At 36.5% G+C, this 144179-nt stretch overlaps 1 protein-coding gene across 1 annotated transcript; it reads right to left on the minus strand.

Annotated features, from left to right (window-relative positions):
• Positions 1–3801: 3801 nt before the first annotated feature.
• Klhl4 (kelch like family member 4) lies at positions 3802–69347 on the minus strand. Its single transcript, XM_042695281.1, has 12 exons — positions 69295–69347; positions 59963–60415; positions 33200–33364; positions 32695–32831; positions 29521–29717; positions 23679–23891; positions 21464–21650; positions 15257–15481; positions 14569–14731; positions 12804–13016; positions 6639–6810; positions 3802–4381 (listed from the first exon to the last, which is right to left on the minus strand). The coding sequence occupies exons 1-12, from the start codon at positions 69345–69347 to the stop codon at positions 4322–4324; spliced, it is 2238 nt and encodes a 745-aa protein (XP_042551215.1). The 3' UTR covers positions 3802–4321.
• Between the last annotated feature and the right edge of the window lie 74832 nt (positions 69348–144179).

Consider the following 144179-nt stretch of genomic DNA (forward strand, 5'->3'; position numbering starts at 1 on the left):
AATCAGCTGAGTTTGAGTTGTCCCAGATACAAAACAGGACAAAGAGCTATATTTAATACTATGAATAAAATGAAGCATGCATGGAGATTGGTTAACTTGCTTTATTCACCTGACAACTATTTAAAGACCTTATCTTCCGTCAACTTTTTCTTGATACAACATAACCAACAAAAATAAAATAAAATAAAATAAACAACACATTCCCGAATGTGGTTCATTAACTTTAAGATTATCTCCATTACTACTAGGGTTTACTATTCTAAATTTCCACTCAATCCCTGGCAACTAAAGACTTGATTTTACACCTTGAGTTTAGCAATAAACCTAAAATATTGTTTTGTCTTGCATTTTTATTAAACAAACAAAATCTCCAATCTCATTTTTAAAAATCTATGAATTTATTATTTTCCAAAACTATTTTTTGTCTCTCATGGGGCTTGAACTCTAGGCCTAGGTGCTATCCCTGAGCTCTTCAGCTCACGGCAAGTGTTCTATCACTTGAGCCACAGTGCCACTTCTGGTTTTCTGGTCGTTAATTGGAAATGAGTCTCACGGACTTTCCTGCCCCGGCTGGCTTTAAACCATAGTCATCATATCTCAGCCTTCTGAGTAGCTAGGATTACAAGTGTGAGCCACCAGTGCCCGGCTCCAAAACTATGTATTGAACACTAATTTTACACTAAAATCGACACAGGCATTAGCAATAAATTGAATAAAACTTTAAGCCACCAGAAAGATAAATTAGTGGAAAAGCATGGTCTATATCCACTCATTCAGAACTTCCCTCATTTTGCCACATTAAAATTCATTAGCCTGGCAAGGATTGCTCTAATAAAATCAGATGGACTATTCAAGCCTGACTTCCCCAGCTTCATCTCATTAGTGCAGAAATGACAAAACTGAATCCATCTAATAGATTCATGATTTGCAAAGGTATCCATCTGATTTTATCTTTCTAGGCCTATTTTAAAATATGAAGAGACATGCTCTGATGATTGTATCAACATTGTAAAATATAACTCGTTCCAAGTCAGGTGGGATGGTTTAATCACAGTGACATGCACTGAATATAGCACATGGAAAGGGGCTGTTTGATGACATTAGATAAAATGGATACTTGGCAAGTTCAGCTGGACTTTGCAGAGGCCAATAATTTCTGATTATCATTTGGAATATTTTATGTGTTTTATAGGTCTGGGTTTAGTATAAATTCCATACATTTAGGCTAATTTATATATATAGTCTGCAGGACATAAAACACTAAATTCATATATATATCAAGATACTATTTTAAAAGAATATGAATGTTTATTTTGCTTCATGGTTCATGTATGCTGTTTTGTACACAGATGCATGCATGTTAAGGGAGATAATTAGAACTATAATAGGAATACAAAAATGGTGTCAATATTTATTTTTTTCAAGATCATTTTTTTATTTTTATTGTGAAAATACTGAACAGAGGAGTTACAATTACATGAGTACATTTCTTATCAAGCATTGTAGCCTCCTCCTTTGTTTCCCCTTCCCATCCCTTCCTATCCTCCCCACCCCCCACCCAATTCTTCCCTCCCCCACACCAAAGTTGTAAAGTTTGTTTTCAACATAACGACTTGTACATCTCATTGTTGCAATGGTGGGAGTGTAAACTTGTTCAATATTTATTTTAACACTTAGTTTAGGATTCTTTTTCCTTGTCTGTAACAACCATACTGCAAAACAAGTATTGCCAAGGGAGAAAAGGCTTAAATTTTTTTTTAATGGGCTAGAAGTGCTGCTTAGTAGCAGAGCATTTCTTTGGCAAACACAAGGCCTTGTGTTCAAAACACAACACCAAAAAAGTACTTTGATTAATTTGATTAATATTTCCTTGGGATTTTGGAGTTTGAACTCAGATTCTTGTGAATGCTAGATTGATGTCAGACTATTTAAGCCATGCTTCCAATACTGCTTTTTGCTGGCTACCTTAGAGATAGAGTTGGCCAAAATTTTTACCTAGAATGTCTAAAGCTGCGACTTTCTAGATCTCTAGAATCAGAGGTGTGAGCCACCAATGTGTGGTTTATGATGGTGATGATGATGATGATGATGATGCAGGGACCAAGGATTGAACTCTGTGCCTTATTCTCTCAAATCAGCTTTCTTACTCAAAGCTGGGAGATGGTGGTGGTTCTTGAGCCATGCCTCCACTTTGGCATTTTGCTGATTAATTGGTGATGGAGTTGTACACACATTTATGCCTGGGCTGACAGAAGATCAAATTATGATCCCTTCAGATTTCAGCTTACTAGATGCCTATGATTACAGGGGTGAGCCACTAATGCCTAGAGTGACTTATTTTTTATTGAAAATAATTACTTTATCAGGAGTAATGTGATGTTTTGGGACATATATACCATGTGGAGTGATGCAATTTATCTGTATGTCTTCCAGCATTCATGAAAATCTAAATACCTTCTAAACCTGATGGTGGCTGCACAGTCTTTATAACTACAGGAAAAAAGATTTTTATTTAAATTCAATTTGTCAAAGTACAAATATCTTTCTACAACGTATGCTGTCCCTTTGTAAACTGACTACAGAGTAGTACGTTTATAAGTATCACTCTGGATTTTACTTTTTGGTTTAACAGTCTACAATATAAAGTTAATTTAATAGAACATGTTATAGAAATTCTGAAATTGAACATTGATTTGAAAAGCTACTTTCATAAAGAGTATCACATCAATATTTTGCCTTACAATTTTGTAACTACGTGGACTAAATGGAAATAAGAATTTAAAGTTAAAATATGACTGAAATAGGTTTTGTTACTTTTCTACTTAAAAGGTGTATTTTTTGCAGAACATATGTCCTTAAGAGTCTAGTGATGTTATAAATATAACATTAACATAAAGTCATGTGTTAGTACATAAAACCTAACTATAGCATGGACCATATATATGAAATATTTTGGTATTTCCATGTTAATACTATGTAACTTCTCAATTTTAATGCATTTTTAAAAATCATTATTTTTATTGTAATGATACTGTACAGAGGGGTTATAGTTACATGAGTAAGGTAATGAGTCAATTTCCTATCAAGTATTGTTACCCCCTCCTTTGTTTTCCCCCACCATCCCTTCCTTACCCACCTCCCCAATTCCTCCCACCCCCCACCCCTGAAGTTGTAAAGTTTGTTTTCAACATAGTCTCATTGTTATAATGGGTCAACCTGTATCCTTTTCAGCATTTTATTATTTCCCTTTCCCTCCCCAAATTAGAAAAATGCACATACAAGATGCAGGGCACCAGAATCAAACATAGTGACAAAAGGGGTTATACCAGATAAGCAGAAAAGGCCAAAAGCTATGTACATATGGCCATATAAGATGATGCTAAGTGAAATGAACCCCAAGATACGGACACAAGAAGTTTTTTCTTTGTTGCTCTTGTTTTTAATGTACTATGTAATTTTTTTTGTTTCTTTGGTAAAATCATTATTTTTAAAGTTGTTTAACTTAAATGTAGGTGTTTATGAAGACAAACATTTGTGGAGAACATTACTTTCTCTATAAATGAGCCCCTGACACTAGGAAGCTAAGGTCACAGTTTATATCAATATGATAAATATTCTTTGTTTTATTATATGGATTATGTTTGTGGCATTACAATAGTATTTTATGGGTAACTAAGTAACAATGCAATATGTTAAGAATTATCAAATCTACTTGATAGCTCTGTCAATTATGGAAAGAATAAAATTTGGAAAATGTTGATATAATTAACATGGTAAATTATGCTAATAGTCTGCTTTTTAAGCCTTGATAGAGTAAACCCTTATTTTCAGGTTAATGTGAGATATTATTTAGGTATTTTGGCTATTGTTTGAATAAGACAATGGTATGTCCCTGAAAATCAGCCTTCATATTTTAAGGGTCAGACATTTTCTCTGATATTAAGCTATATTCCAAATAACAGACTACCTTTTCTTAAATACAAACTGTTTTTATCTTCTCAGGCTCTTAACAAAACTAATGATGCTTTTCTCACCTTAACACTTCAGTCACTATCAATTTTGCTTAAGTAGTTTAACATGCTACCGTAAAGAGTCAAAAGCTAGCATAGGGGATTTCTGTGACAACACATATACTCAAGATTTGCATGTAGCTCATGTTTAAAATTGGTTCCAGCTTCACAAATGAGAACATATTAAACTGACGCAAGGATTTTCAAGTTTGGTTATAAAGTGAAGAAAAGGTCCTATTTCCTTTTCTTTTTTTCCTCTTGTTCCACTTGCTCTGTTTCTTGAAATTATCCCGCTGCCATTCTTTTGAGTTTTAAGTGAGTTTCACCACCACAACACATGCACCAGCTCTTCCAATGTTAACAGGAACTTCCTAAAACAAAAAAGAAGAAACACTGTGTGAAAGGCATTTTTAGCATACTATAGAATGTCAGAGTTTAAAAAGTCCTTCCTGTTTTTGTTCCAATTTTAACCTTACATAAAAATAAGAAAAACTGCACCCTGCAAAACACTGTATGATTGTCGAAATAATCTACTTTCATAATAACAGACTTACGTCTGAAGATCATGTGATCTCGGGACACTTCAAAGATTACAGCAAATAATACCCAAGAAGATTTTTGTGAGAAACCGAGAAAATGATGAATGACAAGAATTTGACATATGATACTACTGTTCTCTTATTACTCTTTCCAAATATCATACATGAAAATAGTGACAGACCCAAGAACATAATCTAGAGCTCTTAGTAAATGACCTAGAAATTTCCAATATATTCTTGGAATTTAATATTATACTGATAAATTATTAATAAATTGATTATTTTTACCTAAAATTCTGTTTACTAATTTTTTCCCTATTTCTGGTTAGTCCTGAGCAATGCTAAAGTTAAGGACCTACTTAAAGGGTAGAATTTGAGATGTTCTGAAGGGACAGACAGAACCCCTTTTGTCAACATCTTTGTGTACATAATAATTTATTAGCTGGTGCTGGTGGCATGTGCTTATCTATACTCACTAGTCAAGAGGCCAAGATCTGAGGATTATGGTCTGGATACAATCCAGGCAGAGAAATCCTGAGACTCTTATCTCCAATTAACTATTAAAAAACATGAACTAGAGAGGTGGCTCAAGTAGTATAGCTCTAATTATGGGTGAAAATAAAAAGACAAAGTGTGAGGTCTTGAATTCACACACCAGAACCATCGCAGACACACACAAAACAAGTTATCATACCTTATTATATTAACTCATAATTTTATTGACAAATCACCTATATATACAAATCTAAGCTTACCAGTAGGAAAAATATCTGAAAGGTCCTTTATTCATTCTTTAATTTCTTATTTTATACGTTCACAGAAAGATAAATAGCCCCTCTAAGAAAGTACACTGCACAATGTTCTATACAATGCCTAGAAAATAAATTCATATATTAGAAGTATTCAGTTTCCTAGCAGTTTAGAGATTAATTTGCCTCAGATAATTTCTGTGATCAACAGTGTTATTTTTGTAAAGAATGGGATGTGTGGATAAGTGGGTTTTCTTTTTGCTAAATTAGTTTTTGCCATGGTTCTTTCATATTTTAAAATATGCTACTGAAAAATCTCCCTAAAATCTATTACACATGCAGCAGTTTGGCATATATTAAGCACTCAGTGAATATCTGTTGATGAAAATGAAGGATCAAGTCAAGCTCTAAAGTGCTCACAAAAGTTCATGTTTTATGATCCACCTCAGAGGGTCCTCTTCAACAAATCACAGAAACAAGTGTGAGCATATCATTCAAAAATGTGCTCCAACACTTAGAGATTTGTACAATTCTTTCTGTATGTAAGTCTTCCTCATCTCATCCTACTCTCCACTCTTTCAATTGCCTTTAAGTAGTTTTACAAAGGAGCTGCCATTTGTCAAAGCACTTTATGAATACAATGAATACTGACCACTGTCACCCCATTCTTCACTCTTACCCATTTCTCTCAACCTATCCCTTTACTTACTTTCCTTAATTTTGCAGTATATATTGAATTTTTTATTGCATTTCCTCTTTCTCATTTGTCTACGCCTCTTTCCCTTGACCCCAACCTCCAGAAAGTAATTTTCTTTTAGCATCTTTAGGATATGCTTTCAGTGACCTTCTTTTTCAGTACCATCCTTTTTAGGTATTCTATATGATTCTCAGCTCTTTTGAGAATATTTAATTCTGGTATTTTTCTGCTCACTAAATTTTTGAATAACTGAAGAAGCTACGAGTATGGACATTCACAGTCTCTCAGCCAATAAAGGAATTAAATCACAGAAAGGAACATAGTTGTGCATTTCACAATTCACAATACCTACATAGGTAGTTTCCCAGAGAGAAGCTCTGGAACTATTGAATTAGATTAACTTCTTTTCTGTGAAGGAAATACTTCCATGAAGCCATAAGAATAATCCTCTTTCATATAGGTACTGAAGGATCCTGTTAATGGTCAACTACATTCCCTAGTAATTTTCTAAGGCATAAATAGAGCACATACATTCCTTTCACTAAAGGATATGGTTAAGACATGGTAAGGAACAATATACAATTAATACTAAAAATAAACATTAAAAAGTGAAATATACAAATATGAATATGTTGGTGAGTACCTCCTTCCATTCATCATTCTGAGCATCATATGACTCAACAGTGTTCAAATAAGTATGTCCATCATATCCTCCAACCACATATAATTTGTCTCCAAGTGGACATACGGCAACAGCATCTCGAGGCACACTCAGGGGCCTTACAGTTGACCAGGAATCTCTTTTTGGATCATATCTTAAGAGATTTAGGAAGGCAATTAGGAAAGAAAATCCAACAATCTTACAGTATAATATAATGTCAATAATAAAATATATACTTATTAGGGCAAACAACTAAAACCATTGTCAATGTAGGTTGAGTATGTGCATGACATAATTCAATGTGGCCACTAGAGGATGCTGAAAGCATACTTAAAAAAAGATTTTTTAACTACATTTTAGAACTCATTCTTGGAAATTTCACATATTCAGATCTCAACATCATTTTTTTAATGTATAAGTATAATATATCATATTATTCATATTAGTATCATTTAGTATAAACATTGATAAAGTTATATTTTTATTATTTGGCTATTAAAATTAGACCTGAGAAGCATGATTCTGTTTATATTATAATTCAAATTTTAAAGTGCTTGAGGTTTCCTTCTAAATTTAGTTTTCTAATTTTGATATTATTTTCTAATGGAATGAATAAAATTCTATCTTGTATTTTCCCGTCTGTGTTTTTATATATCTTTACAGGAGCCTAAGATTTTAATTACCCTATTTTGATCTGATCTATAAATAAGACTATATCGCATAATAACCTTACTTTTGTTAAATTGTTAATTTTGTTAAATTTTTTCTAATTTTTGTTAATACTAAAATTTTATAAATACTCAACATTTTCAGTAAATAGAATGATCAGTAATTCAATGAATAAAAACAAAATCCTCCCTAATATTTTTCCTGACTCTTGAGGTATGTTTGAAAAATTTGTAAAATTGAAATCTATAAACTGTTCCTGGAATGTTGCTCCATTAAAAAAATAAATTATCACAGAAATGGCACTGTGGCTCAAGTGGTAGTGTGCTAACCTTTAGCCAAAGAAGGTCAGGGAAAGTGCCCAGGCCCACAGTTCAAACCCCAGGACCAATAATATATATATATATATATATATATATATATATATATATATATATAAATAAAATAAAATAATAAACTATCTGCTTCTAAAAGTCCACTGAGGACCCAGGTACCAATGGCTCCTGACTGTAATACTAGCTACACAGGAGGCTGAGATCTGAAGCCCAGGGAAGAAAGTTCATGAGACTTTTATGGTTAATTAATCACCAAAAAGGCAGGAAGTGGAGCTGTGGCTCAAATAGTAGAGTACTAGCCTTGAGTATAAAAGATCAGGGACAGTACCCAGGCCTAAGTTCAAGCCCTAAGACCAGCACACACACACACACACACACACACACACACACACACACACACACACACACACACACACACACACACACACACTCACACACACACACGCACAGAGTACATTGAGGAAGACTGATTTCACACAAGCACACACATAACAAATTCACTTATCAGTTTCTAATTTATTTTAGTTCTATAACCTGTCATTTTTTACTTTATCTTTGTAAACATATTCTAAATAATTTCCTCTCAACTTCCATACATATTTGACCTCATGCTCAAAAATATTTTAATGCTATCTAAAAAGTCACAAGGACAAACTCAATATCTATTAAATATAACAGTCATGTAGTAGATCATCTTGAGTTTATGTTACAAAACACAGAGTCAGAAAATTCATAATTGCATGTTCTAACCAAGCTGTATCTTCCAAACATCAGTTATTGTTAAGCAAAGCTGCACTCAGTAACAGTCCCCATGTGGAAGTGTATGAATAGAGAAGCAGAACTCATTTGCATCCAACCACTAAACATTTGTCTGCATTTGAATGTCACTTACTGCTCAGAATCATATTGTCAGTATATTGGTTGATTAACTAGAGGAACTGAGGAAATGTTGGTTCATTATAGAAAGCCCATGGATTGGGAGAAGCTCTTCACTAGCCATACAACGGACAAGGGTCTCATATCTAAATATACCTAGAACTCAAAAAATTAAATCCCCCAACAACAAATCCTCAAAAAAACAACTGCCCAATAAATAAGTGGACTAAAGACTTACAGAGAAACTTCTCTGAAGAGGAAAGAAGGATGCCAATAGACACATGAAGAAATGTTCAACCTCTCTAGCCATAAAAGAAATGCAAATCAAAACAACATTGAGATACCACCTCAACCCAGTTAGAATGGCTATAATCAAAAACTCTAATAACAGCAGCTACTGGAGGGGATGTGGACAGAAAGAGACCCTACTGCATTGTTGGTGGGAGGGTAAACTTGTTCAACCATTTTGGAAAGTAGTATGGAGGTTCCTCAAAAGACTCCACATAGAGCTCCCCTATGACCTAGCAATCCCACTTTTGGGCATTTACTGGAATTATCACAATCAAAACCATACTAAAGCTACCAGCATGACTATGTTTATTGCAGCATTATTTACCATAGCTAAGATATGGAACCAAAACAGATTCTCCTCAGAAGATGAATGGATCGAGAAAATGTGGTATAAATACACAAATACACAATGGAATTCTATGCCTCCATCAGAAAGAATGACATTGCCCCATTTGTTAGGAAATGGAAAGACTTGGAAAAAATTCTATTAAGTGAAGTAAGCCAGGCCCAAAGAAACATAGGTCCCATGGTTTCCCTTATTTGCAATAACTAGTATATGTCTGAGACAAGCAGAAAGGCTCAGATAAGTTGATGTTAAGCGAAATGAACCCCAAGATAAAGACTCAAATGGTTTTTCTTTCTTGCTATTGTTTCTAACATATTTATAAGATGATTTCTTTGTTGCTTTGTGTGTCCCTCCTACACAATATAACCCGTTTTCACTGTATTTGATGTTGGTATAATTTGTGGAGGGGAAGGGAAATAAATTGTTTAAATAGGGATACAGGTGGACCTATTGCAACAATGAGATGTACAAGATGTTATGTGGAAAAATGAACTTTACAACTTTGGCATGGGGAAGGGGTGAAAGGGGAAGGGGGGCGGAGGCAGCCTTAGGAGGGGAGGTGGGGGGGAGGTGGGAAGGGATGTTAACAGGAAACAAAGGAGGAGGCTACAATGCTTGATAAGAAATGTACTCATTATCTTGCCCATATAATTGTAACCCCTCTGTACAATATTTTCACAAGAAAAAAAAGATAATGATGGCAATATAGTTTACCATCTTTAAAGACATGCAGTGATAACTATAAAAGCAAAACTAGCCATTCCATCATATTGAAGTTAAAACAATGTCCCTTTTCTCCATTTTTCCTTCTTTTCTATCTCCTATTACTATTGATATAAGTACATATATTCTTGTAAAAGTAAAATTCAAACTGAGAACAGGAGAATTAGTCAGGGACTTATAGTCCCACTTAAGAAGAATTAGGTATAATTTACTTGAAATTCTAAATTCAATTTGCTTTATTAGCATTATAGAAATAACAGTCTCTGACCCAAACAATATGGAGGTTTTAGAATCTTTTGAGTTAAATGTTTATCTGATACAATTGAATAAGAGACTCCAATGGTATCGGGTAGAACAACAGTGTTTAAGCAAACAAGTGTTGAAAATCCATTCAAGAAAAGAAATGATGATATCTAATTCCATAATTTGTCCATCTGTGACTGACTTCCTACTGAAACAGCTGTATCATAATTGCATGTGAAGAAGCCAACTTATAGAATAGTTTTTTATGATTCTATGATAATAGAATGAGGAATTGCACAATAGTAAAAAGAGTTATTTGTTCTAATACAAATGGTTTCATTTTACCATGTAGCATTGAGATCTGCATACTAGACATCAATGATTCTCTATGACTGTGTTTTATTTCCTTTATATATTACATCTTTTAATTTCTATTAAGATTTTTTCAGCATTCTGTTCTCTATGTTTACTTCAAATACTCTTTTGAATTAATTTTAACATCTTAGAGCTACTTTATTAACCCATAAGTCAAATAAAATAATATACTTCTTTCCATTTTGTATTAGTACAAAATTCTGAAAATTATACTTCATTAGTACAATGTTTAAAATAAACATGACAGGGAAGTAATGGATAGTGACAGCCATAAAACTTATACTAATTTTAAAGGACCATTAACACAAACAACTGCAACTTTATAATACTGAGAGAAACACTACTTGGCACTAACTTCTGAGATTTAGTATATAGTGGACAGTTTGCTAAGTGCATCACATATTTTTTAACCCCATAACCTATGAGATTAGATTATTCTTTTCCCATTTTTAGATAAGGGAACTGCTTTTATGTTGTACCGCATACTATGAACTTTTCCACAAAAGCAAATAGGAAATAGGCTAATATATTTCTACTGGCATAGGGCAATGCTTCTTTAAGTTGATGTAGATTAGAGATATGTAGACAACTAGAACAAGTGATGAGTGAGCTAAAGAACCGAATAGACTCAGAAACAACTGGGCTCAGACTTACATGGATATTTAAAGATTTAAAAGTAGTCATTGTATGAGGACACACACACACACACACACACACACACACACACACACACACACCATTTAAAGGAAAAACCTAAAAAAAGCTTGAAGATTTTATGTTGAGCTGATCCCAGATAGAGAGCATGACTTGCTAATTAATGAGGACATTCTTGCACATGAACCCAATCTAATGTTATAAGAGAAGGGTCTGTCTTCCATATGTCCACTTTCAACAAAAGATCACAGGTATACAATGAAACAGAAAAAAAATACAAACAAGGCCTATTCAAAAAAATTCATCTCCAGAAATTGTTCTGTAAAGACACAAAGACAGGATACTAAAATACTTGCCAGAACAGTTAAAAAAGTAATGTTACCCTCTAAGTTTTCCCTCTATGACTGCAAAGAAGAGTCTGTTCTTCCAAAATTTCTATTCAAGATGATTCTGTAAGTTTCAGCCAGGACAATTAAGCAATAAAGAGAAATAAAGAAAATCCAAATTGAGTAGGAAGAAACTGAAGGTACTGATAAATAGAAACATGTCTTTAATTTATTGTTTATTGGACTCAATGTTCTAAGTAGAAAAATACTACAAAATGTGATCAGGAGTTCAGTGCAATTCCTATCAAAACATCAGTGACAGTTTTTATGGCAAAAATGTGAATATCCATCATCACTCCATAAGGAATACCAAAAGTATCAAAGTTTGCTCCGTTACTATTATTTTATTGTGTATGTACATTTTGTCTATCTTAAATGGGAATGTGAATGGAAAAATAATAAAAATTTATAGAGCCATAAGACCCTTGTTTTAACCAACTTGCCACACCATTCATCAAAATTAATATCCCACATTCCAAGAACTTATTTTAGGAAAGTAGTTATTTATTCCAATAGTCATTGTTCAGAAAATCATCAATAAGTTTATGAGGGAGTTTTGTGTATTTTATGTTAATGATTTTTCAAACTGCATTTAGCTTTGAGTCTGGTAAATTGACTGAAATAGCAGCATAAACTTTCCTTATTCTTTAATACTCCTGACTCATTATTCTATAATGCGACTACTTTATAAAGTTTTATAGTGAACTTAAATTCTTACTGTATATGTGTACCAGTCCTGGGGCTGGAGCTTAGGCTCTGAGCAATGTCCCAGTCCTGGGGTTTGAACTCAGACTCTGGGCATTGTCCCTGAGTTTTATTGCTCAAAGCTAGCACTTGCACCACAGCTCCATTTCTGTATTAGTGCTTTATAAGTGCAGCTCGTTCAAACTGTGATTCTCAGAACTCAGCCTCCTGAGTAGCTAATAGGTGTGAGCAATAGGCACTCAGCTAAGATTTTAAAAAAGTATTTTGATTAAGATTAAATATAAAAGATTAACAATTATTTGGAAGATTAGCATAAACTTTCCTTATTTTTAATCTTTTTGACTCATTATAATATGACCATTACAAAGACACATTTTTTTAAGTTTTATACTGAATTTAAATTCATAGGGATTTAAAAAATATTTTGGACTCAGTAAATATAAAAGATTAACAGTTATTTGGAAGATCACCTTGGAGGATTTTCAAGAGCTTGCTCATTTCTAAAGAACCCACTGGTCACATGCACACATAAGTAGAAGAAGTTTACCTTTCGACACAAGCAGAAAGCCTGGAGCAACGGTTAGAAGCAGGAGCATCATGGCCCCCTACAACATACAAGTATCCATTGTATGTTGCAACTCCCACACCTCCACGTCTTTTGGACATTGGAGCACACAGACTCCACTTGTTAGTGTGTGGATCATAGGATTCCATTGATTTCAGGCAAGAGCTTCCATCACGTCCACCAATAGCATACAATCTAAAAAATAAAAAATAAAAAAATAAAAAAACAAAACAGAATTGCAGAAGTTGCTTTAGTAATTTTTTTAATAGGACTTTTATCCAGACCAGCCTAGATTTCCATCTTCCTATTTATGCCTCCTGTGTAGCTGGGATGTCAGTTTATTGGTTGTGATAACTATTTGCCTAGGGTTGGCTTCAACCAGTGATCTTTCCAATCTGGAATATCTTGCATTACAGTTATAAGCCACGATGTCCATCTGAGTTTTTGACAATTCTGATGTACTGTATATGTACTATTACTTCATTATCTTGCAATGCGTGGTTTGCGTTTGCAAAAAGACCTATCTTGGGCAACTGTTAAGGTCTAGCCTACTCCCAAAGGTATATTATCTCTGTTCAAGTAATTTTGAAATAATATAGCAAACTATACCATAAGAAATTTGCAAAGAAAAAAAGTAGGTGAACTTAAAACTGTTGTTAGAATGGTCTTAAAGATGTTTTCCAGCAGTCTAAAAACCTAATATCAGAATCCTATCATAAGCTACTGCATTTAGTAGAAATTATTTACCACTATAATGATAAAAATTTAATAGGCAAGTAAGGTAAAACATAAAACATGGAATCTAGATTAATTGCCTATTCATTGTAGATGATGGTTGCTGAAGCAATTGACCTCATTCATATCAGACTAGATAGTACTGGATTTAGGCACACTTTAAGTTCTAAGAGATTATATATCTTCCAAACTATAAACAATTCCTATTTCTTCCTGAGCAAGGTTCCAAAATTCATATATGTTGAAATTTCTATTGGACTCACTTATATGAAACATTGGCTTTATGCAAAGGCCATACAGATTCACAACTCCAGTGACCCATTATATTGTCTGAAATGCTTAGCTTGCAAGCAAGCCCCCTTCTATATGTTAGTTAACTTCCAGGGTTCCTCTGTGAAAAAGTACATATAAATTGATAACAAGTTTAGCTAGTGGCAACCTCTGACATCATCTAGTTTTGTATATTAGACTACCCTCGCAGAGAAGGAATAAAGAAGAGGTGAATATTGAGAAAGGCCTAATAAAGTGAGTTTCTATAGCTTACAGACTTAGAACACTCACACTCAGGAGACTGCTGAATAAAAAGACTTACCTTGTTACACAGATAGATAAATATTTTGATAACCAAAGAATCAATAATGTAAAAGGGGTAGCTCCTCGAGAGCAAAATTGAAACTGCCTGCCTACAAAAGTACTGCTCAAATTCAATTTGCGTACATATTTCCTGAGATCTTGTTCAAGTACATTCTGTTTCAGGTCTGTAGTAGGGCTAAGATCCAGTACTTCTAAAGAGATCTCAGGGAATCCTGGTACTACAAACTACACTGAACAGCAATGGTCTCCAGTTAATAGAATGTTTATTTTACACAAGTAATGACCATAATAATAAACACATTCCAACGAAGAGATTTCACATTTGATAACAAAGAGATCTCAGTCATTTGGAATGCATGGTAATTTATGGATTATGACACACGATGTAGGAGTGAACAGCATGTATATTTGGACTTACTTGTTGCCTAATGCAACAACTCCAACTGTGCTTCTAGGAATTGACATACTGGCCACATAGTTCCACTGGCATCCTTCAGGGTCCCACCTTTCTACAGTATTTAGATAACTCCATCCATCATGACCACCAACAGCATACATTGGTCCTTCAAGTATGGCCACACCTAAATGATAAAAATAGCATGAGGCTCACCTATAACATATCTTATTTAATTTTACAAGCAATTGAATGCTCAAAAGTTGCTTCTTAAATGAGTTTGCCATATATGGACAAGTTGATTATTCTCTATGAAGTAATTATGATTTTCTCACCATAGATATTTTTAACCATAGCTATGACTCAGGAGAGGGCATACTCTTGCAATACTAAAGTCAACATAAGTAAGTAGTGGAATGCACTACATTTAAAAGAAAAATGAATGAATAAATAAATAAATGTAGCCTAGAGAAAACACCCTCAGTTGTACTTTTATGTTTCTTGATAATATATCTAAACCTATCTTTGCTATCTTTCTTAAAAACTGATGGAAGGGCTATAACTGAAGAGTTTCTAAATTAGCTTTGTTTGCTTAAAGCTTTTCAGCATTTTTAAGAGTTTTTGTAAGATGTCCATAATGTGCAACTAAGTTTTGTGTTTTTAAAGGCTATATTCAACATTCTGGAGAAATGGAAAAATATCAAGTTCTTACCTAAACCATGCCTATGTGTAGACATGGGTGGCATCACCATCCAGACTTTGATAGCTGGATTAAAACAATCCACAGTATTCAATGTTTTGAAACGATCTCTTCCTCCCACAACATAAAGCTTTTTATTAATAACCGCAACTCCAAATTGAAGCCTACGCCCATTCATGGTGCCAACATGCAGCCAATTGTTGGTCCTGAGGTCATATTTTTCAATTGTAGTAGTACCTGTTAGAGGGATAGTGAATAGAAGAAAAAAATCACTTAAGGTAAAATTTCAAACTGACCTCACATAGGTTTTAAATCTAATTAACAGCCAGAATTCACTAATTAGGTCAGGTGATACTACAACCTGACAGATAAGTTGAAGGACAAAATGTTTACCACTGCTGGATAAAAATGAAGGACACAGAGAAAAATTGTTTAATATATAAATGTTAAACCATCATAATGACTTCTTTAGCTGTATTGTGCTATTACTTATACTAACAAAGACAAGTGTCAAATAAACCATTTACAAGATCTTTCCAAAGTAACAAGTGTCAAGCATTGTTTGTGTGTATGTAATTTGATCCAGTATTGAATACTTGCACATATTTTACAGTTTTAATTACATATGACCATTTAATATATTATGTGTTTTTTTTTAGTTTGGGGTATACATCTATATATGTAGGCAAATGTGTGTATGTGCATGTTTGTGAAAGTGTGTGTATTGATTTAAGACAGATGACTGAAGAATGAGGAATGAAAATTCCTTTGAAACATGCCTTTGCTATAATTGCCCACAGTGTTCCATGGTAGTAATTGTGACTAAGAGTATAAAATTCTGAGGCCTTACTTTCTAATTTAATTCAATCTCATTTTATGTTCAATTACTGGAATACCATGATAACTTTCATAGTATACTGTCACTGGTGCCATTGTAAATTATTGCTACTGTACTAACACATTATCAAAATTTTTGGTGATTTTAACCATCATTTTATTCTACTTAACATGTAGTTAATGTTTCTAATTAGAAAATTGGCATGTCAGTGCTGAAATATCAATTGATATTCATAAAACACTTGCTGAAAGATCAAAGATGATACTCTACCTCACCTAATACCCGTATATATTTGAATTTAAACAAAATTTATTATCTAATTATTTTTATTTCACATTATTACTAACTGCATTATTATTTATATCTAAACATATTATTGTTGTTATCCCATTGCCAGAGGAATTTTTATCCTAGTTACTATCAGTAAGAGTTCTATTTTTTTGTCAATTGTGGGGCCTGGGTGCAGTACCTGCACTGTTTTATTCAAGACTAGTGTTCTACCACTTTAAGCCAGAGCTCTACTCCTGATTTTTAAGTGGTTAATTGGAGATAAGAGTCACATGGCCTTTACTCCCTGGGCTGGATTCAAACCACAATCCTCAGCTACTACTGAGTAGCTATGATTACAGGCATGATCACCAGCACCTGCCTTAAGATTTCTATTTTATTTGATTATACTTAACCTGAAATTAAAAAAAAAGCTCTATGATGATCAAATATATTGTTCCTTGACATAAACTTTGTTTTATTAATAAGTTTTTTTATTGTGAAAATACCATACAGAGGGGTTACAATTACATGAACAAGATAATGAGTACATTTCTTATCAAGCATTGTTGCCTCCTCCTTTTGTTTCCCCTTACCATCCCTGCCCTCATCAAAGTTGTGGAGGGGAAGAGAAAAAACAAATAAATTGTTTAAATAAACTTTTAATTCTCTTCATCTCTCTTGACTTTGAATAAACCAAGGTCTACTCTGATCTTTCCTCACACCCACACTATTTAATCTGACTAGGAAGAAAGCTCTTCATACTTGTATCACTTTATATTCATGTTCATAGCCTGCAAACTGTTAGTGGTATCATGTGATCTTTGTTGTCTCTATAGTACATTCAAGCACAAATTGTCACTTCCATAGCCAATGCTGCTAATCTGTTTTCTTTAAAGCCAGTTTTGCACAGCAGGGACCCTTCTGACAAATAACTAATGTTATCAATAAGAAAAAAGTTACTCACACCTACAATTTACCTAAGACAGTTTCAGGAAGAATCAGGGAATTCCACTACAATTTCAAAAAGCCAATCACAGGGCTAAACAAGTCTTTTCACCTATTCATTCAGTGAAAAATTTGTCAAGAAAAAGTTAATCCATTTGTAATAAGGTAAATAAAGTTAATATCTGAAGAATATGCCCTGGCCATTACATGGATTAATAAAGAAAAATTTAAACAATATATTCTAGATTTATAGCTGATTATTAAGTTTGTCCTGCTTCAAATTTGTCTCACAATATAATATCTTTTTAACAGTAAAGATACTGTTGAAGCTGAAATATGCAAAAATGCACATCGACCCTCATTCCATGAGCTTTCTGCAAGTTTCCCTGAAGGTTTTTTCTATCTTTCCATTTCCCCAATCCCAGTTTACCAAAGCATTCTTCCTATCTGCTACTTCTTAACATATACTTCTGTTTCTGCCAATTGAAATTATCAAAGAACCAATTTAGATGAGAAAATAAAAGCAAGGCTACACTAATTATTAAGATGATACAGATATTAATGGTAACATAAGTAATCAGGAAATTGTACGTACTACATGAATTATCTATATGTACAGAAAGTTTACCCTACATATTAAATTTTGTTTAAGTTCAAATATATTATCTACAGGTCTTAGGTGAGGTGGACTATCATCTTTGGTCTTTCAGCAATTGATATTATATGAATATCATATTTCATCACTTATGTATCAATTGTCTAAATAGAAACATATTAACTATATGTTAAGTAAAACATAATGATGGTTAAAATCAACAAAAATTTGTGATGATGTGTTAGGACAGTAGTGATAATTTACAATGGTACCAGTGACAGTATACTATGGAACTTATCATGGTAGTCCAGTAACTGAGCAGATATCTACAAGATGTGGACATCTTCCTTATAACAGGTTTATTCTAGGTTTGTAATTTACAAAACAACATTCTTAAACATTTTTATTGAAAAGATGAGCATGTTCACTCCTAGATCTGTATTCTTCAATTCTAATGACTACCTTAGCCCTTTTCCCCATCCCCACCAACTGTCTAACTAATCAATAAATGTAAAATCTCTAGTTGGCTGACTAAGATAACTCTACCTTTATTGGAAAAACATAAACTAGATCATTACTGATTATTTTTTGGTGCATCAGTACTAGGGCTTGAATTCAAAGCCTGGGTGCAGTCTTTGAGCTTCTTTTGCTCAAGGTTAGCACTTTGACTCTTGAGCCATAGCTCAATTTCTGGAATTTTTTTGGTAGTCTCATGGACTTTTCTACCCATGCTAGCTTTGCCTGGGATCCTCAGATCTCAACATCCTGAATAGCTAGAATTACAGGCGTGAGCCACTGTCACCCAGCATGATATTTATTTTTAAATGATTTTTCCTGTGTAAATGAACTTTCTCTGCATAGAATATTAAGAATACTGTTTCTTACTTCATTCTAAACCCCTACAAGATCTTTATGTATGAATATTGCAAAAATGAACAAAATCCACCAAGCAGCATCATTACTAGGAACACTATCGTTCCTGCAATTGTCTGTACCTTTGATATAGTAATTTCCTTCACCATTTTTAAAATGACCATATAGGAATTATATTTCCCTTCCATTTGTTCTTTGCAATGTGCTCCAAATCAACTACTGTTAATAAATAAAAATTACTGAATACTTTGTGTGTATAAGTTATCTAAAAGTTACCATCTGACAGTTAAATTTTAACTTAATTCAAGCTTAGAACTTTCTAGTGAATCATTTAGGGGCATTGTTAGAGTTAGTGCTAGCCATTTGTGCAATATCTATATTTAACAACTAAATCTGAGTTTATTGTATGAGTCAGAAAGGAAATTAAATTCTGATGAAGTACTTTATTTCCTAAGCATCAAAGGTGAAAGTTCAAACAATTTCTTAAAAGAAAAAGACAACAAAAACAACAACAAAAAAAAAAACCACTAACAAACCAATTCTAAAAAAAAGTAATCTGGGCGCTGGTGCGTGAGGCTTGTAATCTGAGCTACTCAAGGAGCTGAGATTTAAAGCCAGTCCAGGCAGAAAACTCCCCATTAAACTCCTGTCTCCAATTAACCACTCAAAAACTGGAAGTGTCACTGTGGCTCAAAGTGGTAGAGTACTAGCCTTGAGCAAAAGAGCTCAGGGACAGTGCCTAGGACCTGAGTTCAAGCCCCACAACTGAGAAAAATTAAAAATAAAGAAAAAGTATATGCATAGAATTTTTTTAGTTTTGTGAAAATGTGAAATGGTATGTATCCTCAATATCATATTGATTTATATAAGTAAATGCTACTTTTTCCTTTTCATCATGTAGATTTTTATTTTTTAAATATTCTTTTCTGTTGTTGTTGATCCTGAGTGCAGTGTTCATCCTGGGTGGTATGTTTATTTTTTTCTCGCTTGAACTCAGGGCCTGGTGCTGTCCCTGAGCATTTTTGCTGAAGGCTAGCACTAAATCTACCACTTACAACACAGCTTCACTTTCAGCTTATGGATAATACTTTGGAGATTAGAGTCTAAGTCCTGCTGGGGCTGGCTGCAAACTGTGATACTCAGACCTCAACCTCCTAAATAGCTAGGATTACATGCATGAGTCATCAGCATCCAACTCACCCTAGGTTTTCAACCACATCAAAGGTAGTTCGTATCATTTCTCCTTGTTATTTTTCTGCAACAGTAGTAGTATAGGATAAAAGCACAGATTTTAGGCAAGAACTCAATTTCCACCATTTCTAGATGTTTTTATTTGGGTTAACTAATTTAAGATGTACCTCTCATAGCATTATGGTGAAAATTAGAAAATATGTATTTGAAATTCCAGTCAGGGATTAAGTACTCAAAATTTGACAGTTTTTATGGTCAGCAAATTCCCAGAAAGCAATTTACCAGTGTCTCTATATAGTAGGAACTCAAAGGCTCTCTAGTGATGGACTCCACATTAAATTGTTGTACATGACCTGACATTATTTCACAGGCCTTACATGGCCTGTGGGTAGGATGTTTCCCACCCTTCTGTAACAATAACATAAATTTTAAGTCTGGAAAATGACAAAAATAGAAATGAACACATTAGAAAACCAAATAAACACAAAGCTTCCAAAACTCAATTGTACATTACACCTAAAAATACATCAGAAACTATGGCCTGGAGATGTGGCTCAGGGATAAAGGATTTGTCTAGCATGTGCAAGCTGCTGATTTTGATACTAGACACTATAAAACAAAAAAAAGATGCAAAATAAATGTACTTTGATTTTGTAGTTAGTATCTTTGAATGTAAATACCAAACATAGGAACATACTAATACACTACCAGTATTCATTTTATTCAACACAGTGCAGTAAAACATCACGTCTGGAGACTTGAAATTAGAGGACTTCATTGTATTTGTAAATTTTTGAGGTAGTACTACAAGTTTAAAAATCACTGCATTTGCACAATCTTTTTATCGGTCCTGTGGTTAGAAACTATCTTTTGGAAACTATATTGAAGAATTTCTTCACAAAGTAATAAAACTGAGGGATAGGTTGGATTGTAAGAGGTGATAAGAGTTAGCTCTCTCACAAAACTGGCTTATTTACTATGAGAACATGCTGTGATAAAGCAAAGAGTGGTGGAGGGAAAGAAGATAAAAAGAGCAGTAGAGGAAGTGAATGTTATCAAAATGTGCTACATGATTGTGAATATTATAATGAAATCATTACAGTTTGTAGTCAATAAAAATAGAAAAAATATATAGTTGCCCCTTTGTGTTTTTCTTTTCTACATACACCTGTGGCTCTTCTTTTCCAGTTTTCTGCCTTCAAATTTTCCATCATCAAATTATTATACAAGAGGATTACACTTTAATATGCCCATTAATGTCTACAGGATATCTCAATCAGTCATGTCTTCCATAATTCTCTTCCTTTCCACTTACCATTTCCCTAACCAGTCACCTCAATTTTCCCACTTCCTTTTTCATATGTATATATTGAGTATTATGACTATATGCATCTACTGTTTCCTTTTCCACTCATCAGCCCACTCCCTGGCTAGTTCCCTCATTTAATACATATTTGAACCTCTTGATGATATTCATTTGGTTAAACTATTGATTTTTCCTTTTTACCTTTCATTGCATCCATGCCCCCTAAAGCATAAAGTGCACCCACGGTTGATTTTCTAGGTTTTGTTCGAGGGCTTTGCATCAAGGGTCTTCTCTCAGGCAAAAGATGATACTTCATAGCTTCCATTAGGAGCTTCTGGCAGGCAAGGTTACCAGTAAACATGGAACTGTTTTCAAGATCTGCAAGCAACTGAGAAAAAATCATGCCATCCATTTATATCAAGAACCCACCACTTGAAAACAAATCCAAGAGACTAGTTGTGTCTGCCCAAAGAAAGCAGCTCCTTGTCTACTGCACATAGCTCATTCAAGCAGTGAACTTTTGGAGGATTGGAGGCAGTATAGTGGTAGTGGGCATGCAAACAGGCTTTGTTAAAATAGTCTCACCCAGAGGAGATGGCATCACTTCTATGGAACATTCTGAAAGTACATACTTTGAATCAGGTAAGGAAATACATGTTTTGTTTTCTAGCCAGCCAAGATCTCATCAAAAGTAAATGGTAAAAATCATTATCTGGCATAAAATAATATCATAATGCACTGATGAAAGTTGACAAAGTATTTTTTGTCCTGAGATGAGGTAGAAAGAAGTAAAGAGGATGTTTCAGAATATTGTCAAGGGGCATCTGAGATCTGGTTTCCTCCTGGTTTGGGTTCCACAGTATCACAGGACATGGAGCAAGTTTGTCAGAGTGGTAGTATAAATGTCACCCTATAAAACCTCTCTGAGGTTTCTTACTCTACACCATCATCTTCAGATGGTTTATCACACCACCTATAATCACTGATGGATTTACTGATGGCCTGATGAAACCCTAGGGAATTATTTATTGTCTCTGTGGTTGGAAATAGGTTTGAAGACTAAGATATAAAATACTTTCATTTTTCATTTGCTTACATTCATTATGCAGGTGATTTCATTGGTACATTTCCATGTATGTTTACAGCATGTTCCAATCAATCTTATTTCCTTTTCCTCCTATGCAATTTCTCTTTTCAGAAAACAATTTCAACAGGTTTATTTTTTATAGTTGTAAATAATCCATTTTGATATTACTTAACTTGCTTCATCCACCTTGTTAGCTTAATATTTAACTGCTTTGTAGAAATATTTATCACCATGCTCTTGTCATAGTTCATTTCCAAAAATTAGTTTAAGTTTTAAATTGATTTTTAAAGTCTACACTTGCATGTCAATGCCAATCAAATACATCCTCAAGAAAAGATCATAACCTGAAAGCCAGGAAAAAACCATTCTCATAGGTAAAAAGACAAAAGTACCATTGGTTGGGTGTGTGAGTTGCAAATTCAAGCCACTCATGGGAGCCCATGATTGTAACTCTAGCTATGTGAGAGGTGGAGATTAGCTCATGATTAGAAACTGAAAAGTTCACAAGAGCATATGTCAGCCAATAAAAAGAAGCTAGATGTGATTGTGCATGTTTGTTATCCCAGCTATGCAGGAAGTATAGAGGGATCATGGTCCAAGCAGGCTTAGGCAAAAAAGGAGGACCCTGTTTGAAGACAAACTAAAGTAAAATGGTCTGGGAGCATGGCTCCAATGTAGAGCACCTGACTAGCAAGCATGAGACTCTTGAGTTTAAATCTCATTACCATAAAAAAAAAACAAGAAAACAGACCTTCCAAAGAATAACTGCTGCAAGAATATCAAATAAATAAGTGAGTGTAAATGTGAGGATTTCCAAAACATTATATCAATTTATCTCAAATTTGGGGTTGCATAAAAATTATCTAGTGTACTTGTTAAAACATACTCCTCAGCCTGAGTTGCAGACATTGCTTAAGTGCATCTGAATCAGGGCCTGAGAAATTATATTCTTAACAATCCTTCAAGTGATGTCATGCTGCTGCCTCATACATACCTTGTCTCAGAGAACAGATATGTCACTTAGACTCTCTTGCAAGTACCACAACATGTACAAGTTTACAGTATATAAAATCCCTGTATATTCTGAAGCTCATCTATGAATTCTAGGTTTAGAATCTTGGGTTTAAAATTACATAGGCCTGTAATTCTTTTAGGATAACTATTGTCACAGCTCTGGATGGGTTTGCTGTCTCCAGTATGGCAGTCCACATTATACTACTGCATAAGTGCAGAGTAAAGGTAAATCTAGGGTTTCATAGGATGCATTGGACAGCTGAATAAGTACATAGGTAGAGCTTTAATTTCTATGACCCAGATAAAGTTCCATACCTGCGGCCGGAGTAGTGGCAGTCTGATATAAGAAAGGAGCATCGCCAGGTCTTGTTGCCTAGTCTGAGTATCGTGGCCTACCCACTGCATCAGAGCATGTAAAATGGTTTCTTCATCAGGCACATTAATATCATCACTGCATAGAAGTTTTGAAATTTCATTAGCTGAAAGCAGGAGGAATTCTTGATTCTTAATCACCTCAGTGAAATTGTCCTAGGGAAGAAAGACCAACTATTGAAACTTTGCACTTTAAAACTTTTTAGCAATTTGTTTTTTCCCTGGGATACAAGTGGACCCATTGCAACAATATACAAGACGTTATGTGGAAAAAACGAACTTTACAACTTTGGCTGGGAGGACGGTATGGGAGGGCATGGATGGTAAGGGGAAACAAAGGAGGAGGCAATAATGCTTGATAAGAAATGTATTCATTACCTTGCTCATGTCATTGTAACCCCTATATATGGTATTTTCACAATAAAAAACTTATTAATTAAAAAACTTTTTATCAAAAGAAGCCTACGAGAATATCACTTTGTCAAACTTCTAAAAAGTCACAAAGATGGATATGTGAATTTATATACTCAATAGTTGCTTTGGGCTGCCCATGACTAGTGTATAAAAGACTTCCAAACTGAGAAGCCAAATGTGTCCACTAGGAAATGTTTATGAAATACAAGGAATACCCTTAAGAACTACAGTGACTGAATCAATAAATATTAAATGCATATGGACAATATATTCTTCCACATTGTATAAATTATTGATTATATTTGGTACAGTAGAATGTCATGTGCTGTTAGAATGTCATATCTAATAGCAGGGCTTTTTCTTCCCGCTCTTTCTTATGACAGCAACTTCAGACTCCAGCACTATCTAAACTATTTTTGAGTCAAAAGCCTTAAAAGAACGGCTGAGCATTTTTAAGATGGAATATTTTGAAGGACTGGAAAAGTTAACTTTGGCTCCACATTTGACAAAGCAACTAGACTTATTAAAAGAAAAAATAGATATTAATACTAAAGAATTATCTATTGGAAAATTGAAATATATCCTTTTATGGTACATCCTATACATTCAAGACAATCAAAAGACAGATATAGTGGCTCACATATGTGATTCCATTTACACTGGGTGTGGATCAGGAGGATGGCAGTTAGATGCCAGCACAGGCAAAAAGTTAGCTTGGTTACATCTCAAGAAACAGCAGGTATAATGGCACATGCTGATAATATCAGCAATTTGGGGGATGAAAGAGAAGGATCATCACATTCTTAGGCTGGCTCAGTTAAAAATGGAGAGACCCTTCCTGTAAACTAAAGCAAAAAGAGCTATGACATGGCTCAAGTAGTAGAGTTGCCTGTCTAGGAAGCTAGACACCCTGAGTATAAATCCCAGTTCTACTTAACAAGCAAATAAACGAAGATAATGTAAAAATGATTGTTTTGAATGTTTCTTCAACACTTCCATGAAATGGTGCTCCATTTCATGCATATTTTATATATTATACCTCAACTTTCCCTTCTGTAATAATGTTATCAAGTTTCACAACTGTTTCAATTTTTCACCAAAACAATACCACCATATTTTCTAGTTTGCAATTTTTTTCTATTTTTTTCTTTGAAAACATGATCATTTCTAACATTTTCACAGTGAATATCTCAAGAAGAAATGCAATACAATATGGTTCTGAAATGGATATAAGCATTTTTATTAGGGGTAACCTTAATACAGCCTCTAAATATTTTGTGGCTATGGGTAAATCAAATCACTCCATCACCTCCTTAGTTTAGTCATTGTAGAACTGAATGAGCCTAACAACAAACTTATACACACTGCCATCAAGAAGTTTTAAGGCCAAATAAAGAAGATTTGAGACCATCTTATTCCAAAGTAACCTGACAATTTAGAAAAGGAACCCATGTTTGATTATGGCAAGTAATCAAGAGAAAAAATATACTCTTACTGTGCCACATATCTGGCTGAAAACATTTTCAATGAGAGAAAATAATGCTATTTATGCTGCTGTCATTAGTACATTGCACTTTACTAAGTTATTTCATATGCATTATATTATTTTCAATGTGATCTTATGGGGAGCTGAAATCTCTCCAGTGGAAAAGCATACTCCACATATAATTTGATGTCCTACACAATGAGCTGTAAAGTCTGATCCAAATAGAAGCTTCCAATATCCTATCTACAGCATTCTATTCTCTAGTTCACCTGCCTTTCCAAGTGACAACAAAACCCTATTGGTAATGAGAAAGTGTTAATATGATTTTTAAAAAAACCATATTTTATTCTTTCTCTTTGTTCTCCAGTGGAATAAAAGCAAAAGAGAAAAGAAAAAAGAGAAAGAGGAAAAAGGTAGGATGAGGACACATCTCAATTTGTAAGACCCACCCAATCCTAATGTGGACATCAGAATAGTTTATCAACATGATGATGTATCTGAAAGAGTAAAAGTTAATATAAATGGCTATTATCACCCATAGCTACAAATTGCATTTTCTGATGGTCACTTATGAGTTGCTGCTTTATGAAACTATTGAAAGTTACTGAACATTGTAGATTAAGGTAAATAAAAGTAAATAGACTGATTTTAAATATTTTGCATACCAGTAAGTAGAACACCTGTGTAATCTTATCTACTCAAATAGGCTGAGACCTGAAGGATCACAGTTTAAAGTCAGCAAGACTCCATCTCCAATTAATCAGCAAAATGCTGGACTGGAGTCATACCACAATGGGTAGAGTACTACTAACTGTGATCAAGAAAGCTAAGCAAGAGTGAAGTTTGTATTTAAGTCCTGAGTTGAAGCCCCAGTAACACATCCCCAAAGTATGTCTGTACAACACAGCAGAATCCACTACTATAGACAATTAATTACTCTGGAAGACTTCATTTTAGCTAGAGTACTAGGGTTTTAACAATGAATTCAGAGCCTTGAACTTTTTAGGCAGGAATTTTACACTCAAACCATGCCATCAGCCCTGAAGACTAATTTTTGAATGTTTACTTTTGAAATTATTTTGATATTTCAAGGTAAATATTTTTTCTTCCATGTATTTTTCACAATAATCTTCTTTTGTGCATTGGGTTCATCATTCATTTTTTAAGTCTATATTTAAATTGCTATAAATTTATTAAATGAATATGGTCTTTTTTTGGTCATGCATCATTGATGCAGAGAACTATTTACATGCTCAAGATGGTTAATTTTATGTGCCAACTTGATTAGATTATGGGGAGTCCAAACAATCGGTCAAGCAATATTGGGGTATGACTGTGAAGGCATTTCTGAAAAAAGTGCTACACACATAAGAAAGGGTCTTTCAATTTACTATCAGTTAGTGATTGTGATTAAATCCACAGAAAAGTTAAGCATTATTCTTAGACATTAAGTTATTGTTTTGAGCTGGGTACTGGTAGCTGAAGAGCTGAGGGACAGCACCCAGGCCCAGAGTTCAGGCCCCACGACCGGAACCCCCCCCCCCCAGAAAAAAGAATTTACGTTATTTAACAGGAGGTATTTAGTGTGTGGCTTTTGTGGTAAGATTTACCTTGAAACCTACAGAATAGCTGCTACTTTAGATTCTACAGAACACAATCTATATTGGGGACTTAGAATTTAAATAGCATTGATGAAATGTCAGGTTTGAAAACATTAATCCATTACAATGTGATACTACAATAATGATGCCATTTTAGAAACACATTTGAAATCTCAAAATTGACCAATCACCTGAGGTCAAAAGAAAGAAGGAAAAAGATTTTTTTTTTGGTGAGGGACGTGGGGCCTGAACTCTGGGCTTGGGCGTTGTCCCTCAGCTCTTCAGCTCAAGGCTAGATTCTACCACTTGAACCACAGCGCCACTTCTGGCTTTTTTCTTTTTGCTTATGTGGTGCTGAGGAATTGAACCCAGGGCCTCAGGCATGCAAGGCAAGCACTCTACCACTGAGCCACCTTCCCAGCCCCAGGAAAAAGATTTTTTAAAAAAATTTCAAGCACCCAAATTTTACAGATTTAAAAATTCTAAATCTAATACAAACTCTAGAAAAATATTCTTTATCTTTGTGATCTCTATCCAAAATTTTTACATGCTCACTTTTATGTAATTGTGTCTTATTTCTTTATTCTTTTAATTTTTTTCAGTTGTGGGGCCTGAAATCTGGGCCTGGGCACTGCCCTGAGGTCTTCAGCTCAAGGCTAGCACTCTACAACTTGAGCCACAACACCACTTCCGGCTTTTTTTTTTTTTTTGCTTATGTGGTGCTGAGGAATTGAACCCAGGGCCTCATGAATGCAAGGCAAGCCCTCTACCACTGAGCCACCTTCCCAGAACTTATTTCTTTATTCTTAAACAATGAAAACAATTTACTTATCTGAAAAGAAAATCATTCAATTAGATTTCACGTTGAAATTAATCTTTTTTTTTTCATTTACTATTTTACATGTTTAAAAAATTAAAGGAAAACCTCTGTTCAGGTTCCTTATCTCTTCTACAGTCTAGGTTTCATGATAGCCCCTTGACTGACATGTTCACTTAATTCATTATAATTACAAGTAGAATTAAAAACTAATTTAGTTAAAAGATGAAACTGCAAGCTGGGCACAAGTGGTTCATACCTGTAATCCTAGCTATTGAGAAGGGTATTGCGATCTATTGATCACAGTTCAAAGACAGTCCTGGCAAAAAAAAAAAAAAAAGGTCTATGAGACTGTTATCCCAGTTTACCACCAGAAGTGTTAGAATGCTAGCCTTGAGCAAAAAAGCTCAGGGACAGGGCCCAGGCCATGAGTTCAAGTCTCAAGTCTGGCACAAAAAAAGAGCCTGAACTGAAAATTTGTTAAAACCCCAAATACTAAGGCAAACAGTCCACTCAAGAAAATGGTTTGAGTTACTAATTTTAGTATTCTTAAGCTCTTCTAGTTAGTATTGATTCATGAATATTAGCATTTTTTCTTAAATGAGTGATATTAATATTGATATTGCCGTTTTAGAAACATGTTTGAAATCTCAAAATCTGACTAATCTCCTGAGGTCAGCAGAAAGAAGGAAAAAGAGTTAAAGAAAAAATTTCTAGCACTCAAATTTTACAGATTTAAAAATTCTAAATCTGATACAGACTCTAGAAAAATATTTATCTCTGTGATCTCTATCCAAAAATTTTACATGTTCACTTGTATGTAATTGATATTTTATTAGAAATCATTTGTACAATTTTATAAGCTACATTTCTAATTATGAAAAATATCAGAGAAGTACTATTTTTCTTTCTCTTGTAAATTTTTCTTTCTCTTGTTATTTTGGAGTAGTCTTTTCAGTTTTTCAAGTTTTGAGATCTAGATAAATGTGTTTGGTGTCCTGAGTAAAAAACTTGTCAGATATATTGATTCATATCTGTAATCCCAGATGTTCAGGAGGGGGGAATCAGAAGAACCATGCTTTGAGGCCAACCCAATCTCAACCAATAAGAATCTCAATTTATCAATCAGAGGATCACAGTGAAGGCTGGCCTAAGCAAAAAACCAAAACAAAAAACAAAAAAAAAAAAAAAAACAAGCAAACAAAAAAACCAGGAGAACCTATATAAAACATAACTCATGCAAAAAGGTCTGGGGGAGTAAAACTTAGGAAGCCTAAGGCCATGAATTTAAAACCTTATGTACCATCAAAAACAAAAACTTTCTGTACTATAGATCAGCAAGAAAAATAAATTCATGGATATATTATCTGCAAAACATCTATAAATTACTTGTCTATGTTGCTTCCTAATTTAATTTTATCACAATATTTAATACATTACTACTTTGTCAATTTGAAGCAGTCTTACCATAGTGTACTTATGTGCCACATTCAGGAGTTTGTTACAGCCCTGGGCATCTCCAAATGACCGCATGCCTAAGCAGTTTGAAGGATGGAGTTGCTTTATGAGGAAATTGGAGCAAACTTCAATGACCTGAGTCAGCTGCAGAAGACAAGCTGCAGCCAGCAAATTTTCAACAGTATCTTTTTTCAATTGCAGGACACCTAGACAATTGGGAAAAGTACAGCATGACAATACATTCAATATAGACACAGATATGCTAGCTGGGGTAATTATTCTATTTCTCACTTTAGGTATTTAGTGATAGGAGCTACTTTGAGAATATGTTTTGAGGCTGAAATCTTGTGCTTACTAATAAAAATGGCTGAAGGGAGCCTCACTACAGTACTAAATGCAACTATAACAAATGAACAGTGAAGAGTATCTGTACAAAGAAGAGCAACTTATTTGTCATCTTATGATTGTATTTAAACCTCATATTGGTCACTCAAGAGAGCATACAGTAATACCACTATGAAATAAGCAAAATTTTAGTTGTCAATGATACTGAAATAAATCTAGAAAGGATTGTTTATTTTATAACTGAAGTAGTATTATGTCCCAGTATATAGGAAGAGTGGTGAACTATTTCTGTTCATAAATGTCTTTCTGACTAAATGAAAATTAATACTATATTTTCTAGGGAGGATGTCTTTGCCAAAATACAATGTTGGGAACTGACTTCTGGCACTGTCCCAAAAGGGAAAAAGTGTCACAAAAGTAGCACCAATAAAGAATTATTTTTATAACTGCTTTAAGATAAAAATCAGACTCTCTTTCAAAATAACTAGAATGATTTTTAACGTGATTAAAAGTATTATTTCCTTTATAATGATATATATCATATGTAAACATAATTTTTAGAACAAGTATTATGGATGATTATTGAAAATATTATAGATTACTTTCTAAGATACTCTTACTTTGTACTGTTTTAGCCAAGCTATAGATAATATTTCAAATGGCTTATATAAACTATAAACTGTTTTTTTTTCTGGTTTGAGGTTGTAGCCCAAGTGGTAGAGTGCCTACCTAGCAACCACAAAAGACTTAGTTCAAGTCCCAATGCCCTAAAAATGTTTTATTTTTCTTCTAAAATACATTAATATAGATCCTATATAGTTGCCCAACTATAAGGAAAGTGTAGTCGTAGATAATGTTATGGGTTCTCTACATTGTTTAATATGTGAAATGTGTTGTAAAGGAGTGTGGTCTATCTGCATTGTTTTATGTAGCTCCTTGCCACAGGTTTTGGAAAGACAACCCTACCAATAAGTATCTCCTGAGAAGTGTAAACTATATCAGTTAACAGTCATTCTCAATATCCCCTGCATACCTACAGCTACTGATCTACCCCCTATGTCTCTGACTTTCCTTATTCTGGAAATTCATTGAGTACCTTTTGTGACAGGCTTCTTTCCACTAGTATGGTGATGTCAGAAGTAATTTATCTCATAGCACCTAACAGTATTTCACTCATTAGCACTGTCTACTAATTTCCTATTATACCTATTTACTAAAGTTAATGCATCTATTCCTCAAATTTTGATTAATTCTATGTATTATTATTAGTAGTAGTAGTAATAGTAGTAGTAGAAATGCTGATTTACATAGTGCTGTACATATTTTGGAGTGGGAATGGTTTTCACATCTTTAAGGTATATACGTAGAGGTGTGTTGCTCAGTTACAAGCTATACATTATAAACAATATTCAGATGGGTTCACTTTTTCAAATTTGCTTGACTTTTGAAGAACTCCTATATTTGTTTAATTTCAAAGAGATGGTTGTTGAAATCAATTTGTCAATTGAGATTTCATTGGATGCATGTAAACATAAATACAATAGTGTCTCTGAATGATAGAGATGTTCACTATATATTAGGAATTTTGTAACAACACTGTTTTTAAATTTAATTTTTATTATCTTTAAGTAGTTATACAAAGCAGTTGCCATTTAACAAAAGTTTATGAATACAATGCAGCTTAATTAGTGTCGCCCTTTTCAAGATTCTGAACCACACAGCCTGACCTACCCCCTTCCCTTATTTTTCTTAATTTTGTAGTATAAACACTGAATTCTTGACTGCATTATCCACCCCCTCTTCTCATCTTCATTCATCTACCCTCTTCCCCTCTTGCACGTATGAGTTTCCTGGTGTTTATTTTAGCAACATTATTTTTTTTTTTTTTTGTCGGTTGTGGGGCTTGAACTCTGGGCCTGGGCGCTGTCCCTCAGCTCTTCAGCTCAAAGCGAGCGCTCTACCACTTGAGCTACAGCGCCACTTCCGGTTTTCTGGTGGTTTATTGGAGATAAGAGTCTTAAGGTCTCTCCTGCCCGGGCTGGCTTTGAACCGCGATCCTCAGATCTCAGCCTCCTGAGTAGCTAGGATTACAGGCGTGAGCCACCAGCGCCCGGCAGCAACACTATTTTTTTAATCACAAAAACGCACTCAATAGTGGAAAACTATAAGGGAAAAAGAGTTTTTCAAAACTATTTTAAGGGGAATGCAGGCAAAAATGTTGGAAAATAATCCTGCAGAAACTCAGGAGGTATGTTCTAACTTTCTACAAGAAAAATGATACATAATTAAATAAATCTATTTAAACAGTATGAGAACTTAAAATGATATATTGATTATGGAAAATCAAAGTACATTTTTGTCCCACAGGATAATCCAATTACTTTTGTACTTTTAGTAAATAGGAAAGACGCCAAATAAATCTCAACTGTCCAATCAGAAGTTCTTCCTTCCAGTCTGTTTTGTACAACCAAGAATGTGGACACCCTGAAGGGAGATAAGGAATGTAATATAGGGGGCGAGGTTAGTTGGAATACATTATAAACATGTGTAGGAAGGTAGCAAGGAAATTATCCCTGTATAACTAATGTAAGCTAATAAAGAGACAAAAAAGTGTAGCTTCCCTGCTCAACAGGCATGCTCATCTATTTTTGAGTTAAAATACTTCTCTGCTCTCACTTTTTAAATTTCTTATTATTTTATGATACTGAATTTAAATACTATTACCTAGGGAAAGTTATTTAGCTTATCTATCCTTCAATTTTCTCCTCTGTGATATGGAAATAACAACATGTTATATAGGGCTATTCTGAGTTAATACATCTCATCTCAAGGACTCACCTGTGTAAGCATATTGCACCAAGGAATTCAGTGCATTTGGATCTATTCCTTCCATCCTGACCTCTTCCTGTTTGGCTTCAAGCAGATCATTAGTAAACATTGCAGCAAAATAATCAGACACTGAACTGAGAACCAGCCTAGAAAGAGAAATAGTTCATAGGCACTTGCAGCAAAACCATAAAATGCATTCAGCAAACCTGTCTAATTTCTCAGTCTATTTTATGTATGAAAATTTTACAATTCATGAGTAGTGAAGTTAGAAAGTTAAAATTACTAAACTGATTTTCCTGTATGAGTTTGTCCTATTTTTTTCCTATTCATCGATCTCTTCAAAGTTTGGTTCTTCTAAATGCTGTATGGAAAAGTATATCATACAGGCTCATGTTCTCTCAATGGAGGAAAAGAAAAATGCATTTCCCCAATGTTCTAATTCATACTCAGTGTAGCGATCTTCCCTCAGTCATACCTCTTCTTTCTTCTGTCCTGTCTGCGTAAAGATACTTACCGATGAGCTGGGATTCGTAGGTGCCCAGCAACTAGGAACACGTCACACAGTTGTTTCTCTTTCATGTAGTTCTCCATTTTCTGGATAGTTTGCTTTGCATGATTCACTGCATAGAAGTTCTCCTCAGATTGGTCAGTCATTTCTTCAGTATACTGGCTATAATATCTGAAAGTGAAGCAAGAATGACAATAAGGTTCATCAAATCATTTTTGAAACACTTCATTTTTGTTCTAGAATATACTCATTTATCAAATTGAATCATATCAAATTCCACATACACGTTAAATCAAAATAACTTTTCTCTCTAATCTTAAATATTTCTCAGTGGTTTCTTCCCAACCTTCTGTTAAGATAAAAAGTCATGGTTAACATTTATATTCAGAACCAAACCTTAACTATGTGTACTTCCCCATACTAACAACTGATGTATACATAAAAATAATTATCAAATTATCAATCACTTTTTTCCTTTGATTCTTATGGCTATCACAATTATGTCATTAGGTACGGAAACTTTACACAAGACTCAAAATAATTTATACACATTATTATGTCCTAATATTTTCCATCAAGTACTCATAACACATTAGAAATATTTCTTGAATAATTTCTAGACATGAGCCAGGTGCTGTTGGCTCATGCCTGTAATTGGAGCTACTCACAAGGCTAATCTGAGGATCATGGTTCACAGTCAGCCCAGGCAGGAAAGTCTATGAGACTGTTATCTCCAATTAATCATCATAAAGCTAGATGTAGAGCTGTGTCTCCAATGGTAGAGCTCTAGCCTTAAGCACAAGAAGCTAAGAGACAGCACCCAAGCTCTGATTTCAAGCCCCAGGACTGGCATACACACACACACACACACACACACACACACACACACACACACACACACACACACACACACACACACACACAGAATTTCTAGACTGTATATATATCTTTTTTTGCAGTATGTCAGTCTCATGAAGAAATGAACATACCTCAATTTATTTAATCATAGTGTAAAAGCAAATGGGATGACTAATGAATTTATAATAAAAGCTGTCCACATGCATTTTCAATAGCAAACAATGGTAGAATTTAAATAGATACACAAGAAGGCATATGTTTCAAAGCTTAAATAGATTGGTAAATACACTTAAATATTTTGTCGCCTTCTAGGAACCACTTGCCAAATATTAGCTAATAGAGCTTTTAATTTCCTCTATTCCAGTTTATCCTATTGATAACACTACTCTCTCTGTGTGACTGAAATAAATGATTGACCTGTAAGTAATCTTAGACTTTAAAAGAACCTTTGTGAAATTCAGTCACAATATTTTTAACAATAATTAGGATTCTATGTGTTAATGAGTTAAAACTGTCTTTAACCCATTGCCATACTTGAAAGTTTGGCCCAAAGTGGCCTCCACACATGGTACACTGAATACTAGTTGACAGTCAAACAAATCATAAACTAACAAGAGTGGACCCTTGTAACAAAGCATCTGAGTCTCCACCAGTCATAGCAGCCAAATCTTCAGTGAATCTCAGAACAAAGGCTATTGGATTATCTCCAAGAAAGGCAAATAATAAAGTACACTAATTACATAATCTCTGTATACCATTTCCTTTTTCTCAGTATAAAATATAGCTTGCTATGTTGCAAGAAGCAGTATTCTGAATCAAAGTTGGTTTCCATTGTGATTTCTATTCTGGTTCAGAATGCTACCCAGTTCTAGAATCATTTTCTTGCTCAAAAGTTTAAGTTTATTTTTTCTAGTACAAATAGTCCAACAATTGCTTCATGTCTTCTTTCAGCTGCATTATTTAATTGTTGTGGAAAAATCCATTAGCAGTATGACTGACAATATTCAGACTGCAATTAAGTCATGATATTGTATTTCTTCTGGTTTAGTAGTGGTTTATTCCACATTGAATGTGCCAAACATGCAGTGGCTAATGATCTTAGTTGTCATCATATGTACGCACAGTTAACATTGTGGGCATATCTTAAAGAAGGAATATATTTGGCATGTTTCAATCAGAACATAATTGTATTTTCTTGACTTCCCTTCAGTCTAATTTGGTTAAAACAAAAACTAGTGTCTTTCATAAATTTCTAGCCTATAAGTTTGTATCCTCTAAACCATCCTATGAGACACTGCTAGATTGTTTTAAGTAAAACATAAATCGATAACTACCTTTGTCAAACTATACAATACTACTGAATTTTTCTCAGGTTAAATACAAAGTTCTCACTTTGACACAGAAGACCTCAGTTTAAATCCTCTGCCTCAGACAAAGAATTTGTGCTACTTTCTCCTAATTCTTTTGATTATCCCTTGAACATTTCTATATTATAACGAATACCCATTCAATTATATCTCTCTGTAATTTCCACCCCAAACTTGTCATTTGCACTCATCATCATCATTGTCATCTTGTCCTGCCTCACATGTCTTAAATAAATTAAATACATTCACATTTTTTGCAACAAGAGAAATACTTTGCATATTTCATAACCAAAATCCTGCACTGATATAAAATTAACTCAGCATATACTCATCCCCAAGCTTTACTGGGGAAAGAATGAATATGCCATTATACACACACACACACACACACACACACACACACACACACACACACACACACATCTTACATAAGTGGAACCACACAGTATCTTTAATTTGTGATTGGTATATTTCATATTGTGTTTTCAAAGCCTGTGCAGAATGTTACCCCTATCAAAATTTCATTTTTCTTTATGATTAATAGTTCACTGTATAAGTATAATGAATTGAATGTGTATGTGGGCACTGAGGTTCTTTCAATATTTTAATACTATGAGTAGGAAATTATAACAATGTAAACATTGATGTATAAATACCTATTTAAATTTTTGCTTTTAATCCTTTTCACTATATATCTTGTACCTGTATGGGTAGACAATAGTTTTATGTTTAATATTTTCCCCTTGGTTGTATGACTTAAATATCTCAAGTTTATTCTCTTTCAGTCGTGAAGGAAGAAAGTTGAAATGGTTTCTCAGTTGGGCCTAAAATAAAGCTATTGCCAAAGCTGCCTTTCTTTCAGAGGGCTACAGAGGAGAATCTGCATTCATGACTTTCCACGCTTCCAGAAGTTCACTGCCTCAAAGCTAGCAATGCCCCAAGACTCTCTCCTAGCATGACTTTCACACTATTTTTCACCACTCTTTCTATCTAAAATGTGGTAAAATATACATCATAAAGTATTATAAATATTTTAAAGTTCAGTAAAGTTATATGCACATCATTATGTAACAGATCTTTCAATATGCAAAACGGAAATCCTGCAACCATTAAACAACCCATTTTCCTTTCCTCTAGCCCCTTGAAAATCCAAGTGCAGTTTCTGCCTCTTTAAATTTGACTATTCTAAGTACTTGATATAAGTAGTAAAACTAACATGAATGTACTTCTTTTTGTGATTGCCTTGCTTCAAGTGGCATAATGGTGTCAGAGTTCATTTCCATTGCAGCATGCATCCTAATCTCCTGCCATGGTAAGAATGACTAGTATTCTATTGTGCAGATCACATTGTGTTTATCCATTTATCCATGATTGGGGCTTTGGACTGTTTCCATATTTCAGCTACTGTGAATAATGGTGCTATGATCATGGCTTTACATATCTCTGTTCAAATCTTTGCTTTCAGTTCTTTGGAACATAAACTCAGAATAACTGTTCCATCACACAGGCTGATTTTCATAAAGGCTACACAGTCTTTTGTTTCCACCAACTTCTTAGTTGGTTTTAATTTATTCATATCCTCAAAAATATTTTCTTTTTGGTTGGCTTTAAAATGATAAAAAGGTATCATAATGCATTTGTTTGATATAGAATTCTAGTTCTGATTTGCATCTCCAATATGGCCCCCCCACTAGCCTTCTGATTAGATTTATTTCTAGGTATTTTTGATGCAGCTATAAAGGAACAAATAACTTCCTTATTAATTGATGTTTTTAGTAAATAATGATGATACAACTTAATACTGTATGTTGTTTTTATACCTTACAACTTTATTTTATTAGTTTATTAAGTTTTTTTATGATATCTTTGTTTTTGTCAATATAAGGCCATGATTTTTCTTCTCCAATTGGATAACTTTACTTACTTATTTGCCTAATTACTCTAGGAAGGACTTCCAGGCAGGTGGTGGGAGGACCTGACAGGAAGTGGGCAAATTAGGCATTCTTGTCATGTTCCTAATCTAATTGTCATTGACTGTATTATTAGTTGTAGAACTTTCATGTCCTTCATTTTATTGACAAGATTGCCTGAATGTATTTTATGTGTTAGGTATACCTCATGTACGGTATAATCTAAGTGCTCTGTTTCCTTACTGATCTTAAACCTGATTATTTTATACATTATTTATATTGGTGCATTAAAATATAATATAATTGCAAAACCACCTATTTCTCAATTTAATCTGTTAATGGTTTTCTCATATATTTAAGAACATTTGTGTTCAGTACACATTTGTTTACAGTTATTCTATATTATTTATTAATTGACTTATTTACAAGCATATTTGCCTTTTCCTTTGTCATTGATGTTTTTACTTAAAATATATTTTATTTGAATAATTATAGTTACTGCTATTCTGTTGGTTACTATTTGGAAATAATGTATTCTCCCATCATTTATCACCAAATTATATAAATGCTTAAAGGGAGTTTATTTTAGATAATATAGTTCAAATTGTTTTCTAAGAATCTTAGGTCAATAAATGATTCTTTATTGAAGTTTAATACATATTCCTCTAAAGGAATTACTATTGGCAAGATTTAAAAATTTATTTTCTGAATTTCTTACAGATGTTCCCTTCATTTATCCATTACTGGCTTCCTTGTTTGTTTAATTATTTTAATTCCCTGCTTATTTTTTTTATTGAATATTTTCTAGATAAGTTATTTGCAGCTGCTAAGAAATTAAATATACTAGACAAAAGTTATAAAATGTACTCTACTAATAATTTCAATTACACAGAAAATTATTTTTTATAACTAAGCTCCTCTGTTTTGCACTTAAAATTACATATATATATACATATTGTATGCATTTATAATCCTTTTTTATAGTTTTGATAATGACTGACTTTAGACTTAAAATAATGTTCATTTGCATGTTTGTCCTTGTGTTTGCCTGTTAGGAAATTTATATTTTATGTTGAAAATTCAGTTGTGTTTAATATGTTTTTCAAATGTATTTTTATTATATGTACACACATACACACACACACACACACACACACACACACACACACACACACACACACACAGAACATGACCCTAACTATAGGACTGTTTAGGAAGATGAGAGGAAGGGAGACAAGAACAAGACACAGAGGGTAAGTAATACTGAAATACAATGCAACTATGCAAAAAGTGACATGTGTGTATACATACATATATACATGAATTTACGTATATATCCCTGAAAAATCTTTCTTTAAATCTAGCTTCCACAGATAGAAAATATTTGTGCCATTTGACTCTTTGAGTTTGATTTATCTTACTCACCTGATGATCTTCAGTTTCATCAACTTTCCTGCAAATGACATAATTTCACTTTTCTAATTGACTGTACAATATTTCATAGTATATATGAACAACACTTGATCAATTCTTGGGTAATAGGGCACTCAGCTGTGACCTGAACTGCATCAAGGAGCCAAAAGCTCTCTACAATTAAAACTATAAAACCTTGAAGAGAAAAATTGAAGATTAGACAGGTACTGGTGGCTCACACGTAATCCTAAGTACTCAGATTGAAATATGAGGATCATGGTTTGAAGCCAGCCCAGGCAGAAAAACTCTGTGAGCTATGAATTGAGAAAGCAGAAAGCGAGCCTTAAGCAAAAACCTCAGAGGCAGCACTCAATCCGAGTTCCAGTCTGATGAATGGCACACACACACACACACACACACACACACACACACACACACACACACACACACACACACACACACACACACCCTGAGAACACAGAAAGATTAGAAAAACGTCCTATGCTTTTGGAATTGCAGAATCAGCATTTTGAAAAGGACTATCCTGCCAAAAATCAACCTACAGATGCAATATTCATCAAGGACCCAAAATGATTGTTCACAGAAATACCAACATTATTCCAAAACCTCATATGGAATCATAAAAGACACAGAAGAGCAAAAGCAAGCTTGAATATCAACCAAAAGCAATGCTGGAAAAATTGCAATGCTGGACACACATTATTCTATAGAGCCACAGTAACAGAATGCACATGATACAAGCTCCCAATTACAGCTATTTAATTTTCAACAAAGGTGCCAAAACCATACAGTAGAGAAAAGACACATTGTTCAACAAATGATCTCCATGCAGAAGACTAAAAGTTGATTCCTCTTTCTCACTCTGTACAAAAATAACCTCCAAATGCATCAAAAACTTAAAAAGACTTGAAACTTTAAATCTACTAGAGGCAAACAGAGAAAACACTGAAAAGATAATTCTGAATTGAATTCCGGTTTCCTAGAAAATAAAAATAAGCATTTATTTTTCTTGTGGGGTATTGCTTTGGCCCCTGAAGAAGCTTGGAACACAAGCCTTGTACCTCAGCCTCCAATGCAGCTGGAGTTATATACCTGGTACACCAAAATAGTTGTTGTTTTTAAAGAGATCTTCCTAACTTTTGTTGCCTTAGCTGGCCTTCAGACATGAACCTGCTATTGCCATTTTCTCTGTATCTGGGATTATAGGCATTACTGAAGTGTGCCATGGTACTCAGCAACTTCTGGTTCTTTCAGGTAGTTTCTAGAAATATCTTTTGCTCCTTTAAGTAAGTGTTTTTTCTCTCTTTTGCTTGTAGTATTTTTTATTTAAGTGACAAGCAATCATTACTTGCATTTATGGAATACATGTGAAATTATTTTAAAAATCAGGGCAACTTCTGTATGTCTTAAATACTTTATTACTGTGTGTTGAGAACACTTAACATCCATTAACAAACCTTTAAAACTATTGAGAGATTAAGCACCAGTAAAATCATTGTCCAACCACCAAACCTAGTCCACAAAAGTGAAAGCAAGGAAAAGGATGGTCAGGAACTGAGTCAACAGGAAGGGGTTATTAGGAAGAATTAGTCTGAGGAGTCACTGTGTAACAGCTAACAATGACTAGACCAAGCAGCACAAAGAGTAAAGCACAAGGCCAAGCTCCCATCACTCAATTATGAACCAGATTCCAGAAGGAGAAAAATGGGTAGTATGTTTAATACCGGTATCATTCTAACTAGCTTCACTAGGTTCACTGGCGCATACGGCTGATACAACTTATGTGCGAAACATGAACCAAAGCAACAAATAAAATTCAGAGTTACATTTAATAAAAAATAATAAGAGAGGACTAAAGAGTAATGAGGTTAGGATTTTAGCAACTGAATAGTTAAGAGAATTAGGCCAATCATTTTTATTACTTTGTGTTTAATCTGAATGGGTTATTTAACACCAGGGAGCATGACACTTTTTCAGTTACAACATGCTGGGCACCAATGTGTCTCAACTTGATCACACCAAACATATTCCATACACAAATGGCAGATTACTCAATGTGAAGTTTGATGTAATAAGATAGCTTTCTCAGTAATTGCTGAAGTTCCAGATTTTCCAGTGGGAACAGTTGGCCAGGTAAGGGGAAGCAGGAAGTCTTCCAAACAATTTTTAACTATGTTAAAATAATTGCTTATTTATTACTCAATGTGGTAACACTTTAAACACAATGTATTTATGAGTCTTCTGAAGACAACTGAAGGAAATTTTTGTTGTTTTTGCTTGTGTGTGTGTGTGTGTGTGTGTGTATGTGTACCAGTCCTGAGGACTGAATTCAGGGCATAGGTGCTGTCCCTGAGCTTCTTTCCCTCAAGCCTAGAACTCTACCACATTAGCCATAGGTCTACTTCTGGCTTTTTAGTAGTTAAACGTAGATAAAAGTCTCACAGACTTTTCTGGTTGGGCTGGCTTCAAACCGTGATCCTCAGAACAGGCATGAACGACTGGAGCCCAATCTCACTAATGGAGTTTTAATGCTGCTATTTTTCGTTTGTTGTACAAGAGACAAGCAATTCATAACTGAATTTTATTAAACAAAAAAGCCAAATTTGTAAAGATAGCACTCCAGGGTGGGGAGTGCATTGTAATAGGAAAAGTAAGCATACATCAGACTCTCATTTCAGTCCCCAATCTGTCTGTCTGTCTGTCTGTCTGTATCTCTCTCTCTCTCTCTCTCTCTCTCTCTTTCTCTCTCTCTCTTACACACACACAGAATTCCTTTAATAACGTTTTTTAAGAGTGCAAAACCTTCTGATTATCTGCATCTTAATCTTGATTTTCCTTATATAATGTACATCTATAAATCTACTATGATCATTGTTATGTATGAATATATTTCTATCCAAGTAGCAATTTCATCTAATAAAAAATTGAGATGTGGTGCTGATTAATCGAACCTGGAGCCTCAAGCATGCAAGGCAAGCATTCTACCACTGAGCTATCTTCCCAGCCCCTAAAAGACAATTTTTAAAGTTTAAAATTGGTGGGCACTGCACACCATGCGGGACTTCTGCAAACTTGACGCAGAGGAGCACCCAAAATCTACACCAGACCCGCGGAAAGTTAGAAGGGAGTCTGGTGAAGACCTTCCAGTTGGCCAACAGCCCCCCCATCCCCCCCCCCCTCACCCCCCCCCACCCCCGCCACTGCTCCAACTCGCTTCCCACCTCCCCGCCCCGCCGCTACAGACAAAGAGCTAATCTAGAAATCCCTCCATTACAACTGCCAGAAATCAGCACCACCGGGTAAGCCCCCAAAGTCAGCCCAAGCTTGCAGCGCTGGTGGGATCCCCATGGACCCCTGCCAACCCCACACATGGCTTCTAAGAAACCACAGCCCCAACCAATCCCTCACTCCACGGGCTGGGCCGACTGCCCTGTTGACTGGGTGATCTGCTGGGTCCTGTTCCCTCCCTGCCACCACAGTGCACAGACCCCCAGGCTATCACAGCCACTTCAGTATCATGCTGCTGCGGGCACTGCCACTGACATGGCTGGCAGCCGCAGGCAGCCACCCACAGGGCTGCCTACTGCCTCCTCTGCAGACCAGCATGGCTGCCACTGCCCACTCCAGCCCTCTGAACCAAGGTCCACCCGGTCTCCTCAGCGCCTGAACTCCCCATGCCACAGAGGAGACTCTTCAGTTGCTGCAGACTCCACCCCAACACTGGGACCTGCCAACACCCAGACCCTCCGACTGAGAACCCGCCAACCCCAGCCAGGCCACCACATCACAGGCTCTGTGGTTCAGCATACCATCAGCTACACACCTTGTGAATAACCCAATTGGGTCCACTCCCTGGGAGTGAAAGCTCTGTGAGATCCCAAAGCGATCTGACCAAAACCCCCTTCCAAAAGAGAGGGATCACATCAGAGCAGAACACAGACATAAGCTCTGTTCCTACAGCTCCTGTGGGAACACAGCTCTAGGCCTGTGATAGCAGTCTGTCATCAGGCCTAAAAGTGGAACTCTATGTAGCAGTCACCCTTCCTAGCCAAAAGGAAAGTGGATTACTGCAAAGCATACACGGTTTTATCAAGAATCCAGGAATCGGCTTTGAGGAGTATGTGGAGACTCAAGCTCCCCAAAACAACCAGAAAAACCCACTCTTCAGTTTTTTTTTAAATTTTGTTGTTGTTGTTTGTTTTTATGTCTGATCATTTGTTATTTTTATTTCTGTGTGTTTTTTGTGTATTGTTTTTTAGGATTTGCTATTTCACTTAAATCTATTTTTCACTGCTATTTGTTTTTTCTACCACTTTTCAATTTCCTAATTTTTAATTTTTTGTTTCCTCTCAGTCTCCCCTTTTTCATTTCTCTCCACATTATACTACTAGTATGTCAGAACAACCCTGTCTACTTCTACACAAAAAGTAAGGCCTCCTTCTGTGTGTAAACAATGATTACAGGAGGTGTCTTCAATTAAGTGACTTTCCAATATTCTTTGAATAAAACTTTCTCTAATCTCAGCAATTCTCCCAAATACTACTTTTTTCTTATCTTCATCAAGATCTCTAAGCTATTCCCTACACAACTTTTCTTCGAATTCATTTCTACCTCTCACACTCAGAAACAAGGTCTCTATTCTCCTCCTACTACATATACCTCTCCCCTAAGCAGGTCTTACTCCTCTACTACAATTATACCCAATTTTTCTTCTGAACTTAATATCACTCTAATCCTAACCCTTCTCTTCTCCATCTGCTCCAGTCCATTGATCTCTAAAGGTTTGTATCTGGCCCAACTTACAGTTGGTTCTATTTTGACTGAATACAAGGGGCCCATCTTGTTAAATCTAAGGTGCAGATTACTTATCAGCCAAACCCAGATTGTCTCAAAAGGTACAACTATATATAATCTCCACCCCAGAGACACAGCATCCCTTTCAAAGCAAAGAAAAAGAAAGCTAAATAAGGAACCACCCACCCATAATTCTGAAACCCAAAGATCAATGCATCTGTATGACACTGGGTTGGCTCCAGCCCTAAAAGACTGTCTTATTGTCGTTCTGGTGTGGTTCTTGTCTCCAAAAGGATAGAACTAACCAAAGAAACACAAGAAACATGACCAATCAACTAACCCCAACATCATCTCCACATAAACAAGCTACAGAGAAGTCCCAGAATGACCTAGAGGATAATGCTCAAGATATTTTAAAAGCATGGTTGGTAACTCTGCTGAATGAAAAATTAGACATCCTGCATAGGGCTATAAGAGAAGATGATGAGTCCAACTAGAAGCTATTATATGATTTCATGGCCTCCACCAATAAAAGGATAAAGGAATTCCAACAGAAGGAGAGAAGAGTCTAATGAAAAGACAGAAACCCAGGTAAAGGAGTGGAAAGAGAAGTCTGAAAGCCAACTCTAGGAGGTAAGGAAATCTATTTAAAACTTTAAAAAAGCCTTAGTAAAGTGTTGGTCACCATTAAAAAAGACCAGAAAGAAAGAAAGGAGATAAACAGCAAAGTAAAAAACCTTGATAGGAGAATGGAGGAGGCAGAAGACAGAATGGAGGAGGCAGAAGACAGCTTAGAGTCCATAGAGAAAGAGCACACAGATATTCATGACAAAACCAAGAAGCATGGCATAACACTTCAGGAAATGAAGGATGCATTCAGAAAGCCAAATTTGAGACTAATAGTTATACAAGAGGGCCTGGAGGGTGAAGCCAATGGATTAGGAAATATATTCAACAGAATCCTAGCAGAGCACTTCCCAAATATACAAAAGGACAGGCCCATCCAGATACAAGAAGCTTTTAGAACCCCAATTGGACCAGACCAGAAGAGGTCATCCCACCGCCACATTATAAATCATGCAGGATCAATAGCCACTAAGGAAAAAATTCCTAAAACATGCAGGGAGAAGAGAACAATCATATATAAAGGTAACTCAATCAGAATTACCTCAGACACCTCAGCAGATACCATAAAAGGATGGCTTGGAAAGTGGTAGACCACACCCTAAAGACAAATAACTACCAACCAAGAATAATCTACCCAGCTAAGCTCGCATTCATAGTAGAAGGACAAATAAAAACCTTCCACAGCAAAGAAAAACTGAAGCAATATACCGCCACAAAACCAGCCCTACAAAAAATCCTCAGACATTCTACACATAGAAAAACAAAAAGAACAGAATATAGGCAATGAAGTGATCCACAAACAGAGAACTATGTAATTACAAGAACAGCCAATGCACAGCTCCTCCCTCCCCCCCCCCAAAAAAAGGATAAAAAGGCAGGGACAGACAAACACCTTTCTGTCCTAACTCTCAATATTACTGGACTTAATTCTCCAATTAAGAGACATAAATTGTCTAGTTGGATCACAAAGCAAGAACCTTCTATCTGCAGTTGTCAAGAGACACACATTGCCCACAAAAATAAACATATTCTGAAAGTGAAAGGCTGCAATAAAATCTACTAAGCAATTGGCCCCCATAAACAGGCAGGTGTTGCAATCCTAGTATCAGATAAAATAGACTTCAAATTAAAATCAAACAAAAGAGATAAAGAAGGTCACCACATACTAATTAAGAGATCTCTCCTTCAGGAGGATATTACAATACTATGTACCTATTCACCAAATAACGAAGCACACAAATTTATCCAAGAAACACTACTCTCCCTCAAATCACACATAGATCCAAAAACAATAATTGTGAGGGACTTTAACACACAACTATCCCAACTAGATAGATCAACCCAGCAAAAACTCAACAGAGAAACCTTGGATCTTAACATCTGCATAGGTCAACATGACTTAACAGACATTTACTGAATATTTCACCCAGCACTATCACATTACACCTTCTTATTGGCAGCACATGGAACATTCTCCAAGACATACCAAATTCTAGGCCAAAAAGAAAGTTTGTCCAAATTCAGAAACATTGAAATTATGCTCTGCATTCTCTCAGACTACAAAGGAATAAAGCTAGAATATAGTAGCAAAAGCCACCAAAGGAAATCCTGTAATACATGGAGGCTGAACAACACACTGTGGAACCACCAGTGGGTCATGGAAGAGATCAGAAAGGAAATTCAAATATTCATGATATTTAACAAAAATGAACACACAAACTATCAGCTCCTCTGGGACACAACGAAAGTAGAACTCAGAAGCAAATTTAGAGTTCTGAGATCCTACATTAAAAAAATTGGAGAGATCTGAATGCAAAATTTTAATGAGGTGGGCTGGGAAGGTGGCTCAGTGGTAGAGCACTTGCTTTGCAATGCATGAGGCCCTGGGTTCGATTCCCCAGCACCACATAAGCAAAAAGTGAAAAGCCGGAAGTGGCGCTGTGGCTCAAGTGGTAGAGCGCTAGCCTTGAGCTGAAGAGCTGAGGGACAGCGCCCAGGCCCAGAGTTCAGGCCCCACAACCGGACCCCCCAAAAAAAAAATTTAATGAGGCACCTAAAGCTCCTTGAAAAAGAGCAACAAGCTAAACCCCAATCCAGTAGATGGAAACAACTAATTAAAATTAAATCAGAATTAAATGAATCAGAGTCCAAAAAAATCTACAAGAATCCACAAAACAAAGAGGTTCTTCAAAAGACCCTTAGCAAATCTTATGAGGAAAAAAAAGAGAACATGCCCAAATAAACAAACTCAGAGAATGGTAACATCACTACAGAAACAACCAAGATTCAGAATATAATAAGGGGATACTTCTCAAACCTTTATGCTAATAAGTGTGAGAATCTGAAAGACATGGACGAATTTCTAGCAAATACTTACATGCCCAAACTAAACCGAAATGATTTAAACCGACTCAACATACCCGTATAGAGCATCAAAATAGAAATAGCAATAAGAGACCTCCCACCCAAGAAAAGCCAAGGACCAGATGGATTTACAGCTGAATTCTACAAGGCATTCAAAGCAGAACTAATACTCCTCCAACACTTCACTGAAATTAAAAGTGAAAATTCACTATCAAACTCTTTCTATGAATCCACACTCATCCCAAAACCAGGCAAGGACTCATCAAAGAAAGAGAACTGTAGATCCATTTCTTTGATGAACTTCCACATAAAACTTCAACAAAATTTTGGCCAATCGAATTCAACAACTCATCAAAAAAAACATACATCATTATCAAAGAGGATTCACTTCAGGGATGCAAAGCTGGTTCAATATATGAATATCAATTAATATAATTATCACATCAACAAGAGCAAGGGTAAGAACCACATGATTGAGGCTGGGAAGGTGGCTCAGTGGTAGAGCGCTTGCCTTGCATGCATGAGGCCCTGGGTTCAATTCCCCAGCACCACATAAGCAAAAAGAAAAAAAGCCAGAAGTGGTGCTGTGGCTCAAGTGGTAGAGCGCTAGCCTTGAGCTGAAGAGCTGAGGGACAGCAACCAAGCCCAGAGTTCAGGCCCCACGACCAGACCCCCCCCCAAAAAAAAGAACCACATGATTATTTCAATAGATACAGAAAAGGCATTTGACAAGATGATGATGATTTATGATGAAAGCTCTGGAAAAACTAGGAAACCATGGAACATTCCTCAATATAATAAAGGCAGTGTATGACAAACCTACAGCCAGCATTGTGCTTAATGGTGAAAAGATAAAGCCATTTCCTTTAAATTCAGGAACAAGCCAAGGATGTCCTCTCTCTCCACTCTTCTTCAACTTAGTACTGGAATGCCTAGCTGGGGCAATAAGACAAGATGCAAACATAAATGTGATCCAAATAGGGAAAGATTAAGTAAAACTCTCCCTCTTTGCATATGACATGATCTTGTATGGAGTAAAGAATCCCATGGACTCCACTCCCAAGTTACCTGAGCTGATTGAAAACTTTGGCAAAGTATCAGGGTATAAAATTAACCCTCAGAAATCCATGGCTTTCCTGTATGCCAATAAGGAGAAGAGCACGGCTGAAAATAGGAAAGCAACCCCTTTAGTAATAGTCCCACAAAAAATAAAATACTTAGGAGTTAACTAAAGAGGTGAAAGATCTCTAGGATGAAAAATTTTAAAACCTGAAAAAGGAATTTAAAGCAGAACTAAGGAAGTGGAAAAACTTCCCATGTTCCTGGATTGGGAGGATTAAAATCATGAAAATGGCAATACTGCCAAAACCTATAAACAAATTCAATGTGATCCTTATCAATATCCCAACCTCATTCTTCAATGAAATACAAGAAGCAATCCAAAAATTCATATGAAAAAATAAAAGGCCCTGAATAGCAAAAACAATCCTTAGTGGAAAAAACAGCCATAGAGGAATATCAATTCCAAATTTCAAACTCTACTACAAAGCCATAGTAATAAAAAAAAAAAAAACTGCTTGGTAGTGGCCTAAGAACTAACCTGAGGACCAATGTAAGAGAAATGATCCCACAAACCTATAGTCACCTAATCTTTGACAAAGGAGCTAAAAACATAGAATGGAAGACAGCCTTTTCAGTAAATGGTGCTGGCAAAATTGGTTAAACACCTGTAGAAAAATAAAGGTAGATCCCCATATATCAACCTACATCAAAATCAACTCCAAATGGATCAAATACCTCGAAATAAAAGCAGACACCCTGAAAACATTACAGGAAGGAATAGGAGAAACTCTACAGCTCCGTAGCACAGGCTGTAATTTTCTTAATAGAGTCCCAGAAACACAACAAATCAAAGAAAGGCTGAACAAATGGGATTGCACGAAACTGCAGAGCTTCTGCATGGCAAGGGACATAGCTAGGAAGATCAATAGAAAGCCCATGGACTGGGAGAAGATCTTCACAAGCCATGAGACAAGGGTCTAAAATATACTTAAAACTCAAAAAATTAAATCCCCCAACAACAAATCCTCAAAGAAACAACAGTTTCTAAGTCGTCTAAAGACTAGGCTTCTCTGAAGAGGAAATAAGAATGCCCAATAGACACTTAAAGAAATGCTCAACTTCTCTAGCCATAAAAGAAATGCAAATCAAAACAACATTGAGATTCTACCTCACCCCAGTTAGAATGGCTATCATCAAGAAATCTAATAACAACAGATGCTGGAAGAGATGTGGTCAAAAGAGAACCCTACTGCATTGTTGGTGGGAGTGTATACTTGTTCAACCACTTTGGAAAGCAGTATGGAGGTTCCTCAAAAGACTCCACATAGAGCTCCCCTATGATCCAGCAATCCCACTTTTAGGTATTTACCCAAATGATCACAAACAAGGTCATACCAAAGCTACCTGCACAACCATGTTTATTGCAGCATTATTCACCATATCAAAGATATGGAACCAATCCCAGATGCCCCTCAGTAGATGAATGGGTCAAGAAAATGTGATGAGATATATATATATATATATATATATATATATATATATATATATATAAAATCACATATATATACACACACACACATATACACACACACACACATACACACACACACACACACACACACACACACACACGCGATGGAATTCTATACCTCCATCAGAAAGAATGACATTGCCCCATTTTTTTAGGAAAAGGAAAGACTTGGAAAAAATTATATTGAGTGAACTAAGTCAGTCCCAAAGAAACATAAGTCCCATGGTCTCCCTTGTTTGTAATAACTAGTACATGTCTAGGACAAGCAGAGGAGGTCAAAGGCTATGTAAATATGACCATATAAGATGAAGTTAAGTGAAATATACCCTAAGACAGAGACACAAGTGTTTCTTTTCTTTCTTGCCATTGTTTTTAATGTACTTATAATGCACTATGTGATTCTTTTGTTTTGTATGTTCTTTTCCCACGGTATAACCCCTGTTTTCATTGTATTTGATTCCAGTGTTCTGCCTCTTGTATATACATTTTTGTAATTTGGCCAGAGGAAAGGATATAGTGGAATGCTTAAATGTGGATATAGGTTGACCCACTGTGACGATGAGATGTACAGGACACTATGTTGAAAAAGAACTTTATAATGGGGAAGGCGGGGAAGGAGTAGTTGGGGAGGTGGGGAGGGAAGGGTAGGGAAAAAACAAAGGAGGATGTAACAATGCTCAATATGAAATGTACTCATTACCCTACTTATATAACTGTAACCCCTCTGTACAATATTTTTATAATAAAAATACCCAAAAATAAATTAAAATTTGACAATTATTAATTGCTAATAACTTACACAATACATTTTTATGATTTAAGTTATAAAGTTAAATACTAAATATTGCTATAATACAGCATTCAAGAAAAGTTCCTGTAATTAAAAACACAGAAATGAGTATCCAGTATGTAATGAACATAACTACTGAAAATAGAACATACTTAGGCACAAGAGCTATACTTGTCTCTGTTGTTTGTAGATCTGCCGAGAATGCTTCATTTATTTCCTTATTGGCTATTTATCCCTATCTTAATATAAAAGACTCACTAGCATTTTTTTTGTGTTTGTGCAGGTCCTTGAGCTTGAACTCAGAGCCTGAGCACTGTCAAGACTAGCATTCTACCACTTGAGCCACACCTCCATTTCCCATTTCCAGCTTTTTTGGTGGTTAATTAAACATGAGTTTCATAGACTTTTCTAATAGGCCTGGCTTCAAGCTACAATCCTCCAATGTCACCATCCTGAGTAGCTAGGATTGTAAGCATGAGCCACCAGCACCAGCTTAGCATTCTTCTATGTGTTTGGTATATTATTAATATATTATAAAATTATCTGAACTTAAAAAAAATCTGGACAGGTGATGGTGGCTCCCATTTGTTATCCTAGCTACTCAGGAGGCTGATATCTGAGGATCCAACCAGGAAAGAAAGTTCATGAGACACTTATCTCCAATCAACCACCAGAAAACCAGAAGGGATGCTATGGCTCAAAGTGGTATAGTAGACCAACCTTGAGCAAAAATCTCAAGGGAAGCACACAGTCCCTGAGGTCAAACCCCAGGACTTATCAAAAAGATCTGAACTTAATGTTCATATGTGTTCAGACTCGTTATATTTCTGCCCGTTAGGTAAAGACATGAAGCCAACTTTTTATCATATGTATTTATATCCAATCCAACATCTAGATGTTGATCTAAAGACAAGGTTAAATGTATAATCTCAGTATGCGCCAAATGATGTCTAAATGGTGAATATAAATAAGAGATTTTCGGTAAATGATCTTTAAGCTTAATAAATCATGAAATAATTACAAAATTGTATTTTTTAAAATATTTCTTAAGAGACTATGAAAATGTATGCACTGTTAGCTAATCAAAGTAAATGTCCAACTTGACTTGTATTTACTTCATGAATTACTACAATTTGAGTACAAGTTGCCAAGCAAATATAACTGAACCTTCCAATTTGTCTACACTTTCCATCATACTAAATTAAAAATAACATTAACAACAGTAGTAGTAGTAAACTACTGCAGGTCAGTTATAAACCAGGCAAGTAATGTATACACTACTTTATGTATATAACTGTAACTCTTCTGTACATCACCTTCACAATAAAATTAAATTAAAAAAATAAATCAGGCAACATGCAGATAGTTCTATGTTAATCCATTTAACTTCTAGAGTTTGAATTAAATTTTATCTCCACTTCTCAGATGTGAAAACTCATGCCTTAAAGATATCAAAAGTGACCAAAGTTACACAGCTAGAAATAGTTTTCAAGCACCAGGATTTGACTGATTCTAAGGCTGTGTTCAGTGCATTGGTCCCAATATTATTTTAATACTTAATTGTTTCATTCACTTAATTTACAAAGTAATGAAATCTTTGTACTACCTCAATTTGTGAGCTCATATTTGTACTCCTAGCTACCCAGGAGCCTGAGATCTGAAGATCACAGTTCGAAGCCAACCCAGGCAAAAAAAAAAAAAAAAAAAAAAAGTCTGTGACTCTTATCTCCAGTTCACCACCAAAAAGCTGGAAATGGAACTGTGGCAAATGGCACAGACCTAGCCTTGAGAAGGTGAAGAATCCCCCCCAACATACACACAAATTGTATTATTTTTAGACTCTTGTAGTGTCTTTATAAATGGGAATTCAAAGCAAAATGAAAGATTTCCTCTTACTCCAATAGTATTGGGTTTACGGGCTTACTGTATTTCCATCAAGTGACTACTCACTTTCTCCTTTTTTTAGAGAATGACATTATACCAAATCTAGAGTAGGGAAAGTAACAGAAGTAGAAATGCTGAACTGAAGTAATTGCTCCCCTCCTCAGTGCTGTGAAAACACTCTATTCAAAGCAGCACAGGTGACAACATTCTCCAAGTCTGTGTTTGGCACTCCCTAACAATGAAATCACTGTTTTCTTTATTACTTAAACTTTTCAGACTTCTAAATCATTTGTATGATAAAGTGAATTTGATTATATTTTTACTTCAGATATTTAACATGTTCAGGTCCTACCTGTAACAAGTGCAAAAAGGGAGCATAAGTAGGATTTTCAAGAAATGTCTGAATATTACTGAGAGATAAATACAATAAATGCATAATATATTAGCTTAATCAAAAGCATAATAAGAAGTTGTTTATGTTGCCAATGTTAGGCTAAATTTTAACTGAGTAAAGGAAAATATAATGTCAAGGCTAAATTGCATATTTCATAGGTAGGGAGCCAGCTGAAAAAGCAAGCTGACCAAGTGTAAGGCAATGATTTTAATCCCCTGAACCACCCTACACACACATATATACACACATACATTCAGGAAGGTTTACCTCATCAGTGGCTCATTCCTGTAATCCCTTCTCCTCAAGATGCTGAAATTCAGAGGGCTGCAGTTTGAATCTAGTTGGGGCAGATAAGTCCTTGAGACTCTGTCTCCAAATTAATAGCAAAATCCAAGCTAGAAATGTTGTTTAACTTCAAATACCTTCAACTCTTTTGTCAGAGGTAGAAAACAAATAAATAAAAAGTTTTAAAATTTTGGCAAGTATAAAACTTAATTTAGGAGACAGAGGTAGGAGGTAGTTTGAGGGGAGTCAGAATAAAGGTAGTGAGACTCAAAACAACACTTTTTAAGCTGAACTATAGCTACAGTATTAGTGCATATGCCTAGCAAGGGGACAAGACCTTGAGTATAATCCCCAGATCATGAAAGGATATCAGTGCTCTTGCACCAATTGCAAAATATTCAGGAATATGGAAACACATGGATATTTGAATGGGTAAAGAAATTGCAGTTTATACATACAATGAAATATTCTAATTTATAAAAGAAGCTACCTATATGAAAACATGGATGATCCAGAGTAAATACAACATGATTAAACTTACATGAAATATCCTTCATAATCAAACTCAGAGAAAGAGGCAGTGGTTGCTAGGAGCAAAGGGATGAAGATCATTATTAACTGCTATTCAGTGAGTTTAAATTTATATGGAATAATAAATTCTAGAGATATGTTGTAAAAACAATTTACAGCTAACAAAACTGCTCAATGAGTATAAATCTATATAAGAACAATACATTCTACAGATGTACTGTAAAACAATGTGTTTATAGCCAATAAAACACTGTTCCTTAGTTTTTTAAGAGGTTAGGCTTCATTTTATGTATTCTCTCCACAACAAAGAAATAATAAAATAAGAACATATGAAAATTGTACCAGACACCTATCAATGAACACACTGATATTGAAAGAGGTAGCAGAAAGCCCATGGCTATTTATGGCTAAACAAAGGACAATGACATACTTTTTAAAGAGGAAGTAATCTCCAAAAATAAATGTGGAAACCTGTGAGATGTTAAGAACAGAATATGTTGGCCTAATCTGTTTTTCTAGTACTCCTCAAGTCACATTCTGCCCACCTAATGGACACATCAAGAACAATACTGAACAAAGAAGGCATTATTGTCACAGGGCTTCAAAAGCAAATGCTAGTTGGAAATACTCTCTTTACATATCTGGGCTTTACTTTAATATAAATCTATGCTTTGTAAATACATGTGAAGGACTATTTATGAAAGTACAAGGCATCTCATTATTGCCTAAAGGAGCAAGTTTCCAACATATACACACACTGTGCACCAGTAGTAGTTACATATTAAGATTAATAATATGGTTTATATTGGTATTGTTTCTAATTTATTTTAAAATTGATTGTCCATGATTTGAATATGCTATACTTACAGCACTTACAGTATTCCATAGCTGTTGTTAAACATAAATTACCTTCTAGAGTGTAAGAAACCTGGAAACAGTTATGTCGTATACATTTTTCCCTGTTTTAGGTGTCATGAACTTATGCATTTAAAATATGTACTGAACTGACGAATGAAAGATAGCTTGGTTCTATTTTTTTTTCATGGAATTGTAAGCTAAATATGGTGGGAATTAATACTAATGAGCTTTCTGGACTCTTATTCTTTTGCATCAGTGTATAAACCCTACATTACATTTATTTTAGCTTCTTTAACAGTAGTAAGGGCCTACTGACATATTACACACTAGTAAAAAAAATAAGCAATACTCATTCAGACACAGTTTTCAAAGTGCTGAGAATCCCAAATAAAGCTGTCAACATAATAGCATGGTAATAGCTTTCTCTTCTAGATAATATCTGTTCCAAGTCTCATATTTTCTACAACAGGAATTGACAAACTAGTCCACATGCTGAATTCAGCCAGCTAGACATCTGCATACTCCATGACACAGAAATACAGTCTACACTTTTAATGGTTAAAATAAAAAGGAAAAAGAAAATTCAAATTATAACAATCATAATTCAATGATCATAATGTACTTTTATGGGAACACTGTCACACTCATTTACACACAAGAGGCTGCTTTCAAGCTGGAGTTGAATACTTCAACAGAAAGCAGCTGGCAAAGTTTTAAATATCCTATATTTTAACTTGATAGTCTGACTTACTACAATCCATATCAGTTGATAATGTAGTAAAGAGCTTCTTGATATTTCTTTTCAAATTCCAACTACTGCTTGGACCACTACCAAATTCTTTTCAGCAAAAGAATGAAATTTTAACCGACCAGAAAACAGAAACACAAAAATCTTTTCAAATGAAAAGTTAGAGATTATTAAAATTATAATGCCACATTACGCTATAAAATAATTTACTGAATGTTCAGGCAATAACTATATATCTGGGAGGAAGGGTATTTTGAAGTTGTTGCTGTTTGTTTTGGGTTTTCTGTGTGTGTGTGTGTGTGTGTGTGTGTGTGTGTGTGTGTGTGTGTGTGTGTGTGTGCGTGCACGCGTGTGTGCTTGAATTAAAGGCCTGTTTGCTAACCCTGAGTTGTTTTGCTCAAGGCTAGCACTCTACCACTCCAGCTAAAGCTCCACTTGTAGCTTTTTTGCTCATTAATCAGAAATAAGAGTCTCACAGACTTTCCATCCCAGGGCTGACATTGAACCATGATTCTCAATCTCAGCCTACTGAGCAGCTAGGAGTACAGGTATGAGCCACCACAGATACCCAGCTAGGAGGGAATTTTTATAACTTCTAAGCAACTATGTATGCTTAATATTTTGCATTATCACAGATAAATAAGGTTTCATAAAGTTATTAAAAGTGTAAAATAATAATATTAACACTTATTGAACACCTATGTGTGAGGCAATGTTCCAAAACTTCACTATTTACTATTAATCTATAGTTATATGGACAAAGTATATTTACTTTTATCATTTTACAAAGGAAAGAACGAGATTCACAGAAATAAAAAATTAGCTGGAAAGTATGTTAGCAAATAAAATAGAGAACTGGAACTATTTTGATTCTGAAGGCTCTTTATTTTGCGTTTTTATAAAGGGTATGAAGGAAAATGTTCCAATAAAGGAACACATTTTACATGGGAGTGTATGTGAATTCATACGTAGCTTTTATATTCAAACAATGGATGTTTTAGACTAGTTACTATGATTTAAAAATAAATTCTTTTCTTCATATCAATTAATTTGTTAATCAAAGTGCTTTTTATTCCTATTAGTTTTAGAAAGAAATGACAGTTGATATTCTGGAAAAGACTGAATAAACATTAACATAAACTAAGAAAATGATGTTTCTTCTAAGGAAAACAAACTATTAACTGAAAAAAATCACACTTTTTTCTGTTATTTATATATTCCCAATTAATTCCTGTATTTGGCACTGGAAGCAAAGGAATGATCAAAAAACAGGAAGAAAACTGGCTTACATTTTCCCATTACCAAGAAAATGTATTTATATAAATGTATTTATATACAAGTACAGGGATTTTTCAAAAACTAACCTTGGCAAATGTCCATACCTTATTGCTTTTCAGTAACAGCTCACTTTGAAATTTAACCATATATATAATATATATTTTATATATAATCAGTCTACAAAACATGTTATATATCTGTATCTATCTATATGTTTTTCTTTCTTTCTTGTCACTATCTGAGCTGCTTTTCAGGAACCTCCACTTCCTACTTCAAAGTGTTAATCATCCTAATAAAAGTTATGGAAGAGAGGCTGGGTGCTAGTGGCTCATGCCTATAATCCTAACTACTCACTAGGCTGTGATCTAAGGATCCGGTTTCAAAGCAAGACCAGGCAGAAAAGTCCCCATGAAACTCTTAATCTCCAATTAACCTTTCAAAAACTGGAAGTGGAGCTGTGGCTCAAAGTGAGAGTGCTAATCTTGAGCAAAAGAGCTCAGGGACAGCAACCAGGCCCTGAGTTCAAGCCCCATTACCAACAAAAAAAAAGTTCTACAAAAGATTATGTCTTTGGGCAATAAGATATATGTGAATGTAAAACTAATTATGGACTAGGAAATATTCCATGAATAGAAATATTCCATGAATCTATGGCTATACTGGCAATAGTTAATGAGAAAAATGATGTAAAAATTAATATATTCTCATCTTGAGGATTGTTAATAGAGACATTCAAATCCCTAGGATGTAAAATTGATATTTGACTACAGTTTTAATCAGGAGCTGTCAGACCATGTTCAAATTATACAGTTCATTACACCTTTGACTTGACAGTGATATAAGTATATGATATAATTATAAATTAACATGCAACAGAATGCCTAGAATATTTTTAGTAAATAATATGCAATTCATAACATTTTAAGATAAAGGTCTTAAAGTAATTTTTATAATTTCCATTTAAAGTTGAAACCAATCCTATATCATAAAGATAAAAATCATTTGGTAAAATTTTTTAGAATTCATCCAATACTGTATATAAGAGGGACATAGTTCAGGCCAGTCTGGCCTAAGGGAAAACTCTATGTCTAAAACAAACAACACAAAAAACCACTGGATGTGCAGTTCAAGTGATAGAGAACCCAAATTGCAATTGTGAAGACCTGAGTTTTATCTTCAGTACCACAAAAAGAAATCATTTTTTGTTTTATTACGTCTTCTTGATATAGTCCACTAATTATTTTTTTAAAGGACAAGCTTCTCCAAGTCAATGATACCTTGGTACCCACAAACTAACTTTTAACAAAAGCTTGGGAAACCTGAGATATATTTATTGTTTTATTCTTAAATGTTCTTTATTACTTTCCATCATTACATATGCAATCTTTAGCATAGCAATGATGACATAAGCACTGTTCTTAAAAATCTCAGGAGTCATCTTTCCAGGATGAAAGATATAGGGAAAAAAGTAGGTATTATTGTACTAAAAATAAAACATTCCATAATTTTACTTCTCTTGAATATGCATAAGTCTCAAAGAAAACCTTCGGGGAAATAACACTATAATATAGCAGAAGCAAAACTCAGTAATTAAGATGGTTCAACATGTTATAAAAACAAATCAAATATCAAGCTTGAATTCAAGAAAGTATATATTTGATGTTACAGAGTATGTCATGCTCAAATGTGTTAGTGTTTTCTTGCATTCAGAGCTTTAGTGTACAGCATAATACACTGTACATGCCTCTTAAGCACACTTTAGTTTTACAGCATGGGGGAATTGAACTTGTATTCATGCTTATGAGGCAAAAGTTCTACCATTTGAGAAACATGCCATGTCCTTCTCATTTAGTTTTCTTTTCAGAGAGGGTACTCTAGTAACTTTGTTCAGGCTGGCCTCCATTTATGATCATCTGTCCCATCCTCCTGAGTAACATCACAATGCTAAACTAGATAGTTTTGTGTGTGTGTGTGTGTGTGTGTGTGTGTGTGTGTGTGTGTCTGTGCTAGAATTGGGCTTAATCTTAGAGCCTTGGGCTCTCATTCAGCTTTTTCACTCATGCCTGGTGCTATCACACTACAGCCATACATCCAATCTAGTATTTTGCTGGACTCATTAGATATTTCATAGCTTAGTGGCAATGGATAGAGCCCACATACACTTTACATTAATTTCTTCTATTAATCCTATCACATATTAGCATGATAAATGTATTATAAGTAACTAACCAGTATTCATATATCATTCTTAGATAAAGCCTCACTTTACTCAGAGTTCCTCATTTTGTTCTAGAAAAAGTCCCTTTGTCCCATATTCCATATATTCATCATGTCTTCTTAAGCTCCACTTCATCAAGGGAATTGTTTTTTGTTTTTTTGTTTTACATTTTAAAATTTTGATGACATTGTCAGTATTAGTATTATTGACAAAGTATTTGATAGAATGCCTCCATATTTGAATTTGTCTTATGTTTATCTCATGAATAAACTGGAATGATGAGATTTGGAGAGATAAGAGACAAAAGTTCATTTCATCATATCATACCAAATACATATTCAACTTGATTACCTAGCTCAGACAGCAAGTCCAGTGTCTACTTGACCATATCTATGTGTTCTTCCCTATCCCTTTTACATATATTCGTTCACTCTTAAAAGCCCAGTGTTGTGCCCAACTTTCTAAAAGGGAGCATTTCTACCTAAATGATTTGGAATACTTCTGCCTGAGAGATTTTGTTTTTTCACCCTACTTACTCAATCATTTATTTATATCAATTTGTACTTGTAGATGTGTATTTTATACCCTGGCTTACAATCTAATAATACTGTTTTCTAAATTGTTCAAATATGAGCTATAAGGAGCTCTTTGAGTTGGTTCCTGTGTCCCTTTGACACATTCTCATCATTATTTTTAGCATTTCTTATTTTCAGAAAGTATAAGGTGGTCAACATTCATTTTCAGAAGATCATATTAAAGAACTTGTTTATTGACTATCCAGTGCTTTCCAAACCTCTCCTTTGTTTCATTTTCCCTTTTTCTTTATATAAATGAATAGAACACAAATACACATATGCATATATATCCACGAATATATAGCACAATGCTATATATACATGTGATATATCAACTATTTCACTCATAAATTCATAAGGGAAATTCCAATACAGTTAACACTAAAGTAAAAATGTCTTTAGAAAGTAGGAAACAACACATACAAATTTAAGAAATAAACTTCAGGATAAAATATTTCAGTGACTAAACTCTTGTCCAATCCCCAACAAATCAATATAATTAACATATTTCTCTTGATGCCATGTGTTATATAATACAATATATTTTGTGTTCATTATATATATTTGCAAATTCAGAAATGAAATAATACTTTTAAATATTAGAGATAATAACAAGAGGTGTTTAATTATAGTAGCTAAAGAAGTCAAAATATTACAAGATCAACTATCTTATTAGATATCAGAATATCTAATTTTAAGCATTATAATTGAAGGCAAACTAACTTAAATATGTATGTGCAGACACCCACTGTTAGAAATGTAACGTGTGGACCATAGTATTTAACTCTTAATAAAGAGGCTGTGAGTAAAATGAATTTAAAATGAACCATCTGGAAAAAGTTTCAGAATCACTGCTTACATTTTAAGTTATTTGTAAAAAGCTCCAGATTTATTAAAGTACTTTAATAGTTATTAACCAGCTGCTGTCATTTACTGTGCCTTATTACTGGAAGATCGAAGCCTCTGGGGTACACACAGATCAGTAATTATAAAAATATTAGTTATGAAACAGAATTCTGAATGGAGTGGAAATGGAATAGCAGAAGTAACCTCACTAACCTAAAACAGTTCCCATTTGTTATCAAAACATACATATGATTACAGTGTTCTTTTTAACTGAGAGCATGAGGTTTCTTGGAGACATTGTTTGGCTACACATGAATTCAGAGAATACTGTAACACTATTTAACCCAAAATGAAAATTGTATAGATAAAATTAATCTAGATTACAGCTTTCACTTATCTAACCAAAAACTCCTACCGTGCTCTAGAATCTTCTATATTGTCATCAGTCATCATCTCCAAATCTCCTAAGTGTTTCCCACAAGCTTCTTTGGACAAATTCTCCTCTGGAATTGCTTGAGGAATATCTTCATTTGCTTGGAGATGTTCTATAAGGTTTTGCTGGTGCCAATTTTGCTGGGCTTTTTGATGCAAAGGAGCAGGTCCTGGAACTGGTGTCAGTATATTGGGGTGGACAGGACTGCTGCTTTTCTTCAGTTCATTTCTATCCCGAGAGTGGTTTTTCAGCCTGCCCTGAACCGCGGTCCCTCTATGCTCATATCCTTCCTGTTGAGGGCAGCTTCCAGTGATAGGCGAACCTTGAGAAGGATGACTAAACCATCTCCAGCGCAGCCTTAAGATCTGTTTCACATCAAACTCCTTCTTGCCGGACATGGTTACAGGAGGAAAGGAGGAAAGACAAAAGCCTTCTCTAACAGCAAGGAAGTGGAGCCTTTGTTATCTCTTGCTTCTCTCCTCTTACACAGAACTAACAAAAGCACAAGTGCAGAGAGAGAGAGAGAGAGAGAGAGAGAGAGAGAGAGAGAGAGCAGTCTTTCATGCACTCGGTCCCCTCCCCCTCTGCCTCTGGCACCCTGTTAACACTTCTAGCCTTCCAGCTGAAGCAAAAAGCTGCTGCTAACAGTAGAGGTGGGAACCCATACTGACAGGATGATGAGGTCAGACCTTAAACAAATAAATCAGCTTAGCACAGGAAAGCAGCAAGCACAACGCACTCCAACTGTTAGATTTGCATGATCACAGCGCGCTTGGTTTGGGCTTGTAAATATCAAACCCAGGCTCTTCTATACTGATGGACAGTAGGTGCAACTTAGCCATCAAATCAAATCAATGTATTTAAAATCCCTTCCAGATCTCTTCATCTTTCCCTTGTCAGATTCATTCCTCAGTAGCCCAATTTTGAAAATATGCCACTTTGTCCTAGGAGAATTGGTTACAGGGGAATTCATTATGATCTATTTTGGGACTCTCCTAGGGAGAAATTTTGAAAGCAGGTCAATAAGGAAAAACATCTTATCCCCAGTCCACTTGTTTCAGACTTGTAGTTATTATATCCAAACCACATTTAAAAATGTGAATGTCTTTATCCCATCTACTTGAAAACCTAAGCAACTTCAGAAACAGAAACCTAGAAAAATATTGGCTGTCCAGGACCAGAATTGTATACACATCCATAGAGACAGACAGACAGACAGACAGACAGACACACACACACACACACACACACACACACACACACACACACACACACACACACACACACGGGATAAAAATAATATCTGAAGCTCACAAATAAAAAGAGGGTAGTGCTTTTTGAAGTTAGTTAAAGAGATGTATTCTCTTAGTGTTTCAACATAAAATAGTCTGGTGTGGATCCATGCTATTATAAACACTTTTTATCGCACTCTTTCCTTTCACAGGAAAAGTTAATAGCTTATTTTCTTTGTTCAGAAGTCCTTATGAAAGGATGCAGCAGGGCATGTTTTGAATTAACTCAAAATTACCACACTGTTCAAATGTGTACCCAAAGAGCTTTGATGCCTAAATGAGATTCATTACTTTGTGCTGAAGAAAATATTTCTACAACAGATCAGTCTATGTCAGGAACAGGTTTTGAAATTGAGTTTCAACTGTATCTATCTCTTTTGTCACACAAGCCAGAACTTATTGTAGGTATCCTGTAGGAAGAATACTACTGAGGTTTTGTTTGGGGTTTAGTTTTTGCTTAAAGTTAATGAGATATGTGGTCCTGTACAAGTCACTTTACATTTTTGGTGGAATTGATTATTAAATTTAGGGTTTGCTCTTGCTGGGCAAACATTTGAACCTCAATCCCAGACCTTTTTGCTTTAGTTAGTTTTGGATAGGGTCTGATGTTATTGACTAGGGCTGGTTTAAGATCAAATTCCTCCCACGCACATCACTCCAGTAGAAGGGATTACAAGGGCATGCAATCATACTCACCTTTTTTGTTGTGATGAGGGTTTTTGGCAAGAAAAATAGGTGAGGAGCCAAGGAAACTGTATTATGTTTGATAAATATAAAAAGGGCCAGTCTGGGAAGTTGGAACCCAGAAGCAACTAACACAATGGTTAAGCTTCCCACTATTTAAATGCTAAGTTATAAGGTCTGGATGACTCAAGTGAGAGTTCTTTTCTGAAATTGCCTTCTCTTTGAAATGCTAAAAACTTGGCTACTCAACCACTGAATAGAGATAGTTGGAAGAGAGGCTTATGTGAGAAATGGAAACCATAAAAATCATCTATTGTAACTGTGTTTTGCATAGGCCCAAGGATACCTCCACTTTAAAAAAACAAGTAACACCCATTTTGGCCTACCCAGAACAATTACCTTATGTAATTTCCCAGGGACTCTGGAGCCTGAGACCCAAGGATCCCAGTTTAAAGCTAGATGAACAAAAACCCATGAGACTTTTATCTCCAATTAATCACCAAAAAAAAAAAAAAGCCAGAGACCTGGTTTGGAGGTTCTAGCAGGGGAGCACAACTACTCATATACCCTTGACTGGGATGGTCAGGGATGGTCGTCCTCTTCGACGGAGTGCGCAGCTTCAGGAGGGATGCACATGGAGCGATGAGGGAGGTAGGGCTAAAGACTTAAAGAGAGACTTCTGTGAAGAGGAAAGAAGAATGGCCAATAGACACATGAAGAAATGATCAACTTCTCTAGCCATAAAAGAAATGCAAACCAAAACAACATTGAGATTCTATCTCACCCTAGATAGAATGGCTATAATCAAGAAACCTAATAACAACAGGTGCTGTAGGGGATGTGGCCAAAAGGGAACCTTACTGCATTGTTGGTGGGAGTATAAGCTTGTCCAACCAGTCTGGAAAGCAGTATGGAGGTTCCTCAAAAGACTCCACATAGAGCTCCCTTATGACCCAGAAATCCCACTTTTGGGCATTTTTCCAAACTCAAATCACAAACTATGCCAGTCTATAGCTACCAGTACAACTATATTTGTTGCAGCCTTATTTACCATAGCTAAAATATGGAACCAACTCATATGCCCCTCAGTGGATGAATGGATCAAGAAAATGTACATATATTGTACAGTGGAATTCTATGCCTCCAAAGGAAAGAATAGCATTGCCCCATTTGTTAGGAAATGGAAAGACTTGGAAAAAATTACAGTAAGTGAAGTAACCCCAAGACAGGGACGTGTTTTTTTTTTCTTTCTTGCTAGTGTTTTTAATGTACTTATATTGCACTATGTGATTCTTTTGTTTCTTTTGTATGTTCTTTCCCCATGCTATAACCCCTGTTTTCACTGGATTTGATGTCCGAGTCCTGCATCTTGTATATACATTTTTGTAATTTGGGTAGGGGAAGGGATATTGCGGAACATTTAAATGGGGATACAGGCTGACGCATTGTGACGACAAGATGTACAGGACACTATGTTGAAAATGAACTTTACAATGTTGGGGTGAGGTAGGCAGGAGGAGTTGGGGAGGTGGGGAGGGAAGTGATGGTATGGGGAAAACAAAGGAGGAGGTAACAATGCTCACTACGAAATGTACTCATTACCCTATTCATGTAACTGTAACCCCTCTGTACAACTTTATATATATATATATATATATAGCCAGAGTAGAGATATGGCTCCAGCATTAGAGTGCTGGCCTTGAGCAAAAAAACTCAGGGATAATACCCAGGTCCCAAACTCAAGCCCCAGTAATTACACAGAAAATAAATAAATAAAAGGAAAGAATAAAAGGAATAAAAACAGCAAATAACAACTGCCACATTGAGTCTTTAACACCCATTTCCTGCACTGGAAGCTAAAAATGTTTCACTTTTTTCTCCCTACTTTAACCTTGCTATACTAAAATTAAGCATGCTAAAACTTACACCTAGTGGAATTCTCCTCTTTTGGTACATCCTAAAGTTCTGTTTATTGTTCCATGTCATGGACTAGTGGGTCTGTGTGGAAATTGGACTCTAATGGGAAGCTTTCCACCATTCTTATCACTCTCTGGTGACAATCTCACAACTCTTTTGCAGAGATGGTATGCCTCTGGAGTAGCTGGGACTGTAGTCATGCACCAATACATCAACCTCACTTTACTTATATCTAAGAATTTTTTTATTTTTGCCCAAAGATTTTTTTTTATTGAGATTAAGTAACTACATATGTTTCACAGTTCTGTGGTATAGTTATACTTAGCTAAAGTCACAAACACATTTTAACCCTCACAATGATAATCATCATTCTAATCTAAAAAGCTTATGAAATCTATGAACATCAGATCCGGTGATATGTACATTTCTGTCCTTTTGCTTAGTATCAGCTGTTCCCTCTTTCTCTCTCATTCCCTCCCTCCCATCACCACCCTTGAGTCAATGTCCAGTGCAGCTGATGAGCCCCTCTGCTGTACTTTTTCACCTGCTTTCCACTGATTCTGTGTCCTCCTCCCAGCTTCCCTTAGATGTGCATATGTATATGCCATACCTGAGGCATATCATCTCAAAATGATAAGACAAATTAAGAAGAGGTCCTTTGTTTCTTTATGTTTGGGGTTCTTTTCAGTCTGGGTACTACAATTGGTGCTTTTCTACCACGTCTGTCCACTTTTGGTCTTACTGTATATGGATATCTTCTCTCAGGGTTTTTTTGTATATAGTAGGAAGACCAAGCAGATACTTAGCTTTCTACCCATAACAACATGGAATGGATTTCAAAAGAACTTTGAGAATAAAATAAACTCTTCTGTTATTTGGTAGGCATTTTGATCTCCAGTATTCTGAATCTATGTATACTAAACTTATATTACTAATTCCATTGCCAAATCTAAATTAAGTCATTATAATCATCATTATATTAAGAACTTGTGAAAGACAAGTTACCAAAACTGTAAGGGGTCAATGGAAAGGGAAAAAAGCATAAAAGAAATCATCAGATAACATCAATAAGATATGGCTGATTGAACATAAATTCTCATATGAAAATAAGAGCCAAATAATTATCTGATATGGCTTGGATCACAGACTTTGATGAGAAAGTTGGGAAAAGTAGGAACAGATCATGGAATGGGAGAGTAGAGACTGAAATAATGAGTTCAATTTGAAGTAAATTGAGTTTGCTATCTCAGTAAAATACTAACATGAGTATGTTCAACCATTTTTAAAACTCTGGACCTAAATCTCAATACAGTATCAAGTGTAGATGTAAAGATTTGTGAATTTTCAACAGGGAGTTGCCAACAGATGTATAAAAAGGTTCAATATCTCTAATTATGGGAAGGTAAATTAAAATCACAATAAGATATCACTTTATACCTCATCTGCTATCATAAATACAAAAATTAACAAATGTTGATAAAGTTGTGGGTTTGAAAGAAAATATTACAGAAAACAGTATGGAGTTTCCTTGATAAGCTGAAAATAAGCTGAGTGCTGGTAGCTCATTCTTGTAATAGTAATAGTAGCTGTTAAGTAGCCTGAAGTCTGAAGATTGCCATTGCAAGCCAGGCACATCAAAAAAGTCCATGAGACACTTTAGCAAAAAGCTGAAAGTGGATCTGTGACTTAAGTGGTAGAGCACTAGCCTTCAGCAAAAAAGTTCAGGGACAGTGCCCAGCCCTAAGTTCAAGTCCTAGTACAAGCACTCATACACACAAAGAAAGAACAAACAACTGAAAATAGAAAATTAACAGTCTCACTACATACAAAATGGTATTTAAATCATTAAATTGAAGGTATATCTGCACACCCATGGTCATCTCAGCACTATTTAAAATAGCTAAGATATAGAAAGCACCTATGTGTTTATCAGTTGATGGATATATCAACAACAGGGTTTATATACAAAATGGGATAGCATATATATACATATATATATTCTGAGATTTGTGAAAACATGAATGAATCTAGAGAATATGTGGAATAAATCACACATCATAAAGAGACACATACAGGATATGCTCTCTTATATGTGGAATCTAATACAACTGAACTCATATAATACAAGAATCATTCCCATAACCTGAACTAGGAAGTCATCTTGAAAAGAAGAGACCTTGGTCAAAGGCTACAAGGTTTTAGTAAGATAAGAAAAATTTCTGATATCCTATTATACACTATAGTTAATAATAATGCATTACATATTTCAAAATGCAAAAAAAAAGATTTTTACTAGGTTCTTACCACAAATAAATAATGTTGGAAGTCATTTATGTGTAATTTAGCCTGTTTGGTCACACATATATCAAAATAACATGCTGTACTCCTTAAAATGTATGTAATTGTCAGTTAAAATAAAATTTTAAAGGTTATAAGTAGAACAACTTGCACAGAGATTATTTTCAGCAGAAGATATGAGGAAAATTAAGATACAGAGAACAAAGGGATACTTTTAATGAGTAACCCTAAGTTCCACAAAAAAAAAATTAAAGAAAAACGGAACTAAGAAAACTAGAAAGTTAGAATTGTTATAAAAACATCTAAATAAACCAAGTGCTAGTAGCTCATGCCTGTAATACTAACTTCTCAGGAGCCTGATATCTGAGGATTGAAGTTCAAAGCCAGCCCTAACAGGAAAGCCCAGGAGATTCTTATTTCCAGTTAATCACCAAAAGCAAGCCAGAAGAGGAACTGTGGCTCAAGTGGTAGAGCACTAGCCTCAAGCTGAAAAAGTACCCAGGACTTGAGTTCAAGCTCAGTGCCAGCAAAAACAAAACAAAAATCTAGATAAAGTAGACATAATAACTCAAAATAGCTTACACAATATAATTTATAAAATATAATTTCAACATAATTTTAAATTAATTACTATATAGAACACTGAAAGTTTCTATTTAGAAACATTATTCTAAGCTGTGTTCTATTAAGAACACAGAGATTTTAAGTGTAATTTTTTTACTATCTGCTGAGATGTCACAGGGTTTCATTTTAACAATTACAAGTAGAACATTTTATAAATCATTCTCTTGGTAATTATGTACTACAATCTTGCGGTGCATGCTGAGGAAATCCACAAGCTGAACATTATGTAGCTGATCTTTCTGTCTTGGAGATAGGAACTGGAATAACACATGAAACCGATGAAACAAATGTCAGTGCTTACCTGAAGCTTTCCACAACTGGAAATCTCAACTAATATTAAGACTGAGTTAATAATAATTTGTAATTATTTCTTTTTGCCAGTACTGAGACTTGAACGTGTGGTCTGAGTGCTCTCCCTTACCTTTTTTTGCTTAAAGTTGGTGATCTTCTATTTTAGACATTTCCATTTTTGTTTTTTAGTGGTTAATCTGAGACTTTTCTGGCCCAGATGACTTTAAACTGTGATTCTCAGATCTCAGGCTTTTGAGTAGCTAGGATTACAACAGTGAGCTGTAATCATTTAAAATTTTATTTCTTCTAAATCTGATTAACTGCCTGCTTGGTCATGAAGAAAAAATTAGCTCAATAAAATATTTTTAGTTTATAGTTGAGATATTCTAAGTAAAATTCCATTTGAAAAGAACAGCTTAAGCCTATGAAGGCTTCTGTCTTTATGACCCTTTCTGGAATAAATAATGGCATAAACTGCAACTTTCTCAGTTATCTAAAGTAGTATCCTTGACCTGATCTTATTCTCAGTTACTCTACTGACTTATTGGTTGAGAAAATACTAAAATCTGCCTTGTACTTTACCTTTTCTTGTTATAAAAAAATTAAAATGGACGTTTCAAGGTGGTGTTGCTCTCACAGGTAATCTCACTACCTGTCTGACCAAACAGAGATGTAGGATCACAGGACACTCTTTACCTCAAGAGACCCACTCCAATCAAATTCTAAATATCTAAAGACTTTTCCTACTACAGAAGGAATATCCCAACAGCCAAACAACGAAAGAGAAAAGTGAAACAGTCAGCGGTCCCCTGCTGAGCACCAGAACCACAGCTTCAGCACCGCAATGAGAGGCTTTCTGAAGATTTTAAGCAGAGTAGCATCCAAACACTGAAGAAAGTACTCAACACCAGACCTTCAAAAACCAAGGAGAGAAAGCAGTGAAAATTCCGGAGTTGATGAGCAGACCCCAGCACCAATCCACCCAAGGGGGGTGGGCCAGGGCACTGAGGAGGTGCACAGCACAGACCCAGCAAAGGCCACCATTGGAAGAGCTAGGAATTAGCACCACAAAGTAAGTGCCCCAAAATTGCAACTCAAGACAACATCAGGTCCCATGCAGGCACACCAATGGGATCCCAGTGGACCCTGCCACTGCTGCACCTGGTCCCCAGGGTACCACAGCCACAACCAATCTGACCACCACATTGACTCGGTGTGGGGCCTGGACCCCCACCCTCCCTGCCACCACTAGGCAATGACCCTGGGCTCCCACAGCCACTGCAGCATCACTGCAGGCTCTGCACACCCTGCACAAGCCCCAGCCCCACGCCTTCACAACCTCTGCCAGCACAGTCCAGAAATGCTATGGATGCCACCAGCCACAGAATTGGAAAGACTTGGAAAAAATTATATTAAGTGAAGTAAGCCGGGTCCAAAGAAACATAGGTCCCATGGTTTCCCTTACTTGAAATAACTAGTATATGTCTGAGACAAGCAGAAAAGGTCAGATAAGATGATGTTAAGCGAAATGAACCCCAAGGTGGGGACACAAGTGGTTTTTTCTTCCTTGCTATTGTTTCTAACATATTTATAAGGTATCCTGTGGGGTTTTTTTGTTGCTTTGTATGTTCCTCCCCCACGGAAAACCCTGTTTTCACTGTATTTGATGTTGGTATAATTTGGGGAGGGGAAGGGAAAAAATAAATTGCTTAAATGGGGATACAGATTGACCCATTGCAGCAATGAGATGTACTTTACAATTTGGGGGCGGGAGGGACAGTAGAGGGAAAACAAAGGAGGAGTTAACAATGCTGGATAAAAAAAAATGTACTCATTACCTTCCTCATCGAACTGTAACCCCTCGGTACAGCATTTTCACAATAAAAAATTTAAAAAAGAAAGAGCTGGGCACCAGTGGCTAACGCCTGTAATCCTAGCTACTCAGGAGGCTGAGATGTGAGTAGCCAGCCCGGGAAGGAAAGTCCGTGAGACTCTTATCTCCAATAAACCACTAGAAAAGCCGAAGTGTCAAGTGGTAGAGCAATCTCCTTGTGCTAAAGAGCAGAGGGACAGCGCCCAAGCCAAGAGTTCAAGCCCCACGACTGACAAAAAAAAGAAAGAAACAAAGAAAGAAAAGAAAGAGGTGGCCCTAAGGCATCGCTGCTGACACACCCACAGCCACCAGCAACATCCTTTGAGGCTGCCTACCGCCGCTGCAGCAGCCCACCACTAAAGCAGTCCACCTCAGCCCAACTTCCCATACTCCTCCTGGTCCAACAAGCACCCAGACTCCTCATGCTCTAGAGCAAGACCTTTCTGCTGCTACAGACACCACCCCCTCCACCTAGTCCTTCCAGTGCCCAGACCCTCCCACTGAGAACCCACCAACACCTTTGTGGCGGCCACAGCATAGGCTATGTGGTCCAGCTACTGATCTTGTGAGTAACCCAATTGGTCCACTCCCTGTGGGGAGCACCCTGCACCCAAGCCGACACTAAAAGAGAAGGATCACATCAGGAATGAACACAGACCTAAACTCTGTTCCTAATCCTCCTGTAGCTACCTGGGAAAGCCTGGGAACACAATCTTCTGCCCCCTCCTCAGCCCCCATCAAACTACAAATCCTAATCCCCCAACTTCAGGCCATCAGGCCTGAGAGTGGGATTCTAGGTAGCAGTCACTTTCCCTTATCAAAAGGCTGACTGAATCCAACCAAGCCACAAAGGAAAGCAGACTATTGAAAGGCAAACAAGGTTTTTATAAAGAAACTGCTTAGAGGACTAGATGGAGACTCAAGCTCCCACAAACAAACTGAAAAACTCACTTTTTATGTTTGTGGGGGTTTTTTTTGGCTTTTAATTGTTTTGTTTTTTGTTATTTTATTTACGTCTTGTTTTTCATTTTTATTTAGTTTTTTCTTCAATTTTTAAAATTTCCTTATTTTTTTTTTCTTTTCATTCTTTTCCCTTTGTTTCTCTCCACATTGTACTACTGCTCCGTCAGAGTTAACCTGTCTAGTTCTACACACAAAGTAAGGCTACCACTAGGCCTTCTCTGTTTGTGAACATAATTAATATGGGAATTATCTTAGATTAATCAACTTTCCACTACACTTTCAATAATACTTTTTCTAATATCAGCATTACTCTCAAATATATATGCATACAATTTCTTTTCTTATTTTCATCTAGATTTCTAAGCTAGTCCTTACATCATCTTTCTTCAAGTTCTTTTCTACCTTCCTACTACACATACCTCTCCTCTAAGCTGTTCTTACCCCACTATCATTATACCCAATTTTTCTTCTAAGTTTACTTAAACTTGTATGTTTCCAATTCTAACCCTTCTCTTCTCCATTTTCTTCAGTCCATTGATCCCTGTTTGTTGGTTCTTCAAAAAGAATCAACAAAACTGACAGACCCTTACAAACCTCACCAAAAAAGAAGAGAACACATTCAAATAAATAAAATCAGAGACAAGAACAGAAACATCACCACAGAAACTAGCATGATTCAGAATATCATAAGGGAATAATTTGCGGACCCTTATGCTAATGAATTCAAGAATATGGAAGAGGGGCTGGAAAGGTGGCTCAGTGGTAGAGCACTTGCCTTGCATGCATGAGGCCCTGGGTTGATGCCTCAGTACCACATAAGCAAAAAGAAAAAAGCCGGAAGTGGTGCTGTGGCTCAAGTGGTAGAGTGCTAGCCTTAAGCTGAAGAGCTGAGGGACAGCGCCCAGGCCCAGAGTTCAGGCCCCACTACCGGACCCCCCTCCAAAAAAAAGAATATGGAAGAAATGGATGAATTTCTAGCAAAAATTGATATTCCCAAACTAAATCAAGAAGATTTAAACCAACTAAATAGACTCATATCAAGTTACAAAATAGAAACAGCAGTAAGAGACCTCCCTTCCAAGAAAAGCCCAGGACCAGATGGATTCAAAGCCGAATTCTATAAGGCCTTCAAAGGAGAACTCAGTCCTATTCTCCTCAAACTCTCCAATGAAATAGGAAGTGAAAGCTTACTATCAAACTCATTCTATGAAGCCGCCATAACCCTAATCTGAAAACCAGAGACTCATCAATAGAAAAGAACTATAGACCCATTTCTCTGATGAACATTGATGCAAATATTCTCAATAAAATTCTAGCCAATCAACTTCAACAACGAATCACTAAAAAATTGTACACTATGATCAAACAGGATTCATTCCAGGGATGCAAAGCTGATTCAATATATGCAAATCAATTAATGTAATTCAACACATCAATAGAAGCAAGGACAAGAACCACACGATTATCTCCATAGATGCCTAAAAAGCATTTGATAAGATCCAACACCCCTTTATAATGAAAGCATTTGAAAAACTGGGAATCCATGGAGTATCCCTCATTATAATCAAGGCTGTATATAACAAGCCTACAGCCAGTATAATACTCAATGGTGAAAAGTTAAAGCCATTTCTTCTGAAATCAGGAATGAGACAAGGCTGTCTACTCTCTCCACTCCTCTTCAATATAGTATTAGAATTCCTAGCTAGAACAATAAGCCAAGAGGCAAACATAAAGCTGATCCAAATAGGAAAAGAAGAAATAAAACTCTCCCTCTTTGTAGATGACATGATCCTATATCTAGAGAATCCCATAAGCTCCACCCCCAAGCTACGTGAGCTGATTCAAATCTTTGGCAAAGTATCAGGATATAAAATCAATCCACAAAAATCGGTAGCTTTCCTCTACGCAAACAATGAGGAGAGGCTGAGTTTAAGAAAGCAACTCCATTTGCAATATCCTCAAAAAAAATAAAAAACTTAGGAATCAACGTAACCAAAGAAGTGAAGGACTTTTACAAGGAAAATTTCAAAAATCTGAAAAAAGAAATTAAAGCAGACATCAGGAAGTGGAATAGCCTTCCATGTTCCTGGATTGGGAGGATTAACATTGTGAAAATGGCAATATTGCCAAAGGCTATATACAAATACAATGCAATACCTTTCAATATACTAACTTCTTCCTTCAATGAAATAGCAGAAGCAATCCAAAAATTCATATGGAACAACAAATGACCCCACATAGCAAAAGCAATCCTTAGCAGGAAGAACAATGCTGGAGGAATTTCAATACTGAACCTCAAACTCTATTACAAAGGCATAGTACTCAAAACAGCTTGGTACGGGCACAAGAACAGGCCTAAGAATCAATGGAATAGATACAAAGACTCAGAAATGAATCTGAAGCTCTATGGCCACCTAATATTTGACAAGGTAGCAAAAAAATAGGATGTAAGAAAGAAAGCCTCTTCAATAAGTGGTGCTGGCAGAATTGGCTAAACACATGTAGAAAACTAAAGTTAGATTCATATAATCACCTTGTACCAAAATCAACTCCAAATTGGTCAAAAACCTTAATATAAAAGCAGATACCTTGAAATTTTCACAAGAAATAGGAGAAACACTAGAGCTCCTTGGTAACGGTCGAAACTTTCTTAATAAAGATCCAGAAACAATAACAAATCGGAGAAAGACTGGCTAAATGGGATTGCATTAAACTGCACAGCAAAGGACATAGCTAACAAAATATATTGAAACCCATGGACTGGGAGAAGATCTTTACCACCCATACAACAGACAAGGGTCTCATATCTAAAATATACCAACAGGGCTGGGAAGTTGGCTCAGTGGTAGAGTGCTTGCCTTGCATCCCTGAGGCCCTGGGTTCGATTCCTCAGCACCACATAAGCAAAAAGAAAAAAGCCGGAAGTGGTGCTGGGCTCAAGTGGTAGAGCGCTAACCTTGAGCTGAAGAGCTGAAGGACAGCACCCAAGCCCAGAGTTCAGGCCCCATGACCGGACCAAAAAAAATAATAAATAAATAAAATAAAATATACCAACAGCTCAAGAAATTAAATTCTTCCAAAATAAACCCCTAAAGAAACAGCCACCCCATTAAAAACTGTGTTACAGACCTTAAGAGAGCACTCTCTGAAGAGGAAATACAAATGGCCAAGTCACACAAGAATTGCTCAACATCTCTGGCTAAAAAAGAAATGCAAATCAAAACAACACTGAGATTCCACCTTACACAAGTTAGAATGTCCATAATCAAGAAATACAACAACAACAGATGCTGGCAGGGATGTTACCAAAGAGGAACACTACTACACTGTTGAGGGGAGTGCAAACTTGTTCAACCACTCTGGAAAGCAGTATGAAGATTCCTCTGGGCGTCAGTGGCTCACACTTGTAATCATTGCTACTCAGGAGGCTGAGGTCTGAGAATCATGGTTCAAAGCCAGACCAGGCAGGAAAGTCCATGAGACTCTTATCTCCAAAAAAATTCAGAAGAAAACCAGAAGTGGCATTGTGGCTCAAGTAGTAGAGTGATAGGCTTGAGCTGAAGAGCTGAGGGACAGTCTGAGGGACAGTGCCCAGGCCCAGAGTTCAAGTCCCACAACTGACAAAAAAAAAAAAGCTACACGTAGAGCTTCCCTGTGACCCAGCAATTCCACATCCAAATGTCCACAAACAAGGCCACACTAAACCCACCAGTATGATGATGCTCATCACAGCCTTATTTACCGTAGCCAAGATATCGAACCAACACAAATACTCCTCGGTACATGAATGGATCAAGAAAATATGGTACATATTCACAATGGAATTCAGTGCTTCCATCAGAAAAAAAATAGCATTGTTCAATTTATAAGGCAGTGGAAAGACTTGGAAAAAATTATATTAAGTGAAGTAAGCCAGACCCAAAGAAAAGCAGGTTGCATGATCTCCTTCATTTGTAAGAACTAGAATTTGTAGAAGATACTTTTAACAGAGGATCTCAAGAACCCAAATGCTTAGTGCGAAGGACTATATATAATGAATCATAATAACATGAACTCCAACTTATGGAAACAAGAGGCTCCCATTAGACCCTGTATATAGTTAGGTTCTTTTTTTTCTATTATGGTTTTTTTCTTTCTTCATTTCCTTTAGCTTTTTGTACCTTGTGTTTTGCATAACAGACAATGCAATATGTGGAAGGGAAAGGGAATCACAGAAACAGCAAAACAACAGGTGAACCACAGCAACATTGATACTCACTCGACACTACGTGGGATATGAACATTACAACTTGGGGGGGATAAAGAGAGATGGGGTAATAATTATTAAAAGCAAATGTAGGAGGGGGGACCAAGATGGCGACGGGGCAGTAGGGAAACGCAACAGCTCTCTCCAACCAAAAAGAGAGTTCGAGTTCCAACGCTTAATCTCCCCAAGAGACCGACAACAACAAAAAGACGAACACTCAGAGGAAAACCAGAGGTGGAAAATAACAAAAAAAGAAAGAGAGGAAAAGAAGAAATTCAGAACAGAGAAGAGCGAAGACCCCTCCCCCAACCTTTACTGGTCGCGCGGCAGTGTGCCAAGCCGCCGGCCAGCAGGCCCGGCAGGGGCTGCCGGAGCCACAGAGAACAGGAGGCTGCTTGCAGATCACCAGGTACCGGATTGCAGAACAGCGGATCGCCAGGAACAGAGAAACCTACCAGCCGGGAGTCTCCACGAGGATCCCACCCCCACCCCTCACTCTCCACCGGAGCGGAGAGGCTCCATCCCGCCAAAGCCGCCCGGCACCAGCAGCGCGACAAAGGGACCTGTCGGCAGACCACCCGCGCAATCGCGATCGCAACGACCCGGCCGGGGCCGCCCAACCCAGCCCGCAACCACCCCAACTGAACTCGGATTGCAACAACAACTGACGACCTACAGGGTGAGTACCCCACAGGGGACAGTGAATCCATCAAGGGAGACCAGAGCTGGAGGGAATCCCCAGACCCTGACCTAGATCCCTACCCCAACACCCGGACCACAGGACCCACTAAAACTGGGAACTGTTCGAGAGCTCCACCAGCCAGTGGAGCACACTCTGCTGGCCAGGCCAGAGCAAGAGTGCCCCTGGAAGGGAGCTTAAATGCCCAAGCCAGGAACAGCGCCCCTGGGTCAAGACTACCAACAGTAGAAGAAATTTGAACTGTGTCCTCCAGGCTGCATAACCTAGGTGGTATACACATTAGCACAGGCCTAACGAGCGCGCTCCAGGCTGGGGCCGGAACTGGGCCCGGGGACCGGCGCCTAAACAAAGCAAAAAGGGTCAGAAGTGGGGCTGTGGCTCAAATGGTAGGGTGCCAGCCTTGAGCTGAAGAGCTGAGGGACAGCACCCAAACCTAGAGTTCAAGCCCACAACCAGCCCAAAACAAACAAACAAAAACACATCAGGAGCCCATAGCAGACTCCAGTATTTGGGAGAGTGCATCCAGAATATCTGATCTTCCCAAGAGCACCCGCAGGAGCAAACACAAGCAGTCTAGGCTGCTCAACCCTTCCAAAGGCGGGAATTGCCAGCAATCTACAGCAGAGAGCTGAGAATCCTAAGTAAGTCAGAATAGCAGCTGGAAATAGGCTTCCAACAGAATCCAGATCAGGCACAGACTCTCTCTACCAATACAGAATCAACAACCAAGCAAAGACAGACACACCAAAACAAGATTGAAGAGCAGTCTCCTGAACCCCATGTGAAAATCACAGAGAAAAATCACAAGGTTTACCACTACCCAGGACAGCAAGCTCACCTCAAAAGCCAGCAGCCACGCAGGGGAGAGCCCCAGTGGGAGCAAAGCAGGAATGGAAGACAAAAGCTACATCCAAGGGTTGCTGGAGGCAATGACTCAAGAAATAAAGGGAGAAATGGATCAGAAATTGAAAGAGCACAAGGATGAACTATCAAAAGATATACAGGATATCAAACAAAAGTTGGATGCAAAAATAGAAGCTGCACAAACCTCAGTAAGAAGTGAGATAAATGCCAAATTAGAGGTAATGCATACTGATCTCACCTCATTGAGAGGTGAGATCAGTACTCTGAGAACCAACATTGAATCCATAAAGGGATCCATTTCCTCCATGCAAACCACAATAGAAGCCACGGTCAACAGAGTGAATGAAATGGAAGGTAGAGTGTCAGATACAGAAGACAGAATACACCAACTGGACCAAAAAGTGACAGATATGGAAAAATCACTCAAATTAATCCAAAGGGAAATTCAAGAGCAAGCAGATAATGCTAAAAAATTTAACCTTCGCATAATCGGAGTGGACGAAGGTGAGGAATTCCAGAGCAAGGGAATGCAACACCTATTTAACAAGATAGTCAATGAAAATTTTCCCCACCTCAAAAACGACCATCTTAACTACATCACAAAAGCTTATCGAACACCCAACAAGCAAGATCCCAGGAGAAACACTTCTAGACACATTATAGTAAAAATGATGGATCTGAATAATAAGGAAACAATCCTGCATGCAGCAAAAATGAAGAAGGAGCTATACTACAACGGGGAAAAAATTAGAATCACTGCAGATCTCTCCACACAAACAATGAATGCAAGAAAAGCCTGGGAAAGCACCATACGAGCCCTGAGAGCCAATAACTGCCAACCCAGACTGATATACCCGGCAAAGCTAGCATTCACATTCGATGGAGAACTGAAAACGTTTAATAGCAAAGAAAAACTAAATGAATACATAAATATTAAGCCAGCATTACAAAGAATTCTAAGAGGGGGGACACAACCTGAAGAAAGCAACCAGGAACTGGGACCTGCCCCAAACAGGCATTACTCAAAGTCTAACTGAGCAAGCACAGGAGGAAAGGAAAGAAGAAAAACTTAGGAAAACGGAATGGCAGGGACAACAATGCATCTCTCTATACTTTCTCTTAATATAAATGGGCTGAATTCACCAATTAAAAGAAAACGAACTGAGGAATGGATCAGAAAACAAGACCCATCCATCTGTTGCCTTCAGGAGACCCACCTCTCAGCCAAACATACAAACAAACTCAGAGTGAAGGGGTGGAAAAGGATCTACCAATCAAATTCCCCCAATAAGAAAGCAGGTGTAGCTATCCTGATATCTGAAAAAATAAACTTTTCATTAAAATCAGTACAGAAAGACAAGGACAGACACTACATATTAATAAAGGGAACAATCCAAGAGGAGGATATAACCATCATCAACTTATATGCCCCAAATATCGGTGCACCCAGATATGTTAAACAAATGCTCTCAAACTTACAGAATAAAATAGATCCCAATACGATAATACTAGGAGACTTTAACACGCCACTCTCACCAAAGGACAGGTCTACCAACCAGAGGATTGGCAAAGAAGCTACCGAATTAAGTGAGGCCATACTTCAAGCGGAATTAACTGACATCTACCGAGTATTTCACCCTAAAACAACACAGTACACATTCTTCTCAGCAGCTCATGGAACTTTCTCCAAAATAGACCATATCATAGTTCATGCAAGGAACTTAAGCAAATACAAAGGGATCGACATAATCCCCTGTATCCTATGTGACCACAGTGGAATCAAGCTAGCTCTCAATAACAAAGCATACCGCAGAAATTTCTCTAATACATGGAAATTGAACAGCACACTCCTTAACAAGGCCTGGGTAACAGAAGAGATCAGAGAAGAAATAAAGCATTTCCTACAACTCAATGAAAATGAAAACACCTCACAAAGAAACTTGTGGGACACAGCAATAGCAGTCCTGAGAGGCAAATTTATTGCCCTCAGTGCCCACATCAAGAGAATGGAGACAGACCAAATAAATAATCTCATGTTGCAACTAAAACAGCTAGAAAAACAAGAAAAAATGGGACCTAAAGCTACTAGACGAAGCCAGATAACCAAATTGAGAGCAGAGATTAACCAATTAGAATATCAGAAAACCATAACCAAAATAAACCAAACAAAAAGCTGGTTCTTTGAAAAAATAAACAAAATTGATGGCCCGTTGGCAAGATTAATTAAAAAAAGAAGAGAGGAAACTCATATTAATAGGATTAGGGATGCCACGGGAAACATCACAACACGTACCCAAGATATCCAAACAATTCTAACAGACTACTTTCAAAAGCTATACTCTGTAAAGGAAGAAAATCTGGCGGAAATGGATGCATTTTTAGAGAAATACAAGTTACCCAAACTGAGCAAAGAAGAAGTTAACCAATTAAATAAGCCAATATCCTATAATGAGATACAGGAAGCTATCAAAAGTCTTCCAACAAAAAAAAGCCCAGGACCAGATGGATTCACAGCAGAATTCTATAAGACCTTTAAAGAAGAACTAATACCCATACTCCTCAAGCTCTTCAGAGAAACAGAGAAGGAGGGAGCTATCCCAAACTCATTCTACGAAGCCAATATCACACTCATCCCCAAGCCAGGCAAAGACCCAACCAAAAAGGAGAATTACAGGCCAATTTCCTTGATGAACACAGATGCAAAGATCCTTAACAAGATTCTAGCTAACAGAATCCAGAAACACATAAAAAAAATAATACACTATGATCAGGTAGGCTTCATCCCAGAGACACAGGGATGGTTTAACATACGTAAGTCAATAAATGTAATCCAGCATATCAACAGAGCCAAGGTCAAGAATCACATGATTATCGCCACAGATGCAGAAAAGGCCTTTGATAAAATTCAACATTCATTCATGCTAAAAGCTCTGGAGAAAATAGGAATAGAAGGAACATTTCTAAAAACAATAAAAGCCATTTATGACAGACCAATAGCCAATATTATACTTAATGGGGAAAAGCTACAACCAATCCTCCTAAAAACAGGAACAAGGCAAGGATGCCCACTGTCTCCACTCCTCTTCAACATAGTCCTAGAACCCTTAGCCAGGGCAATAAGGCAAGAAAAAGACATTAAAGGGATCCGTATAGGGAAAGAAGAAGTTAAACTATCCCTTTTTGCAGAAGACATGATACTATACCTCCACGATCCCAAAATCTCCATCCCCAAACTTTTAGAAATCATAAGTCACTTCGGCAAAATAGCAGGATACAAAATAAACCCACAAAAATTAGTTGCCTTCCTATACACTGATAACGTACAGGAAGAGAGGGAAATAAAGGGAGCAACCCCATTCACAATAACCTCCCAAAAAATAAAATATTTAGGAATTAACCTAACCAAAGATGTAAAAGAACTATTTAATGAGAACTATAAAAAGTTAAAGAAAGAAATTGCAGAAGACACTAGGAAATGGAAAGACCTCCCATGCTCCTGGATAGGCCGACTTAATATAGTAAAGATGGTGATACTTCCAAAACTAATATACAAATTCAATGCAATTCCTATTAAAATCCCAATGACGTACATCACTGAAATACAGAAAACAGTCCAAAAATTTATATGGAACAACAAAAGACCTAGAATAGCCAAAACAATTCTAGGGGATAAAGACAATATGGGAGGGCTATCCATGCCGAACTTCAAACTCTACTACAGAGCTATGATAACAAAGACAGCATGGTACTGGCACAAAAACAGACCCGAAGACCAATGGAACAGAATAGAAGATCCAGATATAAATCCACAGGCCTACAGCCAGCTGATATTTGACAAAGGAGCCAAAGACATACAATGGAAGAAACACAGCCTCTTCAACCGCTGGTGCTGGGAAAACTGGGCAGCCACATGCAGAAAAATAAAAGTGGACCCCAGCCTATCACCATGCACCAACATCAACTCAAAATGGATTAAAGACCTTAACATTAAACCTGAATCTCTGAAACTACTGCAGGACAGAGTAGGAGAGACACTTGAACTAATAGGCACAGGAAGGAACTTCCTGAACAGAATCCCAGGGTCACAACAAGTTGGAGAGAGACTCGACAAATGGGACTACCTTAAAATAAAAAGCTTCTGCACAGCTAAATCTATCGCAACTAAGCTAGAAAGACAACCAACTAATTGGGAAAAAATATTTACCAGCAATATATCAGACAAGGGGTTAACATCCTGTATATACAGGGAACTCAAGAAACTAATCCCTCCCAAACCTAACAAACCAATTACTAAATGGGCAAGGGAACTAAAGAGGGACTTCTCAAATGAAGAAATAAAAATGGCAAAGAAACACATGAGGAAATGTTCATCATCCCTGGTGGTGAAGGAAATGCAAATAAAGACAACCCTGAGATACCACCTTACCCCAGTCAGAATGTCCCACATCCACAAATCAGCCAACGACAAATGCTGGAGGGGATGTGGAGAAAGAGGAACCCTATTACACTGCTGGTGGGAATGTACACTTATACAACCACTTTGGAAAGCAGTCTGGAGGGTCCTTAGAAAGCTAAAGATTGACCTCCCTTACGACCCAGTCATACCACTTCTAGGCATCTACCCTGAACAACAGGAACCAATATACAAGGACACGTGCACCTCCATGTTTATTGCAGCACTGTTCGCAATAGCTAGGATATGGAAACAACCTAGATGCCCCACCACAGATGAATGGATCCAAAAATTGTGGTATCTATACACAATGGAATATTATGCAGCCATTAGAAATGACAAAATAATGGCATTTGCAGGGAAATGGATGGAGCTAGAAGGAATCATGTTGAGTGAGGTAAGCCAAGAAGGAAGAGACAAACGGTACATGGTCTCCCTGATAAGTGGATGCTAAACCCAAAATGTTAGGTGATACGACAAAACTAACAGGACTTAAGAAACAAAGAACTCCCGCTCATCTGGTTGAACCACTACTAAATATCCCCATGCTGCTGATCACAAATATGGTATATAACATGTGAACACTGTTATATATTACAGACTGTGGTAGACAATTTGCTCCAGGGAAGTTAGAATGAACTTGTGACTTTGAAATTATGTAATCATTTAATCACAATCAAAAAAAAAAAAAAGAACCTTGGGGAAGGGAGGGAGGGAGGGGATGGTAGGGGGAAAACAATGGAGGGGGTAACAATGTTCAAGAGGAGGTGTACTCATTACCTCACTCATGTAACTGTAACCCTCTGTATAGTAGCTTTACAATAAAAAAAAAAAAGCAAATGTACTTATTGTCTTACCCATGTAACTGTAACCTCCCAGCACATCACTTTTTCAAATAAAAAATAATTTTAAAATAATATGCCCATTCTCTAGATTGTAAAATGTTCTGATGAAAGGCAACTTAATCTATAGGGTACATCTACCCAAGTAGAAATGGGACACGTAAAATTACAATTTCTCATCACAATTGTTCCAAGTATTTGTATTGTTAGATTTGTTTGGATGAACCAATATGTCTCTTCAGTTGTAATAAAGAAAATCAGTAGTCCTCAATGCCAAAAAAAAAGTGTCAGGTAGTGGGATTGGAAGATGCATGGGAATGAATGATGGGTGGTTTCTATTGAAACATTTAAGTTTTTTTAAAGGCCAATAACATATTCTTCCTATAGTTAGTATTTCACCAAAATTTATAGCATTTATCTCTTCTAAGTAAGCTCATAAGCATGGCTGTCAGTTTAGAATGATCAAAGCAAAGGAACAAAAAAATTGTCAAAAAATGCAGCACTATTTGTGCTGTCAAAGAAAGAAATGCTTATATTTACACTCAAAAATATGAGAATGGTACTTTTCAGACTTTATTTTTGAGACTTTTGTCATTTGTTTGTATAGAAAAAACTTATTTTACTAAAATATTTTATTGCGCTTTTTATATATGTTAACTTGATTGCCACAAAATTGGTATTTCACATACAAATATGTAATTTGCTTTATTGTCAAACTGAACTATTTATAATTGGCAAGACATATATGAACTTTGACAGAAAGGTGAAAAGATAATAATAATATAAATGAAGACACAATCTTCAGAAATGTGAATGCCTGATGTATGAAGAAAAGATCAGAAACATGAGTGATAAAATTTAAATGAAAATATCAGTTATGTAACTTCCTATTTTTCAGATTGGTACAAAATAAAATTACTTCTAATCTTGCATAGGCAAGATCTGTTTTATATTCCTGACCTTCACTTTTTAATTGTTTTTTATTGTGAAAATACTGTACAGAGGGGTTACAGTTACATGAGCAATGAGTATATTTCTTTTTTTGGAGGGGAGGGGTCTGGTTGTGGGGCCTGAACGCTGGGCCTGGGCGCTGTCCCTCAGCTCTTCAGCTCAGGGCTAGCGCTCTACCACTAGAGCCACAGCACCACTTCCAGCTTTTTTCTTTTTGCTTATGTGGTGCTGAGGAATTGAACCCAGGGCCTCAGGCATGCAAGGCAATGCTCTACCACTGAGCCACCTTCCCAGACCCATGAGTATATTTCTTAAACAGCATTGTTGCCTGCTACTTTGTTTTCCCCCTACCATCCAGTCCCTCCCACCTCCTCAGCTACAACCCTCCCTCCCCCTAAACTGTAAAGTTCATTTTTAGACAAAGTGTCCTGTACATCTCATTGTTGCAATGGGTCAATCTGTATCCCTATTTTAAAATTTTGTTTTTTCCCTTCCCCGCCCCAAATTATACCAACATCAAATACAGTGAAAACAGGGTTTTACCGTGGGGGAGGGACATACAAAGCAACAAAAAAAATCACAGGGTACCTAATAAATATGTTAGAAACAATAGCAAGGAAGAAAAAAACACTTGTGTCACCACCTTGGAGTTCCTTTCACTTAACATCATCTTATCTGACTTTTTCTGCTTGTCCCAGATATATACTACTTATTGCAAATAAGGGAAACCATAGGATCTGTGTATCTTTGGCCCTGGCTTACTTCACTTAATATAATTTTTCCCAGGTCTTTCCATTTCCCAACAAATGAGGCGATCATTTTTCTGATGGAGGCATAGAATTCCATTGTGTATATATACCAGATATTCTTGATCCATTCATCTACTGAGGGGCATCTGGGTTGGTTCCATATCTTAAATATGGTAAATAATGCTGCAATAAACATAATTGTGCTGGTAGCTTTAGTTGTAATCATTTGGGTAAATGCCCAAAAGTAGGATTGCTGGGTCATAGGGGAGCTCTATGTGGAGTCTTTTGAGGAACCTCCATACTGTTTTTCAAAGTGGATGAACAAGTTTACACTCCCACCAACAATGCAGTAGGGTTCCCTTCTGGCCACATCCCCTCCAGCATCTGTTGTTATTAGAGTTCTTAATTATAGCCATTCTAACTGGGGTGAGGTGGAATCTCATTGTTGTTTTGATTTGCATTTCTTTTATGGCTAGAGATGTTGTGCATTTCTTCATGTATCTATTGGCCGTTCTTATTTCTTCTTCAGAGAAGTTACTCTTTAAGTCTTTAGTCCACTTATTTATTGGGCAGTTGTTTCTTTGAGGATTTGTTGTTGGGGGATTTAATTTTTTGAGCTCCAGATATATATATATATTTGGTCCGGTCCTGGGTACTGAACTCTGGGCCTGGGCGCTGTCCCTCAGCTCTTCAGCTCAAGGCTAGCGCTCTACCACTTGAGCCACAGTGCCACTTCCAGCTTTTTTCTTTTTTGCTTATGTGGTACTGAGGAATGGAACCCAGGGCCTCAGGCATGCAAGGCAAGCGCTCTAACACTGAGCCACCTTCCCAGCCCCCAGGTATATTTTAGATATGAGACCCTTGTCCGTTGTATGGCTGGTGAAGATCTTCTCCCAATCCGTGGGCTTTCTATTGATCTTGCTAGCTATGTCCTTTGCCATGCAGAAGCTCTGCAGCTTCATGCAATCCCATTTGTCCAACCTTTCTTTGATTTGTTGTGTTTCTGGGTCTCTATTAAGAAAATTTCGGCCTGTGCAAGGAGACCTAGGGTTTCTCCTATTCCTTCCTGTGATGTTTTCAGGGTGTCTGCTCTGACTCCAAGGTCTTTAATCCATTTGTAGTTGATTCTGGTACAGGGTGATATAGAAGGATCTATCTTTAGTTTTCTACAGGTGTTTAACCAATTTTGCCAGCATTATTGCCTGAAGAGGCTGTCTTTCTTGCATTCTGTTTTTTTTAGCTCCCTTATCGAAGATTAGGTGACTGTATGTCTGTGGGTTCATTCCTGGGCTTTCAATTCTATTCCATTCTGATCTTCACTTTTTTTATTATTGTGAAAATACTGTACAGAGGGGTTACAATTACATGGGCAAGGTAATAAATATATTTCTTATCAAGCATTTTTGCCTCCTCCTTTGTTTCCCTTTCCCATCTCCTCACCCTCCCTTCCCCCCCAGCCAAAGTTGTAAACTTCGTTTTTCGACATAATGTCTTACACATCTCATTGGTGCAATGGGTCCACCTGTATTCCTATTTAAACAATTTGTTTTTTCCCTTCCCCTCCCCAAATTATACCAACATCAAATACAGTGCAAACAGGAGTCATACCATGGGGAGGGACATACAAAGCAACAAACAAATCATGTTATAAATACGTTAGAAACAATCGCAAGAAAGAAAAAGCATTTGAATCCTTATCTTGGGGTTCATTTCGTCTAACATCAACTTATCTGACCGTTTTTGCTTGTCCCAGACATATACTAGTAATTGCAAATAAGGGAAACCATGGGACCTATGTTTCTTTGGGCCTGGCTTACTTCACTGAATATAATTTTTTCCAAGTCTTCCCATTTCCAAACAAATGGAGCAATTGTTGGTGGGCATTTACCCAAATGATCACAAACAAGACCACACTAAAGCTACCAGCACAACTACGTTTATTGCAGTATTATTTACCACAGCTAAGATATGGAACCAACCCAGATGCCCCTCAGTAGATGAATGGATCAAGAAAATGTGGTATATATACACAACGGAATTCTATGCCTCCATCAGAAAGAATGACACTGACCTTCACTTTTAAGTGTATATGAAGTTTCTAAGAGTTCCACTCTGGTATTTCATCTATGTATGAAGAATATTTTAATCAGGTGTTCCCTTCCTGTGCTCTCATTTTTTTCCCATCCCTATCACTCCTTATTATTCAAGAGCTCTCAGTGAATTCCATTATTCCATTTTCACTCACAGATGCAATTTTATTTTTCCTCTAATATAATCTTTCCTCTCTCACAAAATCACTAAGTCACTCAATTAAAAATAAGTATGTATATGTATGTATATATGTGTATATATACAGTTTTAATTAAATTATTACTAACACCAGTCAACAAGATTCTTCTAAAACATAAGGAAAGACACATGCCCTAGCACAGAGAAAATGGCCTTGAAAATCAAACTATAGTAGGTAGAAATCACACTAACTACATGATATTTAAGAGGAAAGATTTCTGTGTAGCTACAATAATCTAGACTGTGTGTTATTGACAGACTTATATAAGGATCTTTGGGACAAAATAGAGAACTCAGAAACTGATTTATACAAACATGTCAAACTGACATGTTGAGATGGTGCCTTACTGTGTTGCCCAGACCGAATTTAAAGAGATATTTTTAGGAGCACAACCCTCAAGAATTAACTGATCACGAGGATCTAGATTAGTTTTGAAGGGAAACTGTTAGTTTTTGTAAGAGCCAATTTTGATAATGCAAGCTGAGCACCTTTCCTCCATCTCTCTCATATAAGTTCTTCTCTTCTGTATGTATCCATTTCCCTTCTACTTTCCTATCATTCATTCATAGAGAAGCAAGAGAACTCATCAAATAAAATGGCTGTTGGTGCCAACTTGCACTCCACTGCTTTCAGAATCATTAGTCAAAACAAATCTCTTTTCAAGCCAGGCTCTGGTGGCTCATGCCTGTAATTCTAGCTACTCTGGAGGCTGAGATCTGAGGATCGTGGTTCAAAGCCAGCCTGGGCAGGAAAGTTTGAGACTCTTATCTCCAATAAACCACCAGAAAACTGGAAGTGGTGCTGTGGCTCAAGTGGTAGATTGCTTGCCTTGATCTGAAGAGCTGAGGGACAGCCCGCAGTCCCAGAGTTCAAGACCCTTGACCAACAGAAAAAAAAACCCTCTTTTCTTATTCAATTGCCTATTTTTAAGTATTCTACTACAGCAATAAAAGTGGAACAAGACAAAAAGTAGGGTGTTGTGTGAGTAGTATAGTGGCTCAGGTCTAATATCCTATTGACTTAGAAAATGGAGATATAGGAGGCAGATATCTGAGGATTGCTGTTTGAAGCTAGCCCAGGCAGGAAAGTTTACAAAACTCACATCTCTAGTTAATCACCAAAAATGTCAAGGCCAGAAGTGGAGCTGTGGCTCAAGTGGTAGAGCACTAGTCTTGAGAATGAAAGCTCAGGGACAATGTCCAGGAATAATTTTTAATCAAGAAAACAAATATTTGGAAAAATCATAATCTTATAAAGAAGAAAAACTTATTTGGGACAACAAAACAAGGCTTTGGCCAACTGACCAATTTCTGAAATGGAACAATAGGATAATGAAAACAAGTCCTCGAAGATATTTCAACATCTTCCAGTTGCCTCCTCCAACACAGGCTCAAGATGTTCAGATCTTGAGGACAGAAAGAACTTGCTATCAAGCACTGCCTAAGGCCTCTGTTATCTCCACATCCTAGCAGAGTGTTCCTTGTTCACATTAACCATGGATCAAGTGGCTCAAGGTACAACTCAACCCACCATTCTGTGTGCCTACACATTACAGAAATTCTCCAAGCATGCAGAATTAAAATTGCTGCAAAGGCATGACAGTCTCCTACTAGACTTCAAAGGCTACATCCAGCTGCCTAAAGGACTAGGGACAGATTTACCACCAGATTCCCTACAATGATAATTAGAGCATTTTATAGGACTGCATTTTACAGGACTCTAGAACTGCTGAGCATAAAGCAGCCCTGCCTTTAAAAAACAATATCAATGTGTAACTTTAAAGAAACGTGTAAACTCATGGAGGAAGGGCTGCCCAAGACCGTAGAGCTCATTCCCTGCTCAGCAGCTACAGGAGGTACATCAAAGGAACATACTTTCCACTGGTTTTAGAAGGTATTTTTTATGCTGACGTTTGGCCTTGTTTTGAACACCTTATTCCTTTCTTTTGGAGTATTTCTTCATTTTGTATTAGGAATGTCTATACTCTGTGTCTGCTTCTTTGAAAGCTATGCTTTGGGAAAGGTTTATCTATACCAGAACTCATGATGAGAGTTTATCCCCAAAACCTATATCCCCAAAAACCTTCATGAATATTTAATGTTGTTTTTCTGGAAAGAATGGGTGACTCAGTCTATTCATGGGAATAGGTTGGTTCCTACAAGAGCAGATTGTTATAAAGCAAGCTTGGCACCTCTTTTCAGTCTCTCTTCACATGTGTTTGCCTACTTTCTGCTTTTATACTCTGTGTGACAAAAACACAAAAAGCTTACCTGAAGCTTAGTATAGGCTAACACCATACTCATTAATTTCCCTTACTTGAGAATTATGACGCCAAAGACACCTTTTACTATGAAATTATCACTCTCAAGTATTTTGTTTTAGGAAAAGATGCATACTAATGAAACTATCCTTATCGAAATGGCAGAAGTACAAAATACAAGACCAAATATTGGTGAGAAGTTGAGAAAGCAGAACACTTGCATATTGCAAAGTGGTAATATAAACTGATAACATTCTGGAAAGCATTTTGATAGTATCTTCTTTCACTTTTTTCTTTGTCACTCTTTATGTCTTTCAATAGGAATTGAATTTAAAGCCTTGTATTTGCTAGCAAAGTGTTCTAGTACTTGAGCTATATGACAATCCTTTTTAAAGCCTTGTATTTAAAGCCTTGTATTTGCTAGCAAAGTGTTCTATTACTTGCGCTATATGACAATCCTTTTTGTTTTTCAAGTTGTTTTTTAGGTAGAGTCTCACAGTTTTGTGTGGACAGGCCTTGGGTCACTAACTTTACCTAACTTTACCTCCAAAGTATGTGAGATAACAGACATGGACCACTATGCCTGAACCAATAGTTTCATATAAAATTAAATATATGGATATCATGTGATAAGTGATAGTATTCTTGGATGTTTATTTTCCCAGAAAAATTACAACTTATTTCCATGCAAAATGTATACACTACTCTTGACGGTAGGTTTATTTATAATGGACAAAAAGTGAAAACAGCCCTGATGAATTTTAAGAAATGAGTAGTTAACCAGACTCTGTTGCATTAATACTATGAAATACTACTCAACAGTAAAAAATGAACTATATTTGATCAAGTTGCACTGCATGAAAATGTGGTCATGTCAAATTGAAACAATCTTGTATAACTAATTGATGCTAATACAAATTTTAATTATAAACTGAGCTATTTATATTCACAGAAGCTGGAGAAAATCTTAAAGAAACTGTGTTGAGTAAAAATGGCCCCTCCAAAATGGTGATAAATAATTATTTTGTTTCTAAAGTTTTTTTAAAAACACAGTTATAGTAGAAAACAAATGATTTATGGGAGTCAGAGACAAAATTATTTTGCCTTAAGTGTGTAGTGTGTATTGTTTTGCCAGACAACCACATGTCATGTTGGAACATGACTTATTCTCATGATCTAGGAAGATAGAATAATTACTAGAGGAAGTAGTCAGTACTGAGATTGATTTTACATTGAATAATTGTCTCATTGTTGACACTTAATTTGGTGAATGTCATTTTTCTGAACACTAAATAAGAAATACATGAGCTAATTTGTGTGGATATTCTCACATCCAGAAGCCTAACACTTGAAAAATGAGAATACCAAAAGCATTAAGTGACTTCCTCATTTTCATAGCTTTGATTCTAAGGATAGACATCATTACACACTTGTGGATCAAGCTAAAACTTGATTTCAAATTGTATTCTTATTACTTTTAAGACCTTAGAGAAGTAGAGGTGTGGCTCAAATTGGTGAGTGCCAGCCTTGAGTTGGCCAAATGAGAGCACAAGGCCTTAAGTTCAAGCCCTAGTACCTAAAAAAATAAAAGAACTTAAAAATAAGGTAAAGATTACTTTTGTAATGTAGCCCAGAATGGGGAAAACCCTAATAAGAGAGATATTAGAGATGGTCCCACTAATTCTTAATATGAATTCTACTCACTCAGATTTTTGACTGTTTGTGTAGTGCTAAGGCAAAAAATATAACAAGATTTCAGGTTAAGAGTTTTAAAGTAAATTATACTAAAAGCCAGATCTAATAAATTCCTGAGCAAAGTTAATCCTCATAAATGATATAATTATTTGAAAACATAAACTCATTTTGAACTATTTCTTATAAATTTATATATAAAAATGACTGTGGATGGAGCTGGAAAGGTGGCTCAGTGGTAGAGCGCTTGCCTTGCATGCCATGAGGCCCTGTGTTCGATTCCTCAGCACCACATAAGCAAAAAGAGAAAAAGCTGGAAGTGGCGCTGTGGCTCAAGTGGTAGAGAAGTGGCGCTGTGGCTCAAGTGGTAGAGCACTAGCCTTGAGCTGAAGAGCTGAGGGACAGTTCCCAGGCCCAGAGTTCAGGCCCCATGACCAGACCCCCAAAAAAAAAATGACTGTGGATGTATTTGCTAAGATACTTAATATTTTCTATGAGAGTCATGATAAAATAACAATAATGGCTAAAAACTGTGTTGATCAAGTATTTTAGCCATGACAAGATATTTCCAACTTTCAATGTAAGTTTAATTGCCAGTAACAGTGAAGTAATTCATAGTGAAGTGATTCATATTTAAAGCATCATTTCCAAGTGATATATACACAAGGGTTAGATCTTACAAAATTCTTATTTATTTTTCTTTTCTTTCTTTTTTTTACACAAAGGCTCAGTATGTTTCAATGTTGATGTCGAATTCAAAGCTTCAAGTGATCATCTTGCCTAAGCTTCTCCATCAGCCAGGACTATAAGCACACATTACCATTCAGGTTTAAATTTCTTTTCATTTCTTTTTTTTCTTTTTGTTTACTAAGTGTGCCTCCAAGAAATAAAATATACTGTCAAAATATGATTGCTGAATGAACATTAGAGAACTTATGATCCCAGAAATAAATCAAATGTCTGTGTTTGCTTAATGAGAAAATAATTGATCATAGCTTTTATTTGACTTGGTTTCAAATGTTAAACTCTCAAAGATCTAATATGAAATCTGAAAAGAAAATAATTGAGTTTCTTATGAATTCAGAAACTGCACTGTTACATATGTTAAGTAATCCAGGAGAAGTTCACAGCAATAAGAACATATTTTGTAAAGGCAAAAATAAATAAAATACACTCAATCCTTTTTCTCTTGGCTCTCTACCAATTTTTCAAATTTCAGCTTTAGTGTAACATCCTCAGGAGAACTATATGTAGCCTAATACATGTGGCAATCACAGTTTCATAGATTTTTTTAACACAGGACACTTTCCCTTCATAATACTTAGCATAAATTATTAGGAAAGTATATAATTATTATTACAAAATTATGCATTTAATATACTCACTGTAGGTGAAACATGACTGTTGATTTGTTCATCACTGTATATCTAAAATTCATTAAAATACCCCATGGATAGAAAAGCACTCCATAATTATAGATATTGTTAAGTGAATGATTTAGGCTGATAATATCAGTTCTAATAAAGTGTCATCAGTTATCTGGACCTAGTTTTCAATCCAAGAGGTCATTCTCAAACATTAGTCTCCTTACTTCTACAAAGAAAGGCTGAGATGAAGAAAGTACAGGAGATTGCAGCTAGCTGAAATTGGTCCATGAGGCTGAAGGAATCCTATTTCTATAGCATAAAAATGAAGGTGAAAAAGCAAAGAGTTGACGAAAAAGCTACTGCAAATAATCTTAATGTAGCTAAGACTATTGCTGAAGGTGACTAAAAAACAGATTATCATGTAGAGAAAACATGCTTATATTGAACAAATACCATCTATGGTCTTAGTAGCTAGAGAGAAGTCAATTTCTGCTTCAGAGCTTCACAGGCCAAGTTGACATACTTGTTAGGAACTGATCGTTTTTTGGTGCCAGTCCTGGGGCTTGAACTCAGGGCCTGGGTGCTGTCCCTGAGCTTTTTATGCTGAAGGCTAGCACTCTGCCATTTGAGCCACAGCTGCACTTCTGACTTTTTGTTGGTTAATTGGATATAAGAATCTTGAAGCCTTTCCTGCCTGTGCTGGTTTCAAATTACAGCTGTCCTCAGATCTCAATCTCCTGCATAGGCTAGGATTACAGGCATGAGCCACCAGCATCCAGCAGGACTAATGACTTTTAAGGTGAAGCTAATGCTCACTTATCATCCTGAAAATCCTAAGACTTATAATAATTTTACTAAGGCTACCCTATCTGTGATTTATAAGTGAAACAACAAAGCCTGAATGACAACATAAACATTTAAGACAATATTTTATGTCTACCATTAAGACCAACTGTTCAACAAAAAGAATCCTTTGAAAGTGTTACTACTCAATGACAATGACCATGTCACCCAGAAGTTCTGATGGAGATAGACGAGATTCATTTTATTTTCATGTCTGCTAACACAATATCCATTCTACAACCCATGAATCAAGTAATATCAACTTTCAAGTCTTAGTGTTTGAGAAACACATTTCATAAAGCTATCGATGCTATAGAGAGTGATTACTTTGATGGATCTGTTGATGGATCTGGGCAAAGTAAATTGAAAATCTGTGGAAAGGAGTCATTATGCTAGATTCCATTAATAGCAGTCATGTTTCATAAGAGACAGAGAAATATCAATATTAACATGATTTTGGAAGAAGTTAATGTCAGTCCATGAATATTTTTGAAGGATTCAACACTCACATTATTGCAATGTTCACTTATTTTAGTGATTCGGAACTGAAACTGCAATACTTTTAAGTTATGTCTGTTACAAACGTCAATAATTATACTTGAGGAATTAAACTTGCTTCTTTCTTGCAAAATATTATTTCTTGCAAAATAGTATGCAAATACATTTTACTATTTGATATTGGGATGAATATTACAAATACTTCATGTCTTTCATTTTGTTAATAAAACTATGAAGTACATTTTTTGGCATAGGTCACAAGCATAATGATAAATACATTAGTGCTAATGGAATTATTGTCAGAGATCTTCCATTTATGTTGGAAGGAGAAATAAGAAAGTTCATTTACATGAAGAAAAATACTAGAAATCCAAGTTGGTAAAGTGATACTTTTATAAAAAGTCACCCTCAACACATATTAGGATTTTATACTATTTTTAAATAATTTCAATGATCTATTCTCATCATAAAAGAGAAACAATACCATTCCAATTTGCCCTTTCAAATACTGCAGTATTATTAATTTACCAATCTATTAATTTGCTTTTGATAGTAATGGGGTTTGAAAAATGGGTCTTGTGTTTGCTAGGCAAGAATTCTACCATTTGACCGTGCTCCCAACCCTTCATGCTTTACTTTGTTTTCAGACATGATCTTGTTCTTTTTGCTCAAGCCAGACACTGACTCGGCCTTCTACCTCCACAACCCAAGTAGCTGGAATCAAAATCATGAACCACAATGTCAACATAGTTTCTAATTTTAAAAAGTGTGTGTGTGTGTGTGTGTGTGTGTGCCTGCGCGCATGCGTGCACCTGTCCTGGGACTTGAAGTGAAAGCTTGACCACCGTCCCTTAGCTTTTTTGTTCAAGGCTAGTATTCTGCCACTTGAGCCACAGCTCTACTTCCAGCTTTTTGGTGGCTAATTGGAGATAAGAGTCTCACAGACTTGAGTGCATAGGCTGGCTTCAAAATATGATCCTCAGATCTCAGCCTCTTGAGTAGCTATGACAACAGGTGTGGCCACCAGTACCTGGCCAAAGAAGCACTTTTTATGTTATTTTACTGGCATATGACAAATCTGTATTCATGAAACTAAAATATCCCATCGCATTGTTGTATCCACTGAAGACTGCCTCTCTCAGGGCAAAATTTTAGAATCAGCTGAGCACTGGTGGCTCACGCCTATAATCCTAGCTACTCAGGAGGCTAAGATCTGAGGATCGCTGTTCAAAGCCAGCCCAGTCAGGAAAGTCCCTGAGACTCTTATCTCCAATTAACAACCAGAAAACCAGAAGTGGCTCTGTGGCTCAAGTGTTAGTGTGCTCATATTGAGCTGAAGAGCTTTGTGACAGTACCCAGGCCCAGAGTTCAAGCCCCACAAACCACAAAAACAAAACATTAAAATCAGTTTTCCTATCTATACTATTAAGTACAGTATTATATGGTACTATAAGAATGTGTCAGCAATTAGTCCTGCCTACTATTACAAGTCGTATACGTTAGGAATCCTTGAATAAGAAAAACTGTATTTGTGCAAAGTCTCTATTATAGAAATTGGTTAGAAGCTTCACAAAACATTTAAACATATCCACTTTCAAAAATTTCACACTTTTTTCCTCTTGAATTGATCAAGATCATTTGTTGTTTGCAAAATAAACTTCATTATTCATCAAAGGGGCATGGTTGAATTTATTTACTACAGTTTCTACTCTATTTCTCCATCGTTTTTCTCATTCATGCACAATTGTACATTTAACTTAGTTTTCAATATTTACTGATTTTTATTAGCTCAGTAGCTATGTACATATGACCATATAAGATAATGCTAAGTGAAAGGAATACCAAAACATGAACATACGAGGTTTTCTTTATTGTTGTTATCAATTCTAGTCAGAAATGACCAAAAGTAAAAAATATACATTTTTGTGTGTGCTGGTACTGTCCCTTAGGTTTTTCATTCAATTCCAGTGTTCTATCACTTAACCCTTAGCTCCATTACCAGTTTTAGTTTGGTTAATTTAAAATGAGTCTCATGGACTTTCCTGGCCAGCTAGCTCTGAACTGTGATCATCAGATCACAGCTTCCTGAAGAGCTAGGATTATAGGTGCCAGTCACTGGGGCCAGGCTTGAGTAAACAAAGAAACAGACAAACAACAGAAACAACAAAACAAATTGTGCTGGTTCTGGGCACTTGGGTTCTGCCCCAGAATATTTTTTGCTGAAAGCTAATGACTCACCACTTGAGTAACAGCTTCATTTCTGGCTTTTTTTTTTTTCTGGTGGTTAACTGAAACAATTAACCTCATATCTCAGCCTCCTGAGCATCTAGGATTACAGGCAAATGTCACTGGTGTCCACCATGAGTAAAAATCTTTACGCAGCTAATTCTTACCTTTATATGTGAGATCCTCTTCTTGTGCTCTTTTAAGTTACCCACTACTCTTCACAATAAATCTTGCCAGCCTTTTACTACACTCAGAGGCTAGATTTCTTTCACTTCTTGTTTTAACCTGTTCAAGACTATTTTCATTAGTTTCAAGAGTATTTGCATATGAACAGAGGATAAAGACTGAAATTAAAATAATGATACATGAGAGTAGTAACACATGAGGAACTTCCAATCTCTAACAAAAAATCTACACAGGTAGATCTTCCAACAAAGAGTAGAGTCATGTATACAACCCACAGCAAATTTAGAAGAAATTATCTTTGAGGAATATACAAGATTCTTTGAGAAACTTCATGGCTGAAATATTTAATCTAGAATTTAGTAACTAGACAATATTCCATTTATCCTTCATTTTTAAGATAAATTTCATTTATTTCTCTTCAAAGGTCATATGTCTGATGAGCTTTAATAACTATCCATGTAATCAATGAATCTAAAAGAAATGCATGATTTCCTAACAGATAATCAAAACAAATGTAACTTAGAGAATTTTATTTATTTTTATTGTGAAAATACCGTACAGAGGGGTTACAATTACATGGGCAAGGTAATGAGTACATTTCTTACCAAGCATTGTTACCTCCTCCTTTGTTTCCCCTTGAGAATTTTATATTTTTAGCAATCTTACTATCTTCCATGCAAGTCAGTATCCTTATCTCTATGTATACTGTATCACTAACCTGGACTACTCTAAGAGTTTGCCAATTCATCTCTAGTTTGAGTCTTCACTACATTTTTGCAATTTTCATCTTGCCATTGTATCCATCTTCTTAAGTTAAAAATGCCATTGTCTCCCTTCGAAATCTATGATGATTGCCTATGGTTTTGTCATATACGCCATACTGTCTAGTATGTGATTCATTAATTATTGTGTGTATGAGTGTGTGTGTATGTGTGTTGGTAATAGCGCCTGAACTCAGGGTACCAGTGTTGTCCCTTAGCTTTTTATCTCAAGGCTGGTACTCTATCATTTGAGCTACACCTCTACTTCTTTTTTGCTACTTAATTGAAGGTAAGATTATCATAGACTTCTTTTCCTAGGTTGGCTTTGAAATTTCATCCCTAGATCTCAGCTTCCAGAGTAGCTTAGATTCAAAGTATGAGCCACCAGCACCTGAGCCATTCATCATTTTAATTATTTAAACAACATGCTTTAAATTTTCTTGTCTATTTGAAGCAACAAATCACATATATATTAGTATGAGATTATCAATTTACATAGGTCACAATGAGTGAAATTCAATTGATTTCACCAAATGTGGATCTTGTAATTTAGGGAAGGCTAAACAAAAATATGTAACACAGTAAAACACAAAACTAAAATATAATATGTACAATTTATGAAGTCATTATACATTACAAGATTAATTACTTCAATCATTTGAAGTGGAACCTGATTAATTAGAATGCTTTCACATGTTAAAAATGTTAGTAAAAAACACTAATCATGATAAGTGATGTCACATGACTAAACTAAGTTTCAAACTGAATACAAAAATAGGGAAAATATGTGATGTATTTCTAATGTTGCATCATTACAACCTCACAGAATTCTGTCTTATTTAATTTGGGTGTTTCACCAACCAAAACATGGTCACACACAGGAGGAAGAGAGGGTTTAATGAGAAAATCTGTGTTATCTATAGGTTATATAAGTAGAGTCCAGTAGGAATATGGGAAGTATCAGATCTCTAGTACACACTGTTATGTAGGAAAAGAAAGTGAGATGCCACAGTCTTGATGCTGCATGAGAGCATTAGCAGGAAATTGTGGCAGGGCAGATATTGTGTACAAGAGAAAAGAAGTAATTCTGGAGACCAATTCATCCAATCCCCTTACTCATGCCCTGTATATTTGAGGCTGAGGAAAGTGACTCTATGATGATGGTCTACTAACCTGCATCCAGGTATGAATGTAGCCCAAAATAAATTCAAAGTCATTTCAGACATTATCTATTGCAGAATCCCCGCCCCCCACACACACACCTCCCGTCTGCCCAGCTCTCTTCTCTGTTAATGTAGGAGGTTGTTATTTAGTTCTACTTAATAACATAATTCTAGGACTACATAATTATTTGATGCAGTGTGATAGGTCTCATTATAATTTCTATGTATTCTAGTGACTTAGCAAATGCATAGTTATCATCTCCACAAGAACAATTTGTCATTTGCTCACAAACTAAAAAGTGACTACCATGCATCAACTCAGAACATAGTGAAATTAAGAAAAAATTTCTGACATTGACTAAAAGCTGTGAGCAATTTCCTGTGCTTCTGAAAGACATTTTTTTGAATAGCAGGTTTATTACTGCACATATATTTTGTGGCACACTGTGAGAAGTATAGTGCTATAGATATTACTTACTCTTAAAAGACTAGACCTCAGTAAGTTGAATTGTAGAAGCAACTTATTATAAAATTGGAAATAGCACTCAGCTTAGATATCTTTATTTTCCAGTTTCTAATGTTTATAGTATTTTGAAAATGGTACCATAGTTTGAAAATGGTACTGATAAAGGAGAAAAGAAATAGCTAGTAAAACTAGTAGAGAAAGCATATGATCAATTTCTTCATGGATAGAGACAAAAATGATTTTGTTTATCTCACTTTTTATATTAGGCCACTGACATTCTAAACTTAGCTAATGTACCTATATTCTTACAAATTCTCTCCCAGCCATACTGTTGATTTGTCACTCTTTACATCTATTCATACCATTATATCAGATTTGAAAAGCTACCATTTCTTCTGATTACCAGAATATTACAAATTTCAAGGTCCATCTTCGATATTACCTGCCTCATATTCAGTGGCCACTCCTTATATTCTAATTTTTTAATACTTATAATATTCATAAATAGTATTCAGGAGGTTCTTAGATTCTCTGAAATGTCTTTATTCTTATTAGAAGGGAGTCTAACATTTCTGACATTATTAAAGAAATAAAAAAGCTAAAATGGTCAAGAACAACTGTCTAAGGGTTCTGTTTAGCACAATTGAGATTTCTTTCAGAGCTGATTTCTTGTTGAAATATATCATAGTTTAAACTAGGTCATAAGTTACTTATCCATATGTCTTATTTCCTGCACATCATAAATTCAAGTCCCTACTTGAACTTATAGTAGCTACTTAGTATGTAACTGATACACATACCAGCCTGGAATAGTTCACTCCCCCAAGAGATTATCAACTTTTGGTTTAGCCAATTTTTTTTTGGTCGGTCGTGGGGCTTGGGAGCTGTCCATGTGCTCTTTAGCTCAAGGTGAGCACTCTACTTGAGCCACAGTGCCACTTCCAGTTTCCTAGTGGTTTATTGGAGATAAGAGTTTCATGCACTTTCCTGCCCAGGCTGGCTTTGAGCCGCGATCCTTGGACCTCAGCCTCCTGAGTAGCTAGGATTACAGGTGTGAGCCACTGGCACCTGGCCTGGCTTAGCCAATTTTAAAGAACATGATCATAAGAATTCCATCATCCTTTACAGTTCTATGAAAACTTAAAAATAATGCAAAACTGGACTTTGAAACATTCTAGGTTATCGCATTAAGTTTGCTTTAATAATTCAATTGTCATTCCAACTAATAATAGAACACGTTAGAAAGCTCTATTTTTACTACTCAAACCTATTATTAACAGGTAATTGATTTTTAGAAATATTTTCCGCAAGTGACGTGATTCAAAACATTTCCACCTAACATTTTCTTAAGGAACTCCACAGACATATTTCTCATATCCTAATAGAATTTAAGGATTTCAGTTTTCAAAGCAGATATCATGATCACAAAATGACTTAAGAAACATAACAAACATGTAGTAAAACTATCTGAATTGGTTTAAATTAACATGGAAAAATTACATAAAATTTCTTTTTTAATTCACATTAAGAGACTAATCAAAATGAGATCAAGTATGTAGGTAAGGCTTTGTACCAAGTAAATTAAATAAATGTTTCACATGAATTTTAAGATATATGAAATATATATATGAGGCATAAAGTATGTTATATGTTAAAAAAGAAAGAATATTCAAACAAAAATAAACAAAATAAAGGTATATATTGAAAAACCAGAAACAGAACCTCAAAAAATAGTACATGAAGGAAGTCCCTATCCCTAGTCTCTTCATCCATACATAAACTTAGCAACTATTAGTGGATAAGAATGCCCTTGCTTGATTGAATTTCACAACAAAGCTGGAGGCACTAGTATCATAGCAGAGCATAAAAGCTGCTCTGTAAAAAGTAAAAGGAATAGTTGCACTTGGTTTCACAGCCCCTAATGTGAACGAGTCAAGCAACAGGTTGGTGGGAAAGCATCCTCATGGCACAAAATTTCCCTTGGAGCAGGAAAGACAAACCAAAGTAAACGTTCAATTATTCCAGTGATTTAGTGTGTTTCCCAAAAGAATCACTTTTGTTGCAGGTGAGACATGGGGGGAGGGTAGTATTGGTTCAGTCACACTGAGGACAGCTAAGAACAAAATTAGAACATAGGATTCTCAATGACTAGCACACAAATCTTAGTGGTAATGGTACATGCACAATCCTTCAGAAGACCAGCACCCTGGCCAATAATCTCATTCAACTTCAGAGCTCCTCTAATTACTGTGCCTGGCAAAGGCACTACAGAACTCATGCAATCAATGAGCCTAGGCAAAAAATGCCTAACCTAAAACTCAGATAAACAACCCTACCCTAGCCTGGAGCCTAGCTAGCAGCCCAGCTAAGACCTAGTTTCTGCTACACTTTGGTAAACAATTTCTAGATGAAAAAGTTAAAACTTACTTAGAATTAAATAAACATTATGTACCATTTGTTAAATGCTATAACATTCTTAGAAGGTAACAGATTAAAGCCTGGTGCTCTTGGCTCACACTTGTAATCCAAGCTACTCAAGAGACTGAGATCTGGGGATCATGGTTCAGAGCCAGCCCAGGCAAGAAAGTCCATGACACTCTCATCTCCAATATATATCCAGAAAACCGGATGTGGTGCTGTTGTTCAAGGTAGTAGAATGCTAGCCTTGAGCAAAAGAGTAGAGGGAGAGCACCCAGGCCCTGAGTTCAAGCCCCACGAACAACCAATAAAAAGTCATTAAAATATATACACATATTTGGACTTTAGGTTTAGCAACAGCTCTTAGATTTTACAATTGTTTGAATGAAGTGAGCAATGAAGTTAAAGCAAGGTATGATTATTTGATATCATAAGCATTCTAGTACTTTCCCTTTGGAAATTGTGAAGTAGTCTCAATGAGCATGTCAGAGTCAGCCAATACAGTAGTAGTCAAACTGTTCTTTTGCAGGATAAATTGTATGTATATATGTTTGTGTATGTATTGTTTTTCACATATATGTATACTTGTGATAAAGTTTAGTTTATAAATTAGAAATGAAAAAGATTGACAAATAACTATTGCTATTAAACTCATTTAATTTACTCTTCCCTAAACTAATTGTACCACACAATTATTTTCCTGAGGTAAGACACCAAAATTATAATTCTTTTACAATTTCCATTGAACCATGATGCTTTTCATAGACAGTGAAAATGCAAGTTTTTGTCCTTGTTTTGTTGATTTGATTAGAAAATTTCATTTGAAATATCAGAATGCATGACAGTAATAAGTCAATATTGTATACCATTCTGGTTTACTCCTACTCTCTTTCATGCTAGTAGACTTTTTTGATCAAAACCCCTCTAAATTTCAGCATATATGTTTTAGAAAATTAATCATCCTAGGGGCTTTTATTTCTTAATTATTTTTATTTATTTATTTTTTGGGTCCAGTCGTGGGGCCTGAACTCTGGGCCTGGGCGCTGTCCCTCAGCTCTTCAGCTCAAGGCTAGCGCTCTACCACTTGAGCCACAGCGCCACTTCTGGCTTTTTTCTTTTTGCTTATGTGGTGCTGAGGAATCGAACCCAGGGCCTCATGCATGCAAGGCAAGCGCTCTACCATTGAGCCACTTTCCCAGCCCTATTTCTTAATTATTTTAAGTGGAATTCATGCATATAGGTACTGTGCATTTTAAGATAATGTTTGACAGTAAGAAATACAGAATTTTAAATATAACTTACAACCTAACAAAATAATGAGTAGGAGATGTTCCCTCCCTGTAAAAACAGTGAGTATTGATCAAGTCAGTTGTATTTATTCATGAAATCAATTCATTGATTCCATTAGCATAGGTTTCCCCAAACTATTCTGTCTGAAATTTTTAATGGTCACAAAACTAAAATGAGATTTTGTTTGTAATTTATTTAAAGACATCATGTGCACAAATATTTCTGCTTTCCCTACAAATGGGCAACCATGTCTGCATCAATTAAAATGGAAGTTAAAACCTCTAATTGGAATAAAATTCTAAAAAACATCACTTCAAAATGAGGAACATAAAGCATATCTTTAAATTTCTTAATACCTGTGTAGGGGCCAGGCACTGGAAGCTCATGCCTATTATATTAGCTATTCAGGAGATTGAACAGGTGGCACTGTGGATCCAAGTTGCAGACTGCCAGGAGACTGAGATCTGGAAATTTTTTTTCTTAAATTCACACTTATAGGTCTTTGTAACTACATTTAAAAAATTAAGAATGAACATATATTTTTCACATCTTGGCAATTTTCATGCATTATTTTAATACTTGACAAGTAAATTTCCACCAAATACGTATTTAAGCCATTATATTACTTGCAATGTGTGTTAGAATTCATCATTGTGAACTTAGTCTTCACAGTGCCCTGCAGAGAACTACTTTTCCAGATTCTATTTATCCTCAGATTTTTGTGGCAGTACCAGAGTTTGAACTCAGGGAACCATACTGGCTAGGCAAGAATTCTATCTTAGTATTATTATTATTCACAGTTCTTAGGTGAAAAACTAGAGATTAATTTCCATTACTTCACATTGCTAGGAACTGCAGAGCAGAAGTTTGGTACATATATCTCACTCTAATACTTGTCTTCCCTATTATGATTATATAAGCTGTATTTTCACTCTACATTCTATAAATATCCTATAAATATAATTTAGTACTATCCAAAGTGCTGTTCAGTGTGTGTGTGTGTGTGTGTGTGTGTGTGTGTGTGTGTGTGTGTGTGTACCAATCTTGGAGCTTGAACTCAGGGCCTGGGCACTGTCCTTGAGCACTTTTGCCCAACACTAGTACTCTACCACTTGAGCCACAGCTCCACATCCAGTTAATTGGAGATAACACATATTGCAGAACTTCCTGCTTGGGCTGGCTTTGAACTGTGACTTGCAGATGTCAGCCTCCTGAGTAGCTTGGATTACAGACATGAGTCACCAGAATCTGGCTTGCTGTTCATTTTTAGTTAACAAAAAACAATGGTGTGAGGGAGGTGGGGGAGAGAAAGGATAGTGGAGAACAACAAAGGAGAGAGTAACAATGCTCCACAAGAAATGTACTCATTACCTTACTCATGTTGTAACCCCTCTGTATAGCATCTTTACAATAAAATAAAAGTTTTAAAAATGGTATTATGAATTTCCAAGCCTAAAGCTTCTAGCTCCTGTCAGCTTTCTTAGAAAAATTCTTTCCAATTAATTACCTTCCCACTGCCTCACTGTGTCTTGATATATTGAACAATGCTCCTGGATTTATTCAGAGAAATAGAAATTATCTAAATGTGCTGGATTTCAGTGGCTTATACCTTCAATCCTAGCTACTTAGGAGGCTGAGACATGGAGGATTGTGGTCTGCAGTACTTCCTCTCCAATTAGAAAGTAAAATGCTGAGATGGAGGCATGGCTCAAGTGGTAAAATACAGCACACAGCAAGCTGATAGAAATCATGAGGCCTCAAGCCCAGTATTGACATACACGTGCATGCATGCACATAGGCACATACAAAAAATGATCTAAATGTCTATCAACTGGTGAACAGATTTAAAAATATTGAGTATTTATCAAACATAAAAATGACATCCTTATTTGTGTGATAATATGAATGGAATTATAAGGATACAGGTGGACCTGTTGCAACAATGAGAAGTACAAGTTGTCATGTCGAAAATGAACTTTACAACTTTGGGGGGGGGGGAAGGATTGGGTGGGGAGTGGAGGGAGGCTGGGAAGGGATGGGAAGGGGAAACAAAGGAGGAGGCTACAATGCTTGATAAGAAATGTACTCATTATCTTGCCCATCTAATTGTAACCCCTCTGTACAGTATTTTCACAATAAAAAAATAAATAAAAATAAAAAAATAAAATAAAAAATAAAAATAAAGATTATTATGTTAATGTAAACATGGCAGACACCAGACTACATATTTGAAACCTAAAAAAATATTGCTCTATGTAAGTGGAAAGTAGAATGGTAGTTATCAGAGGCCAGGAAGGGAAGTAGAGACAGAGTGATGGGGAAATGCTGATATACTTAGTTATGGTTAGATGAGAAAACAAAATTTAGTCTTCCACTGCACAGTATAGTGATGATAGATACTGATAGGGAATTGTATATTTATTTTTAAAAGCAAGTAGACAAGATTTTTAGTATTTTCACCATAAAGAAATGATACTTGCTAGGTGCCAGTGGCTGACATCTATATTGCTAGTTACTCAGGAGGCTGGGATCTGGGGATAGTGGTTGGAAACCAGCCAGGAGATGAAAGCCGGTGAGGCTCTTTTTTTTTTTTCTTTTGTCAGTCATGGGGCTTGAACTCAGGGCCTGGGCACTGTCCCTCCACTCTTTTGCTCAAGGCTAGATCTCTGCCACTTTGAGCTACAGCACTACGTCTGGTTTTGAGTGGTTAATGGGAGATAAGAGTCTCAGGGGGACTTTTCTGCCTGGGCTGCCAGCTAACCATGAACCTCAGATCGCAGCCTCCTGAGTAGCTAGGATTACAGGTGTGAGCCCCTAGCTCCTGGTTTCAGGAAAGAGACTGTTATTTCCAATTAACTACCAAAAAACTGGAAGTCAAGTTATGCTAGCCTTGAGCACAAAGCTCAGGGACAATGCCCAGGCCCTGAGTTCAAGCCCCAAGACAGGCATATTAAAAAAGAAATAATTGAGAAGATATGTTTAACTTAATTTGAACAATGCACTCATATATACATATACATATATAAAATCACATGAAGCTTCATCATATCATAATAGCTAATGTTTATATATCAGTTAAAATATAGAAATATTTTCCTTTAATAATATTTCCCAGAAAGTATAAATGGAAAGAATCCTTAAGGTAAGACATTAATATAGAATATAAAATCTTCCTAACATTGATTCCCAGTCAATTATTTTTCCCAAGAAATTTCACATGGTGCAACTCCTATAATATTTTGATTTTGTAACAGTTTTATTTTATTTTATTTATTTTTCTCAATGATAGAAACAAACCAGGGCCTTATCAATGCTAAGCAGGCACTATAGCTCTAAGCTGTATCCCTAGCCCCCATATTATTTTAAGATAGTGTAAAAAGTATCAGAGATTTTTTTTCCAGGGATAGTACTTTAGGAGTGAAAAATATATCCAAAGAAACAAAAGTAGATAAAGTGTCACAATGGGTGAAATTAGAAAGAAGGTAGGTTACAAAACAAGCCACTTAACCATTTTTACAATAATGACTGTCAATTCTGGTCTCAGAAACATTTAGAATAATGAGGAACAATATATAGAAAAAGGGATTCTAAATAAGTTAAGGGTATATTCAATTTAAACTTTGTATTTTCCAAATATTAAACCTATAAATGTAGCTAATGTATGGGAAATTATCACAAAGATGAATTGCCTCACAAAATTGCTTTGGTGTTAGCCTAAGCACAACAAAATTATCTGACAAACAGATCTTTTTATAACTAGGAAGCAGTGAGCACAGGAGTTTGGTGGAGAGAAGAGTTTTGTGACTGTGGTATTGTAGCTATCATTAACTCCAGCTATGTCTTATTACCTATAACTGAGTCAAAGAAAGCAATTGTCTTCTGCAAATAAGTGTTCTCAATTGCAATTCAAATACCTGAAAGAGCATATATAAAGTCCTTTTTAAAAGACTATATACTACACAATTTGCCTTAAAAAGAGATTCTGACCAAAGGATACTAACCTGTGAATTTCTATAAAATCTACCAGAAATTGAGATCTTTTTATAGTAGCTAAGAAATCCAGAAAACCTAATAGTATTTTATGTGACATAGCCCCCAAAATATTCCTTTAAAAGTGCCTATACCTCTGTCATGAAAATGACATGCATTTTCCCTAAGGAAAATGATCAATCAAGCTGCTTCTAATATAGAAGATCTTTACCCAGGCTTCAGGCTTCTAAGATTCAGCACAAGTTTTTCAAGATATTGCTTAATAACTGAGGAATTTATCTCTCAAGAACAGAAGATACGGCTATCAGCTTCTGATGACTTTGAAAACTGTGCCATTAAAGGAAATTTTCATTTGGATACATATTTTTTCATATTTCAGTTCTTAGTGAAGCCTACCACTTTCACCCCTTAAAATAACTTCATGGGGGATGTAATCATTATCTTTACTTTAAGAACTTCATCATCAAGTAAGTCATTATTTATTAACAAATGGTAGGTTCAAAAGTAGGCACAATGCTTCCATCACAAAGAATGACATTGCCATACTTGTTATGAAATGGAAAGACTTGGAAAAAATTATATTAAGTGAAGTAAGCCAGGCCCAAAGAAACATAGGTCCCATGGTTTCCCTTATTTGCAATAATTAGTATATGTCTGGGACAAGCAGAAAAGGTCTGATAAGATGAGGTTAAGCGAAATGAACCCCAAGACAGGGACACAAGTGGTTTTTTTCTTGCTATTGTTCCTAACAAAATGTACAATGTGATTTTTTTTGTTTCTTTTTATGTTCCTCCCCCACAGTATGACCCATTTTCACTGTATTTGATGTTGGTATAATTTGGGGAGGGAAAGGGAAAAAACAAAAGGTTTAAATAGGGATACAGGTTGACACATTGTAACAAGATGTAAAAGATACTATATTGAAAAAATGAACTTTACAATTTAGGTAGGCATGTGGGAGGGGAAGTGTAGTTGTGGAGGTGAGAGGGAAGGGATGGTAGGGGAAAAACAAAGGAGGAGGCAACTGCAACAATACTTGATAAGAAATGGCTGAGGAAGGAAACTGATGGGAAATGTCTTTGTACTACTTCAGCCTCTGAAATATTGAATCAGTTCAGAGTACATCTCCTGTATCCTCAGTTCATTTCATTAGGTCTACTTCTCCAGGCAGCACATATTAGTCACTTTAATTCTGGAGGACAGTAACTCTAGTCTTAAGCCACACCTCCAAGTTTGATAGTGCTTTTCACAGCTCTTTTCAAACACATGAGCTCCGCCTCACTCCACTTTACTTGTATATATAAAACCTGCTTTGGCAGAAAATTGCATTTTCCATTAGCTGAATTCTTGAAGTGGGTAAATTATTTCTCTTCTGGCACTAGGGATCAAACACAGGATCATGCACATGCTAGGTAAGCATCCTAACAATAAACTGCAGCCATACTGACTGCAACTTGTGATCTTTTTGACCTCTCAGGAAGGAAAAACCACTGGGAAGAGAAAGGGGAAAGAGAAGGATACTGAGGGTTGAAGATCAGAAAACATAATGAAACCCAGAAAGCCCTGTTTGTAAAAGGAATTCGGAGGGAAGGGTAAAATGGGAATATAATGGAGGAGGTAAACTTCTTGATAGTGTATGTATATATGTATGTATACATATGTACATGGAATTATCGCAAGGAAACACCCTCATATTGCTAATAAATACTAATTCAAAACTAAAATAAAATTTCAAAAGAAAAGTAAATTTTAATCTGGGACCATAGTCCCAAAAGAGAAAATTTTGTCTTATGAAGCACCTACAGAAGGCAGAAAATTAGAGACAAAGACATTAGTAATAGCTACAGCCTTAAGTAGGAATCGGCTTGGTGTGTTCAGGGTACTGAAAGAAAGTTACACTAACAAACACAAAAAGGTGGAGAGGGACATGAAATGAGGTTGGAAAATAGGCAGAAACCATACTAAGCAAGGTATTGTAGGCCACAGTAAGGAGTTTAAATCTTACTCTAATTGCAACAGAAAAACATTTTATTTAGAGGAGCAAATAGATCTGATTTAAACTTTAAAATACATCTCTACAACACAGAGAATGAATACTTTTGCTCATAATTTAAAGAAGTACAATTTGTTGTTTAAAGTGGATTCATCAAATCACCAATATTTCCCTTAGTTTTGTTTCATTTTAGAACTTTTAAATTAACTGGGATTTTTTGGTTACATGATTGACTCAGCCAGAAATTTTGATATTTCTTATATACTTTCATTCTTTATTTTAGCTTAGATCTCCTTAGAACTTGAGTTTCATAGGTGGTAGATAAAAATCAAAATAAAACTCATTGTCTCATTTAATTTAGAAGCTCTACAACTAAATGACTGTACTCTATGAAGTTTCCCATGTTTTAAACCTAGATACTTATGGAGCATCATGATAACAAAGATATGCTCGTGTCCTTCCTATGCAGGCTCCTAGATTTGCACTGCTAACAATGGAAGTCATGTGTTTTCAGGGGAAGGTCAATATCTTTGGCATTTCCTTCCTGCCATGGTTTGACAGGTACTCACTTTGTTGTTGTTGTTATTTTAGACAGAAGTTCCAAACAAGATGTCTTCTGAAATAGCCAGCTTACTTCAGTAATTTGGAAAAAATCTGTTTTTTGAAAATACCCTTTTGTATTCCTTTATTCATTCCTCTGATTATTAAACATTTTATTTTCATTTTGTAGTTTCTGTCCATTTTTATTACTATATCCATCTCAATGAACTTTCAAAATATTGTATCATAGTGTGGTGTCACAGACAGAGCAAGGGTTTGGGGCAGGGGAGATTTGATTCCCTATGAAACACAGATATTATCTGTATTTCACAGAAGAAAAACAAAGATCAAAACATACATTAAGTTCTGCAAGATGGCACTGCTTACAAATAGGACAGCCAGAATTTCAACCAATGAAGTCTGGATCTAAGTCTATGACATGACCTCCGATAGGTCATGAAGCAGGGAGCTTGTGCCTCATGTCACATACCATCTCAGGAGACAAAATTCTAACAAGATCCTACCTCTTGGAAAATAGATGATTCCCTACTCTAAAACTCCTATCAGGATATTATCCTCTTCCCATGACACAATTTATTTAAACATTTAGAAAAAATGAATCACTCAAACTCTAGATTATGACAAGAGACGACTATTGTTGTCACTAAACAACTTCAATTGCTCTCTTGTAATGGGCTGAGATTAATGCTAAACCAAACATTTAAAGCAACAACACTCTTCAATGTCCATTTGTTATTATAACATGGTCAGAAGTGTTACCAAGGTAATAATGGAATAGTACAGACAAGTAGCCAAGATGGAATCATGTAACAATGTCTGCATAGAAATCATTGATTTGGAAGAAAACCTCTCAGGGTTTCACCTACCTAAAGTTTTTGACATTTCTTCTTCATCATCCTTCAGGAACAAGATTTATTTTGTTGGTGTAGTTTTTAATGTACTATGTGACTTTTTTGTTTCTTTTGTATGTTCTTCCCCCTATGGTATAACCTCTGTTGTCACTGTATTTGATCTGGGTGCCCTGCATCTTGTATATACATTTTTCTGATTTGGGGAGGGGAGGGGAAGGAAAATAACAAAATGCTGAAACAAGGATACAGGTTGACCATTGTAACAATGAGATGTACAAGACACTATGTTGAAAACGAACTTTACAATTAAGGGAGGGTGGTAGTAGTTAGGGAGGTGGGGTGGGAAGGGATAGTAGGGGAAAAACACAGGGAGGGGGGGAACAATGCTCTATAGGAAATGTACTCATTATTTTACTCAGGTAACTGTAATTCCTCTGTACAATATCTTTACAATAAAAAAGATTTTTAAAAAGAATGTATTTATCTAATTTGGGGAGGGAAAGAGGAATAACAAAATGCTGAAATAAGGACACAGGATGACCCATTGAAACAATGATACTCACAAGATACTATGTTGAAAATGAAAATCTTGGGTATGGGGAGGGGTAGGTGCAGGTGGTGGGGGAAGGGATAGTAGGAGAAAACCAAAGGAGGGTGTAACAATGCTCAACAAGAAATGTACTCATTACATTACTCATGTAACTGTAACCCCTGTGTACACCATCTGTACAATAAAATAAAATTTAAAAATAGAATGTATTTCCTCTTGAGTTCTGACAAGAAAGACAATTTTTACCTTCCACCAAACATCCTACACACACACACACACACACACACACACACACACACACACACACGCATGGACACACAACCTCCTTACACTTTTGAACTATGAAAAAAGGTGTACATACTTCCTGAAAGTCTGTTCTGGAAGAGAATCACAAACACTTAAACAGAGCTTTCTGAGACTCAACATTTCTCATATTTGTGATCTGAATAGTTTCAAAGCCTTTGAGAAATTGTTTTAAATTAATTTACATTATTGTTATTACAGAGGCGATATACAGAGAGATTACAATTGCATGAGTCAGGTAATGAGTACATTTCCCTTCTTACAGTGTCTTCTGTTACCTCATTCTCTCCCAGTCCCTTCCTCCCATCTCCACCCACGAGTTGTATAGCTCACTTTCATCAGTGTCCCACAAACTCTACTGCTGCATTTTTTCACCCTTTTTGCTCTCGAGTTTTCTACCCTCTTACCACCCTTCCGAAGATATTTACACGAATTCACTATGCATAAGATAAAGAATACAGAATCATCAAGAACTAAAAAGTAAGAAAGTCTTTTGCTTCCATAATGAATTTAAATAATGTCCTAACCATCATGTATCCTGTGAAAACGTAAGCTGCAGATATAAGTAACTTGAGAATTAATATGACACAAGCTAAAATGAAAGATACTGAAAACTCTAACAGCAAAAAAATATACATTCTGTATACTTCAAGTCATTTGATCTCATGTGTTAGTAAGAAAATGTCTGAGACTTTAAATTCTCTGTGAAACCATTATCCAATCTGTGCAATGGGAAAATATTGTTCATTTGACCTATATACTTCAATTATCAATCTTAAACATGACAACATTATATAGTAACATTTTATAATTCACAGCTATTCTTTTTCTGGACTGCCAAACTGAGTTATACTGCTAAACAAAATCGAGCCCTATCTTTTTTAAATTAAAATATAGTATTGCCAATTTCCCCCTCCTCATTCCTGTTCACATTCCTCTGTTCATGTCTGTGTGTATGTGTGTGTGTGTGTGTGTGTGTGTGTGTGTGTGTGTGTGTGTGTGTGTGTTCAGTAGAACCAACCATTCTGAACCAATTTCCATTCTGAACTTTATTTTTTAAATATTTACTCTCCCACATTCTAGCAGTCATTGTTCTGAATTAAAATGCAGCTTTAAGTGCAAATTGCTGCTTATTGCTGCTTACACTATTCAAGCATTGTTATACTGTCAGGAAATAAAGGAAAACTTCTTTCAGGCATCCTTTTGTTTGAAACAAGAAAAGCAAATGTGGTAATATGCACAAAAAATGGCCTACCCAAAATAAAGTGGTTTAAAATGTATCGGAATCCACAAGTACAGAGATCATGCTTTTGGTCAACTTTCTTTAAGAATTTATTTAAATAGGTGGTTGGGTATTCCATTCTAGATATGTGATGTGCTCACAGCTTCAGCCTATGTCAGTAACACAAAATACATTTTTATGCCTTAATATAGACACTTTCCTCATGAAAATATACCTTGAATTGAATGTGAGAGTACTATGTTAAATATCAAATTTCTATAGTCTAACCATATTATTTCTATTGGCCTCACCTAATTATATGCCTGTAATACATCTTGGTCTATGACTTTTATTGTACATTGTTTTAACAAAGCAGACAATCCTAAAGCATTGCTAAATCATATGTTGTTACAAACCACAAATCCTCTGTGGACCATTTTTAGTAGAAAATCATAAGTAGAGAAATGAGATTAGCTTAGAAGCTACACTTTTTTCTATTAATATTCTCTTTTTTATTTTACTGTAAAGATGCTGTACTGGGGGGTTAAAGTTACATGAGTAAGGTAATGAGTATATTTCTAGTTGAGCATTTTTACCCACTCTTTTGTTGTTCTCCCACTATCCCTTCCTTCTCCCACCTCCTTCACTCCTCCCCCCAACCCCAAAGTTGTAGAGTTCATTTCCAATATAGTGTCTTGTGGCTATCATTGTTGCAATGGGTCATCCTGTGTCCTTGTCTCAGCATTTTGTTATTCCCAAATTAGACAAATGTATATACAAGATGCAGGGTGGCAAAATCAAGTACAGTGACAATGGGAAAGAACATACAAAGGAAACAAAAAAAATCACATAGTACATTAAAAACAACAACAACAACTAAGAAAGATCTCTTGTGTCCATATCTTGGGGTTCATTTTACTTAGCATCATCTTACATGGCCATATGTACATAGCTTTTGAACTTTTCTGCTTTGATAAAATTATCCTAGATGTATAATAATTATTGAAAATGAGGGAAAACATGAGAACTATATTTCTTTGGGTCTGGCTTACTTCACTTAATAATGATATTTTCCGTCTTTCCATTTCCTAACAAATGGGGCAGTGTCATTCTTTCTGATGGAAGCATAGAATTCCATTAGGTAGGTAGGTAGGTAGGTAGGTAGGTAGGTAGGTAGGTAGGTAGATAGATAGATAGATGGATAGATGGATAGATGGATAGATAGATAGATGGATAGATAGATAGATAGATAGATAGATAGATAGATAGATAGATAGATAGATAGATAGATAGATAGATAGATAGATAGATAGATAGATAGATGTCACATTTTCTTGATCCATTCATCTACTGGGGGGGCATCTGGGTTGGTTCCATATCTTAGTATGGTGATTAATGCTGTGATAATGATCACAAGCAAGGCCATACTAAAACTACCAGAAGCTATACTTTTTGAGAACCCTTTGAGCTACAGTTAATACCTGTGAGGTTTTGAATACATGACTTTCATAATTTTAGTTTGTCCTGTTAAAGGTGGTGCAAATGACAGAATTAAATACATTCAAATGGAAGAGTGTATGTGAAAATATTTGGTAATTTTAAATCTAAAATATAGGGCTATACCTTTCAGCTAGTAACATAGGGAAGGATTACCACAGAATGAATAAGAACTAAAACTATTTGTCCTTTGTCATTTGAAATAAAAATGAATTTAAAATTAACATCAGAATTGCTGCAACTATGTCATTAAAGTATTTGCATATATGTCTCTACCTAAATTCTCTTCAGAAATATATTAATTCAAAATATTAGTACCTTACAGAAAGCAGTATTTTGTTGTATTTTATACTTCTAAACAAATTTAGACAGAGTATGAAGGAGATGAAGAGACAAGCTTAGAAAACTTTATCTGGTCAAATTTTTTACACAATTATGAAAATAACAGCATATTTTTAATGGCTTAAAAACACTAATGCATAGGCTTTATTACAAAACGTGTGTATACCCATAGAAAACCTTAGTTGTATTTTTATTTTAAAAATTAGAGCAGCTAGTCGGATGCCTGTGGCTCATTCTTTTAATCATAGCTACTTAGGAGGCTGAGATCTGAGGATCATAGTTCAAAATCAGCCTGGGCAGGAAAGTTTGCGAGACTGTTATCTCCAATTGACCACCAAAAATATGAAAGGTGAGCTGTGGCTCACATGATAGAGCACTAGCCCTGAGCAAGTAAGCTCAGGGACAGCAACAAGACCTTGAATGAATGACTCAGGACAAAAATATTGTAGCATCTGAAATACAATAATGAATTTAATTTTTGTAAACATTAGATGTTTTAGTTGGGCACTTGTGGCTCATGCCTGTAATCCTAATTACTCAGAAGGCTGTGATCTAAGGGATATATTTCAAAGCTAGCAGGGCAGAAAATCCAGTGAGATTCTCATCTCCAATTAACTACCAAAAAGCTGGAAATAGAGCTATGACTCAAAGTGGTAGAATGCCTTGAGTACAAAAGCTCAGGGCAGTGCCCAAGCCCTGAGCACAAGGTGCTGAGATCAGAAAAAAAAAATAGATGTTTTCCTTTCCACATATTTTCACTTACTTTTGCAAACATTCATATGTATATGTGTTTTGTAAATGTATCAGATGACTCCATCCTACATATTTTTATATAACTAGCTTAATTCACGAAAATAAATCTTAGATAATCTTGCAAGTATTCACATATAATTTTACTTCCCCATTTTAGGAGCTGTATCATACTCCATTGGTATGGAGGTATATATATTATTGTATACTCTCCTTGTTGGTAGGCTTATTGATGTCATGTAAGGTTTTATTACTTTAACAATAGAAATTTATAAACTTGTCAAGTACATATAAGTGTATGTATTAATACACTGGCAGAGAAATGTATGTGTAATATATATTTCATATTTTTCTGATGGAAATTAATTCTTAGTCCATTTTAATGTGTCTTTAAATCAGCAATATGATTTAATTTTCCCCATGCTTTTGGTTTCTTCCTCAACTGTTCTAATTTCATCTTTATTAGATAGGGAAAATTTGTCACAGAGTAGAATAATAATAAGGATAAAAAGAAAGGCTAACTTTTTCAATCTGTGGCAATGTGTAAAAAGCAAGGTTAATACTTTCAAATATAGCAAACATTAAGATAGGGTTTAAATTAGATCAGGATATGTACAAAGAGCTCAATGATCAGTAAATCTGTTTGAAATTCCTTTAAAATTTGACATTGTTTATGGCATAGGAACATAAGTAAGAATATATTACCCATTCATTCTTTGAAGTAGGATGGTTTGTTCATTTTTTTTTTTTTTTTTTTTTTTTTTTTACTTCACTAAGGTTTGCACTCAGAGCTTGCGCTTGTTTGGCAAGGGCAGTTGAGCCATATTTCCAGCCCTCTTGACTTTAGGTTATTTTTCAAAAAGGGTCTTGAACATCTGCCATAGAAGGCCTTGCAATACAATCCTACTTATATTTCTCACACTACTTGGATTAAATTCATAACGTCCCATGTCTAACTTGTTTGTTTAGATAGAGATTTGTGAACTTTTTTGTGTGTGTGAAAATACCATACAGAGGGTTTACAATTACATGGGCAAGATAATGAGTGCATTTCTTATCAAGCATTGTTGCCTCCTCCTTTGTTTCCCCTTCCTATCCCTTCCTACGCCCCCCAACCCCCCTACCCAATCCCCCGCAAAAGTTGTAAAGTTCATTTTTCAACATAATGACTTGTACATCTCATTGTTGCAATGGGTACACCTGTATCCCTATTTAAATGATTTGTTTTTTCCCTTCCTCTCCACAAATTCTACCAACATCAAATACAGTGAAATCAGGAACTTTTTTTTTTTTTAACCAGACTACTCTGGAGCCACTCTCCTACTAATCTCTAATTCCCAAATAGGTAGAATTAGAGATGTGAGCCACTACACTCAATTTCATGTTTCTTTTGTTTCCACATATCACTTAAACTTACTTTTTAGCTACTATGAAAATTATCTCTTTCCAAAATATTTGTAGAAATGTCATCAAATTAAAGCAAAAAAAAAATCTAACAAATCTTGCTAAGTTTTTAAAATTACATATGACAACATAGAACATAGTTGTGAACTATACTCATCCATAATACAAGAAACAAATAGTATAAACGAACTCTTTTAAGTTCATACCATAGTACCATGAAAATTTTTTTTAATTATTGATTTTATGGACCTTTCAGATCTTACAACTGAACCTATTCTCTTGGCTTTCTTACTGGGCTCACACTTTTAACATTTGAATCATGCTTTTTTACTGATTATTCTGAGGACGGACTCTCAAAATTTTCTGGCTTGGCTTGTCTTGAACCACAATACTCTGGATCTCAGACTACTGAGTAGCTAGGATTATAGGTATGAACCAACAGTGCATGCTTCAGTCAATACATTTGTGTGCTTGAAAACAGGGGGTAGGCACTTTCCCTGAGCTTTTTTGCTAAGAATAGTGCTCTATCACTTTGAGTCACAATTCTATTTCCATATTTCTGGTAGTTAGTTGAATATTAGAGCCTCAACTGCTTTCCTATCCGAGCTGGCTTTGAACTATGACCCTCAGATCTCAGCCTCCTGAATTGCTAAAATTACAGACATGAGGCACCCGTGTTAGCACAGTTACTATATTTTAACATAGTTTCTATAAAGGGTATTTAATTTTTAATTAGTATCATCAACTAGTGCCTACAAGTAGTTGCTAAATTCACTATTTAATATTCAGTATTGAAAATGAGGGAGTTGAGAGAGGAAGAGAGGGAGAGAGGGAGGACACAATGGGAATTATTTTTAAAAAATCTACCTTGAAACTCTAAAACAACCAATCTTTCTAAGTGTTTTTTGTCCATAAAATTAGCACAATGATACCAGTACTGGACAATTTTAGACCCATTAAATAAAATCAGGAATGTAATATAAAATTATTTGGAAAGCAAAAAATGTCATGCCACAAATTCACAGTAACATGGGACAAGTAATTGCTATCTGGGCAATGGCTGAGAAAGGAAATGATTGGGAAAGATTGTTAAATAAGCCCTCAATTTCTAAAACAATCAGTTTGCAGCATATCTCTGATATTCCCAGTTAATTTCATTAATTCTTCTGCAGGCTATATTTACTACTCATTTTAACTTAATTTCTAGAGAAGAGTAACTCTGGCCAAACCCACACTCTCAGGGTTGACAGTGCTTTATAGAGCTCTTCAAATATATATGCTCTGTTTCACTCATATATATATGTATATATATATATATACATATATATATGTATATATATATATGTATACATATATATATATGCATGCATGCATATATGGACTGCATTGGCAGAAAATTGTATTTTCCATTAGCTAAATTCTTATGCCTCTATCCAACACAAGAGTGGTTTTTTCCAGTGTTGGGAATCAAATCTAGAACTTTTCACATGCTAGACAAACACTTTACCACTGAAATCCATTCCCAAACTTCAGACTATTGAAAGAAGTTTTCATTATCAACTCAAGCTGCCTATTCAGTTCTGTTTCTCAAAGGTAACTTGTAATTTTTCAGATGAATTTCCAATTGTGGGAACTATAGCTCTAAAGGTATAATATGTAAGCTTAAAATGCTATCTCTGAGCTAGGCTCTGGTGGCTAATGCCTATAATCCTGGTTACTCAGGAGGCTGATGAGAATCATGGTTCAAAGCCAGTGCAGGAAGGAAAGTCTATGAGAGGCTTTTTTCCAATTAACCACTGGAAAACCAGAATCAGCACTGTGACTCAAAGTGGTAGAGCCCTAGCCTTGAGCAAAAGAGCTCAGGGAAAGCATCCAGGCCCAGAGTTCTCAAACCCCATGACGAACAAATATTTTTTCTCTCATATTTACATATTAGAATAAATATTTATTTATAGTTCACATTTTACATCATAAATACTTCATATTTATATATTAGAAGTAGTTGTACAGGGGATTTCATTTGAACACATCCATGTATTCATACAACATACCTAGCTGAGCTTCACCTCTCTACCACCTTCTCTCATCCCCTTCACTCCAGCCCAAACCAACCTAAAAAGTAAAAAAAAAACAACTAGAATTCTTTTCCAAATACCTTAACTAACCAACCTTAATGCCAACAAAAAATAAGAGTAGCTAAAACTAATATGAACTTACTATGTGCCAGAAGGATTATTTTGTTTTCCTTTTCTTCTTCTTTTTGTGTGCTAATAATGGAGCTTGAACTCAGGGTATCATTTAGCCTGCTGGACCATGGCAGGCACTCTACCACATATGCTATGTCTCTGGTCTGGCATTTTTGTTAATAAGCTAGAGATGGAGTATTGTAGATTTGGGAGCTGTCTTCCAACCTCAGTCCTCTAGGTATCAGCCTCCTGAGTGGCTAGGATTAGAAGTGGCATCCACATGTGCCAGACTTCTATAATCTTTTTTTAATCAAGTGGTAACTCTCATCCTTCATTTATACCCATTCTCTGTATAGCACAGCCACTCCCATCCTGGGTGTGGCTGAATAATACTCTTTTAAATATAAATGAAAAACATAAAATATGAATGAAAAATAATACAATAATTAACTTGTACATTAATTGCTATGGCTAATGAGAGAACAAAATGATATTTAGATGCAGAAATCATATTTCCTGGCATAGGAACAAAGTGTATTCTCTTTTTTCTGAAGTATTCAGCTTTTGGTTGGAATAAGCTCATTTCAAAGTTTTTTCTTTTTTTTTTTTTTTTTTTTGGGTCCGGTTGTGGGGACTGAACTCTGGGCCTGGGCACTGTCCCTCAGCTCTTCAGCTCAAGGCTAGCGCCCTACCACTTGAGCCACAGCGCCACTTCCGGCTTTTTTCTTTTTTGCTTATGTGGTGCTGAGGAATCGAACCCAGGGCCTCAGGCATGCAAGGCAAGCGCTCTACCACTGAGCCACCTTCCCAGCCCCCAAAGTTTTTTCTAATGACATCCAAAGGTCAAAAAAAAGAACATGAAAATCTGCCTTAAGACGTATAAAAACCATTAGATCTTTATTTGAATTTCCTAAATCTATTAAAACTTCTAAATTTATCTAATGTAGAAACTACAAAGTACATGTTTGCTAAGTACAAAAACTGCTTTATAGGATTTCTTAAAATAGAAGGGAAATATTTCACCTTTTTTTTTTGTAAACTTCTCACATGTAGTCAAAAGCAATGATGAAAATTTCTTCACACTATATTGTCTCTGAGTCAGCCACATTTGTTTTTAATTCAACTCTCTAGTACTTCTCTTTATCAACCATTAAAAAAATAGCAATGCTGGCACTTCTGTTTCATATAGTATACAGTATAATACCTCTGGAAAAATGAGAATGCTTTTTAAAAGCTTATGTTTTGAACACATTTCATAGGTATCATTAGAGAGAATCAAAATAAATCACAACTCTTTAACAGGTAAAAGTTTTGTCAAATAGACTTTCATAACCAAGCAGTACACTTACATTTGTATGGTTCAAACTTAAAAGACCTTTCTATCTGATTCTGGGAAATATTTAGACAAAATCTTGCTTAGAAGATTTCACAGCAGGGTTGGGAAGTTGGCTCAGTGGTAGAGTGCTTGCCTTGCATGCATGAGGCCCTGGGTTCAATTCCTCAGCACCACATAAGCAAAAAGAAAAAAGCCGGAAGTGGTGCTGTGGCTCAAGTGGTAGAGTGCTAGCCTTGAGCTGAAGAGCTGAGGGACAGCACCCAGGCCCAGAGTTAAGGCCCCGCAACCGGACCCAAAAAAAAAAAAGAAGATTTCACAGCAATATCATTTCAGAGGAACACAGGTTCAATGTAGCACAAAGTAAATTTTTTCTCAAAACTCCTCTATTTTTTTTCCTATTGAAATTATTATAGGATTGTGCAATCTAACTTTGAGTAAAGTTTTGTGGAATTCTCTGAATTCAAATGTATAGGGGAAATATTCTTTATAAAAAGTTGGCCCCCAGTGGCTCAGATCTAAGGACTGTGGTTCAAAGCCAGCACAAGCAGAAAGTCCATGAAACTTATATATGTGATTAACCATCAAAAAGCCAAAAATGAAGCTGTGGCTCAAGTGTAGAGCACCAGCCTTGAGTGAAAAAGCTAAGAGACAGTGCCCAGGTCCTGAGTTAAAGCCCCAGGAACAGCATAAAGAAAAAAAATAAAGGGAAAAACTAAATTATCTACTCACATTCAGCAAAGCTTTAGTTTTGTTTTGTTTTGTTGGTCATGAGGCTTGAACTCTGGGGCTGGGCACTATCCCTCAGCTCTTCAGCTCAAGGCCAGCACTCTACCACTTGAGTCACAGCCCCACATCTGGTTTTCTGATGGTTTGTTGGAGATAAGAGTCTCACAGACTTTCCTGCCCGTGCTGGCTATGAACCATGATCCTCAGATCTCAGCCTCCTTAGTAGCTAGGATTACAGGCATGAGTCACCAGCACCAAGCTTAACATAACTTTTTTCCCCCTGAGGAACACAACTAAACTTTAGTCCTAGTTATAACTGGTACATGGTACCACCACCAACAACTGCCATGTTTTAGGTATTGTGGACTAAAACATTTACCTACAATCCAGGTTCTCATTTTCAAGGTTTGCTTTTCAGAAAATTCCCCCAGGTATTACCTTCCATCTGTGATCTGTCTCTAAACACTAGCTGAATTTTATTTCTTACTTTAGACCCTAAGATTCCTCCCTAAAATAAAGGAAATTTGTGTCCATCCATTTCTTCATGGGCTTTATCTCTTGCTGTTTACTTTCTTTGGTTGACTTGGATTTAATCTAAAGTAGTAAATAATTACTCATCGTCTTACTAAATATAATTTCATTTACCTAGTGTCTTAGGTAATTATCAAAATTAAAAAGGATTATGTCTCAAAAGAGATCATATTATTAATGCCATTTTCTTCCAACTGCCTCCAGCCTAGTACTAACTGCACCTCAAGGAAGTTTCCCACCCAATTCACATTCTCATTGGTTAATAGAATTTAATGTACGTGTGTTAGACCCAATGAGAGTTGATTATATATATATATACATATATATATATATATTTTTTTTTTTTTTTTTTTACTCCTGCCCTCTCATAGAAATTCTTTAACCTTCTCGGGAATTACTGCCAGATTAAGGGATAATACAAAGAGCAATGAGTTAAATTTGTACTTCCTATAAATGACTAACTTTAGTTCAAGAATGCCTTACATTATATTGTATACACTTAAAGTCAAAATATTCAACATCTAGTGGAGGTACTGTGAGAACCAGTCGGCTTCATCCCACCCTCCCTCCCTGCTGGCAGAATGGGGCATCCAAGGGGTTAGGGCAGTGGGTGGCTTAGGGTCCGGGCCACCGAATATGGAGGGGCAAGGGTTTATGGGAGAGGAAAAGAAGGGAGACTCGACAAGAGACACGCTGCCAAGAATTCGGCTCCCTGAGCGGAGCAGTGCCCAGGTGGGCCTCCGACCTGAGAGCCCTGACCGGCTTGAGGGGAGACCCGGGCAAGAAGAGAGGCCCAGCAAAGCCCAGGCCGGCCTGAGGGAAAGCCCCAGCCAACAGAGAGGCCCGGAGAAGCCTGGGCCGGCTTGAGGAAGACCTGGGCCAGAAGAAAGGCCCAGGCCGGTGGATAGGCCCAGGAATGCCCAAACAGGGCCAAGAGGCCTCAGAAAGGCCGGCACAGGGCTGAGAGGCTGGCAACAATCAGAGAGGCCGGTAGAAAAGCTCAGAGGCTGACAGAGACCTGTGTGTGGGAGGGAAGGAGGGAAAAAGTGGGGGGAGGGGGGTACTCCCCTTGGAAGTTGCAGCTGCTCCTAATTCTGAAGTAGCTCAGGATAGGGCAGTTGCATAACTAATAAAACTCCTTTGTTACCTTTAATCGTTCCTCTGTGGATTCTGGCAGGGTATTACAGTCCTAATTGAACCTGCCATCTTGTATTAGTATTCACACAATTTAGTAATAGTATTTACTAATTAATTTTTGTGTGTGTGCTGGCCCTGGAACTTGACCTCCTTTCCTGGGCACTGCGTCTTAATTTTTTTTTTTTTTTTTTTTTGCCGAAGACTGGAGCGTTACCAGTTGCGCCACAGCTCAACTTCATCTTTAGGCTCGTTAGTTGAAGATAAGAGTCTCAGGGACTTCTCTGCCCAGACTGACTTTGACCAGAGCTCTCCAAATCTCAGTTTCTTCAGTAGCTAGGATTATAGACATGAGCCACTAGCTCCCAACAAGAGTATCTTTCATTATAAAAATCTACACTAAATTTTACATTTTCCTAATACTTAAACAATAAATTTTTAACATTTAGAAAAGAAGACTTCATTTTTTCATGGCACATTTACCTGCCACCGTGATAATTCTTAAGGTTAAGCACTTATCCCAGCAACTGCACAAGACGGAAGAGGACTTCAGCCTCTGATGCTGCGGAGAGTGTGGGAGTGGGCGACCGTAAGGCTGAGGGCAATGGCAGGATGAGGAAGTCCCACCTCCTCTGACGGAAGTTCCTCCTCCTCCAACGGAAGTCCCGCTGAAGCAGGGGGAGGTGTTATTGTCCTACAAGTTCAACATAATCGTGCCTCGTTTCTGTTTTGTTTGATAGTGTGGGTCCTGGAGCTTGAATTTGGGTCTTAGATTCTGTCTCTGAGCTTCTTTTACCTCAAGGCTAGCACTCAATCACTTCAGCCACTGCTCTACTTCCCACTTTTTTGTTAGTTTAGTAGAGATAAGAGTCTCACAGACTTTGCTGCCTGGGCTGGATTCAAACCTCAATCCTCAGCTCCCAGCTTCCTGAGTAACTAGAATTATAGGCATGATCCACTGGTGATCAGCTAAATCTTCTTTTACGCAAAGGATGTGAATATGCTTTTGGAAATGATTTACCTCTTTACAAAGCAATATCGAAAATAAGGTCAATCTGAAAACATATTAAGACATATTAAGGATTATGAACCCAAAACAACAAAGATTTTGTCGTTTACTCATATTACTAATACAGTCTCCAGGGAGGTTTTTGCTTTTAATGCAGTGTTGAAGGTCATGGTACTGAGAGATTTTGTGCAAAGGTGCAGATCATAACAAGACATCACTGTGGCCAATCACATACCCATACTATTATACTCTGCTAAATAACTGCTAGGCTGGTTATTTTTTTTCAAATTAACTTGTGGGTATGGGAAGTATCTGTCAGTTGCCATGACTGCCTAGAAAATTGCATATCAAAAGTTCCCCATTTTAAAGAAAGCATCAAAAAGGGAGATATACTTACAGAAATGTGGCAGCATAATATCCCCCTTTTAATTTTACTTTAAAAGGCACGGTGTGACCTGCAACACAGAGGACTACAAAATAAGTACATTTGCAATAAATAGTGGAGGCTTTCAACAACAAGCCATCTAAAGCATTGCACTTCATAGGCTCTTTTAGGAAAAATAAAAGCATGAAATTTGAAGAGTATTTTTTGTTATGTATATTTTACCACGATTTAAATAATAAAAAGAATAAATTCTTAATAACCTCAAAGTTGTACTGTTTACCTGGGTTACAATTCTACATACAATTCTTAATTTATATATATCATATTTTAAATTAGTTGATAAATATAAACCACTTAATCTTAAAATAATTTTTAATAATCTTATGAGAATGAAAGTAATATAAATCAACAAATGGCAACAATACACACACATATACAGTAAAATGCAAATATAGATAAATATCAATACAGAAATCTCCATTACACATGGTTTAATTGAAGATAACTATATTCTTATTATAATCTTTTATTTGACCAAATATGCTATTTTGGATAAAGTATACAAGGGAAATCCTTCAAAAATAACTTAGATTGGAAAATGCAGAAATATGTTAATAACCCATTAAATGGCTTTCGAATAGTTTTATGAAGAATATCTATGTACCATAACATAGTTATAAGTAGTAGTGGAGAAACCATTGTGATTTCATTTTTACAAATGATAGAATGTTAGGCCTGAAAGTTCGTTTTGGGTTCTCTATCTCTAGACAACACAGTGGTGTATATCTAACCACTCCACAACATAGTTACTTTAAAATAACTATGTATCACTACAGTTTCATGAACTCATGGAATTAATTTGGGTATATATTTGATTTTCATATTCGTCCTCATTCAACAAATTAAGAAACAAGGGTATTACTATTACTAATATTAGCTGTAGTTTCTTGCTCATATTTAAACATTTAATTTCCCTAAGGAAAACAGTGGGATGTGTTGTATTTTTAATTAAATATTGAGCTCTTAAGCTTTGTTAGTCTGGTGAGTAAGCAACAGTTATATTGTAAAAACTTGTTTTAAATTGTAAATTTAGCCAGTCCGGGTGCCTCATGCCTGTCATCACCAGCTACTTGGGAATCAGAAATCAAGATAGTATTTAGACAACAGTTCAGGCAAAAAGTTGGTGAATCATCAGCTGAGCTCTTACAGTGGTATGTTTGTGGTCCCAGCTACACAATAGTAGGAGGGTTTTGATGTGTGGCTACCCTGAAATAAAAACTCAAGCCCCCCCTTTTTAATACGTTTTTTATTGTAAAAATGCTGTACAGAGGGGTTACATTTACATGAGCAAGGTAATGAGTACATTTCCTATCAAGCATTGTTACTTCCTCCTTTGTTTTTCCCCTTCCCTCCCTTCCCTCCCACAACCACAACTACACTCCCCCTCCCACCCCACCCCTACATAAATTGTAAAGTCCGTTTTTCAACATAGTTTTTTGTGCATCTCATTATTACAATGGGTCAACCTGTATCCCTATTTAAGCCCCTTTTGAAAAACGACTAAAGCAAAAAGTAGTTAGGTCTCAAGTGGTAGAGCAAGGATAAAGCATTGACTTCAAACCCCAGTACAGTGTTGTCGTTTTTTTATTATTATAACATTGGTAAATATTTATGAGCTACAGTATAATATTTTAATTTATGTATACATTGTGCCATAGATTAACTCAAATGTAATTATTCCTAAAAGAATACTTTTATCATTTTCTTATGCTAAATAAAACCATAAAATATTCTTCTGTTTTGATATATATATATAATACATTACTGCTAATAAGCATTTTGTAAATAAGGAAACTAAAATATTTCCACCATTTCAGCTAGTACTTACCATATATTAGGCTCAATACATGCTTATTACATTAATAAATAAATCAATCAAGTGTTCACCTTTATGTTTTTCATAGATTATTGTTTTTTTTTCTTTTTGAGCTTTTGGAATTATGATGATCTTTTCAGATGTTATGGTACATATTTCTTTAAAAGTCTCAAGTTTTTATATTTTTTGTTACAACTTTGTTGACTTAAAAAAGAAAACAACTGGCCACCAAACATTTCACAAAATAAATTCTTCAATTTGACATGAAAGAATTTTCTTCTAATACTAAAAAGAGCTCATGTATGGAACTAACCCAGATGCCCCTCAGTAGATGAATGGATCAAGAAAATGTGGTATATATACACAATGGAATTCTATGCCTCCATCAGAAAGAATGACATTGCCCCATTTGTTAGGAAATGGAAAGGCTTGGAAAAAAATTATATTAAGTGAAGTAAGCCAGGCCCAAAGAAACATAGGTCCCATGGTTTCCCTTATTTACAATATGTCTGAGTCAAACAGAAAAGGTCAGATAAGGTGATGTTAGGGAAATGAACCCTAAGATATGTATTCAAATGTTATTTTTTTTTCTTTCATGCGATTGTTTCTAACATATTTATAAGATTATTTCTTTGTTGCTTTGTATGTCCCTCCTCCACAGTATAACCCCTGCTTTCACTCACTGTATTTGATGTCGGTATAGTCTGTGGAGGGGAAGGGGAAAAACAAATCATTTAAATAGGGGTACAGGTGGACCCATTGCAACAATGAGATGTACAAGTCGTTATGTCGAAAACGAAATTTACAACTTTCGGGGGGGGGGGGGTTGTGCAGGGAGGATTGGGTGGGGGGGTCGGGGGGAGGATGGGTAGGGATGGGAAGGGGAAACAAAGGAGGAGGCTACAATGCTTGATAATTAATGTACTCATTATCTTGCCCAGGTAATTGTAACTCCTCTGTACAATATTTTCACAATAAAAATAAATAAATAAATAAATATAAAAAAAATAAAAAGAGTTCATTGGGAGCTGTAATTAGGCAATGCAAAGTGTCACAAACTCAATGGCTTATTTTATAAAGGTTATTTTCTCAAGATCAATGTCTATTCAAACATAGGGATAATTAGATTCTACCTAAGATTTTACAAATATACTGTTACTAATCCTGACCCAGAGGGATGAAACGCTCTTCTTTGACTTAATGAATTACATTGGAGTATCTCTTTTCCTCACCTCTTCTTTCTCTGTCCTTGCAACAAATCAGTCATGATTTGTGTTTGGTTTCAATGTAATATGTTTACTTAAGCCTATATGCTTCTGATATTTTAATATGAAAGCTATTTAAAATAGTGTTATAGATAGCTAGTTCTTAGGATTCAATATTAGCAATTGATTTTGTATAATAAAGTTCAGTGCATGTTTTATCCTTCTTATGAGACTATGACAATAGCACTGTTTGTTGCTTCTGTCGTATAAAATAAAACAAGCTAGCCATGTGCGGGTGGCTCACACTTGTGATCCTAGCTACTCAAAAAGCTGAAATCTGAGGATCACAATTCAAACTCAGCCTGAAGCAGCCTGGGCAGGAATGTTCATGAGACTCTTATCTCCAATCAATCACCAAAATCCAGAAGTGGAGCAGTGATTCAGATGGTAGAACCCTAGCATTGAACAAAAAATTGCCCAGGTCTTGAGTTCATGCCCCAGGACAGGCACAAAATAAAATTGCACATACAAAATGGGATTTAGCATTCTGAGATAATAAGTGCAAATAAAATTGCACATATAAAATGGGATTTAGTATTCTGAGATAATAAGTGCAAATAATTTTCTTTCTACAAAAGAAATAATAATTTCATAGGGAAAAGAAAAAATTATTTTCTTTAGGCATTGATTTAATAGCTATAGTTAAAATTGCAATCTCAATATGGAAGTCAAATCATATCTAATAATAATTTTAATGGCTTTCAAAATATAATCTCCATTTTAATGGGACTTTGACAGTCTCTGCCTTTTACAGAGTACTAATTTTTTAAACAAAAGTAAGTGTAATTTTCTGATAAAATTTAGAAATATGCTGGTATATTAATAGTAATTGAATTGTTTTCTCATTGTCCATTACTTGCATGGTTTTCTTGCCTAAGAGGGAGAAAATCAGAACTTAATTATTACAGCAGAGTGAGCTATTCATCTTTGAGTAGCTTTGTGAGATCCACTATGAAATACAATTAATCACAAATTGATTTCTGTGTGCTTTGATGAATTGAATTTATTGAGCTTGGATATATATTTTTTTGCTTTCTAAATGGAAAAGTGTAAGTACATACTCCTGAGGAATGAAGATTAGACCCAAGAAATTTAATAAGATTTTGTATCCAGGTTGCCATAGAGATGTATTAAGCACCCTGAGTCTGAGCTTCTGTGTACTAACATCTTCTGGATGAAAGGTTCACTTGTTTTCTAAATCAGTCTTAACAGGACTTTACTTGGGAGAGTCAAAGGTTTTTTTGTGTCTTTTTCTTACAAATCACAATTTTCTTACATCTCACAATTTTAAAATATCTTTCTACTCTTATACAATCATTTTAGTGTATAAAATGTATCTCTCACTCTCTCTCTCACACACACACACAATTGTTTTAATGTAAAATATATCAGTGTTTGAAAATCTTTTATTGAGCAAGCTGGGCAAAAAGCCAGAAATGCTTGATCTAGGGTTATTGAGAGACTCAAAATTATGGTAAAATTAAACATATCTCATTCTCTTCTGCTTTTCTGTTTTTGTTTTTTGTTTTCTTCTTAATGTGTATATACAGTTGGGCAACAATGGCTCACTCTGGTCATCCTAGCTAGTCAGGGGCTGAGATCTGAGAACTGGGTTTTGAGATGGCAGGGCAAGAAAATTTATGAGACTTTTATCTCCAATTAAACACATAGAAAAGCTAGAAGAGGAGTTGTGGTTAGAGTGGAGAGCACTGGCCTTGACCCAAAAAAAAAAAAAAAAAAAAAGATCAACAGAGCCCAGGTCTTGAGTTCAAACCTATTCAAATCTTTTCAATAACTCTTTAGTCATTTAGTAATATGTTGTTCACTTTTCAAGTATTAGAGAATTTTCTGTAATGTATTTTAAATCATTCAAATCATTCTATAATTTATCAAGTATTTATATTTTACTCTTTGTATATAGAATTTTAACAGTGAACACACTTTCAAACTATATAAATACATATGGTAATTTTAATAGCCCATAGGGAGTATTTTACTAGTATAAGAGGAGAAATGGTCAAGATTACCTGTAATTAGGAGTGGATGAATCAAGATCCCTATCTGATCTCTGTCCCTATTCGATCTATTAGATCCCTATAAGTTCTAATCTGACTCAAAACTGGTAAGGTTTCAGGAAAATATCCTTGAAGGATGTACAGAGTTTCTGCAGCCAGGGATGCGAACTTGCTAAGACAAAGATGTGTAAAGTGTGTTTTTTTGTGTTTTTTGTTTTTTGGGTCTGGTCATGGGGCCTGAACTCTGGGTCTGGGCACTGTCCCTCAGCTATTCAGCTCAAGGCTAGCGCTCTACCACTTGAGCCACAGCACCACTTCCGTTTTTTTTCTTTTTGCTTATGTGGTTCTGAGGAATTGAACCCAGGGCCTCAGGCATGCAAGGCAAGCGCTCTACCACTGAGCCACCTTCCCAGCCCCTAAAGTGTGTTTTGTAAACAGTGAGTAGTCAATTTGACTTGAAAATAAAATACAGGAAGGAGACTATAAAGGGATATTAGTACATTATGGAAATAATAACATAAGTAATTTATGGTTATTCAGAGTACATTGTAGGAATTTCAGGAAATTAAGAGGGAGGTTACAGGTCAGTAATTTACAATCTTGGTTGTACTTTAGTATTCCCTGAGGAACCATTAATAAATTATTAATCCTGAAATCCTGTCCTCGGAAATAGTGATGTAACTGGGATAAGGATAAAAGCTTGGCATATCAACCCTAAAATAAATAAATAAATAATAATAAATGTTTGGCATATCCTGTTTTAAGACTTCAATTATTATAATAATATGCAGCCAATATTAATGATAAGGTTCTAAGGATTAAAGAATTTCTCAATTTCCTTTACCATTTCTTCTTCAGTGAAACCCATTTGGCAATGTCTGCAACCTGATTAACATTCCTATACACTAAAAAAAAATAGCTACAAAATCTGACCTTCAAAGAATCATTTCATTTTGGACAGGATCTAGTCATCTGTCTTGCTGTGTAGGTCCACTGTTAACCATAAGCCACCACTGTTGAGAACCATTGATCTACAAAGACTAATGTGTAGAATGTGAATAATACTAAAGTTTAAACAATGAAATGCCCTTGTGCAATCATATATCACTTAAAGCTCAAAAAAGGTAGCATATTTCTCTTAACCATTTTTTCATCTGGTATTTAATATTTCTAATGCTGTTTTCCCATTTTAAAAACTGGAAACAAAATAGTAATAGCAATAAAGCTGTATTGTTTGAATATTAGACACTTAAATAATTAAAAATAGTCCTGATATAGTGTAAGTTTACAAAAATTTTATTACTATTAATCCATTGGAAATGATCATTTGTGTGGTTGTGGGGCTTGAACTCAGGGTCTGTGTGCTATCCCTGAGCTCTTTTTGCTCAAAGCCAGCACTCTGCCACTTTGAGCCAGAACTCCACTTCAAGTTTTCTAGTGGTTAATTGGAGATAAGAATCTCACAGGGCCGATTTCAAACTGCAATCTTCAGCCTCCTCAGTAGCTAGGATTACAAATGGGAGCCACCAGTGCCCGGCTCAGAGATAATAATTTTTAACTTGGAGTGTTGTTAGTTTATCAATGAATAACTTCCTTAATAGTGCTGAATATGTACATATTATCTTTCCTTAGAGAATAAAATTGTTTTAATTTTGTCTCTCATAGGAAGTATGCATCATGGTCTCTTATCCTTGATACTTCCATCCTGTGAACAAGTTTCTCATTTTTCATTTATCTCTGCTCTCTCTCTCTCTCTCTCTCTCTGTCTCATACATATTGTAAGGTGAATTATCTGAGAAGCCACTTTTGGTAGATGGAATGTTGGAGTCTTTATTGAAAGAGGACTGGGCACATCCATCCCTGGGGACCACGCAGAGGCAGACAGGCACAGGAGAAAGATTATTATAAGGTTTATTAGCAGAGCCATATTTCCCCCAAGAGGGAGCACATGACCTCTGTCACCATCCAGGTAGCAGGAGGGTCTAAGAGGCAAGGAAGTGAAGTAGATGGGAGTTCAGGTGGGTCTGGGTGGAGAGAGGGCGAGGCCAGTGTATGGAGGGAACTTCAGGAATGGGTGGGGGGCCCAGGTCTGGGTGGAGCTGAGGACCAAAGGTGAGCATAATACTAACATTCCCTACTCTGTTGTCTAATAAGAATAGGAGGTACCAGGTCAGGGGGTATGGGCGAAAGTCGTTTCTTCTGGTGCTACTTCCTGCTGTCAAGGGGCAAAGTAGTCAGGGGTCTCTGCTTTGTTGCTCAGCCGAGTACCATCCAAGAAGCATCTGTTTGACAGTTTGGTTGGTAAAGGTCCTCCTTTTTCCATGGTAATAGCTATCTAAAATACAAGACACAATACAAGGCAAAAATTGTTAGTACCCCAAGAGAGGAATATGCCGTGGAGGGGTTGAGTTCCAGAAGGGGCTATCAAAGACCTGAAATTGCCTTTTCTGTCTTAGATTGGAGACATAGCATGGTACCTGACTCCCTGCATCTTGGTGGAGGGGGGGTAAGACTTTTCGGCTTTAGGATCACAGTAACCTGAGGATGGGGTAGCAGAAATATTTAAAGGTACCAGAGGCAACTGGTGTCATGGGCTCTTTTAGCTACTTCCTGTTGGACTGGGGGCATCAAGGAATCCCTGGAGCTGGGATCTTAAGGGTCCGGGTCTGCAGGGCAAGGCAGGGCAATTTAAGTGATGTCTATGTTTGCCTGAAGGGACAGAATGGCCTTGACTTGTTTCTAAGTGGTATCCTGTTGAAAGAGACTTTGGGACAGATCAGGCAAGAAGGTGACAAAAAGCTAACAAGGTGACAAGGCCAGTTAACAAGTATGACATAGGAGAACACACATTGGCTATGGGCCAGAAATGTTTCATTTGGAGTATAAAGCACAGTGATAGCCCATTACAGGGAAGGTAAAATAACTGGATTCAGGACAAGAAGGCAGAAAGGGGGTGTGTCGAGAGCCCTGCAGGGAGTCTCTCTGCATGATAAGCTTGACTATCTCGCTGGAACATCTCTCAAGGCTATTTACAGAATCTGGTCTTTGCATCCTGTCCCAAACAAAGACCAGGTAGCTGCTATTGACCACCTTTTCACATTGCCCTAAGCTAGCATCCTGCAGCTGCTACGCCCAATGAAAAAGCTTCCTTATTCTAAGCATATAAATACTCTTGTGTGAAAAATAAAAATTTGGCAGCTTGATCAGAATCCTTGTCTTGCTGTCCTTCTTCGTGTCTCTTGTCCCTTCATTCCTTCTAGCTTAGGTTCACTGCCCTGGTTGACGTCCTGCGGGTCGGGACAGGGGTGTCTAGGCTCTTTTGGGTAACTGGGGAGGGGAAGCATCATGGACTGGTTGGGAGTACCAGTCAGAAGCTACTATAAATACAAATAACAAAGGCAAGACTGTTAACTTTCTGTCCAGTTAGAAGGTAGACAGGTATGGACTTTAGGTGGGCAAACAACTATTTCTCTTGATCTCTCGACTCTGATTAATTTTGAAAGGGTGAGTATAAAGTGATTCCATTTAGGATACCATCTCCTCTTACTCCTCTCCATAGTTTTCCATTGTAAGGACTGACTTTGTCCTGGTGGGTGTCTCAGCATCCGTTGCTGGGATACCTTTTCCCAGTTGGCATTTACTGGGCTTGGACTCAAGGCCTGGGCACTGTCCCTGAGCACTTCTGCTCCAGGCTAATGCTCTACAACTTAGAGTCACAATGCCACTTTCAGCCTTTGGCTGGATACTTAGAGGTGAGAGTCTTAAGCCATGTCTCCAGCCTGGTTCCTTGCTGATTAGCTAGGAGATGGAGTTTTAGAGGGATTTTTTTTTTTTTTTTGGTGCCAAGGATGGATTTGAACTGTGGCAAAGGAGTCTTTGTTACAAAAGCCCTTTTATTTCCAATTAAAGCAACAAGGAGATCAATGAGATAGAGGTTACCTTTAGCTTGTTAACAATTGACTAACAATTACTTGTCAGAATTTTTGTTTTTTGTTTTTTTGTTTTTTTGGTTTTTTTTTTTTTTTTTTGGTCTGGTCTTGGGGCCTGAACTTGGGCCTGGGCGCTGTCCCTCAGCTCTTCAGCTCAAGGCTAGCGCTCTACCACTTGAGCCACAGCGCCACTTCTGGCTTTTTTCTTTTTGCTTATGTGGTGCTGAGGAATCAAACCCAGGGCCCCATGCATGCAAGGCAATCGCTCTACCACTGAGCCACCTTCCCAGCCCACTTGTCAAGAGTTTTTAAAGAAAACCCAATAGATGCTTTTAACCTGAGACTGATTGGCACTCTAAGTACCACCCACTGCCTCTGGGCACCCTGTTTAAAGTGGCTTATAGACAACATTTAATCTTTAACAAATGTACAGGCCTTTTCTCGGGCTACAGCAGCATAGCCTGTTTAACATCCTGGTTTATAAAGGGGTTTTCTGCCTAGCAGAGGAACCTGATTTCTATTGATCCCAACAATGCTTACCTGTGTAGGCCTTTAGACAGATCTCAATAGGGACATAATCTCAGCTCTACATGCTTTTTAACAGATGAATTTAACCAGCTCAAAAGTTACTGCCACTTAGGACTTTGAGCAAATACAGAGGGTTTGAGACATAAATTACATTTACATTTTCCAACCTTAGCTTTCACTGCCCACTATCACAGATGACTGGTACATTTTGCCCAGTTAGACCAACATAGGTGATAGACATGTTTACAAACTATCTTTCCATGACCTCCTGGCTTGATCCATTTTTTTGGAGGGACAAGCTCCAAGAATTTGTCATCCAAGAATTGCTTGTAATTGCCTCTGGGTGTTTTAACATTGTTGGGGGCCCCAGAATGACTTTTTATGTTGGGATAAATGCATCTTTGGCATTTTCCTTGGTCGTTGCTGGACTTGAACTCAGGGTTTGAATGCTGTCCCTCAGCTCTCCACCTCAGGGCTAGTACTTGGCCACTTTGAGCTCCAAAGCAACTTGGTTCTGAGCACACTACTGGCAGATTAGAGATGACAATCTCATAGGGACTTTTGTCTGCCCAGGCTGGCTTTGAACTGCAGTTCCCAGAGCAATGAGTTTTTTACAAATGGCCACTTTTACTCCAATTAAAAGCAAAAAAGATGGTCATTGGAAGTAGTTTTATAAGCATGGTTTTACCTGGAACTTAAGTTCTTTTATGGTGGACCTGCTGGAAACTGTTACAAGATAACGTTAAGGGCAAACTGGAATATCTTTTTTTTACTTTGAAATAAACCTTTAGGACATTTTTTTTTGTCAGTCATAGGGGTTGAACTCTGGGCCTGGGCACTGTCCCTGAGTTCTTCAGCTCAAGGCTAGCACTCTATGACTTGAGGCACAGTGCTACTTCTGACTTTTTCTGTTTATGTAGTGCTAAGGAATCGAAACCAGGGCCTCATTTAAACTTTCATTTAGGAGGCCAGCCACTCCCCACAATTTTTTATCTTTTCAACTTTTGTTTAGGAGGCCAGCCACTCCATACAACTTCCCAAATTTTTACAAAGGGGATGCCATAATCCCTTTTGTAAAGTTACTTTAACTTTCATTTAAATACCTCATTGAAACACTGGGCTATACTATCTACCTCTAGGCTGCCCTGTGGATAGCACAGTGAATAGAAAGAATGGCCATTTTTCTGCAGCCTTAGTTACCTTTAGGAATTTACATCCAAAGGGGCTGAGAAGGTGACTCAGTGGTACAGTGTTTCCCTTGCATGCATGAGGCCCTAGGTTCAATTCCTCAGCACCACATAAGCAGGGAAAAAATGCCAGAAGTGGGGCTGATTCTCAAGTGGTAGAGTGTTAGCCTTGAGCTGAAAAGCTGAGGGACAGTGCCCAGGCCCAGAGTTCAAGCCCCACAACCAACAAAAAAAAAAAGAATGAATTTACATCCAATTGTAAAGTAGTATAGAAGTTAACTTATATCTTTTGCTCATACACTTCTTATGGTCTAAATTTTGGGATTTAACATTTACAGAACAAAAAATCTGAAGTGACTTGTTTTACCCAAATTAGCAGGCTTTTGGTCATATGTGATGGAGCAAGGTCAAAGTTTGAGTGAGGCTGTGGCATCTGTATGTGGCATCTTTCACACCTCCCACTGGTTTCCTGTAAAAATTTCTACATATACTGGTTAAAGACCTGGGTTACACTGGCTTTTGTAGGCTGGTGCCACTGGTGTAGGCAGCTGTGCCTGGGCATAGTCACTCTGGTCCCTTGATCTTAAAGGGAGTTGATCAGAACACAGGGGAGAAAACAAAGGATTAAACCCTTAGCCTTAGTTTACTAGCCATGGTCAGTGGTACAATATTTAACTCAGCATAGATGGACATAGGAATGACACAGCCAACTTAATTACCAATTTCATTTACTTTGCAAAGGAAATTGTCTTTTATAACTCCTTTTCCAAAAGCCTTTTAAAACTGCTTATTTTTTCTTTGGCTTAGGTCACAAAGTTTTAAAGCAATTTAGATGAAATCACAGCTTTCATTGACAAAGATTTTTTAATACACAGAATACTTGGTAACCTTGAAACCATAACTCAAGTGGACCGTGAGATGGGGTCCAAGCTGGTATGATTCAATTTTGAGCTTTGCCTTTGTTTTAGGGATTTTAGACTTGAGAGGCCTAATTCCCAGAATGAAAAAAATGCATCTGGTCCCCCCCCCTTAACAACTTAACCCACCCTTGATTGTTCAGTTAAAGACTGACCCGTAAAACAGAAAGCTTGTAATCTGGCTCCAACTGGTGACACCTCGTGCTTATGGTAAACCTTTCCCTTTGCACCTGCTAACAGTAAACTCTGCCTATTGGCCACCTGTGTGTGGTCTGGTATGACTGTACAATCCTTTGTTTGTGTTATGATCCCATTGGTCACCTGCACATGACCAGGCTTGACCTCATGGATTTTGCCTTTAAAAACCAAAGAATGCGGGCCACTAGGGGTCCAGTTTCAGCTCCCAAGCCTGTGCTATGGCCCTGACTGGTCAGCGTAGGAACCTTCTCAATAAAGTTGCATCTTTGTTAACAACTTTGTTGCAGTGGGCTCTGTCACTCCAGATGACTAGTGGGCTTGCCTGCCTGAGTAGGGGGTCTTCCTACTACAATAACCACTTATGTATAGACAAATAGACAAAGGCAGACATGTTTGTGCACAGATTATAGGGTGCGCTTAGATTTTAAAATCGGCTGTTTTAAAGTTTTGAAATTTTAGCGGTATTACGTTTCCTAATTATGATGGAACCACATGGTCAATATAAAATAGTAGAGACAAGACACGAACAGACACATGGCCTAGCATGATGGCTCCACAGGTCAGGTGGGGGGGGGGGAGAAGGTCACAGAATTAAGTTGATTCTGAATTACCACAATGCCAAGATGGTGCATCCACCACATGCTCAATGCTAGAGAGAAGATTTAACAGAATTCAATATACTTTTGCTAATATCCAAACTTGTTGACCTTTTTTTTGGAGGGCGAGGTGAGTTTAAACTTAAATTCATCCATTCTTTTATCTCAAGGAATATAAACAAGCTATTGTTGGCTACATTCTTCCAGGGCTTTACCATGGCATTTAGTGTATGAAATACTTGTGAATACCTTTAGTTGCAAGAAGGGAGAGGTTGGGGCTGGGAAGGTGGCTCAGTGGTAGAGTGCTTGCCTTGCATGCTTGAGGCCCTGGGTTCGATTCCTCAGCACCACATAAGCAAAAAGAAGAAAGCTGGAAGTGGCGCTGTGGCTCAAGTGGTAGAGTGCTAGCCTTGAGCTGAAGAGCTGAGGCACAGCGCCCAGGCCCAGAGTTCAGGCCCCATGACGGAACCCCCAAAAAAAAATTAAAATAAAAAGAAGGGAGAGGTTACCAGAAGCTAATTTCGGAACAGCAAGTGGCATAGTTTAAGGGAAGGGGAAGAGAGAGAGAGAGAGCTAACTGCCCGAGTGCTCACAGAACTGGAGTTTTAAATTTGGGGCCAAATTTGACTCTAATGGGGGCTCAGCAGCCCTCCAAGGCCCAGGTAGCCTTAATGTAAAGAAATTTAGTGTCCTTCCCATGGTAAGTGACCTGAAGCCACACACCTACAGTCCTCTACAGTATGGGTTGGCTCCTAAGGAAGGGGTGGCCCCTCCAGTGGGGAATATTGTCCACATTTGTCCCACTGGGAGGGGGAGGGGGTTCCTTGGGCTCCTGTAGGCTCCTTGAGGCTAGGTCCAAGCCCTTGACCAAGATTTCAGTCAGACGGCGGTGGTTGGGCTCGGTTATCCCACAAAGGCCCAGGTGGCCTTACCACTGAGATATCAGAATTGGAAACCCGGACCTCGGATAAACTGCTCACTTACACTAGAGTGGGACTGTTAGGTTTTAAAGAGGTTGCTGAGTAAGAACCACACCACACACATGGTATTCAGGTAAAGGGTAGGTTTATTCATTGTTCTGGCTGACACCAGGCCATGTTGGCACTCCACATGGCTTGGAAAGAGACCTGGGAAAGAGAGCATCTGGCCTTGGGCTAGGCCTTATCTAGGGTAAGGGCAGGGAACGGTGTGGCCACATGGAATACAGATGTGACCTCAGTGGATGCAGATGTGACCTCTTCCAGGTGTGCCAGCTGCCTAGGTAAGCAGGTACTAGGTGGAGACTTTGCTGCAAGGAGGGTAGAGTCTGCTCACCATCCAGGAGTGGACCTTACAGAGACTTAATTAGTGGTGTTGGGTGGACTAGTAGAGTGCTCAGTCAGGAGAAAGTTACCTTGGTGGTCCTCTGGTGACCAGAGTGTAGGATCTCAAGAAAGGTCCCAGGGCATCTGGTCCAACCCCCTTCCGAAGTGAAGGAGCAAATCCACTGGGGAGCCTATCCCCGTACAGGCCACCAATGAAAGAGGATCGGACACATCCATCCCAGGGGACCACGCAGAGGCAGGCAGGCACAGGAGAAAGATTATTATAAGGTTTATTAGCAGAGCCATATTTCCCCTAAGAGAAAGCACAGGCCTCCTCGTCACCATCCAGGTAACAGGAGGGTATGAGGGGCAAGGAAGTGAGGTAGATGGAAGTTCAGGTAGGTCTGGGCAGAGAGAGGGAGGGGCCAGCTGTATGGAGGGAACTTCAGGAATGGGTGGGCAAGGCCAGGTCTGGGTGGAGCTGAGGATCAAAGGTGAGCATAATACCAACACTACTTACACAGTTAGTGGTCTGCAAGAAGCCCCTTGTTCAAAAGGCATGCAGCCCCCAAATATACATAACACAGCTAGGAAACTGGCCAGAGAGGAAAGAAAGAACAAAGACAATACCCACAAACCAAGTCAGTTCCCATGGAGAGCTGAATTGGGTGCTGTGATGACTGGAGAGGAGCGGGGAGACAGGACACAGAACATAATCACAGAGACACATGTGGCATGGATTCCTTGCTCCTATGCAACTCTGGGCCTAAATAGAGTCTGGAAGGGGGTAGGGGCAAGGGACATTTCCAGTCCCTATCAGCCAAGTGCCAGTCCCTATCTCCAGGGATCCAGGTATTCATATCACATGGAGGGGGGGGATCACCCTCCCCCACGTGAAGACAAGATAATATCTGCATTTCTGAGCCTTCCTACCATCCTAGCTCATCTTGAGCTAGGCATCTGCTTTTCAAAGTATGGCTTGTCTCACCTCTAGGCAGTGGAGCTGGGTGGACAGCCCCCATATCCTGCCTAGGCACCAGGATGGCTGAAAGAAATTATTTAGACTCAGCCTCCTTACTTCAATATAAATATATCGGCTACTCAGTAAGACCACTGAGTGATTTTGTTGACAAAATTCAACATTTACTGTATTTCCTTCATAAATTAATTTACAATACCCTTTCTATTCAACACAATAATAGAAAAACAATGATTTCAAATAACAAATACACCTTCTAGGTCACATCAATTTATATTCAAACTGATTAATGCATTTCAAGTCAGCAGTTCAGTGAGAAGTGGATTTTTTAATACGTTTTTTATTGTAAAAATACTGTACAGAGGGGTTACAGTTACATGAGCAAGGTAATGAGGACATTTCCTATCAAGCATTGTTACCTCCTCCTTTGTTTTCCCCCTACCTTCCCTTCCCTCCCACCTCTAAAACTATACCCTCCCTTCCCACCCCCTCCCCTCCTCTGTTCAACCCCCCTCCCCACCTAAATTGTAAAGTTTGTTTTTCAACATAGTGTCTTGTACATCTCATTGTTACAATGGGTCAACCTGTATCCCTATTTAAGCATTTTGTTTTTTTCCCCTCCCCTCCACAAGCTATAGAAGGGTATATACAAGATATAGGGCACCAACATCAAATACAGTGAAAACAGGGGTTATACCATGGGGGAGAAACATACAAAGAAACAAAAAAATTACATGGTACATTATAAATACATTAGGAACAATCGCAAGAAAGAAAAAACTACTTGTGTCCCTTTCTTGGGGTTCACTTCGCTTAACATCATCTTATCTGGTCATATGTACATATTTTAATGTTTTCTACTTGTCCCAGGCACATAGAAGTGGATATTTTTTCCTTTGAGCTATTATTTTTCAATACCACCAGGAAAAGTTTTTAAAACTGAGAAAGAAAAAAGGTTGGGCAATCTAGTTTTTCAGTGTCCTACAGAAACAGCAAAATTTTGTGGGTGAAAATAAACTGCTTACTACTGTTTAAACTGTTTTGCAGACCTGTGAAATTGTGTTTTACTATAGATTTTTACTCTGTAGAGAGACAAATTCTATCTGGTGGAAAACAAAACAATACATTTTTTTTGTCTCATTGGATATCAAGCTTTTTGTTTTGCCTGAGGTTTTTTTGCTCAAGGATAGCCTGATACCACTTGAGCCACAGCTGTCTTTCCTGCTTTTTTTGGGGGGTGGGGGAGGAGTTTATTGGCAATAAGAGTGTCATACTTTCCTGCCTGGGTTGGCTTTCAACCACAATCTTAAAATATCAGCCCACTGAGTAGCTAGCATTTCAGGCACCTGGCAATATCAAACATTTTTAATGTAGAAAACTTATCCTAACAAAAAAGCTATATTTATGATGTCTTTGTAGAATAAATGAAATATTTTAAATTCATCAGAGTCACCTTTTTGAAGATTATAATTTACCAATAATTTCTTCTAAATCCTATTTTACTATTGAATAAACTGTTGAGATGCCTTCAGTTATAATTGAAATCAATCTTGACTTTTCACCCATTGACTAAATCTGGAAACAGGAGTTTTTCCTTCTTCAGAATAACTCCATGTATTTAATATGCAAAATATGTTTTCATAAACATATACATAATATGAGATTATAGTCAAAGAAATTAACATAACCAAATCACCAAGGAGACTTACTAAATATCTCCATGTCTTTTTCTTTCCTCAACTAAATAAATCTGTAAACATTCTCCTGTTGTTTTGGGCTTAAGTTTGGTTTTTCATGTTTATATTACTCTCTAAAAATATGTCCTAGAACAATATCCACACCCTGGGCTTTTCTTTCCTCAGAAATTGTGAATAGTTCACATTTTTGCCTTTTGTTTCTTGTAATTAAGCATTTTTTGTAAACTCTTTACAGTGAAGAAAGAAAACTATTATAAAGGTTAGCTTTATTAAAACCTCTTCCACCAAGAGCATAGTTTGTACATCCTAAAATTCCAATGTTTTATTCCCCCTACAAGTTCTTTCTGATGTATTAATTTCTTGTTTTTAGGATATTTTTGTGTACTAACTAATCTAATTGTTAAACATTATTTTGACAGATTTTGGATTTTCATTTGTTTTACTAATTATAAATAAGATTATCAATAGTTCATCTTTTAAAAATCTCTATTTTAAAAATCTAGGTCTGAACTAGGCCCTGAGAGGAGACTCAAGCTGGGACAGCTTCTTTACAGGCTTTGTTTTTGTTTTAGGGATTTTAGGAAAAAACAAAAACAAAAAAACCTCTAAACAAGGTTAACTTGACCTTGGCGCCAACCAGCCCAGTTCTTGGAATGAAAAGAATGCCTCTAGGTTCCCCTCCCCTTAACAACTTAACCCACCTTCATTGTTCTGTTAAGAACTGACCAATTAAACAGATAGCCAGTAATCTGGCTCATGCTGAAAACATCACTAGTTTACCCTAAACTCCGCCTTTTTCACATGCTTATGTTAAACTCCACTAAAATCCTTTGTGTATGCTTACCTTAAGCTCCACTTTACCTTTGAATTCGTGAGTCATTTAAACCAAAAGTGATAGGCTGCTTTAAACAGCCATTATGTGGCAAAGTGTAACCTCATTGGTCACCTGCGTGTGGTTTGGTATGACTGTGCAATCTTTTGGGTGTGTGACAATCTCATTGGTCACCTATGTGACCAGGCTTCACCTTGTGATTTTTGCCTTTAAAAACCTAAGTACCTGGGCCTCTCGGGGTCGCAGTATCAGCTCCCGATTCTGTGCTGCGGCCCTGGCCGGTCAGTGTAGGAACCTTTCCAATAAAGTTGCTTCTTTAATAACAACTTTGTTGTGGTGGGCTCTGTCACTCCGGGCGACTAGGTGGGCTTGCCTGCCTGAGTAGGGGTCTTCCTACTACAGCTCTACATCTGACATTGAATATTAAGCATCATATAAACCATCTACTCATCTGTTCCTTAAAATTACATGTAGTTAACAATGGTGTATTGTAAACTTAATAATTATCACAATAGTGAATTTATGTCATGTGCTTTTTTACCAAAAATTTAAAAGGCATAATTCCAAAAGGTCTCAAAACAAAAAAGAAACGGTCAATCAGCAAAAACAAAGACACAAAGAGATATTAATTTTTTCTAGAGGTGAAAGACGCCAGTCTAAAATGATTTTACAATAGCTGGATGTTGGTGGCTCATGTTTGTTATCCTAACTACTCTGATCTCAGGATCAGAGAACAGTGATTCCAAGCCAACCTGCACAAGAGAATTAGTGGGACTCATCTCCAATTTAGCAGTAAAAGGCCAGAAGTGGAGTTGTGCCACAAATGGTGGAGTGTTAGTTTGAATATAAAAGCTCAGGGACGAGTTCAAGACTAAGGACCAGCACACACACACACACACACACACACACACACACACACACACACACAAGAATTCCTGACACAAGTTCTCTCATAAGAAATTCTCCTGAGTTGTTTTGCCAATAATAGAGAGATGTATTGTTGGAGAATAATACATTTTTAAAAATTTGGTTATTCTAGATTTGAGCGTAAACATTCTATGATGTATGTATATGAGACAAAATTGCCTAACAGAGCATTTTTCTGAATGTATCCTTGTCATTGGACCATTCGGGTACACAACCTCTATCATTGTATGTGTAGAAAACAATTACTTCTTCAGAGATAAAAACAGAACAAGTGTGGGCAAATCATGATACGCTAAACTTTGTTTATTTAAACTATACATGGAGCTATTAATATCAGATATAAAAAGTTATGGGGGGGTTGGAAAGAAAATCACTACAGCAAAAACAAATGTTTTTCTACTTCAATAACATTACTACAAAATTGAAGCAATTAAAGGGTTCCTCATCATTTTCATTAGAGTTTCTCAATGTGGAAATCTTTTATTGATTGATTCTGATACATCAGTGTTTTTTGTGAAGGTTCTGGAAATTTTTACACCTGAGTGATAAAGCATGCCCTATTACTGTCATCGAACAGAGGTAAGGTTTAGTCAAGCTCTCCTTTAAATATAGGAACTCTTCACTTAGGGTTCCTGACTTCTATCACAGAATAAGAATTTCTGGGCAAGTCACAATGGTAAGAAAACTTGGCAGAGCTTTATTAAGTAAACAAGCAAGGAAACAGACAAAAAAACCAGACAAACAGAAGGGCAGGGGCACACTCTTGCAGGGACACAAAGACACAGACACAGACACAGACATAGACAAGGAGACACCCAGAGAGAGACACCCAGCTTCTTGGGCTGTTGGTTATTTATAGGGTAAAGGCAGGGGGTCTGGCTTTAAGTTATGCAAAACTAGATGCTTTGTCTTTGCATTAAATACACCTGGTGTTCCAGGTAAGAATGCATCCTGCCATAAAACAAATCCTTATCCTTGAAACAAGGAGAGACCCTGCTATCTGCATTTTGGGGCATCCTGTCAGGCAGTTGTGAATTCTTGGGTGACAAATGTATCCCTTAGGAAACAATGCATTCAGTTGCCTTTGTTTGAAGCAAAGATAGCATTTCTAAGTTTTTAGATACCACATTTCTGAGTTGCCTACACCAGGCCTCAGTTTCCATAAGTTATCCTGCTTCATTTCCCCCAAAATGACTTCTGTTCCCTTAAACTTAAGTGAAGTCATGAAGGAATATCTCCTGTATTTGTTATTAGCTGAGCATACCTCATTTTTCCTAACCTATCCATCTTCATTTCCCCCCAAATGACTTTGTTCCCTTAATTCTAAGGGAAGTAGATGGACAAACTTTAAGCTTGAATCTTTGAATCCCTGGTACTATTTACCATGTTCGTTTCCCCTAGGCAATCCTAATTCATTACTTTGATTTTAAATGGACTTTTTTTTCACATTTCAGTGTTTCTAGGGTAAATGTGTATATGATAAATCTACATATTTAATATACAATTTCTTCTCTGCATTATAGTTGTGATTAACTCAATACTTCATCTTAAAACTGTTAAGGGGAGTTCTGGGAAGATGAAGGAGGAGAAGCTGGAGGCTGAACAAGCTCTCACATAGAAAGCAGTGTTAGTGCTCCAGTGAACAGTCCTAAGCCAGAGAATCACACCAAGTGTGCCATCATAGTACAGAGAATTAGGCCAGAGAGGGAAAATCCAGGCAAGGAGACAGATCTGAGCACTTGCCAGCAGCTGAGGCTGTGGCGGTGGCAGCAGTGGTGGCAGCGGCCGTAGCCACCATACCCACAACACAGAGAGTCTGGGACAAAGGTGCCAGACGCAGCGGGTGAGCTGATTCTACTCAGCACCAGCAAGAAATGACAAGGAGCAGATATTTTCATCCTGCAGATCGCAGACCAGAGACCAACCAGGAACCAAGAATCTTGCGTGAGTAGAAGTCTGACATCCTCACTCCTTCTCAGGGAGAAGAGAAGGGAAGGCCACCCCTCCCACTCCCACTACTGGAGATCTCCATCTTTGATACTGACAGAGGCCTGGCTGAGCAGCTAGCTCCAACTCAGGTCTTGGAAGAAAACAGAGTAATTTGCAGGTCACAGGAACCTAATCTGACCTGCCAGGCTCAGCTCCACCCAGGCTGCCAGGTTCAGCTCCACCCAGGGAAAAGTCACCTAGCCCGGGGCAACCCTAGGAGTGGCTTTTTTCACTGGGTAAACAGAGCCAGAGGCTGCCTCTCCCTAGAGCATCCTTGACAATCAATTCAAATTCAGTAAACATAAACCCTGAGAATGGCTCCAGACTGGGCTCTGTGAGTGTCTCTGGAGCTAGCCCCTCAGGGAAAAGCTACTGTTTGCTGAAAGGCCTCAACTCTACCCAGAACCTAGCCTCATCACAACATCTCCAAACTAGAGGAAACAGCCATCTCCCCCTTTTGTGATACTCAAAGCAGATCTCCCTCCCATTGAACTAGCCTGGGAGGAGGATCACAAAATCCTAGGTCAAGCAGAGCATTTTTCTGCCTGCTCAAACAAACTCACTTAAGAAACCAACCAAAGCACAGGAAAATCAAACACCACAAGTAGACCAGAGACTCCAACAAGAGACTGGCTATGGGCAAAATTGAAATACAGGATTTTCCCATCTCCCCCTGCCAAAAAAAAAAATCGTTTAAATAGGGATACAGGTGGACCCATTGCAACAATGAGATGTACAAGTCGTTATGTCAAAAACAAACTTTACAACTTTGGTGGGGGGGTAGGATTGGGTGGGGGGTGGGGGGAAGGATGGGAAGGGATGGGAAGGGGAAACAAAGGAGGAGGCTACAATGCTTGATAAGAAATGTACTCATTATCTTGCCCATGTAATTGTAACCCCCCTGTACAGTATTTTCACACACAAAAAAAACAACTGAAAAGTTTTTATAGTAGACCAAATATGGTCATCATTAGTTTAACAAAAATATTCTGTTTCCCTAGATACTGCTGTAATTATGCTGCCCAAACTGGTCACTTGAGAAATTCACCAGTGTTGACTAAATGTATTAGACTGTTCTTATATATTTTCTAACATTTATTTTTGTATGAAATGTCAAAATAAAAGTTTTGATACATTTACACAAGTATGTACATTATGGTGTTCAACATCGTTAATCAGAGAAATATAAATTATAACTAAATGATAGCAAATATGGTCAAAATACATTATATATGAAAGAACTATGAAATCTGTTGAAATTGTATTAAGAAGAATTGAAATAAGAAGAGCAAAAAAGAATGGGATTGATTGGATACACTACATACATATGATTCATAACAAATGGGTGGTAATAAAAATCTTTCTTTAAAAATAAACACATGAAAAGCATGAGTATTATTATGATAAATTATCTCACTCTCAATATTAAAGTTAGTGAAGGAATTGAAAAGAGGTCATAAAACCTCCAAGAGTAAGGCAAAAAATGAGATGTAAGTTAATGGTAACAACAAAACATGCAGGATGAGCAAATTTAGAGATCTAGCTTAAAACATGAAGACTAAAGTTCATGAAACTGTAGTGTATGGGGATTTTGTTGTTGTTGTTGTTGGATGTATAGACATTAGCTGTTTTTAATAATGAAAAAGAACCATATAAAATAATAAATATCTTAATCTGTATAACTATAGCAACCATTTCATGTCATATATATGCAATACCATCATATTCATGTTGTAAACTTCAAATGCGTACAGCATTTTTATTTTCAAAAAGAAAATACTGTATAGAAAAACAAACACCAAGTATAATTCATATCTTCATTTGAGAAGCAGTGTTGCCTATTTAACAATTAAATATTTTTGAAGAGGTCGTTAGATAGAAAACAATATTTCTGAGTTTTCATACCGACAAGTTCTCTAGCAGAACTGCTTACCATGCTAAGGCAATTGTCAACTTTACTATCTGCTTACTCATTTTAGTTCTGTGCATTTTGGAAGATTAATGTTGCTGCATATCTTCAAAATGAAAAAAGTAGGCAATCATGATAAGTATCAGGACTTATTTTCATATGCCATAAAAGACGTATGGATGTTTAATCAAGATGGCCTATTTTTTAAGCATAAATATTATCACTAGAAATCTACACACTTATTATCTATACCATAATAGGAGTTATGTAGGTCATTTAATAACAGACAATAACACATAAAATGTCACTTAAAGGGATAATTTAAGTCACATATTAGAGTAACTCAATATGATTTTAATTAATATTTTAAAGGGAAATGTACTTATTATATGATTCATGTAATTATAATCCCTCTGTTCATCATCTTTATTATGTCAATAAAGTAAGTAATAACTTAAAAAGAATAACACCAAAAAGCATTTTTTGAAATGTAGCACATTTTTATATTAATTGGCAACTATGATTGTTCTTATTTGTATTGTCTATGTGGAAAATTTCTTTTTTTTTTTGGGTCCAGTCGTGGGCCCTGAACTCTGGGCTTGGGCGCTGTCCCTCAGCTCTTCAGCTCAAGGCTAGCGCTGTACCACTTGAGCCACAGCGCCACTTCCGGCTTTTTTCTTTTTGCTTATGTGGTGCTGAGGAACCGAACCCAGGGCCTCATGCATGCAAGGCAAGCACTCTACCACTGAGCCACCTTCCCAGCCCCTATGTGGAAAATTTCTAACTTTCTCCAGTCTAGACTCAAAGTAACAATCCTCCTACATCTTCTTTCCAAGTAACGGGGATTTCATTATCTGTTGAACCATTTTTAATGATCCAACATAGATCAAGCTTCTTTTGGACATGCTACTTCTTGAAAACAATTAATTCCCTTGATGTTTAAGCTATTTCCAGTTGACTTCATGCTTCTTAGGATTAAAACTTTCTTCTGGGAGTGGAACAGAAAGGCACAATGCCTATGTGTATCTGATCATACAAAATAACATTTATCAAAATGAACACCAGGAAATGAAA

The sequence above is a fragment of the Dipodomys spectabilis genome, unplaced genomic scaffold (assembly GCF_019054845.1).
Source record: "Dipodomys spectabilis isolate Male_0828 unplaced genomic scaffold, ASM1905484v1 ptg000182l, whole genome shotgun sequence".
Lineage (NCBI taxonomy): Eukaryota > Metazoa > Chordata > Mammalia > Rodentia > Heteromyidae > Dipodomys > Dipodomys spectabilis.

Excerpts from the sequence above, each read along its gene's own strand:
- Klhl4 (XM_042695281.1), bottom strand. The coding sequence starts at position 69,347 with ATGGGAAGTTGGGCTGAGGTGGACTGCTTTAGTGGTGGGCTGCTGCAG. Across the intron at positions 23,892-29,520 it reads TGGCACATAAGTACACTATG|GACAATTTCACTGAGGTGAT; the intron begins GTAAGACTGCTT and ends TTTCTTCCCTAG. Across the intron at positions 14,732-15,256 it reads TACACATAGGCATGGTTTAG|GTGTGGCCATACTTGAAGGA; the intron begins GTAAGAACTTGA and ends TTTATCATTTAG.